General features: G+C 54.9%; 8 protein-coding genes, 2 long non-coding RNA genes and 2 gene segments (V, D, J or C); 5 read left to right on the forward strand and 7 right to left on the reverse strand.

The window, feature by feature from the left end:
* Positions 1-7462: 7462 nt before the first annotated feature.
* On the reverse strand, positions 7463-16705 carry LOC128850128 (Ig mu chain C region-like; the record flags this gene model as incomplete). The annotated part of the segment is given in 4 exon segments: positions 7463-7946; positions 11598-11918; positions 13685-13993; positions 16375-16705. Coding segments are annotated over 4 exon segments (1347 nt in total), but the record flags the coding sequence as incomplete, so codon positions are not given.
* A 6797-nt stretch (positions 16706-23502) lies between these two features.
* On the reverse strand, positions 23503-24959 carry LOC128850129 (shematrin-like protein 2). Its single transcript, XM_054053105.1, is given in 4 exon segments — positions 23503-23813; positions 23816-24085; positions 24088-24456; positions 24794-24959. Coding segments are annotated over 4 exon segments (1089 nt in total). The 3' UTR covers positions 23503-23529.
* A 2510-nt stretch (positions 24960-27469) lies between these two features.
* Positions 27470-28729, forward strand: LOC128850171 (uncharacterized). 2 transcript variants are annotated; one of them, XR_008447578.1, is made up of 3 exons: positions 27470-27648; positions 27805-28506; positions 28546-28729. It is a non-coding gene; the product is annotated as an uncharacterized LOC128850171 (long non-coding RNA). The 2 variants fall into 2 exon arrangements; XR_008447579.1 differs by having other exon boundaries at positions 27805-28389; positions 28429-28729.
* A 2191-nt stretch (positions 28730-30920) lies between these two features.
* LOC104058138 (Ig gamma-3 chain C region-like) lies at positions 30921-32026 on the forward strand. The segment is given in 3 exon segments: positions 30921-31288; positions 31413-31880; positions 31929-32026. Coding segments are annotated over 2 exon segments (258 nt in total).
* A 6351-nt stretch (positions 32027-38377) lies between these two features.
* On the reverse strand, positions 38378-41695 carry LOC128850130 (uncharacterized). Its single transcript, XM_054053107.1, has 5 exons — positions 41675-41695; positions 41304-41579; positions 39292-39878; positions 38695-39248; positions 38378-38644 (listed from the first exon to the last, which is right to left on the reverse strand). Exons 2-5 carry the CDS (start codon positions 41543-41545, stop codon positions 38378-38380), a joined length of 1650 nt encoding a protein of 549 aa, XP_053909082.1. The 5' UTR covers positions 41546-41579; positions 41675-41695.
* Positions 41696-45034: 3339 nt separating this feature from the next.
* LOC128850145 (phosphoenolpyruvate carboxykinase [GTP], mitochondrial-like) lies at positions 45035-61709 on the forward strand. Its single transcript, XM_054053122.1, has 10 exons — positions 45035-45186; positions 46833-47069; positions 51144-51328; positions 53179-53391; positions 55584-55768; positions 56815-56977; positions 58620-58838; positions 59400-59537; positions 59621-59716; positions 60989-61709. The coding sequence occupies exons 1-10, from the start codon at positions 45158-45160 to the stop codon at positions 61441-61443; spliced, it is 1920 nt and encodes a 639-aa protein (XP_053909097.1). The 5' UTR covers positions 45035-45157; the 3' UTR covers positions 61444-61709.
* A 1317-nt stretch (positions 61710-63026) lies between these two features.
* DCAF11 (DDB1 and CUL4 associated factor 11) lies at positions 63027-75695 on the forward strand. Its single transcript, XM_054053108.1, has 11 exons — positions 63027-63068; positions 63447-63613; positions 64185-64266; positions 64870-64922; positions 65042-65142; positions 66913-67059; positions 67779-67833; positions 68546-68672; positions 70681-70860; positions 72486-72636; positions 75553-75695. Exons 1-11 carry the CDS (start codon positions 63027-63029, stop codon positions 75693-75695), a joined length of 1248 nt encoding a protein of 415 aa, XP_053909083.1.
* A 3895-nt stretch (positions 75696-79590) lies between these two features.
* On the reverse strand, positions 79591-84480 carry CMTM5 (CKLF like MARVEL transmembrane domain containing 5). Its single transcript, XM_054053121.1, has 4 exons — positions 83757-84480; positions 81338-81433; positions 81149-81233; positions 79591-79741 (listed from the first exon to the last, which is right to left on the reverse strand). Exons 1-4 carry the CDS (start codon positions 84381-84383, stop codon positions 79725-79727), a joined length of 825 nt encoding a protein of 274 aa, XP_053909096.1. The 5' UTR covers positions 84384-84480; the 3' UTR covers positions 79591-79724.
* Positions 84481-85302: 822 nt separating this feature from the next.
* Positions 85303-92241, reverse strand: PABPN1 (poly(A) binding protein nuclear 1). Its single transcript, XM_054053123.1, has 7 exons — positions 91935-92241; positions 89945-90059; positions 89799-89866; positions 86829-86938; positions 86642-86729; positions 86234-86382; positions 85303-85543 (listed from the first exon to the last, which is right to left on the reverse strand). The coding sequence occupies exons 2-7, from the start codon at positions 90024-90026 to the stop codon at positions 85504-85506; spliced, it is 537 nt and encodes a 178-aa protein (XP_053909098.1). The 5' UTR covers positions 90027-90059; positions 91935-92241; the 3' UTR covers positions 85303-85503.
* A 2323-nt stretch (positions 92242-94564) lies between these two features.
* On the reverse strand, positions 94565-120091 carry ACIN1 (apoptotic chromatin condensation inducer 1). The gene is given in 23 exon segments (XM_054053109.1): positions 94565-94884; positions 94887-94917; positions 96507-96607; positions 98317-98372; positions 98408-98422; positions 98424-98671; positions 99711-99818; positions 100641-100748; positions 101970-102016; positions 102019-102087; positions 102502-102553; positions 103313-103354; positions 103356-103505; positions 105183-105325; positions 106566-106611; positions 110041-110129; positions 111960-112015; positions 113443-113960; positions 113963-114052; positions 115769-115863; positions 115954-116065; positions 116150-116215; positions 119876-120091. Coding segments are annotated over 23 exon segments (2670 nt in total). The 5' UTR covers positions 120014-120091; the 3' UTR covers positions 94565-94594.
* LOC128850148 (uncharacterized) lies at positions 107377-108274 on the forward strand. Of its 2 annotated transcripts, none has more exons than XR_008447552.1 (3): positions 107377-107633; positions 107665-107838; positions 108088-108274. It is a non-coding gene; the product is annotated as an uncharacterized LOC128850148 (long non-coding RNA). The 2 variants fall into 2 exon arrangements; XR_008447553.1 differs by having other exon boundaries at positions 107665-107790; positions 108072-108274.
* A 1130-nt stretch (positions 120092-121221) lies between the features above and the next one.
* The window catches only part of SLC7A8 (solute carrier family 7 member 8), a gene marked incomplete at its 5' end in the record, with an annotated part of 16890 nt that continues 290 nt past the window's right edge, over positions 121222-137821 (reverse strand). The window contains 10 exons of the mRNA XM_054053120.1: positions 121222-121801; positions 123107-123284; positions 124383-124529; positions 125772-125868; positions 126839-126942; positions 128043-128166; positions 129563-129719; positions 131233-131358; positions 132579-132727; positions 134647-134851. Coding sequence (XP_053909095.1) covers positions 121557-121801; positions 123107-123284; positions 124383-124529; positions 125772-125868; positions 126839-126942; positions 128043-128166; positions 129563-129719; positions 131233-131358; positions 132579-132727; positions 134647-134851 — 1532 coding nt within the window. The remainder of the gene's footprint in view (positions 121802-123106; positions 123285-124382; positions 124530-125771; positions 125869-126838; positions 126943-128042; positions 128167-129562; positions 129720-131232; positions 131359-132578; positions 132728-134646; positions 134852-137821) is intronic.

The following is a 137821-nucleotide window of genomic DNA, read 5'->3' on the forward strand; positions in this document are numbered from 1 at the left end:
TAAAGGGGGTTCAGGAGAGTCTAAAGGGGTTCAGGAGGGTCTAAAGGGGGTTCAGGAGGATCTAAAGGGGGTTCAGGAGAGTCTAAAGGGGTTCAGGAGGGTCTGAAGGGGGTTCAGGAGGGTCTAAAGGGGGTTCAGGAGAGTCTAAAGGGGTTCAGGAGGATCTAAAGGGGTTCAGGAGGGTCTAAAGGGGGTTCAGGAGGATCTAAAGGGGGTTCAGGAGGGTCTAAAGGGGTTCAGGAGGGTCTAAAGGGGGTTCAGGAGGGTCTAAAGGGGTTCAGGAGGATCTAAAGGGGGTTCAGGAGGGTCTAAAGGGGGTTCAGGAGGATCTAAAGGGGGTTCAGGAGGGTCTAAAGGGGTTCAGGAGGATCTAAAGGGGTTCAGGGGGGTCTAAAGGGGTTCAGGGGGGTCTAAAGGGGGTTCAGGAGGATCTAAAGGGGGTTCAGGAGGGTCTAAAGGGGGTTCAGGAGGGTCTAAAGGGGTTCAGGAGGGTCTAAAGGGGGTTCAGGAGGATCTAAAGGGGGTTCAGGAGGGTCTAAAGGGGGTTCAGGAGGGTCTAAAGGGGGTTCAGGAGGATCTAAAGGGGTTCAGGAGGGTCTAAAGGGGTTCAGGAGGATCTAAAGGGGTTCAGGAGGGTCTAAAGGGGTTCAGGAGGATCTAAAGGGGTTCAGGAGGGTCTAAAGGGGTTCAGGAGGATCTAAAGGGGGTTCAGGAGGGTCTAAAGGGGTTCAGGAGGATCTAAAGGGGTTCAGGAGGGTCTAAAGGGGGTTCAGGAGGGTCTAAAGGGGTTCAGGAGGATCTAAAGGGGTTCAGGAGGGTCTAAAGGGGGTTCAGGGGGGTCTAAAGGGGTTCAGGAGGATCTAAAGGGGTTCAGGAGGGTCTAAAGGGGGTTCAGGGGGGTCTAAAGGGGTTCAGGAGGATCTAAAGGGGTTCAGGAGGATCTAAAGGGGGTTCAGGAGGGTCTAAAGGGGGTTCAGGGGGGTCTAAAGGGGTTCAGGAGGGTCTAAAGGGGTTCAGGAGGATCTAAAGGGGGTTCAGGAGGGTCTAAAGGGGGTTCAGGGGGGTCTAAAGGGGTTCAGGAGGATCTAAAGGGGTTCAGGAGGGTCTAAAGGGGTTCAGGAGGGTCCAAGGGTGGTGGGAACCCAAAGGAACCTTTGAGGAACCCAAAAACTGAGAGCCATCAAAAACGGGGGGAAAGCGTCGAAATTGGGGCCAAAAGATCAAAATTTGAAGGGAAAGCGTCGAAATCGGAGCAAAAAACGTCAAAATTTGGGGGAAAAACATCGAAATTGGAGGAAAAAATTGAAATTGGAGGAAAAAACATTGAAATTGGAGGAAAAATATCGAAATTGGAGAAAAAATATTGGAATTGGAGGAAAAAATCGAAATTGGAGGAAAAAACATTGAAATTTGAGGAAAAATATCGAAATTGGAGGAAAAAATTGAAATTGGAGGAAAAATATTGAAATTGGAGGAAAAACATCAAAATTGGAGGAAAAATATCGAAATTGGAGGAAAAATATTGAAATTGGAGGAAAAATATTGAAATTGGAGGAAAAATATTGAAATTGGAGGAAAAAAATTGAAATTGGAGGAAAAAATCGAAATTGGAGGAAAAACATCGAAATTGGAGGAAAAATACCGAAATTGGAGGAAAAAAATTGAAATTGGAGGAAAAAGCATCGAAATTGGAGGTAAAATATTGAAATTGGAGGAAAAAACAACGAAATTGGAGGAAAAATATCGAAATTGGAGGAAAAAACATTGAAATTGGAGGAAAAAATCGAAATTGGAGGAAAAAAATTGAAATTGGAGGAAAAACATTGAAATTGGAGGAAAAATTGAAATTGGAGGAAAAATTGAAATTGGAGGAAAAAATGAAATTGGAGGAAAAATTGAAATTGGTGGAAAAAGTATTGAAATTGGGGGAAAAATATCGAAATTGGAGGAAAAAGTATCAAAATTGGAGGAAAAAAATTGAAATTTGAGGAAAAATATCGAAATTGGAGGAAAAATATCGAAATTGGAGGAAAAACATCAAAATTGGAGGAAAAGGGTGAAAATTTGGTCAAAAAAATGGCAAAAATTGTCAAAATTGAGGTTAAAAAACAGTAAAATTGGGGTTAAAAATATGAAAATGGGGTGAAAAGCGCAGAAATGGGGAGAAAAAAGGGCCTTTTTTTGGTGGCCCAAATGTGGGAGTCGGCGGCCACCAAAGCCCTTCCCCTCCCCCCTCCCCTCCAGGTGAGATGAGGTCCCCATCACCACCACCACCTCCGGAGAAGCACCAAAGGGGGAGAAAAAGGAGAAAAAAGGAGAAAAAAGGAGAAAAAAGGAGAAAAACGCAAAAATTTGGGGAAAAAACCAAAAAAATGGGAAAAAACAAAAAAAAATTGGGGGAAAAATGATGAAAAATGGGGAAAATGGGAAAGAAATGGGGAAATATCGGAAAATGAGGTGGAAATGGGGAAAAAAGTGGAGGAAAAGGAATAAAGTGGAGGGGAATATAAAAATTTGGGGGAAAATGGAAAAAATTGGGGGAAAATGGAAAAAATTTGGGGGAAATGCAAAAAAAATTGGGGGAAATGCAAAAAAATTTGGGGAAAAATGGAAAAAAATTGGGGGAAATGCAAAGAAATTTGGGGAAATTCAAAAAAATTGGGGGAATGCAAAAAAATTTGGGGGAAATGCAAAAGAATTTGGGGGGAAATGGAAAAAAATTGGGGGAAATGCAAAAAAATTGGGAAAAATGGAAAAAATTGGGGGAAAATGGAAAAAATTGGGGGAATGCAAAAAAATTGGGGGAAATGCGAAAGAATTTGGGGGAAATGGAAAAAATTGGGGGAAATGCAAAAAAATTGGGGGAAAATGGAAAGAAATTTGGGGAAATGCAAAAAAATTTGGGGGAAATGAGAAGAAATTTGGGGGAAAATGGAAAAAAATTGGGGGAAAATGGAAAAAAAATTGGGGAAATGTGAAAAAATTGGGGGAAATGCGAAAAAAATTGGGGGAAATGCAAAAAAATTGGGGAAAATGGAAAAAAATTGGGGGAAATGCACAGAAATTGGGGGAAAATGGAAAAAAATTGGGGAAAATGGAAAAAATTGGGGGAAATGCAAAGAAATTTGGGGGAAATGGAAAGAAATTGGGGGAAAATGGAAAAAATTGGGGGAAATGCAAAAAATTTGGGGGAAAATGAAAGAAAATTGGAGGAAAATGGAAAAAAATTGGGGAAAATGCAAAAAAATTTGGGGAAATGCAAAAAAATTTGGGGGAAAATGGAAAAAAATAGGGGGAAATGTGAAAAAAATTGGGGAAAATGCAAAGAAATTGGGGAAATGTGAAAAAATTTGGGGGAAAATGGAAAAAAGTTGGGGGAAAATGGAAAAAAATTGGGGAAAATGCAAAGAAATTTGGGGGAAATGCAAAAAAATTGGGGGAAATGGAAAAAAATTGGGGAAAATGGACCAAAAAAAGGACCAAAAATGGGGGAAAAAGGATAAAAATGGGGGAAAAAGGACCAAAAATGGGGGAAAAAGGACCAAATAGGATCAAAATCACCAAAAAAAGGGTCGAAAGGGTCAAAAATGGGGAGAAAATGTGAAAAAATGGATTAAAATGACAACAAAGTGGGAAAAAAATATCAGAAATGGGGTGAAAAGCACCAAAATTGGGTGAAAAGCACCAAAATTGGGTGAAAAACACCAAAATTGAGTCAAAATTGGTAAAAAAGGGAGGAAAAAAGTGACGAAAAAGGGTAAAAATGTCAAAAATTAGGTGAAAAACATGAAAAAAATGATGTAAAAAAGGATAAAATTGGGTAAAAATGTATTAAAAGTGCGGAGAAAAACGTGAAAATTTGGTTAAAATGACAAAAAAAAGGGTGAAAATATTGAAAATTGGGTGAAAAACGCGAAAAATTGGGTGAAATCGTCGAAAATTGGGTGAAAAATGCGAAAAATTGAGTGAAAACTTCAAAAATTGGGTGAAAAATGTGAAAAATTGGGTGAAAATGCCAAAAATTTGGTGAAAAACGCGAAAATTTGGGTGAAAAACGCGAAAAATTTGTCAAAAATCGTCAAAATTTGTCGAAAAACCACAAATTTCTCAATAAATTTTCCTCTTTTTGAATAAAATCTTTGTTTTTGGTCTTTTTTGCCTTTTTTTTCTCACGGGAAAGGCGTCGGTGTGGGTTTTGGGGTGAAAAAAGGGGATTTTGGGGCCGTTTGGGCGCTGAGTCAGCGGACGCAGCTGCTGCTCTCAAAATGACTCAAATCGGCTCCAAATAACCCCAAAATGGCCCCAAAAATGGGGAAACGAAAGGATTTGAGTGAGAAAAACAGAATTTCGAGGGGAAAAAGGGTGAATTTTGGCGGCGTTCGGCGCAGCGGAGGCGGAGGGGGAAAATGGGCTGAAAATTGGGGGAAATTCAGCAAAATTTGGGTGAATTCAGGAAAAATGGGGTTAAATTGAGGGAAATTTGGGTGAATTCAGGAAAATTGGGGTTAATTTGAGGGAAATTTGGGTTAATTTAAGAAAATTGGGGTTAATTGGAGGAAAATTTGGGTGAATTCAAGAAAATTGGGGTTAAATCGATGAAAATTTGGGTGAATTCAGGAAAATTGGGGTTAATTTGAGGGAAATTTGGGTGAATTCAATGAAAATTGGGGTTAAATCGATGAAAATTTGGGTGAATTCAAAGAAAATTGGGTTTAATTGGAGGAAAATTTGGGTGAATTCAATGAAAATTGGGGTTAATTTGAGGAAAATTTGGGTTTATTTAAGAAAATTGTTGTTAAATCGATGAAAATTTGGGTGAATTCAAGAAAAATGGCGTTAATTTGAGGGAAATTTGGGTGAATTCAATGAAAATTGGGGTTAATTGGAGGAAAATTTGGGTTAATTCAGGAAAAATGGGGTTAAATTGAGGGAAATTTGGGGTAATTCAAGAAAAATGGGGTTAAATCGATGAAAATTTGGGTGAATTCAATGAAAATTGGGGTTAAATTGATGAAAATTTGGGTTAATTTAAGAAAATTGGGTTTAAATCGATGAAAATTTGGGTGAATTCAATGAAAATGGGGTTAAATTGAGGGAAATTTGGGTGAATTCAGGAAAAATGGGGTTAAATTGATGAAAATTTGGGTGAATTCAATGAAAATTGGGTTTAATTTGAGGAAAATTTGGGTTAATTCAAGAAAAATGGGGTTAAATCAATGAAAATTTGGGTGAATTTAGGAAAAATGGTGTTAATTGGAGGAAAATTTGGGTGAATTCAAGAAAAATGGGGTTAAATCGATGAAAATTTGGGTGAATTCAATGAAAATTTGGTTTAATTGGAGGAAAATTGGGTTTAATTGGGGCAAAATTGGGTTTAATTGGAGAAAAAGTGTTTAATTAGAGGCGAATTCCCTTAAATCGATGCAAAATTGGGTTTATTTCCATCAAAATGGGGTTTTTTTCCGCCCTCGGAGGTCGGTGGGGACGGAGAGGACAACCCCAGGTGGAGGTCTTCTCCTCTGGGGCTCCGTTAAGGCCTTAACGAAGGGCCCTTAATGAGTGACTTTGAGGAGAGTGACGGCGGTGCTGTAGGAGAGGCTGAGGGCGAAGAGGACCGCGAAGGTTAAGGTCATCCAGAGGTCATCGGTGGCTTCGTCGTCGCCTTCCGAGGGCGTCTCCTCCTCCACCACCACCAGAAAAGGACCTGAGGAGGGGCAGAAGGTCTTCAGACCACCGAAAAAGGGGCGTTTTCCACCCCTTTTCCACCCAATCCTCGAAGGAACCTTCACGAGAACCAAGAAATGATGAAGATTATGGAGTCCCACCACCAAAAAACCCCATTTTCCACCCATTTTCCACCCATTTTCCACCCAATCCTTGAAGGAACCTTCACGAGAACCAAGAAATGATGAAGATTATGGAGTTCCACCACCAAAAAGACCCTTTTTCCACCCCTTTTCCACCCCTTTTCCACCCATTTTCCACCCAATCCTTGAAGGAACCTTCATGAGAACCAAGAAATGATGAAGATTATGGAGTTCCACCACCAAAAAGACCCTTTTTCCACCCAATTCTGGACCAAAACCTTCATGAGAACCAAGAAATGATGAAGATTATGGAGTTCCACCACCAAAAAACCCCATTTTCCACCCATTTTCCACCCCTTTTCCACCCAATCCTCGAAGGAACCTTCATGAGAACCAAGAAATGACGACGATTATGGAGTTCCACCACCAAAAAACCCCATTTTCCACCCATTTTCCACCCATTTTCCACCCAATCCTTGAAGGAACCTTCATGAGAACCAAGAAATGATGAAGATTATGGAGTTCCACCACCAAAAAGACCCTTTTTCCACCCAATTCTTGACCAAAACCTTCATGAGAACCAAGAAATGACGAAGATTATGGAGTTCCACCACCAAAAAAACCCATTTTCCACCCCTTTTCCACCCATTTTCCACTCAATCCTCGAAGAAACCTTCATGAGAACCACCAACCGACGAAGATTATGGAGTCCCACCACCAAAAAACCCCATTTTCCACCCCTTTTCCACCCATTTTCCACCCATTTTCCACCCAATCCTCAAAGGAACCTTCATGACAACCACCAACCGACGAAGATTATGGAGTTCCACCACCAAAAAACCCCATTTTCCACCCCTTTTCCACCCATTTTCCACCCAATCCTCAAAGGAACCTTCATGAGAACCAAGAAATGATGAAGATTTTGGAGTTCCACCACCAAAAAGACCCTTTTTCCACCCAATTCTTGACCAAAACCTTCATGAGAACCAAGAAATGATGAAGATTATGGAGTTCCACCACCAAAAAACCCCATTTTCCACCCCTTTTCCACCCATTTTCCACCCAATCCTTGAAGGAACCTTCATGAGAACCAAGAAATGATGAAGATTATGGAGTTCCACCACCAAAAAACCCCTTTTTCCACCCCTTTTCCACCCATTTTCCACCCAATCCTTGAAGGAACCTTCATGACAACCACCAACCGACGACGATTATGGAGTTCCACCACCAAAAAACCCCATTTTCCACCCCTTTTCCACCCAATCCTCGAAGGAACCTTCATGAGAACCAAGAAATGACGACGATTATGGAGTTCCACCACCAAAAAAACCCATTTTCCACCCCTTTTCCACCCATTTTCCACCCAATCCTCGAAGAAACCTTCATGAGAACCACCAACCGACGAAGATTATGGAGTTCCACCACCAAAAAGACCCTTTTTCCACCCAATTCTGGACCAAAACCTTCATGAGAACCAAGAAATGATGAAGATTATGGAGTTCCACCACCAAAAACCCCCATTTTCCACCCATTTTCCACCCAATCCTTGAAGGAACCTTCATGACAACCACCAACCGACGAAGATTATGGAGTTCCACCACCCAAAGACCCCCTTTTCCACCCCTTTTCCACCCAATTCTTCACCGAAACCTTCATGACAACCACCGTTCTCCTTTATTCATCTCCACAGAGGTCCTCCGCCGCCTCCCATTGTCTTCTCCTCCCACCCCACCGCCTTCCTCGGGACCTTTTCTTAGTAGCAGGTGACCTCCGAGTCGGCCAAAACCACCGAGACGTTGACGGCGGTGGCTTTACCCATGGTTTTGTCCACGTTCTTCTGGACGAAACGGAAGGGGAACCCCTCGTGGCCCACCAGGCAGGAGAAGACCTCTCCGTTTTGCCACGCGGTGATGGGAACGGTCAAAGCGCTGTAGGCCACGAAGAGGTCTCCTTGAAGTTCTGGACCAAAAACCAGGAACGAAGACCTCGGAAGTGGACGTTGGCTTTGAGTCCACGTCAGGAGAAGGTCGGCGGGACGGAAAGCGGTGGCCAAACAGGTCAAGGTCACCGCTTCTTCACGGCTTAACTCCTCCGCGGGGGGTGGGAAGACGTAGACTTGGGGAGGAACCGCCGAGGAACCTGAGGAGAAGGTGGAGAAGACCTCAAAATGGACCTCCGAGCGGAGGAGAACCTTCAAAGGGACCTTTGAGGGCATCTCAGGACCTTCGAAATGAACTTTGTGGGCATCTCAGGACCTTCAAAGTGACCTTTGTGGGATCTCAGGACCTTTGAGGGCATCTCAGGACCTTCAAAATGACCTTTGAGGGCATCTCAGGACCTTCAAAATGACCTTTGTGGGATCTCAGGACCTTCAAAATGACCTTTGTGGCATCTCAGGACCTTCTTGGGGATCTCAGGACCTTCAAAGGGACCTTTGAGGCATCTCAGGACCTTCAAAGGGACCTTTGTGGCATCTCAGGACCTTCAAAGGGACCTTTGTGGGGACCTCAGGACCTTCTTGAGGATCTCAGGACCTTCAAAGGGACCTTTTTGGGACCTCAGGACCTTCAAAATGACCTTTGTGGCATCTCAGGACCTTCAAAATGACCTTTGTGGCATCTCAGGACCTTCAAAATGACCTTTGTGGCACCTCAGGACCTTCTTGGGGATCTCAGGACCTTCAAAATGACCTTTGAGGGCATCTCAGGACCTTCAAAGGGACCTTCTTGGGGATCTCAGGACCTTCAAAATGACCTTTGTGGCATCTCAGGACCTTCTTGGGGATCTCAGGACCTTCAAAGGGACCTTTGTGGCATCTCAGGACCTTCAAAATGACCTTTGAGGGCATCTCAGGACCTTCAAAATGGCCTTTGTGGCATCTCAGGACCTTCTTGGGGACCTCAGGACCTTCAAAGGGACCTTTGTGGGACCTCAGGACCTTCAAAATGACCTTTTGGGGATCTCAGGACCTTCAAAATGACCTTTGAGGGCATCTCAGGACCTTCAAAATGACCTTTGTGGCATCTCAGGACCTTCAAAAGGACCTTTTTGGGGTCTCAGGACCTTCAAAGGGACCTTTTGGGGACCTCAGGACCTTCAAAATGACCTTTGAGGGCATCTCAGGACCTTCAAAATGACCTTTGTGGCATCTCAGGACCTTCTTGGGGATCTCAGGACCTTCAAAATGACCTTTGTGGCATCTCAGGACCTTTTTGGGGATCTCAGGACCTTCAAAAGGGACCTTTGTGGGATCTCAGGACCTTCAAAATGACCTTTTTGGGGTCTCAGGACCTTCAAAGTGACCTTTTGGGGATCTCAGGACCTTCAAAGTGACCTTTGTGGGATCTCAGGACCTTCAAAGTGACCTTTGTGGGATCTCAGGACCTTCAAAATGACCTTTGTGGCATCTCAGGACCTTCAAAGGGACCTTTGTGGGATCTCAGGACCTTCAAAAGGACCTTTGTGGGACCTCAGGACCTTCAAAATGACCTTTGTGGGACCTCAGGACCTTCAAAATGACCTTTGTGGGACCTCAGGACCTTCAAAATGACCTTTGTGGCATCTCAGGACCTTCAAAGGGACCTTTGTGGGGACCTCAGGACCTTCAAAAGGACCTTTGTGGGACCTCAGGACCTTCAAAATGACCTTTGTGGGACCTCAGGACCTTCAAAGTGACCTTTGAGGGCATCTCAGGACCTTCAAAATGACCTTTGAGGGCATCTCAGGACCTTCAAAATGACCTTTGTGGCATCTCAGGACCTTCAAAAGGACCTTTGTGGCATCTCAGGACCTTCAAAAGGACCTTTGTGGGATCTCAGGACCTTCAAAGTGACCTTTGTGGCATCTCAGGACCTTCAAAGTGACCTTTGTGGCATCTCAGGACCTTCTTGGGGATCTCAGGACCTTCAAAAGGACCTTTTTGGGGTCTCAGGACCTTCAAAGGGACCTTCTTGGGGTCTCAGGACCTTCAAAGGAACCTTTGTGGCATCTCAGGACCTTCAAAGGGACCTTTTGGGGATCTCAGGACCTTCAAAAGGACCTTTGTGGGATCTCAGGACCTTCAAAGGGATCTCAGGACCTTCAAAGTGACCTTTGTGGCATCTCAGGACCTTTTTGGGGATCTCAGGACCTTCAAAATGACCTTTGTGGGATCTCAGGACCTTCAAAATGACCTTTTTGGGGTCTCAGGACCTTCAAAGTGACCTTTGTGGGATCTCAGGACCTTCAAAATGACCTTTTTGGGGTCTCAGGACCTTCAAAGTGACCTTTGTGGCATCTCAGGACCTTCAAAATGACCTTTTTGGGGTCTCAGGACCTTCAAAGTGACCTTTGTGGCATCTCAGGACCTTCTTGGGGATCTCAGGACCTTCAAAATGGCCTTTTTGGGGTCTCAGGACCTTCAAAAGGACCTTTTTGGGATCTCAGGACCTTCAAAATGACCTTTGTGGCATCTCAGGACCTTCAAAATGACCTTTGAGGGCATCTCAGGACCTTCAAAGTGACCTTTGTGGGATCTCAGGACCTTCTTGGGGATCTCAGGACCTTCAAAGTGACCTTTTTGGGGATCTCAGGACCTTCAAAGTGACCTTTGAGGGCATCTCAGGACCTTCAAAATGACCTTTGTGGCATCTCAGGACCTTCAAAGGGACCTTTGTGGCATCTCAGGACCTTCAAAATGACCTTTTTGGGATCTCAGGACCTTCAAAATGACCTTTGTGGCATCTCAGGACCTTCTTGGGGACCTCAGGACCTTCAAAGGGACCTTTGTGGGACCTCAGGACCTTCAAAATGACCTTTTTGGGGATCTCAGGACCTTCAAAGTGACCTTTGTGGGATCTCAGGACCTTCAAAGGGACCTTTGTGGGCATCTCAGGACCTTCAAAATGACCTTTGAGGGCATCTCAGGACCTTCAAAATGACCTTTGAGGGCATCTCAGGACCTTCAAAATGACCTTTGAGGGCATCTCAGGACCTTCAAAGTGACCTTTGTGGCATCTCAGGACCTTCTTGGGGATCTCAGGACCTTCAAAGTGACCTTTGAGGGCATCTCAGGACCTTCAAAGGGACCTTTGTGGCATCTCAGGACCTTCAAAGGGACCTTTTTGGGCATCTCAGGACCTTCAAAGTGACCTTTGTGGGATCTCAGGACCTTCAAAGGGACCTTTGTGGCATCTCAGGACCTTCAAAATGACCTTTTTGGGGTCTCAGGACCTTCAAAGGGACCTTCTTGGGGTCTCAGGACCTTCAAAGGAACCTTTGTGGCATCTCAGGACCTTCAAAGTGACCTTTGTGGAATCTCAGGACCTTCAAAATGACCTTTGTGGGACCTCAGGACCTTCAAAATGACCTTTTTGGGGATCTCAGGACCTTCAAAATGACCTTTGAGGGCATCTCAGGACCTTCAAAATGACCTTTGAGGGATCTCAGGACCTTCAAAGGGACCTTTTGGGCATCTCAGGACCTTCAAAGGGACCTTTGTGGCATCTCAGGACCTTCTTGGGGATCTCAGGACCTTCAAAGTGACCTTTGAGGGCATCTCAGGACCTTCAAAGGGACCTTTGTGGCATCTCAGGACCTTCAAAGGGACCTTTTGGGGATCTCAGGACCTTCAAAATGACCTTTGTGGGATCTCAGGACCTTCAAAGGGACCTTTTTGGTGGCCCAAACCCCTCCAGATGACCTTTTTGGTGGCCCAAACCCTTCCAGATGCCCCATTTTGGTGGCCCAAAGGTGGAGAAGAAGGTCCAGAGGTGGTCATGGAGGTCCCGAAGGTCCTCGATGAGGTCCTACCTATCTCCTTCCGTATGGTCCTGGTGATGGGGACCTCCATTCCGGGCAGGTGGACCTCACAGGTGACCTTCTGGCCGGAGTTCCACTCCTCGGCGCAGATCTTCACGGTGGAGGTGACGCTGTAGAGACCGTTGGGCAACTCCTGAGGTGGAGAAGTGGAGACATCTCCTGAGGTTCCACCACCACCTTCTCGGATCCAGGAGAACTTGAGGTCCTCGGGGTCTTTGACGTTGGTGGCCACGCAGAGGACGGTGGCGTTTTGGGTCAAGAAGAGTTCCTCCAAGCTGGGAGGGGAAAGGGTCACCTCCATGGCCAGAGGACCTTCGTGGAGAAGAGAAGAACCACCTCAGAGACCATCGAGACCTCCAGGAACGGAGGTTTGGAGCCCATCAGGACCTCCAGAAGGTCTTGAGGACCACCGAAACCTTCAGAAATGGAGGTTTGGAGGCATCTCAACCCCTTTTGGAGCCCATCAGGACCTCCAGAAGGTCTCGAAGCCCATCAGGACCTCCAGAAGGTCTTGAAGACCATTGAAACCTTCAGAAATGGAGGTTTGGAGGCATCTCAACCACTTATGGAGCCCCTCAGGACCTCCAGAAGGTCTTGAAGACCATTGAAACCTTCAGAAATGGAGGTTTGGAGGCATCTCAACCCCTTTTGGAGCCCATCAGGACCTCCAGAAGGTCTTGAAGACCATCAGGACCTCCAGAAACGAAGGTTTGGAGCCCATCAGGACCTCCAGAAGGTCTTGAAGACCACCAAAACCTTCAGAAATGGAGGTTTGGAGACACCTCAACCCCTTTTGAAGCCCATGAGGACCTCCAGAAGGTCTTGAAGACCACCAAAACCTCCAGAAACGAAGGTTTGGAGCCCACCAGGACCTCCAGAAGGTCTTGAAGACCATCAAGACCTCCAGAAATGAAGGTTTGGAGCCCACCAGGACGTCCAGAAGGTCTTGAAGACCACCGAAACCTTCAGAAATGGAGGTTTGGAGACACCTCAACCCCTTTTGAAGCCCATGAGGACCTCCAGAAGGTCTTGAAGACCACCAAACCCTCCAGAAACGAAGGTTTGGAGCCCATCAGGACCTCCAGAAGGTCTTGAAGACCACCGAGACCTCAAGAAACCAAAGCTTTGAGGCACCTCAACCGCTTTTGGAGCCCATCAGGACCTCCAGAAGGTCTTGAAGACCACCAAACCCTCCAGAAACGAAGGTTTGGAGCCCATCAGGACCTCCAGAAGGTCTTGAAGACCACCGAGACCTCAAGAAACCAAAGCTTTGAGGCACCTCAACCCCTTTTGGAGCCCATCAGGACCTCCAGAAGGTCTTGAAGACCACCAAAACCTCCAGAAACGAAGGTTTGGAGCCCATGAGGACCTCCAGAAGGTCTTGAAGACCACCATAACCTCCAGAAGTGAAGGTTTGGAGCCCATCAGGACCTCCAGAAGGTCCTGAAGACCACCAAACCCTCCAGAAACGAAGGTTTGGAGCCCACCAGGACCTCCAGAAGGTCTTGAAGACCACCAAACCCTCCAGAAACGAAGGTTTGGAGGCATCTCAGCCCCTTTTGAAGCCCATGAGGACCTCCAGAAGGTCTTGAAGACCACCAAAACCCTCCAGAAACGAAGGTTTGGAGCCCATCAGGACCTCCAGAAGGTCTTGAAGACCATTGAAACCTTCAGAAATGGAGGTTTGGAGGCATCTCAACGCCTTTTGAAGCCCATGAGGACCTCCAGAAGGTCTTGAAGACCACCAAAACCTCCAGAAACGAAGGTTTGGAGACACCTCAACCCCTTTTGAAGCCCACCAGGACCTCCAGAAGGTCTTGAAGACCACCAAAACCCTCCAGAACCGAAGGTTTGGAGCCCACCAGGACCTCCAGAAGGTCCTGAAGACCACCAGGACCTCCATAAATGAAGCTTTGGAGCCCACCAGGACCTCCAGAAGGTCCTGAAGACCATCAGGACCTCCACAAATGAAGCTTTGGAGGCCACCAGGATCTCAAGAAGGTCCTGAAGACCACCAGGACCTCCACAAACGAAGCTTTGGAGGCCACCAGGAGGTCCCCCCGAGGTGGGACTCTCACCTGGACATCCGTTGTGGATGTGGAGGACTTTGGAGGTCTTCCAGGATGGGTGGGAGACACCGCAGGAGAAGTCGGCGCCGGCGTCCCAGCTCTGCCGGGTGACGTTGACTCTGCTGGAGAAGGTGGACCTCTCATGGTCGGAGCAGCTCGAGGTCTCCTGGTGGAGTTCCACCGCTTTTCCGTTCATCCCCCACTCCACGTGGGCTTCTTCGGCGCCGGCGCCTTCCACCCAGCAGAGGAGAAGGACCTTCTCCGAGGCCACCGATTCGCTCAGAAGGTGGACCTCCAGCGCCGCTGGGCCACAGGGGTCTGGAGGAGAAGGACCAGGGGGGTCTAAGGGGACCTCCAGGAGGTCGTGGGGACCATCGGGACCTCCAGAAATGGAGGTGTGGAGACCATGAGGATCTCAAGAAGGTCTTGAAGACCACCAGGACCTCCAGAAATGGAGGTTTGGAGACCACCAGGACCTTCAGAAGGTCTTGAAGACCACCAAAAGCTCCAGAAACAAAGGTTTGGAGCCCACCAGGATCTCAAGAAGGTCTTGAAGACCATCAGGACCTCCAGAAATGGAGGTTTGGAGCCCTTCAGGACCTCCAGAAGGTCTTGAAGACCATTGAAACCTTCAGAAATGAAGGTTTGGAGACACCTCAACCCCTTTTGAAGCCCCTCAGGACCTCCAGAAGGTCTTGAAGACCACCGAAAGCTCCAGAAGTGGAGGTTTGGAGCTCATGAGGACCTCCAGAAGGTCTTGAAGACCATCAGGACCTCCAGAAATGGAGGTTTGGAGACCATCAGGATCTCCAGAAGGTCTTGAAGACCATCAGGACCTCCAGAAATGGAGGTTTGGAGGCATCTCAACCCCTTTTGGAGCCCTTCAGGACCTCCAGAAGGTCTTGAAGACCATTGAGACCTCAAGAAATGAAGGTTTGGAGACCCTTCAACCTCTTTTGGAGCCCATGAGGACCTCAAGAGGGTCTTGAAGACCACCAAAACCTTCAGAAATGGAGGTTTGGAGGCATCTCAACCCCTTTTGGAGCCCATGAGGACCTCAAGAGGGTCTTGAAGACCACCAAAAGCTCCAGAAATGGAGGTTTGGAGCTCATGAGGACCTCCAGAAGGTCTTGAAGACCACCAAAAGCTCCAGAAATGGAGGTTTGGAGCTCATGAGGACCTCCAGAAGGTCTTGAAGAGCATCAGGACCTCCAGAAATGGAGGTTTGGAGACACCTCAACCCCTTTTGGAGCCCATGAGGACCTCCAGAAGGTCTTGAAGACCATTGAAACCTTCAGAAATGAAGGTTTGGAGACACCTCAACCCCTTTTGAAGCCCCTCAGGACCTCCAGAAGGTCTTGAAGACCACCAAAAACCTCCAGAAACGAAGGTTTGGAGCCCATCAGGATCTCAAGAAGGTCTTGAAGACCATCAGGACCTCCAGAAATGGAGGTTTGGAGGCATCTCAACCCCTTTTGGAGCCCCTCAGGACCTCCAGAAGGTCTTGAAGACCATCAGGACCTCCAGAAACGAAGGTTTGGAGCTCATGAGGACCTCCAGAAGGTCTTGAAGACCATCGAAACCTCCAGAAATGGAGGTTTGGAGCCCTTCAGGGTCTCAAGAAGGTCTTGAAGACCATTGAGACCTCAAGAAATGAAGGTTTGGAGACCCTTCAACCTCTTTTGGAGCCCATGAGGACCTCAAGAGGGTCTTGAAGACCACCGAAACCTTCAGAAATGGAGGTTTGGAGGCATCTCAACCCCTTTTGGAGCCCATGAGGACCTCAAGAGGGTCTTGAAGACCACCAAAAGCTCCAGAAATGGAGGTTTGGAGCTCATGAGGACCTCCAGAAGGTCTTGAAGACCACCAAAAGCTCCAGAAATGGAGGTTTGGAGCTCATGAGGACCTCCAGAAGGTCTTGAAGAGCATCAGGACCTCCAGAAATGGAGGTTTGGAGACACCTCAACCCCTTTTGGAGCCCATCAGGACCTCCAGAAGGTGTTGAAGACCATCAGGACCTCCAGAAACGAAGGTTTGGAGCTCATGAGGACCTCCAGAAGGTCTTGAAGACCACCAAAACCTCCAGAAATGGAGGTTTGGAGACACCTCAACCCCTTTTGAAGCCCATGAGGACCTCCAGAAGGTCTTGAAGACCACCAAAACCCTCCAGAAACGAAGGTTTGGAGACATCTCAACCCCTTTTGAAGCCCCTCAGGACCTTCAGAAGGTCTTGAAGACCACCAAAACCTTCAGAAATGGAGGTTTGGAGACACCTCAACCCCTTTTGGAGCCCATGAGGACCTCAAGAGGGTCTTGAAGACCACCAAAAGCTCCAGAAATGGAGGTATGGAGCTCATGAGGACCTCCAGAAGGTCTTGAAGACCATTGAGACCTCAAGAAATGAAGGTTTGGAGACCCTTCAACCCCTTTTGAAGCCCATGAGGACCTCCAGAAGGTCTTGAAGACCATTGAAACCTTCAGAAATGAAGGTTTGGAGACACCTCAACCCCTTTTGAAGCCCTTCAGGACCTCCAGAAGGTCTTGAAGACCACCATAACCTCCAGAAATGAAGGTTTGGAGCCCACCAGGACCTCAAGAGGGTCTTGAAGACCTCCGAGACCTCCAGAAACGAAGGTTTGGAGCCCACCAGGACCTCCAGAAGGTCCTCGAGGCCCTCCTCCCGGTGACCTTCCGCTGACCTGCGATGTCCAGGCCGGCGGTGGAGTTGTTGTGGTCCACCTGACAGCGGAAGACGTTGTCTTGGACCTCCTGGAAGGGAAGGGTGAAGGTACTACTGAGGCTGTAGAAGGTTCCGGAAGGATCCGAAGTCATCGGAAAGGTTTGAAGATCTCCTGAACTTCCGGAGGTCCATCGGATGGTGGTGGGCGGTGGGAAGAAGGTGGAGGCCATGCAGCCCACGGTCACGTGGTCCTCGCAAGGTCCGCACGGCACCAACGGGAAGAGCTTCGGGGGACGGATCTCCTCTGGAGGACCACCGGGAGGAGAAAAGGGGTCAGGGAGGACCTCTTGAGGTCATTGAGGATCTCTTGAGGTCATTGAGGACCTCTTGAGGTCATTGAGGATCTCTTGAGGTCATTGAGGACCTCTTTGGAGTCATTGAGGACCTCTTTGGGGTCATTGAGGACCTCTTGAGGTCATTGAGGATCTCTTTGGAGTGGTTGAGGACCTCTTTGACCTCATGGAGGATCTCATTGACCTCATGGAGAACATCTTTGGAGTCATGGAGGACCTCTTTGACCCATTGAGGACCTCTTGGAGTCATTGAGGACCTCTTTGAGCTCATGGAGGACCTCTTTGAGGACCTCTTGGAGTCGTTGAGGACCTCTTTGGAGTCATTGAGGACCTCTTTGGGGTCATTGAGGACTTCTTGGAGTCATTGAGGACCTCTTTGAGTCATTGAGGACCTCTTTGACCCATTAAGGACCTCTTTGAGGACCTCTTTGGAGCCATTGAGGACCTCTTTGAGTCATTGAGGACCTCTTTGGAGTCACTGAGGACCTCTTTGACCTCATTGAGGACCTCTTTGGGTCATTGAGGACCTCTTGGAGTCGTTGAGGACCTCTTTGAGTCATTGAGGACCTCTTTGAGGACCTCTTGGAGTCATTGAGGACCTCTTTGAGGACCTCTTGGAGTCATTGAGGACCTCTTTGAGGACCTCTTGGAGTCATTGAGGACCTCTTTGAGGACCTCTTGGAGTCATTGAGGACCTCTTTGAGGACCTCTTGGAGTCATTGAGGACCTCTTTGGAGTCGTTGAGGACCTCTTTGACCTCGTGGGAGACCTCATTGACCCATTAAGAACCTCTTTGACCCATTGAGGACCTCATGGAGGACCTCTTGGAGTCGTTGAGGACCTCTTTGAGCTCATGGAGGACCTCTTTGGGGTCGTGGAGGACCTCTTTGGAGTCATTGAGGACCTCTTGGAGTCATTGAGGACCTCTTTGGGGTCATTGAGGACCTCTTTGGGGTCATTGAGGACCTCTTGGAGTCATTGAGGACCTCTTTGGGGTCATTGAGGACCTCTTTGGAGTCATTGAGGACCTCTTTGACCCATTGAGGACCTCTTTGGAGTCATTGAGGACCTCTTTGGAGTCATGGAGGACCTCTTTGGAGTCGTTGAGGACCTCTTTGAGCTCATGGAGGACCTCCTCGACCTCATGGAGGACCTCTTTGGGGTCGTGGAGGACCTCTTGGAGTCATTGAGGATCTCTTTGAGGACCTCTTGGAGTCATTGAGGACCTCTTTGAGCTCATGGAGGACCTCTTTGACCCATTGAGGACCTCTTTGAGGACCTCTTTGAGACATGGAGGACCTCTTTGGGGTCATTGAGGACCTCTTGGAGTCATTGAGGACCTCTTTGACCCATTAAGGACCTCTTTGAGGACCTCTTTGGGTCATTAAGGACCTCTTTGGGGTCGTTGAGGACCTCTTTGACCTCATGGAGGATCTCATTGACCTCATGGAGAACATCTTTGGAGTCATGGAGGACCTCTTTGAGTCATTAAGGACCTCATGGAGGACCTCTTTGAGTCATTGAGGACCTCTTTGGAGTCATTGAGGACCTCTTTGACCTCATGGAGGATCTCATTGACCTCTTTGAGGACCTCTTTGAGTCATTAAGGACCTCTTTGAGGACCTCTTTGAGTCATTGAGAACCTCTTTGACCCATTAAGGACCTCTTTGAGGACCTCTTGGAGTCATTGAGGACCTCTTTGGAGTCATTGAGGACCTCTTTGGAGTCGTTGAGGACCTCTTTGAGCTCATGGAGGACCTCCTCGATCTCATGGAGGACCTCTTTGGGGTCGTGGAGGACCTCTTGGAGTCATTGAGGACCTCTTTGAGGACCTCTTTGAGTCATTGAGGACCTCTTTGGAGTCATTGAGGACCTCTTTGAGGACCTCTTTGAGTCATTGAGGACCTCTTTGGAGTCATTGAGGACCTCTTTGACCTCATGGAGGACCTCTTGGAGTCATGGAGGATCTCATTGACCTCATGGAGAACATCTTTGGAGTCATGGAGGACCTCTTTGACCCATTGAGGACCTCTTTGAGGACCTCTTGGAGTCATTGAGGACCTCTTTGGAGTCATTGAGGACCTCTTTGAGGACCTCTTGGAGTCATTGAGGACCTCTTTGGAGTCATTGAGGACCTCTTTGGGGTCGTGGAGGACCTCTTGGAGTCATTGAGGACCTCTTTGGAGTCATTGAGGACCTCTTTGAGGACCTCTTGGAGTCATTGAGGACCTCTTTGAGTCATTGAGGATCTCATGGAGGACCTCTTTGACCCATTAAGAACCACTTTGACCCATTGAGGACCTCATTGAGGACCTCTTGGAGTCATTGAGGACCTCTTTGAGTCATGGAGGACCTCTTTGAGGTGGAGATGGGATTGGAGACCTCATAACTGCTCCAAACTGGGGCTCGAAGAGGGCCAAACTGGGCCAAACTGGGCCAAACTGGGGCTCAAAGAGGTCCAAACTGGTCTATACTGGTCTGAACTGGTCCAAACTGGGGCTCAGAAGAGCCTCAACTGGTCTATACTGGTCTATACTGGTCTATACTGGTCCAAACTGGTCCAAACTGGTCTAAACTGGGACTCAAAGAGGTCCAAACTGGTCTATACTGGTCTGAACTGGTCCAAACTGGGGCTCAATGGGGTCCAAACTGGTCCAAACTGGGTCATAATGGTCCAAACTGGTCCAAACTGGTCCAAACTGGAATTCAAATAGGTGCAAACTGGTCCAAACTGGGGCTCAAAGAGGTCCGAACTGGTCTATACTGGTCCAACTGGTCCAAACTGGTCTATACTGGAGCTCAAAGAGGTCCAGACTGGTCCAAACTGGTCCAAACTGGTCTATACTGGTCTATACTGGTCCAAACTGGAGCTCAGAAGAGCCTAAACTGGTCTAAACTGGTCCAAACTGGTCCAAACTGGAGCTCAAAGAGGTCCAAACTGGTCCATACTGGTCCATACTGGTCCAAACTGGAGCTCAAAGAGGTCCAAACTGGTCCAAACTGGTCTATACTGGTTCAAACTGGAGCTCAAAGAGGTCCAAACTGGTCCAAACTGGGGCTCAGAGGACACTAAACTGGTCCAAACTGGTCTATACTGGAGCTCAAAGAGGTCCAAACTGGTCCAAACCGGTCTATACTGGTCTATACTGGTCAATACTGGTCCAAACTGGGGCTCAGAAGAGCCTAAACTGGTCCAAACTGGTCCAAACTGGAGCTCAAATAGGTCTAAACTGGTCCAAACTGGTCTATACTGGTCCAAACTGGGGCTCAATGGGGTCCAAACCGGTCCATACTGGTCTGAACTGGTCCAAACTGGGCCGCTATGGGGCGCTGTGGGGCGCTATGGGGGGGGGAGGGGGGACTCGGGGGGCGGAGACAGAAATGTGTGGGGCAGAAGAGAGCGGAGAGAGCCGTGGGGCGGGTGAGGATCTATGGGGCAGAGGGGGATCTGTGGGGCAGAGAGGGATCTGTGGGGCAGAGGGGATCTATGGGGCAGAGGGGATCTGTGGGGCAGAGGGGGATCTATGGGGCAGAGGGGATCTGTGGGGCAGAGAGGGATCTGTGGGGCAGAGAGAGGGATCTATGGGGCAGAGAGGGATCTGTGGGGCAGAGAGAGGGATCTATGGGGCAGGAGCCGCTATGGGGCAGGGGAGGATCTATGGGGCAGAGATCGCTGTGGGGCAGGGGTTGCTGTGGGGTAGAGGGGAATCTATGGGGCAGCCGCTATGGGGCAGCTCGCTATGGGGCAGGAGGGATCTATGGGGCAGAGGAGGATCTATGGGGCAGCTCGCTATGGGGCAGGAGCCGCTATGGGGCAGAGCTCGCTGTGGGGCGGGGGATGATCTATGGGGCAGCTCCTGTGGGGTAGAGGGGAATCTATGGGGCAGCTGCTATGGGGCAGGGGGGGATCTATGGGGCAGAGCTCGCTGTGGGGCAGGGGGAGGTCTATGGGGCAGGAGCCGCTATGGGGCAGGGGGGAGCTATGGGGCAGCTCTCAATGGGGCAGAGGGGATCTATGGGGCAGGAGCTGCTGTGGGGCAGAGCTCGCTATGGGGCAGGATAGGGATCTATGGGGCAGCTGCTATGGGGCAGAGCTCTCTATGGGGCAGGAGCCACTATGGGGCAGGGGGTGATCTATGGGGCAGCTCTCAATGGGGCAGAGGCCGCTATGGGGCAGCTGCTATGGGGCAGAGGGGATCTATGGGGCAGCTGCTGTGGGGCAGACCTCGCTGTGGGGCAGGGGGGAATCTATGGGGCAGCTCTCAATGGGGCAGAGGCCGCTATGGGGCAGAGGCCGCTATGGGGCAGGAGCTCGCTATGGGGCAGGAGCTCGCTGTGGGGCAGGATAGGGGTCTATGGGGCAGCTCGCTATGGGGCAGGGGGGAATCTATGGGGCAGGGGGAGGTCTATGGGGCAGCTCTCAATGGGGCAGAGGGGATCTATGGGGCAGGAGGTGCTGTGGGGCAGCTGCTATGGGGCAGAAGAGGGGTCTATGGGGCAGGAGCCGCTATGGGGCAGGGGGCGATCTATGGGGCAGCTCTCAATGGGGCAGAGGCCGCTATGGGGCAGCCGCTATGCGGCACGAGCTGCTATGGGGCAGAGCTCGCTGTGGGGCAGGGGGGATCTATGGGGCAGCTCTCAATGGGGCAGAGGCCGCTATGGGGCAGGACAGGGGTCTATGGGGCAGCTCGCTATGGGGCAGGGGGGAATCTATGGGGCAGAGCTCGCTGTGGGGCACAGGGGGTGTATGGGGCAGAGCTCGCTATGGGGCAGGGGAGGATCTGTGGGGCAGGGGGAGGTCTATGGGGCAGCTCTCAATGGGGCAGGGGGGATCTATGGGGCAGGAGGTGCTGTGGGGCAAAGCTCGCTATGGGGCAGGATAGGGGTCTATGGGGCAGCTGCTATGGGGCAGGAGCCGCTATGGGGCAGGGGAGGATCTATGGGGCAGCTCTCAATGGGGCAGAGGCCGCTATGGGGCAGCTCGCTATGGGGCACGAGCTGCTATGGGGCAGAGCTCGCTGTGGGGCGGGGGGGATCTATGGGGCAGGAGCCGCTATGGGGCAGCTCCTATGGGGCAGAGGGGATCTATGGGGCAGCTCTCAATGGGGCAGGGGTTGCTATGGGGCAGCTCCTATGGGGTAGAGGGGGATCTATGGGGCAGCTGCTGTGGGGCAGAGCTCGCTGTGGGGCAGGGGGGAATCTATGGGGCAGCTCTCAATGGGGCAGAGGGGATCTATGGGGCAGGAGGTGCTGTGGGGCAGAGCTCACTGTGGGGCAGGGGGGGAATCTATGGGGCAGCTCCCTATGGGGCAGGATAGGGGTCTATGGGGCAGCTCGCTATGGGGCAGGAGCTGCTATGGGGCAGAGCTCGCTGTAGGGCAGGGGGGAATCTATGGGGCAGCTCCCTATGGGGCAGAGGCCGCTATGGGGCAGCTGCTATGGGGCAGCTCGCTATGGGGCAGGAGCTCGCTATGGGGCAGGGGTTGCTATGGGGCAGCTCCTGTGGGGTAGAGGGGAATCTATGGGGCAGCTGCTATGGGGCAGCTCTCAATGGGGCAGGAGCTGCTATGGGGCAGGGGGGAGCTATGGGGCAGAGCTCGCTGTGGGGCAGCTCCTTATGGGGCAGGATCGAGATCTATGGGGCAGCTGCTATGGGGCAGGAGCCGCTATGGGGCAGCTGCTATGGGGCAGAGGAGGATCTATGGGGCAGAGCTCGCTATGGGGCAGGGGTTGCTATAGGGCAGCTCCTGTGGGGTAGAGGGGAATCTATGGGGCAGCTGCTATGGGGCAGAGCTCGCTGTGGGGCAGGGGGGAGCTATGGGGCAGCTCTCAATGGGGCAGAGGGGATCTGTGGGGCAGGAGCTGCTGTGGGGCAGAGCTCGCTATGGGGCAGCTCCCTATGGGGCAGGAGCTGCTATGGGGCAGCTGCTATGGGGCAGGTGGGATCTATGGGGCAGAGCTCGCTATGGGGCAGGAACCGCTATGGGGCGGGGGGGAGCTATGGGGCAGCTTCTATGGGGCAGGAGGGAGCTATGGGGCAGCTCCCTATGGGGCAGAGCTCGCTGTGGGGCAGGAGCTGCTATGGGGCAGGGGGCGATCTATGGGGCAGCTCGCTATGGGGCAGAGGCCACTATGGGGCAGCTGCTATGGGGCAGAGCTCGCTATGGGGCAGGGGGGATCTATGGGGCAGGAGGTGCTGTGGGGCAGAGCTCGCTGTGGGGCAGGGAGAGGTCTATGGGGCAGAGCTCCCTATGGGTCACGGGGGCATCATCTATGGGGCAGGACTCGCTGTGGGTCGGGGGGATCTATGGGGCAGGAGGTGCTGTGGGGCAGAGCTCGCTGTGGGGCAGGGGGAGGTCTATGGGGCAGGGGGAAGCTATGGGGCAGCTCTCAATGGGGCAGGAGAGGGGTCTATGGGGCAGCTGCTATGGGGCAGAGGCTGCTATGGGGCAGGAGGGAACTATGGGGCAGCTTTAAATGGGGCAGAGACCGCTATGGGGTAGCTTGCTATGGGGCAGGAGCTGCTATGGGGCAGAGGGGATCTATGGGGCAGAGCTCGCTATGGGGCAGCTGCTATGGGGCACAAGCTGCTATGGGGCAGAGCTCGCTGTGGGGCAGGGGAGGATCTATGGGGCAGCTGCTGTGGGGCAGAGCTTGCTGTGGGGCAGGGGGAGCTATGGGGCAGGAGCAGCTATGGGGCAGGGGGATCTATGGGGCGGCTCTCAATGGGGCAGGAGCAGCTATGGGGTAGCTGCTATGGGGCAGGAGCTCGCTGTGGGGCAGGGGGATCTATGGGGCAGCTCCCTATGGGGCAGGAGCCGCTATGGGGCAGAACTCGCTATGGGGCTCCATAGAGACCCCATAGAGACCCATAGAGAGACCATAGAGACAACAGAGAAACCATAGAGAGCACAGAGAGACCATAGAGACTGCAGAGAGACGATAGAGAGACCACAGAGACCCATAAAGACCATAGAGAGACAACAGAGAAACCATAGAGACCCACAGAGACCCATAGAGACCCATAGAGACCCCATAGAGACCCCATAGAGACCCATAGAGACCCCATAGAGACCCCATAGATCCCCATAGAGACCCATAGAGACCCATAGAGACCCCATAGAGACCCATAGAGACCCATAGAGACCCCATAGAGACCCATAGAGACCCCATAGATCCCCATAGAGACCCATAGAGACCCCATAGAGACCCCATAGAGACCCATAGAGACCCACAGAGACCCCATAGAGACCCATAGAGACCCCATAGAGACCCCATAGAGACCCCATAGAGACCCATAGAGACCCATAGAGACCCCATAGAGACCCATAGAGACCCCATAGAGACCCATAGAGACCCCATAGAGACCCATAGAGACCCATAGAGACCCATAGAGCCCATAGAGACCCCATAGAGACCCCATAGAGACCCATAGAGACCCATAGAGACCCCATAGAGACCCATAGAGACCCATAGAGCCCCATAGAGACCCCATAGAGACCCACAGAGACCCATAGAGACCCATAGAGACCCATAGAGACCCATAGAGACCCCATAGAGACCCACAGAGACCCATAGAGACCCATAGAGACCCACAGAGACCCATAGAGACCCCATAGAGACCCACAGAGACCCCATAGAGACCCCATAGAGACCCATAGAGACCCACAGAGACCCCATAGAGACCCCATAGAGACCCACAGAGACCCCATAGAGACCCCATAGAGACCCATAGAGACCCCACAGAGACCCCATAGAGACCCACAGAGCCCCACAGAGCCCCTCTGAAGGTCATTATGGACCTTCTGAAGGTCATTATGGACCTTCTCGAGGTCATTATGGCCCTTTGGAGGTCATTATGGACCTTCTGGAGGTCATTATGGACCTTCTGGAGGTCATTATGGCCCTTTGGAGGTCCTTTTGGCCCCTGAGAAGCTCCAAAGGGGCTCTTTTTGCCCCTCTGGAGGACCTCTTTGAACATCTCCTGATGTTCCTCTTTGCAGCCCAGAAGAGTCCTCCTTCCATCTTCCCTTTGGTCTCATGTTCTGGAGATGCCACCACCACCACCACCACCTCCACCACCACCTCTGGTGTCCCCTCGTGCCTGGTGGACAACTTCTTCCCCCCTCCGGTCTCGGTCCGGTGGGACCGCGGTGGTTCTCAGCTCTTCCCCGTGGTCCGAAGGCCGTCGGGACTCTTCAGGCAACTCAGTCGAGGAGAAGACTCGGCCACCGCCTGCACCGTCCACCATCCGCCCACCGGCACCACCGCCACCCGCCACCGTCCCAGGTACCGCCGGCCTGGACCTCCTCCAGGACCTCCTGGACCTCCTCCAGGACCTCCTGGACCTCCTCCAGGTCCTTTTTGACCTTCTCGAGCTCTTCTTGGATGGTCTCGAGGTCCTTCTGACCACCTTTGAGGTCCTCCTGACCACCTTTGAGGTCCTTCTGACCACCTTTGAGGCCCTTCTGACCACCTTTGAGGTCCTCTTGGATGGTCTTAAGGTCCTTCTGACCACCTTTGAGGTCCTTCTGACCACCTCGAGGTCCTCTTGGATGGTCTCGAGGTCCTTCTGACCACCTTTGAGGCCCTCCTGACCACCTTTGAGGTCCTCTTGGTCTCCTTGAAGCCCTCTTAGATGGCCCTGAGGCCCTCTTGGATCACTTTGAGGTCCTCTTGGATGGTCTTAAGGTCCTTTTGACCACCTTTGAGGCCCTTCTGACCACCTCGAGGTCCTCTTGGATGGTCTTAAGGTCCTTTTGGACCTCCTCGAGGTCCTTTTGACCATCTTTGAGGTCCTTTTGGACCACCTCAAGGTCCTTTTGACCACCGTTGAGGTCCTTTTGACCAACCTGAAGCCCTCTTAGATGGTCTTAAGGTCCTTTTGGACCTCCTCGAGGTCCTTCTGACCACCTTTGAGGCCCTTCTGACCACCTTTGAGGACTTCTTGGTCTCCTTGAAGCCCTCTTAGATGGCCCTGAGGCCCTCTTGGATCACTTTGAGGTCCTCTTGGATGGTCTTAAGGTCCTTTTGGCCACCTTTGAGGCCCTTCTGACCACCTCGAGGTCCTCTTGGATGGTCTTAAGGTCCTTTGGACCACCTTTGAGGTCCTTTTGGACCACCTCGAGGTCCTTTTGGACCACATTGAGATCCTTTTGACCACCTTGAAGCCCTCTTAGATGGTCTTGAGGTCCTTTTGGATCTCCTCGAGGTCCTTTTGACCCCCTTTGAGGTCTTCTTGGTCTCCTTGAAGCCCCCTTAGATGCTCTTGAGGCCCTCCTGGACCACATTGAGGTCCTTTTGGACCACCTCGAGGTCCTTTTGACCAACTTGAAGCCCTCTTAGATGGTCTTGAGGTCCTTCTGACCACCTTTGAGGTCTTCTTGGTCTCCTTGAAGCCTCCTTAGATGCTCTTGAGGCCCTCTTGGAAGGTTTTGAGCTCCTTTTGGACCACATTGAGGTCCTTTTGGACCTCCTCGAGGTCCTTTTGGACCACCCGGAGGTCCTCTTCACCCCCGGTCCTCGTTCTTCTCCCGCAGCTTCTTCTCCGAGGGCTCCGTCCGTCCGCCTCTTCCACTCCTGCTCCCCCGCCGAGGTCCACCTCTTCTGCTTCATCACCTCCTTCTCCCCTCCCCCCGTCCGCGTCTCCTGGTTGGAGGACCACCACCGCCTCCTCCTCTCCTCCTCGGTGGATCCCATCCAACCCGAAGCCACCGGGGGGACCTTCTGGACCACCTCTCGCCTCAACGTCACTACGGAAGATTGGAGGGACAAATCCTACACCTGCAAAGTCACCCACCCGCCTTCCGGAACCATCCAGGAGGTGGTGGGACACAAGTGTTTGAGTGAGTCCCACCTTGGAGCCATCTCCAAGGGCTTCCTTGGGGTGGTGGCATCTCTGGAGGCTTCATTCGAGGTCTTTATGGGCCTCCATATGGCGTTGGGTTGACCCTACGGTGATCCCGGATGGTGGTGGCATCTCCATAGGCTTCATTCGAGGTCTTTATGGGCCTCTACATGGCATTGGGTGGACCCTACGGTGATCCCAATGGTGGTGGCATCTCCATAGGCTTCACCTCACCTTGATTTAAAGGTGGTGGCATCTCCGTAGGCTTCATTTGAGGTCTTTATGGACCTCCATATGGCATTGGGTTGATCCGGATGGTGGTGGCATCTCCATAGGCTTCACCTCACCTTGATTTAAAGGTGGTGGCATCTCCGTAGGCTTCATTCGAGGTCTTTATGGACCTCTACATGGCGTTGGGTTGATCCCAATGGTGGTGGCATCTCCATAGGCTTCACCTCACGTTGATTTAAAGGTGGTGGCATCTCCGTAGGCTTCATTTGAGGTCTTTATGGACCTCCACATGGCGTTGGGTTGATCCCAATGGTGGTGGCATCTCCATAGGCTTCTTTTCTCCACCGTAGGTTCTCCCCCGGACCTCGGAGCCATCCAAATCTTCACTCTTCCTCCCGACCCCGCGGACCTTTACGTCTCGCAGAGCCCTAAACTTCGCTGTTTGGTGGTGAATTTGCCGAGCGACTCCGGTTTGGTGGTGGAGTGGACCCAGAAGAAGGGGGACCACCTCAGCCCTCACCCCGTGGACCTCAAAGCTCAGTTCAATGGGACCTTCTCGGCCACCCGAGACGTCCCCATCGCCACCAGGGATTGGGAGAGCGGCCAAACCTTCACCTGCAAAGTCCACCACGCCGACCTCCCCGCCCCGCTCAGCCGCAGCGTCTCCAGGAAAGCCGGTGGGTTTTGGGCCCCTTAATTAACCTTCCTTTAATTAGAGCTCATTTGCATATGATTAAGGGCTAATTTGCATGGCGGGGTAGGGAGGGCGGCTGTCAGGTCTACCCGTAAGGTGATAGACCCCAGAGGGCAAACGGGATAGCAGGTCAACCCATAGAAAGAACCCATAGGGAGTGGCTATCAGGTCAACCCATAGAAAGAACCCATAGGGAGTGGCTATCAGGTCAACCCATGGAAATAACCCATAGGGAGTGGCTATCAGGTCAACCCATAGCAATAACCCATAGAATGTGGCTATCAGGTCAACCCATGGGAATAACCCATAGAAAGTGGCCATCAGGTCAACCCATAGAAATAACCCATAGGGAGTGGCTATCAGGTCAACCCATAGAAATAACCCATAGGGAGTGGCTATCAGGTCAACCCATAGAAATAACCCATAGGAAGTGGCTATCTGGTCAACCCATAGAAATAACCCATAGGAAGTGGCTATCAGGTCAACCCATGGGAATCACCCATAGGAAGTGGCTATCAGGTCAACCCATGGAAATAACCCATAGAACGTGGCTATCAGGTCAACCCATGGAAATAACCCATAGGAAGTGGCTATCAGGTCAACCCATGGAAATAACCCATAGGAAGTGGCTATCAGGTCAACCCATAGAAATAACCCATAGGAAGTGGCTATCAGGTCAACCCATGGAAATCACCCATAGAAAGTGGCTATCAGGTCAACCCATGGAAATCACCCATAGGAAGTGGCTATCAGGTCAACCCATAGAAAGAACCCATAGGGAGTGGCTATCAGGTCAACCCATGGAAATAACCCATAGGGAGTGGCTGTCAGGTCAACCCATGGAAATAACCCATAGGAAGTGGCTATCAGGTCAACCCATGGAAATAACCCATAGGAAGTGGCTATCAGGTCAACCCATAGAAATAACCCATAGGGAGTGGCTGTCAGGTCAACCCATAGAAATAACCCATAGAAAGTGGCTATCAGGTCAACCCATGGAAATCACCCATAGGAAGTGGCTATCAGGTCAACCTATAGAAATAACCCATTGGAAGTGGCTATCAGGTCAACCCATGGAAATAACCCATAGGAAGTGGCTATCAGGTCAACCCATGGAAATAACCTCTCGGTTGATGTGGACCATTCTTGGTCGACGTTGACCGCCCATGGGCTGGCGTTGACCACAGCTCATTTGCATGCCCCGGGAGCTCATTTGCGTAACTCCAAAGCTCATTTGCATCTTCTCCCCCACCAGGCAAGCGCGTTTCCCCCAAGGTCTACGCTCTACCACCGGCGCCCGAGGAGCTCATCAGCTCCCAACCCGGCGTCTCCTTGACCTGCATGGTGCGCGGCTTCTACCCTGAGGACATCTCAGTGGCTTGGTTGAAGAACCAAGAACCTCTGGAGGCCACCAAGTACGACGTCGGCCACCCGGTCAAGGACAAAGCAGGAGATGGGACCTACTACCTCTACAGCCGCTTGGTGGCCGAGAAGACCGATTGGTCCCGAGGGCACACGTACAGCTGCATGGTGGTCCACGAGGCTCTGCCGATGAAGTTCATCCAGCGGAGCATCACCAAGAACCCGGGTAAAAAGTGACGGCGGTGGTGGCATCACCCATAGCTTCGTGTCGGGGACCCCCCCTGTTTATTCAGGGAGGAATAAAAAGGCGATGGAAGTGAGGTCGGAGAGTGATTCTGAGCGGCGTTGGTTGGACGGAGGTGGTGGGAATGGGGGGTTTGGAGACGGATGGGAACGGCGGCGGTGGCGGAGGGTGGGAAAGGGCGGATCTGATGGGTGGGGGTCAACGGAGGCCATGGGTTGGAGGTGGAGGTGGGTGGAAACGGTGACGGCGATGGGGAGAGAGGATGGAGATGAGGGGTCAAAGCGGTTGGAGGCGGTGGGAACGCTCATGGGTGGAGACCGTGCTCATTTGCATGCAATTAGCATATAATTAGGCTCCATTTATATTGAGTTAGGGCTCGTTTGCATAGGGACGCGGCTCGTTTGCATGCATTTAGGGCTCGTTTGCATAGGGGAGCGACTCATTTGCATGCATTTAGGGCTCGTTTGCATAGGGGAGCGACTCATTTGCATGCATTTAGGGCTCGTTTGCATAGGGGCGTGGCTCATTTGCATATAATTAGGGCTCATGCCAACCAGAGAGAAAGAGGCTGCCAGGTCTACCTACAAAGAGCAGCCATCAGGTCTACCCATGTAAATGGGCCACCAGGTCTACCCATGGAAATGGGCCACCAGGTCTACCCACGTAAATGGGCCACCAGGTCTACCCATGGAAATGGGCCACCAGGTCTACCCATGGAAATGGGCCACCAGGTCTACCCGTGGAAATGGGCCACCAGGTCTACCCATGGAAATGGGCCACCTGGTCTACCCATGTAAATAAATGGGCGGTGGGGTCAACCCAACGTGAGGACGGCACCAGGTCTTCCAGAAGGCCTGGTTTACCTTCTGAATAGTTCATTTGCATAGAATTAGGGGTCGTTTGCATAGAAGTAGAGCTGATTCCACCCAGAGAATCCGGCTACCGGGAGGGAGTGGCCATCAGGTCATCCCCTGGAAACCCAAAGTGAGGTCTTCCAGGCCTGTTTTGCCTTCGCAATGGTTCATCTCCATAGATTTATGCATCATTTAGTTATAATTAACCTTCATTCGCCCACAGTTAGGGTTCATTTGCATAGAAATAAGGCTCATTTGAATAGAAAGAGGGCTTATGCCCACAGGGAGAATCTGGCTGCCACGTCTACCCAGAGGGAGCGGCCATCAGGTCTACCCATGGAACTGATGGGATATCGGCCGTCAGGTCTACCCATGGAACTGATGGGAAAGCGGCTGTCAGGTCTACCCATGGAACTGATGGGAAAGCGGCTGTCAGGTCTACCCATGGAACTGATGGGAAAGCGGCTGTCAGGTCTACCCATGGAACTGATGGGATATAGTCAGAAAGCGGCTGTCAGGTCTACCCGTAGAACTGATGGGAAAGCGGCTGTCAGGTCTACCCATGGAACGGGATGTAGTCAGAAAGCGGCTGTCAGGTCTACCCATGGAACTGATGGGAAAGCGGCTGTCAGGTCTACCCATGGAACTGATGGGAAAGCGGCTGTCAGGTCTACCCATGGAACTGATGGGAAAGCGGCTGTCAGGTCTACCCATGGAACTGATAGGAAAGCGGCTGTCAGGTCTACCCATGGAACTGATGGGAAAGCGGCTGTCAGGTCTACCCATGGAACTGATGGGAAAGCGGCTGTCAGGTCTACCCATGGAACTGATGGGATGTAGTCAGAAAGCGGCTGTCAGGTCTACCCATGGAACTGATGGGATGTAGTCAGAAAGCGGCTGTCAGGTCTACCCATGGAACTGATGGGAAAGCGGCTGTCAGGTCTACCCATGGAACTGATGGGATATTGGCCATCAGGTGGGCCATCAGGTCAACCCGGTGAGCCTGGAGGGGTGGTGGATGAAGATGGTGGAGATGGAGGTGATGGATCCAAGTGGTTGGAGATGAGTGGAGATGGAAGGAGGTGATGGAGATGGATGGAGATGGGTGGACGTGATGAGAAGCACTGATGGAGATCGTGGATGGAGGTTGGAGGCCGATGGGTGGAGGTGACGGATGGAGATGGAGATGGATGGAGATGGTCTCCACCATCTCCTCCTAGAGTTCCTCCTGCCAGAAGACCTCTGCCACGCCGACCCCGAGAGGTTGGGCGCCTGGGACACCATCGCCGTCTTCATCACCCTCTTCCTCCTCAGCGTCTGCTACAGCGCCACCGTCACCCTCTTCAAGGTGGGCTTCCGTCGCCACGTCCCCGCGGCCAAGGCCGTCTGGAGGTCCCCACGGGGTGGTGGGGTGGGTTCGCGGGTGGGGGAAGAGGTGGGTGGCGTGACCCTCTCTTAACGTGTCCTCTTAGGTCAAGTGGATCCTCTCCAGCATCATCCACCTCAAGCGCAGCCGAGTTCCCGACTACAGGAACGTCATCCAACGCGGCGTCTAAGGGCGCCGTGACCTTGGTGGAGACCTTGGGTTGACTCCACGTCGATGTGGATGATGGTGGTATCTCCAGGGGCTTCACCCCGCGTCCTTTTGGAGCTCCCCCTGTGGCCCTTTTATGTTCCCTTAGGTCGTGGTGGCATCTCCGGAGGCTTCACCCCACGTCCTTTCGGACCTCGTCTTGACCTCGGCGGCGCTACGAATTGGCGGTGGCCTCTCCCTAAGCTCAAAATAGCACCGAGGGCGGAAGGGGTTGGGTGGAGGCCCCCGGGTAAGGGTGGGGTGGGTGGAGGTCACGGATGTGGGGTGAGGTGGCCACCAAGTCGACGTGGTTGGCCACCAAGTCAAGGCACTCGGCCACCAGGTCTACCCAGGATATAGATACCAGGTCTACCCAGGCTCTGGCTGCCAGGTCTACCCAGGATCTGGATACCAGGTCTACCCAGGCTCTGGCTGCCAGGTCTACCCAGGTATGTCAAAGGCCTGGCCAGGAGGAATGAGCCATCAGGTCTACCCAAGCTAACAGCTATCAGGTCTACCCATAGAATCCGGCTATCAGGTCTACCCAAGCTAACGGCTATCAGGTCAACCCATAGGATCCGGCTATCAGGTCTACCCAGGTAAAGGCAAAGGCCTGGCCAGAAGGAATGAGCCATCAGGTCTACCCAAGCTAACCGGCTACCAGGTCAACCCATAGAATCCGGCTATCAGGTCTACCCAGGTAAAGGCAAAGGCCTGGCCAGGAGGAATGAGCCATCAGGTCTACCCAAGCTAATGGCTACCAGGTCAACCCATAGAATCCGGCTATCAGGTCTACCCAAGCTAACGGCTATCAGGTCAACCCATAGAATCCGGCTATCAGGTCTACCCAGGTAAATGCTATGTCAAAGGGCGAATGAGCCATCAGGTCTACCCAAGCTAACGGCTATCAGGTTAACCCATAGGATCCGGCTATCAGGTCTACCCAGGTAAATGTCAAAGGCCTGGCCAGAAGGAATGAGCCATCAGGTCTACCCAAGCTAACCGGCTATCAGGTCAACCCATAGAATCCGGCTATCAGGTCTACCCAGGTAAATGTCAAAGGACGAATGAGCCATCAGGTCTACCCAAGCTAACGGCTATCAGGTCAACCCATAGAATCCGGCTATCAGGTCAACCCATAGAATCCGGCTATCAGGTCTACCCAGGTAAATTGTGTCAAAGGACGAATGAGCCATCAGGTCTACCCAAGCTAACGGCTATCAGGTCAACCCATAGAATCCGGCTATCAGGTCTACCCAGGTAAAGGCTACTTCAAAGGATCGGCCATTAGGTTTGCCCAGAAGGAATGAGCCATCAGGTCTACCCAAGCTAAGAGCTATCAGGTCAACCCATAGAATCCGGCTATCAGGTCTACCCAGGTAAAGGCTATGTCAAAGGATGAATGAGCCATCAGGTCTACCCAAGCTAACGGCTATCAGGTCAACCCATAGGATCCGGCTATCAGGTCTACCCAGGTAAATGCTATGTCAAAGGACGAATGAGCCATCAGGTCTACCCAAGCTAACGGCTATCAGGTCAACCCATAGAATCTGGCTATCAGGTCTACCCAGGTAAAGGCTATGTCAAAGGATGAATGAGCCATCAGGTCTACCCAAGCTAACGGCTATCAGTCAACCCACACAAATCCGGCTATCAGGTCTACCCATAGAATCCGGCTATCAGGTCAACCCATAGAATCCGGCTATCAGGTCTACCCATAGAATCCGGCTATCAGGTCTACCCATAGAATCCGGCTATCAGGTCTACCCATAGAATCCGGCTATCAGGTCTACCCATAGAATCCGGCTATCAGGTCTACCCATCGGATCCGGCTATCAGGTCTACCCATAGAATCCGGCTATCAGGTCAACCCATAGGGGCAGGTGGAGGGGGGGGGGGCAGTTGTTTTTTCCCCTAAATCGGGCAAATTCCGCCCCACCTTTCGCCGTTTGTCCTCATTTGCATCCGCCCGCGGCTCTCTGAGCCAAAAGCCGCCCCGAAACTCCCCCTTTTTTCCGCCTCATTTCCCTTCGCCGCCCCTTCCGAAGTGAGAAAATGACCATTTTTCGCTTCTTCGCCCCCAATTTTGGGCGTTTTCGCCCCAACCGTCGGAAAAAAAAAGCACAATTTGCACCGGAAAATGCAGTTTATAACGGAAAGAACTCTGTTTGGGGGCAAAAATATCTCTTTTAGGGGAAAAAACGTGAATTTAGGGGGAAAAAAGGTGAATTTAGGGGAAAAATGTGAATTTTGGGGGGAAAAAACGCTAAAAACGCCATTTATGGTAAAATAAAAATGGTGAAAAAGGTGATTTTTGGTTAAAAAGAGGTATTTTATTGAGGGGAAACGGGATTGGGGGGAAATCGGGGCTGGGGGTGGAAAAGGTCGCTGGGGTGGAGGTGAAAACCTCCAATTTTGGTTAAAAAAAGGGCCGTTTCGAACGGGAAAAAAATCATTGGTAACGAAAAAAAAAGGCATTTTGGGGTAAAAAAAATGGAGTTTGGTAAAAAAATGGTAAAAAAATTGGAGTAAAAATCCAATTTTAAGGTAAAAAAATCCAATTTTAAGGTAAAAAATCCGATTTTAAAGGTAAAAAATTCCAATTTTAAAGGTAAAAAAGTCCAATTTTAAAGTTAAAAAAATCCGATTTTAAGGTAAAAAATCCGATTTTAAAGTATCAAAAATCCGATTTTAAGGTAAAAAATCCAATTTTAAGGTAAAAAAATCCGATTTTAAAGGTAAAAAATCCGATTTTAAGGTAAAAAATTCCAATTTTAAAGTTAAAAAAATCCGATTTTAAGGCAAAAAAATCCAATTTAAAGGTAAAAAAAATCCGATTTTAAGGCAAAAAAAAAAAAAAACCCAATTTTAAAGGTAAAAAAAATCTGATTTTAAGGTTAAAAATCCAATTTTAAGGTAAAAAATTCCAATTTTAAAGTTAAAAAAATCCGATTTTAAGGTAAAAATTCCAATTTTAAAGTTAAAAAATCCGATTTTAAGGCAAAAAATTCAATTTTAAGGTAAAAAATCGAATTTTAAGGTTAAAAAAATCCAATTTTAAGGTTAAAAACCAACTTCAAGGTAAAAAAAAAAGAGTTTTAAAGGTAAAAAAAGCCCCGATTTTAATGTAAAAAAAATGATTTAAAGGTAAAAAAAGAACAATTTTAAGGTTAAAAAACCCAATTTTAAAGGTTAAAAAACCCAATTTTAAGGTTAAAAAAAGTCATTTTAGGGCCAAAAATTTCATTTTTTAAGGCAAAACGCCCTCGGTTTTATGGTTTAAAAGATTCCCCCGATTTATCCCACCCCCTCTCCGCCCCTGTTTTTTGGGGTAAAAATACCCATTTTGAGGCAAAACAAACATTTGAGATGCAAAAAAAACAGCATTTTATGGGCGAAAAAGGAGCGTTTGAAGGCAAAACCACACAAAAATCCACATTTTATGTTCAAAACGTGCGTTTTACAAGCAAAAAAAACCCACATTTTACACCCAAAAAAAAAAAAGAAAAAAAAAAAAAAAACATTTTACGCCAAAAAAATCCACATTTCACGGCAAAAAATTCACATTTTGTGGCAAATTCAGACATTTCACAGCAAAAAAACCACAATTTTCACGGCAAAAATCGATATTTAACCAAAAAAACCCCTTTTTGGGGCAAAAAAAATCTGTTTTCTTCCCCTTTTTTGTCATTTTAACCCCAAATTCCGCTTTTTAAGCCCAAAATTGTGATTTTTTGACCTAAATTTCCTGTTTTTTCTACTGTTGACGAACGCAAATTCGAAAATCGACGGATTTTTGCCCAAAAGGCACAAATTTGAGGGTTCTGCCCCAAAATCCTGAGTCTTGCGGGCAAAAAAAATGGAATTTTCATCCAAAAATCTGGAATTTTCATCAAAAATAGAGAAATTTCGTCCAAAATCTGGAATTTCATCAAAAATAGGGAAATTTTGTCCAAAAATCTCAAATTTCATCAAAAAATAGAGAAATTTTGTCCAAAAATCTGGAATTTTCATAAAAAAATAGAGAAATTTCGTCAAAAAATCTGTAATTTTCAACAAAAAATAGGGAAAATTCATCAAAACAATCTGGAATTTTCATCAAAAATAGGGAAATTTCGTCCAAAAATCAGGAATTTTGCGTCCAAAAAATCTGAATTTTTTTTTCTGCTTCCAAAAAATCTCCACTTTGGAGTCCCAAAATCGCAACGTTTTTGCCTCAAAATCCGTTTTTTTCTCCGTTTCAGACAAAAATCTTCACTTTTTGCGCTCGAAAAACGGAAATTTTTGGGGAAAAAAAAATAACTTTTGAGGCCCCAAATCTATCCGTTTAGGTCAAAAAATCTCATTTTTTTCAGACAAAAATCTTCCATTTTGGGGCAAAATTCTCCATTTTTTGGGGCAAATTTCTCCCTTTTCGGGCAAAAATTCTCCCTTTTTCAGGGCGTCAAAAAATCTCCATTTGAGGGTAAAAATCTCCGTTTTGGGGGCAAAAATTTCTGTGTTGGGGCAAAAATTTTCCATTTTGGGGCAAAAATTTTCTGTTTTCGGGCAAAAATCTCCATTTTTTGAGATAAAATCTCCGTTTTGGGGGCAAAAATTTCTCTTTTCAGGCAAAAATCTCCATTTTGAGGCTCAAAAAAATCATCCATTTTGAGATGAAAATTTCCATTTTGAGGTTAAAAACCTCCATTTTGGGCAAAAAATCTCCTTTTGAGGTTAAAAATTTCCATTTTGAGGTTAAAAATCTCCATTTTGGGGCAAAATCTCCGTTTTGAGGTTAAAAAATTTCCATTTTGAGGTTAAAAATCTCCATTTGGGGCAAAAATCTCCATTTTGAGTTAAAAATTTCCATTTTGAGTTAAAATTCCCCATTTTGAGGTTAAAAAATTTCATTTTGAGGTTAAAATCCCCATTTTGGGCCCCAAAGTTCTCCGTTTTCGTCTGCGCCGTTTTCGACGCCTCCGAGGTCCCATTTGGGGGGCCGGAAGTGCCGGAAGTGCCCTCTTTCCGCCCCGTTTGGGCTCCTCCTCCGCCTGAAGGACCTTCTCAAAGGGCCCCATTCCGCCCTCGAGAGCTCCGGGAGCTCCTGCGGTGGTGGGAACCCATCCCGACATCCCATAATTGTCCTCCTGAACCTCTCAAAGGTCCTCCTGAACCTCTCGAAGGTCCTCCTGAAGCTCTCAAAGGTCCTCCCGAACCTCTCAAAGGTCCTCCTGAACCTCTTGAGGTCCTCCTGAACCTCTTTAAGGTCCTTCAGAACCTCTCAAAGGTCCTCCTGAAACCTCTTGAGCTCCTCCTGAACCTCTTGAAGGTCCTCCTAAAGCTCTCAAAGTTCCTCCTGAAGCTCTCAAAGGTCCTCCTGAAGTTCTTGAGGGTCCTTCAGAAGCTCTCAAAAGTCCTTCAGAAGCTCTCAAAGGTCCTCCTGAACCTCTTGAGATTCTCCTAAAGTTCTCAAAGGTTCTCCTGAACCTCCTGAGGTCCTCCTGAACCTCTTTAAGGTCCTCCTGAACTCTCAAAGGTCCTCCTGAAACCTCTTGAAGGTCCTCCTGAAGTTCTTTAGGTCCTTTAGAAGCTATCAAAGGTCCTCCAGAACCTCTCGAAAGGTCCTCATAAAGTTCTCAAAGGGTCCTCCTAACCTCTTGAGGTTCTCCTAAAGGTCTCAAAGGTCCTCCTAACCTCTTTAAGGTCCTCCTGAACCTCTCAAAGGTCCTCCTGAAGTTTCTTGAGATCCTCCTAAAGTTCTCAAAGGGTCCTCCTGACCTCTCAAAGGTCCTTCAGAAGCTCTCAAAGGTCCTCCTGAAGTTCTTTAGGTCCTTCAGAAGCTCTCAAAGGTCCTCCTGAACCTCTTTAAGGTCCTCCTGAACCTCTTTGAAGGCCCTCCTGAACCTCTGAGCTCCTCCTGAACCTCTGAAGGTCCTCCTAAAGCTCTCAAAGGTCCTTCAGAAGCTCTCAAAGGTCCTCCTGAAGTTCTTGAGGTTCTCCTAAAGTCCTCAAAGGTCCTCCTGAACCTCTCAAGGTCCTCCTGAACCTCTTGAGGTTCTCCTAAAGCTCTCGAAGGTCCTCCTGAACCTCTTGAAGGCCCTCCTGAGTTCTTGAGTCCTCCTGAACCTCTCAAAGGTCCTTCAGAACCTCTCAAAGGGTCCTCCTGAAGTTTCTTGAGGTTCTCCTAAAGTTCTCGAAGGTCCATCCTGGAGCTCTTTAAGGGTCCTCCTGAAGCTCCTGAGGTCCTCCTGAAGCTTTTGAAGGTCCTCCTGAAGCTCTTTAAGGCCCTCCTGAACCTCTTTAAGGGTCCTCCTGAACCTCCTGAAGGTCCTCCTGAACTCTCAAAGGTCCTCCTGAACCTCTCGAAGGTCCTCCTGAACTCTCGAAGGTCCTCCTGAAGTTCTTTAGGTCCTTTAGAGAGCTCTCAAAAGGTCCTCCTGAAGTTCTTGAGGTTCTCGTAAAGTTCTCTAAGGTCCTCCTGAACCTCTTGAAGGTCCTCCTGAACCTTTTGAAGGTCCTCCTGAACCTCTCAAAGGTCCTCCTGAAGCTCTCAAAGGTCCTCCTGAACCTCCTGAAGGTCCTCCTGAACCTCTTTAAGGTCCTCCTGAACCTCTTGAGGTCCTCCTGAACCTCTCAAAGGTCCTCCTGAAGTTTTTTAAGTCCTTCAGAAGCTCTCAAAGGTCCTCCTGAACCTCTTGAAAGTCCTCCTGAACCTCTTTAAGGCCCTCCTGAACCTCTTTAAGGTCCTCCTGAACCTCCTGAAGGTCCTCCTGAACCTCTCAAAGGTCCTCCTGAACCTCTTGAAGGTCCTCCTGAAGCTCCTGAAGGTCCTCCTGAAGCTCCTGAAGGTCCCCCTGGAGGTGCCACCGCGGTTCCCCCTTCTCAGCGGGCCCTGAGCCCCACCCCCGGTGGCCCCGGTGACCACGGCCGGCGGTACCACCCGCGGTAGGTGACCCCCCAGGTCGCCCACCCCACGGCGGCGCCGGCGGCGTTGCGGGGCCAATCGTGCCGGTAGGTCAAGGTGACGGCCAGGAGAAGCCACCAGAGGACAATCAGAGCCACGTTGAGGAGAAAGAGGAGAGACAAAGCCACCCCGGGACCTTTGGGTTCTTCACGGAGGTCACTTCCATCTTCTCGGTCACCGCCAACCTCCGGAGAAGACCAGAAAGGCGGAGGAACCACCGCCGGGGGTGGTGGACCTCCTTGAGGTCCTCCTTGAGGTCCTCCTGGAGGTCCTTCAAGGTTCCACCTCCACCCATGAGCTTCTCCGGAGCTCCACGGCCCCCTCGGACCTTCTCCACCTCCTTCCAACCTTCTCCAGTGAGGTTCCTCATGGGTCCATTGTCCTCCTGGAGGTCCTTCGTGGATCCATTGTCCTCCTGGAGGTCCTTCAGAGCCCCATTTTCCTCCTGGAGGTCCTTCATGGCTCCATCTCGGAGGTCCTTCATGGATCCATTGTCCTCCTGGAGGTCCTTCATGGCTCCATTGTCCTCCTGGAGGTCCTTCATGGCTCCATTGTCCTGGAGGTCCTTCGTGGATCCATTTTCCTCCTGGAGGTCCTTCAGGGCTCCATTTTGGAGGTCCTTCAGGGCTCCACCTTCCTCCCGGAGGTCCTTCAGGGCTCCATCTTCCTTTCGGACCTTCTCCACCTCCTTCCAACCTTCTCCACGGAGGTCCTTCGTGGCTCCACCTCCCTCCCGGAGGTCCTCCAGAGCTCCACTTCCTCCTGGGAGGTCCTCCACCTCCTTCCAACCTTCTCCATTGAGGTTCCTCACGGCCCCATTGATGTTCCTCACGACCCCATTGAGGTTCCTCACGACCCCATTGAGGTTCCTCACGGCTCCATCTTCCTCCCGGAGGTCCTTCGAGGCTCCATCGTCCTTCTTGAGGTCCTCCAAAGCTCCACCTTCCTCCCGGAGGTCCTCCAGAAGGCCATTTTGAAGGTTCCCGGCGGTTCCACCACCTCCGTTGAGGTTCCTCAGAGCTCCATCTTCTTCCGGGAGGTCCACGTTGACCCCAGAGGACCTTCGCGAAGGCCGAGACCTCTTCGGCCAAACCGAGGCCCCAATGGACCAACGCGAACGCCTGCGGCGAAGGGGCGAAGCCGTCCCAGCGGTGTCCGTCGCGGCGGCAGCGCCGTGGGTCGCCGTGGGGCAGGAGGAGGACGGCGCCGGAGGTGGCCGTGGGGCTGAGGCATCGCCCCGTGGCGGCTTCTAAAGCCGAGAAGAATTCCGGAGCCCAACGGGCGAACGCCAAAGCCACGGCCCAGCGAGCGGCGGCGCGGAACGCCGGAGGCCACGGGCGGCGAAGGAGAGGCCACGAAGCCACCAGGAGGGAGGTGAAAAGGACAGAGCTCCATCCGCCCGACGAGGAGATCAAACGGCTGCGGGGGGGCAGAGACCATAGAGAGACCATAGAGACCATAGAGAGACCATAGAGACCATAGAGAGACCATAGAGAGCCATAGAGACCCATACAGAAACCATAGAGACCATAGAGACCCATAGAGAGACCATAGAGAGACCATAGAGACCATAGAGAGACCATAGAGACCCATAGAGACCCCATAGAGACCCATAGAGACGCATAGAGACCCATAGAGACCCCATAGAGACCCATAGAGACCCATAGAGACCCATAGAGACCCCATAGAGACCCATAGAGACCCATAGAGACCCCATAGAGACCCATAGAGACCCATAGAGACCCATAGAGACCCCCATAGAGACCCATAGAGACCCATAGAGACCCACAGAGACCCCATAGAGACCCATAGAGACCCATAGAGCCCCATAGAGACCCCATAGAGACCCATAGAGACCCACAGAACCCATAGAGACCATAGAGAAGAGACCATAGAGACCCATAGAGACCCCATAGAGACCCATAGAGCCCCATAGAGACCCATAGAGACCCATAGAGACCCACAGAGACCCATAGAGACCCATAGAGACCCATAGAGCCCCATAGAGACCCCATAGAGACCCATAGAGACCCACAGAGACCCACAGAGACCCATAGAGACCCCATAGAGACCCATAGAGACCATAGAGACCCATAGAGACCATAGAGACCCATAGAGAACCACAGAGACCCCATAGAGACCCATAGAGACCCATAGAGACCCATAGAGACCCACAGAGAGCCATAGAGACCCCATAGAGACCCCATAGAGACCCATAGAGACCCCATAGAGACCCCATAGAGACCCCATAGAGACCCATAGAGACCCCATAGAGACCCATAGAGACCCATAGAGACCCATAGAGTGACCCATAGAGACCCATAGAGACCCATAGAGACCCATAGAGACCCATAGAGACCAACAGAGACCCATAGAGACCCATAGAGACCCACAGAGACCCACAGAGACCCATAGAGACCCCATAGAGACCCCATAGAGACCCATAGAGACCCCATAGAGACCCACAGAGACCCCATAGAGACCCACAGAGACCCCATAGAGACCCATAGAGACCCATAGGGACCCACAGAGACCCCATAGAGACCCATAGAGACCCATAGAGACCCCATAGAGACCCCATAGAGACCCCATAGAGACCCCAGAGACCCCATAGATCCCCTCTCCCGCCCCATAGATCCCCTCTCTGCCCCATAGATCCCCCTTTTAGCCCCATAGATCCCCTCTACCGCCCCATAGACCCCGTCTCCAGCCCCATAGATCCCCTCTCCCGCCCCATAGCTCCCCTCTCCAGCCCCATAGATCCCTCTCTGCCCCATATCTCCCCCCTCCAGCCCCATAGATCCCCTCTCCCGCCCCATAGCTCCCCTGCCCCATAGCACTCACGCCTCCAGGAGGTTGTGTGGGGCGCTGAGGGCGCTGTGTGGGTCGCGGAGGGCCCTCAGGGTGGGTTCGAGCCCCACAAGTGCCGCCGTCAGCAGCGCCAGAACGTTGGTGGCCTGCGGGGCCCTCAGCCCCACGGCCGCCCCATAGCTCAGCGCCGCCACCGCCGCCGCCCCACAGCGCCCCACCAGCGCCGCCGCCGCCCCACAGCGCTGCCCCACAGCTCCCGCCCACGGCTGACCCATAGCTGCCCCACTTAGGCCTCACTGGAGCGCTGCTGCCCCATAGATCCCTCTGCGCCCCATAGATCCGCTCTGCCCCATAGATCCCCTCTCAGCCCCATAGATCACTCTCTGCCCCATAGATCCCACTCAGCCCCATAGATCACTCTCAGCCCCATAGATCCCACTCAGCCCCATAGATCACTCTCAGCCCCATAGATCACTCTCAGCCCCATAGATCCCCTCTCAGCCCATAGATCACTCTCAGCCACCATAGATCCCACCTCAGCCCCATAGATCCGCTCTCAGCCCATAGATCACTCTCAGCCCCATAGATCCCCCTCTCAGCCCATAGATCCCCCTCTCCAGCCCCATAGATCCCCCTTTTAAGCCCCATAGACCCCTCTCAGCCCCACAGATCCCCTCTACTGGCCCATAGCTGCCCCATAGCTGCCGCCCCCGGCCCAAGCGCTGCCCCACGGAATTGTGGGAGAGGAGGAGCGAAATTCCAAGGACGGAGCAAAGTCATGGTGGGGGGTGGGGGGGGGGGGATCTATGGGCAGAGATGTGGGGCAGAAAGAGGGGTCTGTGGGGCAGAATGGGGGGATCTGTGGGGCGGGGAGATGGATCTATGGGGCGTAAAAGGGGGATCTATGGGGCGGGAGAGGGATCTATGGGGCTAAAGGGGGGATCTATGGGGCAGGAGAGGGGATCTATGGGGCGGGAGAGGGGATCTATGGGGCAGAAAGAGGGTTCTATGGGGCAGAGGGGTCTCTATGGGTCCCTGTGGGGTCTCTATGGGTCTCTATGGGTCCCTATGGGGTCTCTATGGGGTCTCTATGGGTCTCTATGGGTCCCTATGGGGTCTCTATGGGTCTCTATGGGTCTCTATGGGGTCTCTATGGGTCTCTATGGGTCCCTATGGGTCTCTATGGGTCCCTATGGGGTCTCTATGGGGTCCCTATGGGTCTCTATGGGTCTCTATAGGGCTCTACGGGGCTCTATGGGTCCCTATGGGGCAGAGGGGTCTCTATGGGTCCCTATGGGGCTCTACGGGTCTCTATGGGGTCTCTATGGGTCTCTATGGGTCCCTATGGGGTCTCTATGGGTCTCTATGGGGTCTCTATGGGGTCTCTATGGGGTCTCTGTGGGGTCTCTATGGGTCTCTATGGGTCTCTATGGGTCCCTATGGGGTCTCTATGGGGTCTCTATGGGTCCCTATGGGTCTCTATGGGGCTCTATGGGTCCCTATGGGGTCTCTATGGGTCCCTATGGGGTCTCTATGGGGTCTCTATGGGTCACTATGGGGTCTCTATGGGTCTCTATGGGTCTCTGAGGGGTCTCTATGGGTCTCTATGGGTCTCTATGGGGTCTCTATGGGTCTCTATGGGTCTCTGTGGGTCTCTATGGGTCTCTGAGGGGTCTCTATGGGTCTCTATGGGTCTCTATGGGGTCTCTATGGGGTCTCTATGGGTCTCTATGGGGTCTCTATGGGGTCTCTATGGGTCTCTATGGGTCTCTATGGGGTCTCTATGGGTCTCTATGAGTCTCTATGGGGTCTCTATGGGTCTCTATGGGTCTCTATGGGTCTCTATGGGTCTCTATGGGTCTCTATGAGTCTCTATGGGGTCTCTATGGGTCTCTATGGGTCTCTATGGGTCTCTCTATGGGGGTCCTCTGTGGGGTATCTCTATGGGTCTCTATGGGGTCTCTGTGGTGTCGCTAATGGGGTCTCTATGGGTCTCTATGGGTCTCTGAGGTCTCTATGGGGGTCTCTATGGGTCTCTATGGGGTCTCTATGGGGTCGCTATGGGTCTCTATGGGTCTCTATGGGTTCTCTATGGGTCTCTATGGGTCTCTATGGGGGCTCTAATGGGTCCCTATGGGGTCCCTATGGGGTCCCTATGGGGCTCTATGGGGCTCTCATTACACCTCATTAACTCTCATTATTAATCACCCATAAAGCGGTGGAAAAGGCGCTCATTAAGGGCCATTCGCTTCGTTAACCGCCAATAATTAGCGCTGAGCTCATTCAGAACCCCCCGAGCCTCATTAGCAGCCCCTCCTTCATCCTAATTAGCCCCTAATTAAGCCGCTAATTAAGCCGCTAATTAATAGTCACCACTCCTCATTAAGGCTTTACCCTGAGGGCATTCGCGTCACTTCTCCGTTTCTGCGCATGCGCCGCCTTCGCCCTTAGCGCTGCCCTTCGTCCCTGCGGCTTCGCTTACGCCGTTTGCGCACGCGCGAGCCCTTTCCTGACGGTGTTGCGCATGCGCGGCGTTGCCCGTAGCGCTGCCCTTAAAGCCTTCGGCTTCACTGTCGCCTTTTGCGCATGCGCGGTGCTGGCGTTTAGCCACGCCCTCAGCCCCCTCCCTCAAGACGCCATTTGGGGGTCGCCCGCGCTCCATAGATCCCCCATTCCGCCCCATAGATCCCCCGTTCCGCCCCATAGATCCCCGTTCCGCCCCACAGATCCCCCGTTCCGCCCCACAGATCCCCCGTTCTGCCCCATAGATCCCCCGTTCTGCCCCATAGATCCCCATAGATCCCCATTCCGCCCTATAGATCCCTGTTTCTGCCCCATAGATCCCTCATTCTCCCCCATAGACCGCTCTTTCTGCCCCATAGACCCCCATTCTGCCCCACAGACCCCCAATTCTGCCCCACAGATCCCCCATTCCGCCCCATAGACCCCCATTCCGCCCCATAGATCCCCCATTCCGCCCCACAGATCGCCAATTCTGCCCCATAGACCCCCAATTCTGCCCCATAGATCCCCCATTCCGCCCCACAGACCCCCATTCTGCCCCATAGGTCCCCATTCTGCCCCACAGACCCCCATTCTGCCCCACAGACCCCCCATTCCGCCCCATAGACCCCCCATTCCGCCCCACAGATCCCCCATTCTGCCCCATAGACCCCTCTTTCTGCCCCACAGACCCCCATTCTGCCCCACAGACCCCCTCTCTGCCCCATAGACCCCTTTTTCTGCCCCATAGATCCCCCATTCCGCCCCACAGACCCTCATTCTTCCCCATAGACCGCTCTTTCTGCCCCACAGATCCCCCATTCTGCCCCACAGACCCCCAATTCTGCCCCATAAATCCCCCATTCCGCCCCATAGATCCCCATTCCGCCCCATCGATCCCCCATTCCGCCCCACAGATCCCCATTCCGCCCCACAGATCCCCATTTCTGCCCCACAGATCCCCCATTCTGCCCCATAGACCCCCATTCTGCCCCATAGATCCCTATTTCTGCCCCATAGATTCCTCATTCTGCCCCACAGACCCCTCATTCCGCCCCATAGACCCCCATTCCGCCCCATAGACCCCCAATTCTGCCCCATAGACCCCCCATTCTGCCCCATAGATCCCCTCTCTGCCCCATAGATCCCCCTCTCTGCCCCACAGACCCCCTCTCTGCCCCATAGATCCCCTCTCTGCCCCACAGATCCCCCATTCCGCCCCATAGATCCCCTCCCAGTCCCCCCAGTGTTTCCTCACCCTCGGGGGCGGCTCCAGCCCCGCCCCTCCCCTTCCTGCCCCCCAAGTTGGGGGTTCAAAAGGGGCTGCCCCATAGCGGGGGGGGGGGGGGGAACGGGACCCACAGCGACCCATAGCGACCCACAGCATGCACAGAGCCATCGGCAGCATCGGGGGGTGAGGGGGGGGTACGGGAGCGACTGGAGGGACTGGGAGGGGATCTATGGGGGCAGAATGGGGGTCTGTGGGCAGAAGGGAATGGGGATCTATAGGGCAGGAAGGGGGGATCTATGGGGCAGAATGAGGGTCTATGGGGCGGAATGGGGGGTCTATGGGGCAGAATGGGGGTCTGTGGAGCGGAATGGGGGTCTATGGGGCGGAGATGGGGGTCTATGGTGGCAAGAATGGGGGTCTGTGGGGCAGAATGGGGGATCCATGGGGCGGAATGTGGGGATCTATGGGCGGAATGGGGGGTCTATGGGGCGGAATGGGGGATCGATGGGGCGGAATGGGGGGTCTATGGGGCGGAATTGGGGGTCTGTGGGGCAGAATGGGGGATCTGTGGGGGGCAGAATGGGGGTCTATGGGGCAGAATGGGGGGATCTGTGGGGCGGAATGGGGGCACTGAGAGCAACTGGGAGGCAACTTATGGGGCCACTTATGGGGCAATGGGGCCACTTATGGGGCTACTTTATGGGGCTGAGGTGGCTATAGGGGTGGCAATGGGGCCACTTATGGGGCTGTGGGGCCACTTATGGGGGCAACTTATGGGGACAGGGGAGTGGCTATAGGGTGGCAGTGGGGCCACTTATGGGGCTGTTGGGGCCACTTATGGGGCTGCTTATGGGGCTTTGGGGACCACTTATGGCAATGGCGCCACTTATGGGCCACTTATGGGGCTGGAGGACCACTTATGGGGCAGTGGGGGTGGCTATAGGGTGGCAGTGGGGCAACTTATGGGGCACTTATGGGGCTGGAGGGCCACTTATGGGGCAACTTGTGGGGCTGAGGGTGGCTACTAGGGTGGCAATGGGGCCACTTATGGGGCAATGACCAGCCACTTATGGGCCACTTATGGGGCTACTTATGGGGCAGGGGGTGGCTATAAGGTGGCAATGGGGCCACTTATGGGGCAATGGCGCCACTTAGGGGCCACTTATGGGGCTGGAGGGCCACTTATGGGGCAACTTATGGGGCAGGGGGTGGCTATAGGGTGGCAATGGGGCCACTTATGGGGCAATGGTGCCACTTATGGGCCACTTATGGGGCTGGAGGACCACTTATGGGGCTACTTATGGGGCAGGGGGTGCCTATAGGGTGGCAAAGGGACCACTTATGGGGCTGGAAGGCCACTTACGGGGCTACTTATGGGGCTGTGGGGCCACTTATGGGGCTACTTATGGGGCTGAGGTGGCTATAGGGTGGCAATGGGGCCACTTATGGGGCTGTGGGGCAACTTATGGGGCTGCTTATGGGGCTGAGGGGCCACTTATGGGGCTGGAAGGCCACTTATGGGGCTGAAGGGCCACTTATGGGGCAACTTGTGGGGCAGGGGGTGGCTATAGGGTGGCAATGGGGCCACTTATGGGGCTGTGGGGCCACTTAGGGGGCTGTGGGGCCACTTATGGGGCAGCGTGAGGGGCCGTCCCCGTGCCGGGCGGTCACTTGTGGGTCACTGCCCCATAGATATGGGTCAAAGGGCGATCAAGGGGGGGGAGTGGAGGGGGGGGGGGGGGCAGTTGGGTCCAAAGTCCCCATTGACTTTAATGGAGGGAAGTGTGGGGGGGGAGGAGGCCTTTAACCCTTCGTTTCCTGCCCCATAGACGCCTCCTCCGCGCCCCACTGAGCAGAGGCCTTACCGGGGGTTCTGCCCCACACTTATGGGGCGCAGATTTGGCTTCGTTACCCCCTCCCGTCCGTCAGTTCGTGGAAGAAGGGATCGAACTTTGCCAACCCAGCGACGTCCATCTTTGCGATGGCTCCAAAGAAGAAGGGGAAGCGCTCATCGCTCTCCTGAGGGAACAGGGAGTCCTGCACCCCCTCCCCAAATATGACAATTGGTAAAAGGGGGGTCCCCAAAACCTGAAGACCCCCATGTACGGTACCCCAAAACCCACCCTGAGCCCCTCAGGGGTACCCCAAAACCTGACCCCCTTTCCTCCACAAAATGGAGTTTGGGCACCATTTTAAAGGAGTTGAATTTTGGGGTGAAAAAAGCACATTTTGGGGCTCTTTTGAGATAAGGAGTGAGGTGAGAGGGGGGTTATGAGGTAAAAGGGGGTCCCCAAAACCTGGAGACCCCCCTGTACAGCACCCCCAAACCCACCCTGAGCCCCTCAGGGGGACCCCAAAACCTGACCCCCTTCCTCCTCAAAATGGGGTTTGTGCACCATTTTAAAGGGGTCCCATTGTAGGTTGAAGGGATCCCAATTTGGGGTGAAAAAAGCACATTTTGGGGCTCTTTTGAGGTGGGGAGTGAGGTGAGAGGGGGGTTATGAGGTAAAAGGGGGTCCCCAAAACCTGGAGACCCCCATGTACGGTACCCCAAAACCTACCCTGAGCCCCTGAGGGGGACCCCAAAACCTGACCCCCTTCCTCCTTGAAATGGGGTTTGTGCACCATTTTAAAGGGGTCCCATTGTAGGTTGAAGGGATCCCAATTTGGGGTGAAAAAAGCACATTTTGGGGTTGTTTTGAGGCGGGGGGTGAGGTGAGAGGGGGTTTATGAGGTAAAAGGGGGTCCCCAAAACCTGGAGACCCCCCTGTACGGTACCCCAAAACCCACCCTGAGCCCCTCAGGGGGACCCCAAAACCTGACCCCCCCCTTCCTCCTCAAAATGGGGTTTGGGCACCATTTTAAAGGAGTTGCATTTTGGGGTGAAAAAAGCACATTTTGGGGTTCTTTTGAGGTGGGGAGTGAGGTGAGAGGGGGTTTATGAGGTAAAAGGGGGTCCCCAAAACGTGGAGACCCCCATGTACGGTACCCCAAAACCTACCCTGAGCCCCTCAGGGGGACCCCAAAACCTGAACCCCCTTTCCTCCTTGAAATGGGGTTTGGGCACCATTTTAAAGGAGTTGAATTTTGGGGTGAAAAAAGCACATTTTGGGGCTCTTTTGAGGTGGGGAGTGAGGTGAGAGGGGGGTTATGAGGTAAAAGGGGGTCCCCAAAACGTGGAGACCCCCATGTACGGTACCCCAAAACCCACCCTGAGCCCCTCAGGGGGACCCCAAAACCTGACCCCCCCCTTCCTTCTCAAAATGGGGTTTGGGCACCATTTTAAAGGGGTCCCATTTTGGGGTGAAAAAAGCACATTTTGGGGTTCTTTTGAGGCGGGGGGTGAGGTGAGAGGGGGTTTATGAGGTAAAAGGGGGTCCCCAAAACCTGGAGACCCCCCTGTACGGTACCCCAAAACCCACCCTGAGCCCTCAGGGCACCCCAAAACCTCACCTTGTTCCCCCTGGAGCCCTTAAAGGCGCCATTTTGGGTCCTTTGGTGCCATTTTGAGATCCTTTGGTGCCATTTTGAGGTTCTTTGCTGCCATTTTGAGGTCCTTTGGCGCCATTTTGAGGTCCTTTGGCGCCATTTTGGGTTCTTTGGTGCCATTTTGAGGTCCTTTGGTGCCATTTTGGGTCCTTTGGCGCCATTTTGAGGTCCTTTGATGCCATTTTGAGGTCCTTTGATGCCATTTTGGGTTCCATTGGTGCCACTTTGAGGTCCTTTGATGCCATTTTGAGGTCCTTTGGTGCCATTTTGAGGCACTTTGGCGCCATTTTGAGGTCCTTTGGTGCCATTTTGGGTCCTTTGATGCCATTTTGAGGTCCTTGATGCCATTTTGAGGTCCTTTGATGCCATTTTGAGGTTTTCCATTGGGCCACTTTGAGGTCCTTTGATGCCATTTTGAGGTCCTTTGGTGCCATTTTGAGTTCCTTTGGCGCCATTTTGAGGTACTTTGGTGCCATTTTGAGGTCCTTTGATGCCATTTTGAGGCACTTTGGTGCCATTTTGAGGTCCTTTGGTGCCATTTTGAGTTCCTTTGGTGCCATTTTGAGGTCCTTTGATGCCATTTTGGGTTCCATTGGTGCCACTTTGAGGTCCTTTGATGCCATTTTGAGGTCCTTTGGCGCCATTTTGAGGTCCTTTGTCGCCATTTTGAGGTCCTTTGGTGCCATTTTGAGGTCCTTTGATGCCATTTTGAGGCACTTTGGCGCCATTTTGAGGTCCTTTGGCGCCATTTTGAGTTCCTTTGGTGCCATTTTGAGGTCCTTTGATGCCATTTTGGGTCCTTTGGTGCCATTTTGAGGTCCTTTGGCGCCATTTTGAGTTCCTTTGGTGCCATTTTATGGTCCTTTGGTGCCATTTTGTGGTCCTTTGATGCCATTTTGAGTTCCTTTGGCGCCATTTTGGGTTCTTTGGCGCCATTTTGAGGCTCTTTGGCGCCATTTTGAGGCACTTTGATGCCATTTTGGGTCCTTTGGCGCCATTTTGAGGTCCTTTGATGCCATTTTGAGGTCCTTTGATGCCATTTTGGGTTCCATTGGTGCCACTTTGAGGTCCTTTGATGCCATTTTGAGGTCCTTTGGTGCCATTTTGAGGCACTTTGGCGCCATTTTGAGGTCCTTTGGTGCCATTTTGGGTCCTTTGATGCCATTTTGAGGTCCTTTGATGCCATTTTGGGTTCCATTGGTGCCACTTTGAGGTCCTTTGGCGCCATTTTGAGGTCCTTTGGTGCCATTTTGAGTTCCTTTGGCGCCATTTTGAGGTTCTTTGGCGCCATTTTGAAGTCCTTTGGTGCCATTTTGAGGTCCTTTGGTGCCATTTTGAGTTCCTTTGATGCCATTTTGAGGTCCTTTGGTGCCATTTTGAGTTCCTTTGGCGCCATTTTGAGGTCCTTTGGTGCCATTTTGAGGTCCTTTGGTGCCATTTTGAGGTCCTTTGGTGCCATTTTGTGGTCCTTTGATGCCATTTTGAGTTCCTTTGGCGCCATTTTGAGGCTCTTTGGCGCCATTTTGAGGCACTTTGATGCCATTTTGAGTTCCTTCGGTGCCATTTTGGGTCCTTTGGTGCCATTTTGAGATCCTTTGACGCCATTTTGAGGTACTTTGACGCCATTTTGGGTCCTTTGGCGCCATTTTGAGGTACTTTGACGCCATTTTGAGGTCCTTTGGCGCCATTTTGAGGTCCTTCGGCGCCATTTTGAGGTCCTTTGGCGCCATTTTGGGTTCTTTGGCGCCATTTTGAGATCCTTTGACGCCATTTTGAGGTACTTTGACGCCATTTTGGGTCCTTTGGCGCCATTTTGAGGTACTTTGACGCCATTTTGAGGTCCTTTGACGCCATTTTGAGGTCCTTTGGCGCCATTTTGAGATCCTTCGGCGCCATTTTGAGGTCCTTTGGCACCATTTTGAGGTACTTTGACGCCATTTTGAGGTCCTTTGGTGCCATTTTGAGTTCCTTTGCTGCCATTTTGAGTTCCTTTGATGCCATTTTGAGGTCCTTTGACGCCATTTTGAGGCACTTTGGCGCCATTTTGAGGCCCTTTGGCGCCATTTTGAGTTCCTTTGGCGCCATTTTGAGGTACTTTGGTGCCATTTTGAGGTCCTTTGGCGCCATTTTGAGTTCCTTTGGTGCCATTTTGAGGTCCTTTGTCGCCATTTTGAGGTCCTTTGGTGCCATTTTGAGGTCCTTTAGCGCCATTTTGATGTCCTTCGGCGCGCCATTTTGGGTCCTTTGGTGCCATTTTGAGGTCCTTTAGCGCCATTTTGAGGTCCTTTGGCGCCATTTTGGGTTCTTTGGCGCCATTTTGAGATCCTTTGACGCCATTTTGAGGTCCTTTGACGCCATTTTGAGGTCCTTTGGTGCCATTTTGAGATCCTTTGATGCCATTTTGAGGTCCTTTGACGCCATTTTGAGGCACTTTGGCGCCATTTTGAGGCCCTTTGGCGCCATTTTGAGTTCCTTTGGCGCCATTTTGAGGTACTTTGGTGCCATTTTGAGGTCCTTTGGCGCCATTTTGAGGTCCTTTGGCGCCATTTTGGGTCCTTTGGCGCCATTTTGAGGTACTTTGACGCCATTTTGAGGTACTTTGACGCCATTTTGGGGTTCTCTGGTGCCATTTTGGGGTGTCCCCCTCGCAGCTGGCTGGCGCGGACGGACCCCCGGGACGTGGCGCGTGTGGAGAGCCGTACGGTGTTGGTGACGGAGCGGGAGAGGGATTCGGTGCCCCCTGCGCCCCCCAACGGCGAACCCCAACTGGGGCGGTGGCTCAGCCCCAGCGCCATGGCCGAGGCCCAGCGGCAGCGCTTCCCCGGCTGCATGCGCGGTGCGGCGCCCCTCCCCCTTCCCAGAGAATTCCAGAGGGGCCCTACGAATCCCAGAGGGTCTACGGCAAAATTTCTGTGATTTACCGCAAAATTTCTGTGATTTGCTGCAAAATTTCTGTGATTTTCCACAAAATTTATGTGATTTACCGCAAAATTTCTGTGATTTTCCACAAATTTTCTGTGATTTCTGCAAATTTTCTGTGGTTTTCTGCAGAATTTCTGCGATTTCCACAAAATTTCTGTGATTTTCCACAAAATGTGAGGGATTTTCTCAAAATTTCAGTGATTTCTCACAAAGTTTTGGGGATTTTCTCAAAATTTCAGTGGTTTTCCTCAAAATTTCAGTGATTTTCCGCAAAATTCTAAGGGTTCTCTCAAAATTTCAGTGGTTTTCCTCAAAATTTCAGTGGTTTTCTGCAAAATTTCTGTGATTTTTCTGTAAAATTTCAGTGATTTTCTGCAAAATTATAGGGATTGTATCAAAATTTCAGTGATTTTCCACAAAATTCTATGGATTTTCTCAAAATTTCAGTGATTTTGGCAAAATTTCAGTCCTTTTTTCTCACAATTCTAATGATTTTCTCAATTTTTTTGTGAATTTCCACAAAATTTAAGGGATTTTATCAAAATTTCAGTGATTTTCTACAAATTTCCAGTGATTTCCTCCAAATTTTCCAAATTCTCTCCAAATTTCCCCAATTGCCAAATTCTCACCTAAATTCTCTCCCAATTTCCGCAGTTTCTGTAATTTCCCCAAATTCCCAATTTCCGTAATTCTTGCCTAAATTCTCTCCAAATTTCCACCAATTGTCAAATTCTTCCTAAATTCTCTCCAAATGTCCCCAATTTCTGTAATTTCCCCCGAATTCTCTCCCAACTTCCCCAATTTTCATAATTTCCCGGAATTCTCTCCAAATTTCCTCCAATTTTCATAATTCTGCCCGAATTCTCTCAAAATTTCCGTCAATTGTCAAATTCTCACCTAAATTCTCTCCCAATTGTCAAATTCTCACCCGAATCCTCTCCCAATTTCCCCCAATTTCATTAATTCCCCCAAATTCACTCCCAATTTCCTTAATTTCCCCAAATCCTCTCCCAATTCCCTTAATTCCCCCAAATTCTCTCTAAATTTCCTTAATTCCCCCCAAATTCTCTCTAAATTTCCTTAATTCCCCCCAAATCCTCTCCCAATTTCCTTAAATCCCCCCAAATTCCCTCCCAATTTCATTAAATCCCCCAAATTCTCTCCCAATTTCCTTAATTCTCCCCAAATTCTCTCTAAATTTCCTTAAATTCCCCCAAATTCTCTCTAAATTTCCTTAATTTCCCCCAAATCCTCTCCCAATTTCCTTAAATTCCCCCCAAATCCTCTCCCAATTCCATTAATTCCCCCAAATCCTCTCCCAATTTCCTTAAATTCCCCCAAACTCTCTCCCAATTTCCTTAAATTCCCCCAAATTCTCTCCCAATTCCATTAAATTCCCCCAAATCCTCTCCCAATTTCCTTAAATTCCCCCAAATTCTCTCTAAATTTTGTTAAATTCCCCGAAATTCTCTCTAAGTTTCCTTAATTCCCCCAAATTCTCTCTAAATTTTGTTAAATTCCCCAAAATTCTCTCCAAATTTCGTTAAATTCCCCCAAATTCTCTCTAAATTTCGTTAAATTCCCCCAAATTCTCTCTAAATTTCCTTAATTCCCCCCAAATTCTCTCCAAATTTCGTTAAATTCCCCCAAATTCTCTCTAAATTTCGTTAATTCCCCCAAATTCTCTCTAAATTTCGTTAATTCCCCCCAATTCTCTCCGCATTCCCTTGATTCCCGCCCGCATTCCGTCGGCTCTCCCCGCAGGCCGCCGGCTGTTTGTGATCCCGTTCCGGATGGGCCCCGCGGGCTCGGCGCTGGCGAGAGCCGCCGTCCAGCTCACCGACTCGGCCTACGTGGCGGCGTCCATGCGCATCATGACCCGCGTCGGCTCCGACGTTCTCCCGGACCTCCGCCACGGAGACTTCGTCCGATGCCTCCATTCCGTGGGGCGCTCCCAGACGCACTCCGGTGACGCTCGCGCTCTCCTCTCCGCAAATCCCAACTCTTATCCCAACTTTTATCCCCTTTTTTATCCCTTTTCCCCCTTTTTATCCCTCTTTTCCCCTTTTTATCCCTCTTTTCCCCCATTTATCCCTCTTTTCCCCCTTTTTATCCCTCTTTTCCCCCATTTATCCCTCTTTTCCCCCTTTTTATCCCTCTTTTCCCCCTTTTTATCCCTCTTTCCTCCCTTTTTTATCCCTCTTCCCCCTTTTTTATCCCTCTTTTCCCCTTTTTATTCCCTCTTTTCCCCCTTTTTATCCCTCTTTTCTCCCTTTTTTATCCCTTTTCCCCCTTTTATCCCTCTTTTCCCCTTTTTATCCCCCTTTTCCTCCTTTTAATTCGCCTTTTCCCCCTTTTTATCCCTCTTTTCCCCATTTTATTCACATTTCCCCCATTTTATTTCTCTTTTCCCCCTTTTTAGTCCTCTTTTTCCCCTTTTAATTCCCCTTTTCCCCTTTTTATCCCCATTTCCCCCTCTTTTATCCCCCTTCTCCCATATTTATTCCCATTTTCCACCTTTTTATCCCCCTTTTCCCCCATTTTATCCTTCTTTTATCCCTTTTTCCCTTTTAATTCCCCTTTTCCCCCTTTTTATTCCCCTTTCCCCCTTTTTATCCCCATTTCCCCCCTTTTATCCCCCTTTTCCCCCTATTTATTCCCCTTTTCCCCTTTTTATCCCTCTTTTCCCCTTTGATCCCTTTTTCCCCCCTTTTTATTCCCTTTTCCCCATTTTATCCCTATTTCCCCGTTTTATCCCCCTTTTCCCATATTTATTCCCATTTTCCCCATTTTATCCCCTTTTCCCCGTATTTATCCCCTTTTCCCCCGTTTTCTCCCCCTTTTATCCCTCTTTTCCCCCTTTTCTCCCTCTTTTCCCCATTTTTATCCCTCTTCTCCATTTTTACCCCAATTTTCCTTCTTTTATCCCCACTTTCCCTCTTTTAATCCCTTTTAACCCCTTTTATGCCACTTTTAACCCCTTTTCTCTCCCCCTTTTCTTCCATTTTAACCCCTTTTTGCCATTTTCCTCCCACTTTTAACCCATTTTCTCCCCTTTTATGCCACTTTTTGCCCCTTTTCTCCCATTTTTACTCCTTTTAATCCCTTTTCTCCCCTTTTTAACCCATTTTCTGCCATTTTAACCCCTTTTATGCCACTTTTCTGCCCATTTTAACCCCTTTCCCCCCCTTTTAACCCCTTTTATGCCATTTTAACCTCTTTTAACCCCTTTAAAGCCACTTTTCTCTGCCCCCTTTTAACCCCTTTTCTCCCCTTTTAACCCCTTTAGTGCCACCTTTTGCCCATTTTAACCCCTTCTCTGCCACTTTTAACCCATTTTCTGCCATTTTAACCCCTTTTATGCCACTTTTTTGCCCCTTTTCCTCCCATTTTAAACCCCTTTTAACCCATTTTATGCCATTTTCTTCCCCTTTTATACCCCTTTTCTCCCCCATTTTAACCCCTTTTCTCCCCTTTTAACCCCTTTTATGCCATTTTAACCTCTTTTAAAAACCCCTTTAATGCCACTTTTAACCCCTTTTAACCCCTTTTCTCCCCTTTTAACCCCTTCTCTCCCCCTTTTCCCCTTTAATGCCCCTTTTAACCCCTTTTCTCCCCCTTTTAACCCCTTTTCTCCCCCTTTTAACCCCTTCTCTCCCCTTTTAACCCCTTAATGCCCCTTTTAAACCCCTTTTCTCCCCCCTTTTAACCCCTTTAATGCCCCTTTTAACCCCTTTTCTCCCCCTTTTAACCCCTTTTCTCCCCCTTTTAACCCCTTTAATGCCCCTTTTAACCCCTTTTCTCCCCCTTTAAACCCCTTTAATGCCCTTTTAACCCCTTTTCCTCCCCCTTTTAACCCCTTTAATGCCCCTTTTAACCCCTTCTCTCCCCTTTTAACCCCTTTAATGCCCCTTTTAAAACCCTTTTCTCCCCCTTTTAACCCCTTTTCTCCCCTTTTAACCCCTTCTCTCCCCCTTTTAACCCCTTTTCTCCCCTTTTAACCCCTTTAATGCCCCTTTTAACCCCTTTTCTCCCCCTTTTAAACCCCTTTTCTCCCCCTTTTAACCCCTTTTCTCTCCCTTTTAACCCCATTTTAACCCCTTCTCTCCCCCTTTTCTCCCCTTTTAACCCCATTTTATGCCCTTTTCCCGCTCTTTTTCCCGGCAGAGGGCGTCGGAGCGCGTGGCCGTGCGATCCGGAGCGGACGCTGATCGCTCACCTTCCGGAGGAGCTGCGCGTGGTCTCCTACGGCAGCGGCTACGGCGGCAATTCCCTCCTGGGCAAGAAGTGCCTGGCGCTGCGCATCGCCTCCCGCATGGCCCGCGACCAGGGCTGGCTCGCCGAGCACATGCTGGTCACCCGGAAACGGGCCGGAAACGGGCGGAAGTGGGGGGAAACGGGGGGAAATGGGGGGAAATGGGGGAAAACGGGAGAAAATGGGGGGAAACGGGGAGAAAATGGGCGGATATGGGGAAATGGGCCGGAAATGGGGGAAAAGGGGGAGAAATAGGCGGAAGTGGGGCGGAAGTGGGGAGGAAATGGGGTTAAAGGGAGAAAATGGGGAGAAATGGGGAAAAACTGGGAGAAAATGGGCGGATATGGGGAGAAATGGGGAGAAAATGGGGGAAATGGGGAGAAAATGGGGGGAAATGGGGAGGAAATGGGGCGGAAGTGGGGCAGAAATGGGGAAATGGGGGAAAACAGGGAGAAAATGGGGAGAAAATGGAGGGAAATGGGGAAATGGGGAGAAAATGGGGGAAATGGGGAAAATGGGGGGAAAAGGGGGAGGAATGGGGGGAAATGGGGAGGAATGGGGTGGAAATGGGGGAATGGGGGGAAATGAGGGGAAATGGGGAGAAAGGGGGAGAAAATGGGGAGAAAATGGGGGGAAATGGGGAGGAATGGGGGGAAAAGGGGGGAAATGGGGAGAAAAGGGGGAGAAAATGGGGGAAAAGGGGGGGAAATGGGGAGGAAATGGGGAGAAATGGGGGGAAATGGGGAGGAATGGGGAGAAAATGGGGGAAAAGGGGAGAAATGGGGAGGAAATGGGGGGAAATGGGGAGAAATGGGGAGAAAAGGGGGAAATGGGGGGAAAGGGGGGGGAAATGGGGAGGAAATGGGGGGAAATGGGAAGAAAATGGGGGGAAAATGGGGGAAAAGGGGGGAAATGGGGAGGGGAGAAGGGGGGAAAATGGGGAGAAAATGGGGGGAAATGGGGGGAAATGGGGGAAAAGGGAGGGAAATGGGAGGGGAAGTGGGGAAAAGGGAGGAAAATGATGGGAAATGGAGGGGAATTGGGGGAAATTGGGGAAAATGGGGGAAATTGGGGGAAAATGGGGGGAAATGGTGGGAAATGGGGTGGAAATGTTGGGGTGCTGAGGGCGGTGTGCGTTGCGGCAGATCCTGGGCGTGACGTCTCCGAGCGGTCGGAAGCACTACGTGGCGGCCGCCTTCCCCAGCGCCTGCGGCAAAACCAACCTGGCCATGATGCGCCCGGCGCTGCCCGGCTGGAGCGTCCACTGCGTCGGCGACGACATCGCCTGGATGAAGTTCGACGACGACGGTGACCCGACGCCCCCTGCGCCGCCTCCAGACAGACGCATTGCCTTCAAAATCTCCACATTTTTCTTCAAATTTCCAAATTTTTCTTCAAATTTTCAAAATTTTCTTAAAATTTCGAAATTTTTCTCCAAAATTTTGAAACTTTTCTTAAAATTTCAAATTTTTTCTTCAAAATTTTGAAATTTTTCTTCAAAATTCTAAAATTTTTCTTCAAATTTCAAAGTTTTTCTTCAAAATTTCAAAAATTTTTCTTCAAAATTTCAAAAATTTCTTAAAAATTTTGATTTTTTTGCTCAAAATTTGGAAAATTTTCTTCAAAATTTCAAAAATTTCTTAAGAATTTCAAAATGCCTTTAAAATTTTGATTTTTTTTCTTAAAAATTCTGACCTTTTTCTTCAAAATTTCAAAAATTTTTAAGAATTTCAAAATGCCTTTAAAATTTTGATTTTTTTCCTTCAAAATTTGGAAATTTTTCTTCAAAATTTCAAAAATTTCTTAAGAACTTCAAAAATTTCTATAAAATTTTGATTTTTCTTTCAAAATTTCTTCAAAAATTCAAATTTTCTTCAAAATTTTGACATTTTTTCTTCAAAATTTTGACATTTTTCTTCAAAATTTCAAGTTTTCTTCAAAACTTTTGTTTTTCCCTTCAAAATTTCCTTCATAATTTCAACTATTTCCTTCAAAATTTCCAAATTTTCCTTCAAAGTTTCCAAATTTCCTTCAAAGTTTCCAAATTTCCTTCAAACGTTTCAACATTTCCTTCCACATTTCCAAATTTTCTTCCAAAGTTTCAAAGTTTTCTTGCAATTCCCTCAAATTCGCCCCAATTTCCTTCAAATTCACCCCAATTTTCTCCAATTCCCTCCAAATTTTCTCCAATTCCCTTCAAACTTTCTCCAATTCCCCTCAGTTCCCTCCAAATTCCCTCCAAATTCCTTCCAATTCCCTCCAAATTCGCTCCCATTTCCTTCAAATTTCCTCCAATTCCCTTTTCATTCTCTCCAATTCCCTTCAAATTCACTCAATTTTTCTCCAATTCCCTCCAATTCCCTTCAAATTTTCTCCAATTCTCTTCTAATTTTCTCCAATTTCCTTCAAACTCACTCCAATTTTCTCCATTTCTCTCCAATTCCCTCCAATTTCCTTCAAATTCACTCCAATTCCCTCCAAATTTTCTCCAATTCCCTTCAAATTCTCTCCAATTCTCTCCAATTTCCTTCAAATTCACTCCAATTCCCTCCAAATTTTCTCCAATTTCCTTCAAATTCACTCCAATTTTCTCCAATTGCCTCCAATTCCCTTCTAATTTTCTCCAAATTTCTCCAAATTCACTCCAAATTTCTCCAATTTCCTTCAAATTCACTCCAATTCACTCCATTTCTCTCCAATTTTCTCCAAATTCACTCCAATTTTCTCCAAATTCACTCCAATTTTCTCCGATTTTCTCCAAATTCACTCCAATTTTCTCCAATTCCCTTCAAATTCACTCCAATTTTCTCCAAATTCACTCCAATTTTCTCCAAATTTCTCCAAATTCACTCCAAATTTCTCCAATTTTCTCCAAATTTCTCTGATTCCCTCCAATTCCCTCCGGATTCCCTCCGGATTCCCTCCAATCCCGTTTGTCCCCCCGTTGCAGGCGTCCTTCGCGCCATCAACCCGGAGCGGGGTTTCTTCGGAGTGGCTCCGGGGACGTCGGAGCGCACCAACGCCGCCGCCATGGCGGCCGTGCGCCGCGATACGCTCTTCACCAACGTGGGGCTGCGCAGCGACGGAGCTCCGTTCTGGGAGGGACTCGAGGATCAACTCTCGCCCGGAACCACTCTCACCGATTGGCGCGGGCGCCCCTGGAGCCCCGGTGAGCGCCCGACCCACAGCTGCCCCATAACCGCCCCTCTGCCCCATAGCGACCTCCTCACACCCCATAACTACGTCTCATTGCCCCATAACCACCTCCAAAGAGCTCCAGAACCGCCTTTTGAACCCCCCTGAGATGCCTCCTAAGGGTTCTCCTGCCCCATAACCACCTCCTCCTGCCCCATAACCACCTCTCTGCCCCATAACTACACCCCTCTGCCCCATAAGTACCTCCTCAGACCCCATAACTACGTCTCATTGCCCCATAACCGCCTCCAATGACCTCCAGAACCCCCTCTGGAACCCCCCTGAGATGCCTCCTAAGGGTTCTTCTGCCCCATAACCACCTCCTCCTGCCCCATAACCACCTCTCTGCCCCATAACTACACCCCTCTGCCCCATAAGTCCCTCCTCAGACCCCATAACCGCCTCCAACGACCTCCAGAACCCCCTCCAGAACCCTCCTGAGATGCCTCCTAAGGGTTCTTCTGCCCCCTAAGTGGGTCCTCCTGCCCCATAGCCGCCCCCTAACCCCTGGCCCCGCCCCTTTTTTCCCCCCCAGGCTCCGCCCACCCCTGCGCTCACCCCAACTCTCGTTTCTGCTCTCCGGCCGCGAATTGTCCATCCATGGATCCATCGTGGGAGGACCCTCGCGGTGTCCCCATCGACGCCATTATCTTCGGAGGACGTCGTCCGGAAGGTGAAGGCCACGCCCACTTCCGCTGGGGGCGGCCATCTTGGGTCATGTGACCCAGCGGTGACCCCCATGTGTCTCTGTTTTAGGGGTCCCGTTGGTCTACGAGGCCTTCGGGTGGCAACATGGCGTCTTCGTGGGCAGCGCCATGAGGAGCGAAGCCACGGCGGCCGCCGAGCACACCGGTACCGACCTCCTCCTGACCCACAGCCGCCCCCCGGACCCATAGCGGCCTCCTCACGCCCCATAGCTACGTCTCCTTGACCCAGAACCGCCTCCATTGACCTCCAGAACCTCCTCCTGAACCCTCCTGAGATGCCTCCTAAGGGTTCTTCTGCCCCATAAGGAGGTCCTCCTGCCCATAACCACCTCCAGACCCCATAACTATGTCCTTCTGACCCATAACTACGTCTCGGTGCCCCATAAGCGCCTCCAAAGAGCTCCAGAACCTCCTCATGAAGCCCCCTGAGATGCCTCCTAATGGTTCTCCTGCCCCATAACCACCTCCTCCTGCCCCATAACCACCCCCAAACCCCATAACTCCACCCCAGACCCCATAACTACCTCTCATTACCCCATAACTCCATCCATTGACCTCCATCACCTCCACCCGAACCCCCCTTAGATGCCTCCTAACCCCTTTCCAGCCCCATAACCGCCTCCAAACCCCATAACTCCACCCCCAGACCCCATAACTACGTCTCATTACCCCATAACTCCATCCATTGACCTCCATCGCCTCCTCCCGAACCCCCCTTAGATGCCTCCTAACGGATCTCCAGCCCCATAACCACCTCCTACTGCCCCATAACCACCCCCAAACCCCATAACTCCACCCCCAGACCCCATAACTACCTCTCATTGCCCCATAACTCCATCCATTGACCTCCATCGCCTCCTCCCAAACCCCCCTTAGATGCCTCCTAACCCCTTTCCAGCCCCATAACCACCTCCTCCTGCCCCATAACCACCTCCAAACCCCATAACTCCACCCCCAGACCCCATAACTACCTCCTCCCACCCCATAACTCCATCCATTGACCACCATCACCTCCACCCAAACCCCCCTTAGATGCCTCCTAACCCCTTTCCAGCCTCATAAAGAGGTCCTATCACCCCATAAGGAGGTCCTCCTGCCCCATAACCACCTCCAAACCCCATAACTCCACCCCCAAACCCCATAACTACCTCCTCCCACCCCATAACTCCATCCATTGACCTCCATCACCTCTACCCAAACCCCCCTTAGATGCCTCCTAACGGTTCTCCTGCCCCATAATGAGGTTCTCCTGCCTCATAACCACCCCCAAACCCCATAACTCCACCCCCAAACCCCATAACTACGTCTCATTCCCCCATAACCGCCTTCAAAGAGCTCCATCACCTCCTCCCGAACCCCCCTTAGATGCCTCCTAACGGTTCTCCAGCCCCCTAAGGAGGTCCTCTCGCCCGTCCAGGCCGGCGCCTCCTCCACGACCCCTTTGCCATGCGCCCTTTCTTCGGCTACAACGCCGGGCGTTACCTCTCGCATTGGTTGTCCATGTCCCACCGGAGCGGCGTCCGCCTGCCGCGTATCTTCCACGTCAATTGGTTCCTCCGTGACCCTTCGGGGCGATTCCGTTGGCCGGGATTCGGCCACAACGCTCGCGTCCTGGCTTGGATCTGCAGTCGGGTGGAAGGAGAAGACAACGCCCGCGAGATGCCCTTCGGTTTAATCCCCCGCGAAGGAGCTTTGGATCTCCGAGGACTTCCGGAGGTCTCCTACGAAGACCTTTTCCCGCTCGATCGGAGCTTCTGGGAAGGTGAAAGCAAAGAGTTGAGGAGATACTACGAAGAGAACTTTGGAGAAGACCTTCCGCGAGAGGTCCTGGAGGAGCTCGAGGCGTTGGAGGAGAGGATCCGGAAGATCTGAGGACCACCAGGAGAGCGCCGGGGGCCTTCGGGGGGCGCTTGGAGGGCATCAGAGGGCTTCGAGGACCTCTTGGAGGGCTTCAAAGAGCTCTGTGGACCTCTTGAAGGTCATCAAAGGGCTCTGTGGACCACTTGGAGGTCATCAAAGAGGATCAGTGACCACTTGGAGGTCATCAAAGGGCTCTGTGGACCTCTTGGAGGTCATCAAAGGGCTTTGTGGACCTCTTGGAGGTCATCAAAGGGCTCTGTGGACCACTTTTGAGGGAATTAATGAAGTTTTGAGGGGAATTGATGAAATTTTGAGGGAAATTAATGACATTTTGAGGGAATTAATGAAATTCTGAAGGAATTAATGAAATTTTGAGGGAAATTCATGAAATTTTGAGGGAAATTAATGAAGTTTGAGGGAATTAATGAAATTTTGAGGAAATTAATGAAGTTTTGAGGGAATTCATAAAATTTTGAGGAAATTAATGAAGTTTTGAGAGAAATTCATGAAATTTTGAGGGAAATTAATGAAGTTTTGAGGGAATTAATGAAATTTTCAGGGAAATTGATGAAGTTTTGAGGAAATTATTGAAATTCTGAAGGAATTAATGAAGTTTTGAGGGAAATTAATGAAATTCTGAAGGAATTAATGAAGTTTTGAGGGAAATTAGTGAAAAATTTCAGAAAATTAATGAAATTCTGAGGGAATTAATGAGATTTTGAGGGAATTAATGAAATTTTTAGAGAATTCATGAAATTTTGAGGAAATTAATGAAATTTTTAGAGAATTCATGAAATTTTGAGGAAATTAATGAAATTTTGAGGGAAAATAATGAAATTTTGAGGGAATTCATGAAATTTTGAGGGGAATTAATGAAATTTTGAGGGAATTAATGAAATTTTGAGGGAATTAATGAAGTTTTGAGGGAATTAATGAACTTTTGAGGGAAAAGCATGAAAAATTTGAGGAAATTAATGTTATTCTGGGAGGGGAATTCACTGAAATTCTGAGGGAATTTGTGACAATTTTGTGAGGGAAATTCATGAGATTTTGAGGGAAATCGATGAAAAAAATGGAGGAAATCAATGAAAACTTTGTGAGGGAAATTTGTGACCAAAAAATGGAGGAAATCGGCGAAATTTTGGAGCAAATTCATGAAATTTGGAGCAAATTATGAAATTTTGAGCAAATTCATGAAATTTGGAGCAAATCTATGAAATTTTGAGTAAATCCATGAAATGTCGCCATCTTGGCCGCCATCTTGGTTGGCCGCCATCTTGCTTACCCGCCATCTTGGTTGGCCGCCATCTTGCTCATCCACCAACTTGGAAGCCGCCACTTTGCTTGTCAGCCATCTTTGGTCATCAGCCATCTTGGAAGCCGCCATCTTGCCCGTCAGCCATCTTGGAAGCCGCCATCTTGCCTGTCAGCCATCTTGTTCCTCCTCTACCTCGGAGCAATAAAGGCGACCCCTTCGTTAGAGGGGTCACAAACGACACCATCGCCTCACGTTGAGGGGAGGGGGTCAAGGCGGCCATTTTGGGGTCACGTAGAGGTCAGAGGAGGGTCAAGGCGGCCATTTTGGGGTCACATAGATGTCAGAGGGGGTCAAGGTGGCCGTTTGGGGTGACATAGAGGTCAGAGGAGGCTCAAGGCGGCCATTTTGGGGTCACATAGAGGTCATGGGGGGTCAAAGCAGCCATTTTGGAGGATTAAAAGGTCACGGAGAGGTCCCAAAGGGGTCAAAGCAGCCATTTTGGGGGAGTTGGGGTCACGTGGGAGGGGCTAGAGGTCACGTGGGTGGAGCCAAAGATAATGTAGGGGTCAAGGCAGCCATTTCCGGGGTCACATAGGGGTCAAAGCAGCCATTTTGGGGGTCTGGGGTCACGGAGGAAGGTCCAAAGCTCACGTGGGCGTGGCCAAAGGTCACGTGGGGGTCAAGGCGGCCATTTAGGAGGAGACGTGGCGATCAAAACGGCCATTTTGGGGGGGCTGGGCTCACGTGGAGGGTCCAGAGGTCACGTAGGGGTCGGGGGGGGTCACGTGGTGACGCCGAGAGGGTCACGTGGGCGCGCCGCCACGATCCTGCCGTCACTCCCGGGTTTTCCCCGCCTACTTCCGGGTTTTCCCACCCACTTCCGGTGCGCCCCGGAAGTGGCGGCGGCGGCGCGAGCGGCGAGAGGTGTTTTTTTTGGGAGGGGGAGGAAAAAAGGGGGAGAGAGAGAGGGGAGGGGGGACCGGAAGTGGGGATCGGACTTCCGGGGTTGCGGGGGAGAGAATCTATGGGGCAGAAAGGGTCTGTGGGGCAGTTATGGGGAGCTATGGGCACGGGGGGGGGTGTGGGGCAGTTAAGGGGCGCTATGGGGCACAGGGGGGTCTGTGGGGCGGGTTATGGGGCGCTATGGGGCACAGGGGGGTCTATGGGGCAGTTATGGGGCGCTATGGGGCACGGGGGGGTCTATGGGCAGTTATGGGGCGCTATGGGCACAGGGGGGTCTGTGGGGCGGGTTATGGGGCGCTATGGGGCACAGGGGGGGTGGGTCTATGGGGCAGTTTATGGGCGCTATGGGGGTACTATGGGTCGCTATGGGTCTCTATGGGGTCTCTATGGGTCTCTATAGGTCCCAGTGGATCCTCTGGAGCCGGAAGACGAGGGGGAGGGGCTGAGCCAGGTGAGCAGAGGGGGGGAAGGGGGCGGGGCTTTGTGTAACTCAAGCCCCGCCCCTTCCTAACCACGTGACTCATCCCCACAGGCCCCTCCCCCTTCCTGCTGGAGCTACAAAGGGGAGTGGGGAGGGGAGGGGCCAGGATCACGTGACCCGGAGGCTGCGAGAGGTGGGCGGAGCTATGGGGTCTCTATGGGGTCTCTATGGGGTCTCTGTGGGTCTCTATGGGGTCTCTATGGGGTCTCTGTGGGTCTCTATGGGTCTCTATGGATCTCTATGGGGTCTCTGTGGGTCTCTGTGGGTCTCTATGGGGTCTCTATGGGGTCCCTATGGGGTCTCTGTGGGGTCTCTGTGGGTCCCTATGGGTCTCTGTGGGTCCCTATGGGTCTCTGGGTCTCTATGGGGTCTCTATGGGGTCTCTGTGGGTCTCTATGGGCTCTATGGGTCTCTATGGGTCTCTGTGGGTCTCTATGGGTCTCTATGGGGTCTCTATGGGGTCTCTGTGGGTCTCTATGGGTCTCTATGGATCTCTATGGGTCTCTGTGGGTCTCTGTGGGTCTCTGTGGGTCTCTATGGGGTCTCTATGGGGTCCCTATGGGGTCCCTATGGGGTCTCTGTGGGGTCTCTGTGGGTCCCTATGGGTCTCTGTGGGTCTCTATGGGGTCTCTGTGGGTCTCTATGGGGTCTCTATGGGTCAGAGCTGATGGCTATGGGTCCGGGCGGGCGCCTATGGGGCAGCATATCCGCTCTATGGGTCTCTTTCTCCCCATAGCGCGAGTGGGGCCGGAACTTCTCCCCATTGGAACGCAACCACCTCAGCTCCCGGTGAGGATCTATGGGGCAGGGGGTGATCTGTGGGGCGGGGGGTGATCTATGGGGTGCGGGGGCCCCACAGGGCCCCGTATATGGCATCTATGGGGCTGCCCCACATCTCTGCCCCCAAGTTTCCTGCCCAACACCGAGGTCTTCGCTGTCACGTACCCCCACAAGGTCTTCTGTGGGGTCTTCAACGACGATGGATCCCTCTTCGTCTCCGCCTGCCAAGGTACGTGTGGGGCAGAGCCGCTATGGGGCGCGATGGGGCTCTGTGGGGCTCTATGGGGTCTCTATGGGGTCTCTATGGGGCTCTATGGGGTCTCTGTGGGTCTCTGTGGGTCTCTATGGGTCTCTATGGGTCTCTATGGGGTCTCTATGGGGTCTCTATGGGGTCTCTATGGGTCTCTATGGGTCTCTATGGGTCTCTGTGGGTCTCTGTGGGTCTCTGTGGGTCTCTATGGGTCTCTATGGGTCTCTGTGGGTCTCTGTGGGTCTCTGTGGGTCTCTATGGGGTCTCTATGGGTCTCTATGGGGTCTCTATGGGGTCTCTGTGGGTCTCTATGGGGTCTCTGTGGGTCCCTATGGGGTCTCTATGGGGTCTCTATGGGGTCTCTATGGGGTCTCTGTGGGTCTCTATGGGTCTCTATGGGGTCTCTATGGTCTCTATGGGGTCTCTATGGTCTCTATGGGGTCTCTATGGGTCTCTATGGGGTCTCTATGGGTCTCTGTGGGTCTCTATGGGTCTCTGTGGGTCTCTATGGGTCTCTATGGGTCTTTATGGGTCTCTGTGGGTCTCTATGGGTCTCTATGGGTCTCTGTGGGTCTCTATGGGTCTCTGTGGGTCTCTATGGGGTCTCTATGGGGTCTCTATGGGTCTCTATGGGTCTCTATGGGTCTTTATGGGTCTCTGTGGGTCTCTGTGGGGTCTCTGTGGGGTCTCTATGGGGTCTCTATGGGGTCTCTGTGGGTCCCTATGGGGTCTCTATGGGGTCTCTATGGGTCTCTGTGGGTCTCTATGGGTCTCTGTGGGTCTCTATGGGTCTCTGTGGGTCCCTATGGGGTCTCTATGGGGTCTCTATGGGGTCTCTATGGGGTCTCTATGGGTCTCTGTGGGTCTCTATGGGTCTCTGTGGGTCTCTATGGGTCCCTATGGGGTCTCTATGGGGTCTCTATGGGTCTCTATGGGTTACTTATGGGTCACTTATGGGTCTCTATGGGTCTCTATGGGTCTCTATGGGTCTCTATGGGGTCTCTGTTGGTCTCTGTGGGTCTTTATGGGTCAGTTATGGGTCACTCTGGGTCGCTATGGGTCAGTTATGGGTCGCTATGGGTCTCTGTGGGTCTCTATGGGGTCTCTATGGGTCGCTATGGGTTGCTATGGGTCGCTCTGGGTCAGTTATGGGTCGCTATGGGTCAGTTATGGGTCGCTATGGGTCTCTATGGGTCGCTGTGGGGTCGCTATGGGTCGCTATGGGTCGCTATGGGTCTCTATGGGTCAGTTATGGGTCTCTATGGGTCGCTATGGGTCGCTATGGGTCGCTATGGGTCTCTATGGGTCAGTTATGGGTCGCTATGGGTCTCTATGGGTCAGTTATGGGTCTCTATGGGGTCGCTATGGGTCTCTATGGGTCTCTATGGGTCGTTATGGGTCGCTATGGGTCTCTATGGGTCTCTATGGGTCGCTGTGGGGTCGCTATGGGTCGCTATGGGTCTCTATGGGTCAGTTATGGGTCTCTATGGGTCGCTATGGGTCTCTATGGGTCGCTATGGGTCTCTATGGGTCAGTTATGGGTCGCTATGGGTCGCTATGGGTCTCTATGGGTCAGTTATGGGTCTCTATGGGGTCGCTATGGGTCTCTATGGGTCTCTATGGGTCGCTATGGGTCGCTGTGGGTCAGTTACTGGTCGCTGTGGGTCGCTATGGGTCGCTGTGGGGTCTCTATGGGTTGCTATGGGGTCGCTGTGGGTCGCTATGGGTCGCTGTGGGGCTGCCCCCCAGACCATTCCCTGCGGGTGTTCTCGGCTGTGGGGTCGGAGCTGCGGCCGTTGCGCTCCACGCGGGGCCGCGACGTGGGGTGGAGTATCCTCGACGTCGCCTTCACCCCCGACGGCGCCCACGGCCTCTACTGCAGTTGGTCCCCCTACGGTGAGCCGTGGGGCAGCCGTGGGGCGGCCGTGGGGTGGCTATGGGGCGGCTGTGGGGTGGCTATGGGGCGCTATGGGGCAGGAACTATGCTCTATGGGGGTTGATATGGGGTCTTGGGGGGCTATGGGGCAGATTTGGGGCTCTATGGGGTGGGATATGGGGTCTTGGGGGGCTGTGGGGTGGTTATGGGGTGGTTATGGGGCGCTATGGGGCAGTTATGGGGCGCTATGGGGCAGGAACCGGGCTCTATGGGGTCTCTATGAGACTGTATGGGGGTTCTTGGGGGGGCTACGGGGGAGAATATGGGATCTATGGGGTGGGATATGGGGTCTGTGGGGCGCTATGGGGCATTATGGGGTGGTTATGGGGCGCTATGGGGCGGTTATGGGGCACTATAGGGCAGTTATGGGGTGCTATGGGGCAGGAACTGTGCTCTATGGGGGATGATATGGGGTCTTGGGGGGCTATGGGGTGGGATATGGGGTCTATGGGGCGCTATGGGGTGGTTATGGGGTGCTATGGGGCGGCTATGGGGCGCTATGGGGCGGGAACTGGGCTCTATGGGGGATGATATGGGGTCTTGGGGGGCTATGGGGCAGATTTGGGGCTCTATGGGTCAGGATATGGGGTCTATGGGGTGGTTATGGGGCGCTGTGGGGCAGTTATGGGGCGCTATGGGGCAGCTATGGGGCAGCTCTAAGGCCTCCCCCCACCCCCAGTGCACAGCTTCAACCTCCACGGGGAGGACGAGACCCACACGGCGATGGACCTGCGGTGGGGCGCTATGGGGCAGCCGTGGGGCGCTATGGGGCAGCCGTGGGGCAGGGATCCGGGGGGGGATCTATGGGTCAGAACTCCCATTCTATGGGTCAGAACCTCCTCTCTATGGGTCAGAACCCCCTCTCTATGGGTCAGAACCCCCTCTCTATGGGTCAGAACCCCTCTCTATGGGTCAGAGCCCCTCTCTATGGGTCAGAACCCCCTCTCTATGGGTCAGAACTCCCATTCTATGGGTCAGAACCCCTCTCTATGGGTCAGAACTCCCTCTCTATGGGTCAGAACCCCCTCCTATGGGTCAGAACCGCCATTCTATGGGGCAGAACTCCCATTCTATGGGTCAGAACCCCCTCTCTATGGGTCAGAACTCCTCTCTATGGGTCAGAACCCCCATTCTATGGGTCAGAACCCCTCTCTATGGGTCAGAACCCCTCTCTATGGGTCAGAACCTTCTCTCTATGGGTCAGAACTCCCTCTCTATGGGTCAGAACCCCTCTCTATGGGGCAGAACCGCCATTCTATGGGGCAGAACCCCCATTCTATGGGTCAGAACCCTCTTTTTATGGGTCAATACCGCCATTCTATGGGTCAGAACCGCCATTCTATGGGTCAGAACCGCCATTCTATGGGGCAGAAGGTATTGCTATGGGTCCCCGTCTCCGCTATGGGGCAGCCGTGGGTCTCAGCCCCCCCCGTTTCCGCCCCACAGCCCCCCGGAGCGGCGCTTCGCGCTCTTCTCCCTCGCCGTGGGGCAGGGAGGCCACGAGGTCTTTGGCGGCGCCAACGACGGCTGCGTCTACGCCTACGACCGTGGGGCCCAGCGGCGCGTCCTGAGGGTCAGCCCCACGGCGCTATGGGGCGGAGGGGGGGAGGGGGGGGCACTGGGAGGGGATTGGGAGCACTGGGAGGGGCACTGGGGGCACTGGGAGGGGATTGGGGGCACTGGGAGGGGATTGGGGGCACTGGGAGGGGATTGGGGGCACTGGGAGGGGAGTGGGAGCACTGGGAGGGACACTGGGAGCACTGGAGGGACTGGGAGCAACTGGGAGGGAGTCTGGGAGCAACTGGGAGCACTGGGAGGGGCACTGGGAGCAACTTGGATGGACTGGGGGCAACTGGAAGCACTGGGAGGGGCACTGGGAGCACTGGGAGGGGGTCTGGTGGTACTGGGAGAGGGACTGGGAGGGGTACTGGGAGCACTGGGAGGGGGTCTGGTGGCACTGGGAGCAACTGGGAGCACTGGGAGGGGCACTGGGAGCACTGGGAGGGGGTCTGGGGGTACTGGGAGGGGCACTGGGAGCAACTTGGATGGACTGGGGGCAACTGGGAGCACTGGGAGGGGGACTAGGGGTACTGGGAGCACTGGGAGGGGACTGGAGCAACTGGGAGGGGGACTGGGAGCACTGGGAGTGGGACTGGGGGCAACTGGGATGGAGCTGTGGACACTGGGAGGCACTGGGAGCAACTGGGAGGGCACTGGGAGCAACTGGGAGCACTGGGAGGGGCACTGGGAGGGGGACTGGGAGCACTGGGAGGGGGTCTGGTGGTACTGGGAGCACTGGGAAGGGCACTGGGAGGCACTGGGAGCACTGGGAGTGGGACTGGGGGCAACTGGGAGGGAACTGGGAGCACTGGGAGGGACTGGGGGGGAACTGGGAGGGAACTGGGAGGGACTGGGAGCAACTGGGAGCACTGGGAGTGGGACTGGGAGCACTGGGAGGGGCACTGGGAGCCACTGTGAGCACTGGGAGGGGCACTGGGAGCAACTGGGATGGATTGGGAGTACTGGGAGGGGCACTGGGGGCACTGGGAGGGGGACTGGGAGCAACTGGGATGGACTAGGGGCAACTGGGATGGAGCTGTGGGCAACTGGGAGCAACTGGGAGGGGCACTGGGAGCACTGTGATGGAGCTGTGGGCAACTGGGAGCACTGGGAGGGGCACTGGGAGCACTGGGAGGGGCACTGGGAGCACTGGGAGGGGGACTGGGCGTGGACTGGGGGCAACTGGGATGGAGCTGTGGGCAACTGGGAGCACTGGGAGGGGCTGGGAGCAGTGGGAGTGTGACTGGGATGGACTGGGGGCACTGGGAGGGGACTGGGAGCAACTTGGATGGACTGGGGGCAACTGGGAGCACTGGGAGGGGCACTGGGAGCACTGGGAGGGGGTCTGGTGGTACTGGGAGCACTGGGAGAGGGACTGGGAGGGGTACTGGGAGCACTGGGAGGGGGTCTGGTGGCACTGGGAGCACTGGGAGGGGCACTGGGAGCACTGGGAGGGGGTCTGGGGGCACTGGGGGCAACTGGGAGTGGACTGGGGGCAACTGGGATGGAGCTGTGGACACTGGGAGGACACTGGGAGGGACTGGGAGCAACTGGGAGGGCACTGGGAAGGACACTGGGAGTGGGACTGGGGGCACTGGGAGCACTGGGAGGGGCACTGGGAGCAACTGGGAGTGGACTGGGGGCAACTGGGATGGAGCTGGGGGCAACTGGGGGCACTGGGAGTGTGACTGGGAGCACTGGGAGGGAACTGGGGGCAACTGGGAGTGGACTGGGAGCACTGGGAGGGCCACTGGGAGCAACTGGGATGAAGTTTGGGCTAAACCGGGAGGTAATTATGGTACCCTTGGGCTGAACTGGGAGCTACTGGGCTGAACTGGGAGCTACTGGGCTGAACTGGGAGCTACTGGGACGGCATCCACAAGGCCTGGACATGGCGTGGGGGGGGGGCAGAACTGGTTTGAAGCGGTTTGGAGTGGTTTGAAGCAGTTTGGAGCGGTTTGGAGCGGTTTGGAGCGGTTTGTACTGGTTTGTACTGGTTTGTACTGGTTTGTCCTGGTCAGGTGGAGGCGCACGAGGCGGACGTGAACGCGGTGGCGGTGGTGGACGCTGGGGGGCAGTTGGTGGCCACGGGGGGGGACGATGGCCTCGTCCGCGTGTGGGACCGCAGGGGCCTCGGCAGCCACCGCCCCGTGAGCCGCATGGCCGGGCACCGCGGGGGGGTCACCTTCCTCCACTGCCCCGTGAGCACTGGGAGCACTGGGAGCACTGGGAGGGACTGGGGGGACTGGGCACCGCGGGGGGGTCACCTTCCTCCACTGCCCCGTGAGCACTGGGAGCACTGGGAGCACTGGGAGGGACTGGGGGGGACTGGGCACCGCGGGGGGGTCACCTTCCTCCACTGCCCCATGAGCACTGGGAGCACTGGGAGGGACTGGGAGGGACTGGGGGTCACCTTCCTCCACTGCCCCGGGAGCACTGGGAGCACTGGGAGGGACTGGGAGGGACTGGGCACCGCAGGGGGGTCACCTTCCTCCACTGCCCCGTGAGCACTGGGAGCACTGGGAGCACTGGGAGGGGGAATGGGGGGGACTGGGAGGGACTGGGCACCGCAGGGGGGTCACCTTCCTCCACTGCCCCGTGAGCACTGGGAGCACTGGGAGGGGGAATTGGGGCACTGGGAGGGACCTGGGAGGGGGAATGGGGGGACTGGGAGGGACTGGGAGGGGGAATGGGGATACTGGGAGGGACTGGGAACAACTGGGAGAGGAAATGGGGCACTGGGAGGGGGAATGGGGGCACTGGGAGGGACTGGGAGGGGATTGGGGGGACTGGGAGGGGGAATGGGGGGCACTGGGAAGCACTGGGAGGGACTGGGAGGAGGAATGGGGGGACTGGGAGGGGATTGGGGGTACTGGGAGGGACTGGGAGATAACTGGGAAGGAGTGGGAGAGGGAATGGGGGCACTGGGAGAGCACTGGGATGGACTGGGAGGGACTGGGAGGGGGAATGGAGGCACTGGGAATGGAAGTGGGAGGCAGTGGGATGGACTGGGGGGGGAATGGGGATACTGGGAGGGACTGGGATGGACTGGGAGGGACTGGGAGTGGGAAGAGGAGCACTGGGAGGGAACTGGGAGCCACTGGGAGGGGGAATGGGGATACTGGGAGGCACTGGGAGGGCACTGGGATGGAGTGGGAGGAGGAATGGGGGCACTGGGAATGGAAATGGGAGCACTGGGATGGGGTTTGGGTTAAACTGGGAGGTAGTTATGGGGTCTTGGGGTCAACTGGGAGCTACTGGTTTGAACTGGGAGCTACTGGGGTGAACTGGGAGCAACTGGGAAGGAGATATAGTGGAAGAACCGGAGGTGGGATGGTCTCCAGAAGCTTTGGAGATGCTGTGGGAGCCACTGGGAGCACTGGGACGGGAGTTGGGGTGAACTGGGAGGTAGTTATGGGCTCTTGGGCTGAACTGGGAGCTACTGGGATGAACTGGGAGCTACTGGGAAGGAGATATGGTGGAAGAACCGGAGGTGGGATGGTCTCCAGAAGCTTTGGAGATGCTGTGGGAGCCACTGGGAGCACTGGGATGGGGTTTGGGGTGAACTGGGAGGTAGTTATGGGCTCTTGGGGTCAACTGGGAGCTACTGGGATGAACTGGGAGCAACTGGGAAGGAGATATAGGAGAAGAACTGGAGGTGGGATGGTCTCCAGAAGCTTTGGAGATGCTGTGGGAGCCACTGGGAGCACTGGGACGGGGGTTGGGTTGAACTGGGAGGTAGTTATGGGTCCTGGGGTGAACTGGGAGCTACTGGGGTGAACTGGGAGCTACTGGTTTGAACTGGGAGGCACTGGTGTTGGCGCAGGGCGACGGGCGGCACCTGGTGTCCAACTCCAAGGATCAGACGGCGAAGCTGTGGGACCTGCGGCGCCCGGCGGGGGAGGGGGCGGTGGCCGCCGCCCGCAGAGCCGTCACCACCCACCCCTGGGACTACCGCTGGGAGGAGGCGCCCCCCCGTACGCACTGGGAGGCACTGGGAGGCACTGGGATGGGACTGGGAGGCACTGGGAGGGCACTGGGAGGGCACTGGGATGGACTGGGAGGGCACTGGGATGGACTGGGAGGCACTGGGATGGACTGGGAGGCATTGGGATGGACACTGGGATGGACTGGGATGGACTGGGGGGTGACTGGGATGGACTGGGGGGCACTGGGATGGACTGGGAGGCACTCATCTCCCCACTTACCCCTTAATTACGTCTTAGTCGCTCCGTTCGCTCCTTAATTACCCTTAATTAGGCCTTTATTACCCCATTTCCCCCTTAATTACCTCCTAATTGCCCTTAATTACCCCATTCCCCCTTAATTACCTCTTAATTGCCATTAATTACCCCATTCCCCCTTAATTACCTCCTAATTACCCTTAATTACGCCTTTATTACCTCATTTCCCCTAATTACCTCCTAATCGCCCTTAATTACCCAATTTCCCCTTAATTACCTCTTAATTACCCTTAATTACGCCTTTATTACCCCATTTCCCCCTTAATTACCCCATTTCCCCTTAATTACCTCCTAATTACCCTTAATTACGCTTTAGTACCCATTTCCCCCTTAATTACCTCCTAATTGCCCTTAATTACTCCTTTATTATCTCATTTCCCCCTTAATTATCTCCTAATTGCCCTTAATTACCTCATTTCCCCCCTTAATTACCTCCTAATTGCCCATAATTAACCCATTTCCCCTTAATTACCTCCTAATTACCCTTAATTACGCCTTTATTACCTCATTTCCCCCTTAATTACCTCCTAATTGCCCTTAATTACCTCATTTCCCCCTTTAATTACCCCATTTCCCCCTTAATTACCTCCTAATTGCCCTTAATTAGCCTTTATTACTCTATTTTCCTCTTAATTACCTCCTAATTGCCCTTAATTACGCCTTTATTACCCTATTTCCCCCTTAATTATCACCTAATTGCCCTCAATTACCCCATTTCCCCCTTAATTACCTCCTAATTGCCCTTAATTACCCCATTTTCCCCTTAATTACCACCTAATTGCCCTTAATTAGGCCTTTATTACCCTATTTCCCCCATTAATTACCTCCTAATTACCCTTAATTACGCCTTTATTACCCTATTCCCCCTTAATTATCACCTAATTGCCCTTAATTACCCCATTTCCCCTTAATTACGCCTTCGTTACCCCTTAACGGCGCTTAATTACACCTCCATCACCCCATGAACCCCTTAATTACCCAATGGGGCTTTAATTACTCTCTTTACCCCTTAATTACCACAATAACCCCTCGATTCGCCCTTAATTACGCCCTCATTATCCCTTTTACCCCTTAATTACCCCTTAATTACCACAGTAACCTTGAATTCGCCCTAATTACCCCTTAATTACCACAAAAACCCCTCAATTCGCCCTTAATTACGCCTTCATTATCCCTTTTACCCCTTAATTACCCCTTAATTACCACAAAACCCCCTCAATTCGGCCCTAATTACACCCTCATTATCCCTTTTACCCCTTAATTACCCTAATTACCTCTCGTCCCCCCCCGTTTCCCGCCATTTCTCTCCCCCCCCCCCTTGTTGCCATGGCGACCTCGGCAAAGGGCGGGAAGACCCGCGTGGCGGGGGGGCGTGGCTTACCCTTAGCCCCGCCCTCTCCCTTTTAAGGCGGTGGCGCCGTGGCTTTAATTACCCCTTTTACCCCTCCGTTTGCCTCAATTACCCTTTGACCCCTCGATTTGCCATTAATTACCCCTTAATTAACCAAAGAACCTCTCGATTGCCCTTAATTACGCTTTCATTGGTCCATTTACCCCTAATTACCCCTTAATTACCTCAATAACCCCTCAATTTGCCCCTAATTACGCTTCAATTATCTCAATTACCCCTTAATTACCCTTAATTACCACACTAATCCTCAATTTGCCCCTAATTACGCCTCTCTTATCTCAATTACCCCTTAATTACGCCTTCATTATCCCCTTTTTTCCCCTTAATTACCCTTAATTCCCACAATAACCCCTCGATTCGCCCTTAATTACGCCTTCATTATCCCTTTTACCCCTTAATTACCCCTTAATTACCACAAAAATCCCTCAATTTGCCCTTAATTACACCTTCATTATCCCTTACCCTTAATTACCCTAATTACCACAATAACCCCTCAATTCGCCCTTAATTACACTTTCATTATCCCTTTTACCCCTTAATTACCCTTAATTACCACAAAAACCCCTCAATTCGCCCTTAATTACGCCCTCATTATCCCTTTACCCCTTAATTACCCCTAATTACCACAATAACCCCTCAATTCGCCCTTAATTACGCCTTCATTATCCCTTTTACCCCTTAATTACCCCTTAATTACCACAAAACCCTTCAATTCGCCCCTAATTACGCCTTCATTATCCCTTTTTCCCTTAATTACCCTAATTACCTCAATAACCCCTCTTAATTCGCTCTTAATTACGCCCTTCATTATCCCTTTTACCCCTTAATTACCACAAAAAACCCTCAATTTGCCCTTTATTACACCTTCATTATCCCTTTTACCCTTAATTACCCCTTAATACCTCAATAACCCCCTCCATTCGCCCTTAATTACGCCTTCATTATCCCTTTACCCCTTAATTACCACAAAAACCCCTCAATCGCCCTAATTTACGCCTTCATTATCCCTTTTACCCTTAATTACCCCTTAATTACCTCAATAAACCCCTCAATTCGCCCTAATTACGCCCTCATTATCCTTTACCCCTTAATTACCCTTAATTACCTCTCGACCCCCCCCCCCGTTGTTGCCATGGCGACCTCAGCAAAGGGCGGGAAGAGCCGCGCGCGACTGGTGGGGGGGCGTGGCTTCTCTGTGGCCCCGCCCCCTCTCCCTTTTTAACGCGATGACGTCACAGCCGCGACCACGTGTCTGCCGGGGGACCCGTCGCTGGTGACGTTCCGGGTCACGTGGTGCTGCACACGCTGCTGCGGGTCCGCCTCGCGCCGGCGGGGGGGCGCGCGCTGGGGGCGGGGTGCGCCTCGGGCCAAGTGTGGGTGAGCGCCAACGAGGAGGGGCGGGGCTTGAGGGGAGGGGCGTGGCCCCAGCGCGGGGCGGAAGGGAGGGGGCGGGGCAGCGCTGGGCGGGAAAGGAGGGGGCGTGGTTTGAGGGGAGGGGGCGTGGTTTAAGGGAGGGTATGAGGTGAATGGGGGTGGGGGGGTGGTTCTGTGGGGCAGATGTGGGGTGGAAATGGGCAGATGTGGGGCAGAGGGGGATCTGTGGGGCAGAAATGGGGCAGATGTGGGGCAGAGGGGGATCTATGGGGCAGGTGTGGGGCAGAGAGGGGTCTATGGGGCAGAGGGGGCTCTATGGGGCAGATATGGGGTAGAAATGGGCAGATGTGGGGCAGAGGGGGATCTGTGGGGCAGATGTGGGGCAGAGGGGGTCTATGGGGTGGAAATGGGGCAGATGTGGGGCAGAGGGGGGTCTATGGGGCAGATGGGGTAGAAATGGGGCAGATGTGGGGCAGAGGGGGAGATATGGGGCAGATGTGGGGCAGAGGGGGTCTATGGGGTGGAAATGGGGCAGATGTGGGGCAGAGGGTGGTTCTGTGGGCAGAGAGAGGGATCTGTGGGCAGAGGGGGTCTATGGGGCAGATGTGGGGCAGAAGGGGTTCTATGGGGCGGATATGGGGGCAGATGTGGGGCAGAGGGTGTCTATGGGGGGGCAGATGTGGGGCAGAGGGTGTCTATGGGGGGGCAGATGTGGGGCAGAGGGGTCTATGGGGCAGATATGGGGAAGAAGGGGGTTCTATGGGGCAGATGTGGGCAGAGGGGGGTTCTATGGGGCAGAGAGAGGGGTCTGTGGGGCAGATAGGGGCAGATGTGGGCAGAGGGGGTCATGGGGCAGATGGGGGCAGAGGGGCGGGGGGCAGATGTGGGGCAGAAGGGGTTCTATGGGGCGGATATGGGGGCAGATGTGGGCAGAGGATGTCTGTGGGGCGGCAGATGTGGGGCAGAGGGGGTCTATGGGGCAGATATGGGGAAGAAAGGGGTTCTATGGGGCAGATGTGGGGCAGAGGGGGGTTCTATGGGGCAGAGAGAGGGGTCTGTGGGGCAGATGTGGGGCAGAAGGGGTCTATGGGGCAGAAATGGGGCAGAGGGGGTCTGTGGGGTGGAAATGGGGCAGATGTGGGGCAGAAATGGGGCAGATGTGGGGCAGAGGGTTCTATGGGCAGATATGGGGGCAGATGTGGGGCAGAAGGGGTCTATGGGGCAGATGTGAAGCAGAAATGGGGCAGATGTGGGGCAGAAGGGGTGCTATGGGGCAGATATGGGGGCAGGTGTGGGCAGAAGGGGTCTATGGGGCAGATGTGAAGCAGAAATGGGGCAGATGTGGGGCAGAAGGGGTTCTATGGGGCAGATATGGGGGCAGGTGTGGGGCAGAAGGGGTCTGTGGGGCATACAGGGGGTAGAAATGGGGCAGAGGGGGTCTATATGGCAGAGAGTGGATCTATGGGGCCGAGGGAGGGATCTATGGGGCAGAGTGTGGATCTATGGGACAGAAGGAGGGATCTATGGGGCAGAGGGAGGGATCTGTGGGGCAGAGAGTGCATCTATGGGGCAGAAGGTGTAGCCAGAGCGCAGGAACAGGGGGGGTGTCTGTGTTTCTATGGGTCTGGGGGAGATCTATGGGTCTGGGGCGGCTCTATGGGTCTGGAGGGCTCGCTATGGGTCAGAGGGAGGGATCTATGGGGCAGAGGCTGCCCTGACCCACACCCTCTCTGCCCCACAGTCTACGACGTCCTGACGGGGCGAGTGCTGCGGCGCCTCAGCCGCCATCGGGGCTGCGTCCGCGACGTCTGCTGGGGACCCCAACCCTGGCGGCTGGCCACGGCCTCGGTGCGTGCTCGGGGGCGCTATGGGGCAGCTATGGGGCAGCTATGGGGCAGCTATGGGGCGCTATGGGGCAGCTATGGGGCTCCATTGGTGTCTATTGGCTCCCATTGGTTTCCATTGGGTCTCTATAGGGGTCTCTATGGGGTCTCTATGGGGGCTCTATGAGGTTCTGTGGGTTCACTATGGGTCTCTATGGGTCTCTATGGGTCTCTATGGGGCAGCTATGGGGCGCTATGGGGCTCCATTGGTCCCTATTGGTCTCCATTGGTGTCTATTGGCTCCCATTGGTTTCCATTGGGTTCAATGGGTCTTAATGGGTCCCTATGGGGTCTCTATGGGGTCTCTATGGGGTCTCTATGGGTCTCTGTGGGTCTCTATGGGTCTCTATGGGTCTCTATGGGGTCTCTGTGGGTCTCTATGGGTCTCTATGGGGTCTCTATGGGTCTCTATGGGTCTCTGTGGGTCTCTATGGGTCTCTGTGGGGTCTCTGTGGGTCTCTATGGGGTCTCTGTGGGTCTCTATGGGTCTCTATGGGGTCTCTATGGGTCCCTGTGGGGTCTCTATGGGTCTCTATGGGTCTCTATGGGTCTCTATGGGGTCTCTATGGGTCTCTATGGGTCTCTATGGGTCTCTATGGGTCCCTGTGGGGTCTCTGTGGGTCTCTATGGGTCTCTGTGGGTCTCTATGGGGTCTCTATGGGTCTCTATGGGTCTCTATGGGGTCTCTATGGGTCTCTATGGGTCTCTGTGGGTCTCTATGGGGCTCTATGGGTCTCTATGGGTCTCTGTGGGTCTCTATGGGGCTCTATGGGTCTCTATGGGTCTCTATGGGGTCTCTATGGGTCTCTATGGGTCTCTATGGGGTCTCTATGGGGTCTCTATGGGTCTCTATGGGTCTCTATGGGGTCTCTATGGGGTCTCTATGGGTCTCTGTGGGTCTCTATGGGTCTCTATGGGTCTCTATGGGGTCTCTATGGGGTCTATGGGTCTCTATGGGTCTCTATGGGGTCTCTGTGGGTCTCTATGGGGTCTATGGGTCTCTATGGGGTCTCTATGGGTCTCTATGGGGTCTCTATGGGGTCTCTATGGGTCTCTATGGGGTCTATGGGTCTCTATGGGCTCTATGGGTCTCTATGGGGTCTCTATGGGGTCTCTATGGGTCTCTATGGGTCTCTATGGGGTCTCTATGGGGTCTATGGGGTCTCTATGGGGTCTCTATGGGGTCTATGGGTCTCTATGGGTCTCTATGGGGTCTCTATGGGTCTCTGTGGGTCTCTATGGGGGCTCTATGGGGTCTCTATGGGTCTCTATGGGTCTCTATGGGGTCTCTATGGGTCTCTATGGGGTCTATGGGGTCTCTATGGGTCTCTATGGGTCTCTATGGGTCTCTATGGGGTCTCTATGGGTCTCTATGGGTCTCTATGGGGTCTCTATGGGATCTCTATGGGTCTCTATGGGGTCTCTATGGATCTCTATGGGTCTCTATGGGTCTCTATGGGTCTCTGTGGGTCTCTATGGGGTCTCTGTGGGTCTCTATGGGTCTCTATGGGGTCTCTATGGGGTCTATGGGGTCTCTATGGGTCTCTATGGGTCTCTATGGGTCTCTATGGGTCTCTATGGGGTCTCTATGGGGTCTATGGGGTCTCTATGGGGTCTCTATGGGTCTCTATGGGTCTCTATGGGGTCTCTGTGGGTCTCTATGGGGTCTCTATGGGTCTCTATGGGGTCTCTGTGGGTCTCTATGGGGTCTCTATGGGGCGCTATGGGGCGCTATGGGGCGCTATGGGTCAGGATCTATGGGTCAGGATCTGCCCCACAGTGGGACGGGACAGTTCGGCTCTGGGGTTATCGCGACCCACAAGCGGAGGAGGAGGGAGAGGAGGACGCGACCCACGGCGACCCCCAATAAAGGCCTCTGCCCCACAAGTGACACCTGGGCTCTGACTTGGGGGGCAGAGGGGGACCTACAGCTCCCCTGCCCCATAGATCCTCCCTCCTGCCCCATAGATCCCCTCTCTGCCCCATAGATCCCCCTTTTAGCCCCATAGATCCCCCCCCTGCCCCATAGCTGCCCCACATTGACCACAACCATGGAGAACCTTCCAGATCTTCACGCTCGCCCCACACTTGTGGGGCGGAGTGGAGGGTGGGGGGGTTGTTATAGGGCAGCGCCGTGGGGCAGAGCGGCCATCTTAGGTCGAGTCAGCATCTGGAAGGGGAAAGAGGGGGTTCTGCCCCATAGATCCCCCTCTGTGCCCCATAGATCCCTCTTTCTGCCCCATAGATCCCCATTTCTGGCCCATAGACCCCCATTTCTGCCCCATAGATCCCCTCTCTGCCCCATAGATCCCCATTTCTGCCCCACAGACCCCCCATTCTGCCCCATAGATCCCCATTCTGCCCCATAGATCCCCCATTCTGCCCCATAGACCCCCATTTCTGCCCCACAGAGCCCCATTCTGCCCCATAGACCCCCATTTCTGCCCCACAGAGCCCCATTCTGCCCCATAGACCCCCATTCTGCCCCACAGACCCCCCATTCTGCCCCATAGATCCCCCATTCTGCCCCACAGACCCCCCATTCTGCCCCATAGATCCCCCATTCTGCCCCACAGACCCCCATTCTGCCCCATAGATCCCCCATTCTGCCCCATAGACCCCCATTCTGCCCCATAGATCCCCCATTCTGCCCCATAGATCCCCATTCTGCCCCATAGCTCCCCCATTCTGCCCCATAGATCCCCATTTCTGCCCCATAGAGCCCATTCTGCCCCATAGACCCCCTATTCTGCCCCATAGACCCCCATTCTGCCCCATAGACCCCCCATTCTGCCCCATAGACCCCCCATTCTGCCCCATAGATCCCCCATTCTGCCCCACAGACCCCCCATTCTGCCCCATAGATCCCCCATTCTGCCCCATAGACCCCCATTCTGCCCCATAGATCCCCATTCTGCCCCATAGATCCCTCCTTCTGCCCCACAGATCCCCCATTCTGCCCCATAGATCCCCCATTCTGCCCCATAGATCCCTCCTTCTGCCCCACAGATCCCCCATTCTGCCCCATAGACCCCCAATTCCGCCCCATAGATCCCCCATTCTGCCCCATAGACCCCCATTCTGCCCCATAGATCCCCATTCTGCCCCATAGATCCCTCCTTCTGCCCCACAGATCCCCCATTCTGCCCCACAGACCCCCATTCTGCCCCATAGATCCCCCATTCTGCCCCATAGACCCCCATTCTGCCCCATAGATCCCCCATTCTGCCCCATAGACCCCCATTTCTGCCCCATAGATCCCCTTCTCTGCCCCATAGACCCCCATTCCGCCCCATAGACCCCCATTTCTGCCCCATAGACTCCCATTTCTGCCCCATAGATCCCCCATTCTGCCCCATAGATCCCCATTTCTTCCCCATAGACCCCCATCTCTTCCCCATAGACCCCCATTTCTGCCCCAAAGATCCCCATTCTGCCCCATAGACCCCCCTTTCTGCCCCACAGATCCCCCATTCTGCCCCATAGACCCCCCATTCTGCCCCATAGACCCCCATTTCTGCCCCACAGATCCCCCATTCTGCCCCATAGACCCCCCCATTCTGCCCATAGCGCGCACCCTGCCCCACGGCGGGCGCCATCTTGGCTCTGTAGGTGACGACGGCGTCGAAGGCGAAGACGAAGGCGAGAACGAGGCTGAAGGTCTGGGGGGGGGAAGGGGGGGACACTTAGGGGTCGATCTATGGGGCGGAGGAGGGATCTATGGGGCAGAGGAGGGGATCTGTGGGGCGGAGGAGGAGCCACTCACGAAGGTGGTGGCGGCCAAAGCGTCGCGAGACGAAGCCAAAGAGACCAAAGCGGTGACAAAGAAGATGGCGGCGCCGCTGACGGCACGGAGGAGGTCCTGAGGGGGCAAGATGGCCGACAAGATGGCCGACAGGGCGGGGTCAAGGGGGAGGACAAGATGGAGGATGGGATGGGGACAAGATGGAGGATAGGATGGGGTCAAGATGGAGGACAAGATGAGGTCAAGATGGGGTCAAGATGGAGGACAGGGTGGGGTCAAGATGGAGGACAGGGTGGGGCAAGATGAGGTCAAGATGGAGGACAGGGTGGGGTCAAGATGGAGGACAGGATGGGGTCAAGATGGAGGACAGGATGGGGTCAATATGAGGTCAAGATGGAGGACAGGATGGAGTCAAGATGGAGGACAGGATGGGGTCAAGATGGAGGATGGGATGGGGTCAAGATGGAGGACAAGATGAGGTCAAGATGGGGTCAAGATGGAGGACAGGATGGGGTCAAGATGGAGGACAGGGTGGGGTCAAGATGAGGTCAAGATGGAGGACAGGGTGGGGTCAAGATGGGGTCAAGATGGAGGACAGGATGGAGTCAAGATGGAGGACAGGATGGGGTCAAGATGAGGTCAAGATGGAGGACAGGATGGGGTCAATATGAGGTCAAGATGGAGGACAGGATGGAGTCAGGATGGAGGACAGGATGGGGTCAAGATGGGGTCAAGATGGAGGACAGGGTGGGGTCAGGATGGAGGACAGGGTGGGGTCAAGATGGGGTCAAGATGGAGGACAGGGTGGGGTCAAGATGGAGGACAGGATGGGGTCAAGATGGGGTCAAGATGGTGGACAGGGTGGGGTCAAGATGGAGGACTGGGTGGGGTCAAGATGAGGTCAAGATGGAGGACAGGGTGGGGTCAAGATGAGGTCAAGATGGAGGACAAGATGGCTGACAAGATGGAGGAGAAGATGGAGGAGAAGATGGAGGTGGAGGGGACCCCAAGATGGCGGCCGTGATGGACCAAAATGGCGGCCAAGATGGCGGCTATGATGGATCCAAGTGGAGGGAGGCCATGATGGCGGCCATGATGGATGGAGCGGGCAGCCATGATGTTCCAAGATGGCGGCCGAGATGGAAGCCATGATGGATCCAGATGGAAGCCATGATGGCAGCCATGATGGATGGAACTGGCGGCCATGATGGAAGCCATGATGGAAGCCATAATGGCGGCCATGATGGATCCAGATGGAAGCCATGATGGAGGCCATGATGGATCCAAATGGCAGCCATGATGGATCCAGATGGAGGCCATGATAGAAGCCATAATGGCAGCCATGATGGATGGAACTGGCAGCCATGATGGAAGCCATGATGGAGGCCATGATGGAGGCCATGATGGAGGCCATGATGGATCCAGATGGCAGCCATGATGGCGGCCATGATGGATGGAACTGGTGGCCATGATGGTGGCGATGATGGCAGCCATGATGGGTGGAGCTGTCGGCCATGATGGATCCAGATGGAGGCCATGATGGCAGCCATGATGGAGGCCATGATGGATCCAAATGGCAGCCATGATGGAAGCCATTATAGAGGCCATGTTAGAAGCCATGATGGCAGCCATGATGGATCCAGATGGAGGCCATGATGGAGGCCATGATGGATCCAAATGGCAGCCATGATGGAAGCCATTATAGAGGCCATGTTAGAAGCCATGATGGCAACCATGATGGATCCAGATGGAGGCCATGATGTTCCAATGTTCTCGGCCGCCATGATGGAAGCCATGATGGACCCAAGTGGCGGCCATGATGGATTCAGATGGAGGCCATAATGGCGGCCATGATGGAAGCCATGATGGATGGTGCCAAGATGGCGGCCATGATGTTCCAAGATGGCAGCCGAAATGTCAGCCATGATGGAGTGATGGCAGCCATGATGGATGCAGCTGTCGGCCATGATGGAAGCCATGATGGCGGCCATGATGGACCCAAATGGCGGCCATGATGGATCCAGATGGAAGCCATGATGGCAGCCATGATTGAGGCCATGATGGCTCCAAATGGCAGCCATGATGGAAGCCATTATAGAGGCCATGTTGGAAGCCATGATGGCAGCCATGATGGAGGCCATGATGGATGGAGCTGGCGGCCATGATGGAAGCCATGATGGCAGCCATGATGGATGGAACTGATGGCCATAATGGAAGCCATGATGGACCCAAATGGCGGCCATGATGGATCCAGATGGAAGCCATGATGGAAGCCATGTTGGAAGCCATGATGGATCGAGATGGAGGCCATGATGGTGGCCATGATGGATGGAACTGTTGGCCATAATGGAGGCGGTGATGGATCCAAATGGCGGCCATGATGGATCCAGATGGAAGCCATGACGGCAGCCATGATGTGTTCCACGCTGTGGGGCCGTACCAGGCAGGCGCCGTGGGGCAGGCGGGGGGGCGGGCGCAGGAGCTGCCCCCCAAGCGCGGCCGCGACCCCCAAAGTCTGGAGCAGAGCCGGAGCCAAAGTGGGGGGCGCGGGGGGGGGCCAACAGCCCCACAACTGCCCCACAGAGCACCTGGGGGGGGGCACCGCGACCCATAAGTGACCCCCGAGTGACCCACAGAGCCCATAGTGACCCTTGAGTGACCCATAAATGACCCCCAAATGACCCATAAAGCCAACAGTGACCCATAAATGACCCTTGAGCGACCCCCAAGGAACTACGTGACCCCCAAGTGACCCACAGCACCAATAGAGACCCACAAAGACCCATAAGTCACCTCCAAGTGACCCATAGGGACCCATAAGTGACCTCCAAGTGACCCATTGAGACCCATAAGTGACCCCCAAGTGACCCACAGAGCCCATAGTGACCCACAAAGACCCAGAAGTGACCTCCAAGTGACCCATAGGGACCCATAAGTGACCCCCAGAGCCCATAGTGACCCACAAAGACCCATAAGTGACCCCCAAGTGACCCATAGAGCCCACGGGGACCCATAAGTGACCCATAGGGACCCCCAAGTGACTCAGAGAGACCCATAAGTGACCCATAGAGACCCATAAGGGTTTGGGGGGGGACACAGGGGGTGTGGGGCAGCCCCATAAGTGACCCACCCGGAACCTATAGGACAAAGCAAAGTGTGGGGCAGCCCCATAGCCTCCCTCCATAACCCCCCCATACCCATAACTGCCCCATAGCCCCCCTATAACCCACCCCACAGCCGCCCCCGAGCCCCCCGACCAGTTCCCCCCCCCAGAGGAGCCCATTGGGGGTTCGCAGCCCCCCGCGGTCGAAGGTGAAGGCCGAGTCCGGCTGCCCCATAGCTCCGACTGGGAGGAACTGGGAGGGACTGGGAGGGAACTGGGAGGGACATCTGTGCCCCCCCCCCCCCCCCCCAGTGCCAGGCGGTGGCGGTACTGGGAACAATGGGACATTGATGGGGGGAACTGGGAGGGGGAAAGGGGGGAACTCCAGTGCCTCCCAGTCCCTCCCAGTGCCCCCCAATCCCCCTCCAGTGCCCCCATTCCCCTCCCAGTCCCTCCCAGTCCCTCCCAGTGCCCCCAATTCCCCTCCCAGTGCCCCATTCCCCCTCCCAGTCCCTCCCAGTCCCTCCCAGTGCCCCCATTCCCCCTCCCAGTCCCTCCCAGTGCCCCCATTCCCCCTCCCAGTCCCTCCCAGTGCCCCCCAGTAACACACACACAGCCTCTGCCCCCCATCTCCTCTTTTATTGCCCCCCCTCCCCTCCTCCTCCTCCTCTCCCCCCTCCCCCGGGGTGTGGGGGGGGGGCGCACATCGGGGTCTTTTTTTCCCCCACCCCCCCCCCACCCCATTCCCCCTTCCCAGTCCCTCCCAGTTCCTCCCAGTAAGAGCCACACACACAGACACACTTCCTCCCCCACTTCCTCTTCCTCTTCCTCTTCCCCTTCCCTTTCCCCCCCCCCATCAATATCAACTCTTCCATCCGGACCCCTCCGGCTCCGCCACCTGCAACGACAAAGACACTGAAACGGGGGGTTTGGGGGGCACTTATGGGGCCAAGAGGGCACTTATGGGGCCGAGAGGGCACTTATGGGGCTGAGAGAGGGGGGTGGGGGGAGAAAAAAAAACACAAAGGGGAGGGGGGAGGGGTACTTGTGGGGCAGAGGGGGCTCCGACTTGGGGGGCGGCAGCTCAGTACGGGGAATACCATGAGGTGGCCCTGGCGCGGCCCCTGCGGAGAGACGGAGCAGTTAGGGGGCTGCCCCATAGCTTAGGGGGCACAGCGGGGCCGTAGGGGCCCATAGGGACACAGAGAGAGACCATAGAGGGACCCCAGAAACCATAGAGACCCATAGAAACCATAGAGAAACCATAGAGAGACCATAGAGAGACCATAGAGAGACCCATAGAGACCCCATAGAGACCCACAGAGACCCACAGAGACCCACAGAGACCCCATAGAGACCCATAGAGACCCATAGAGACCCATAGAGACCCCATAGAGACCCATAGAGACCCATAGAGACCCCATAGAGACCCATAGAGACCCCATAGAGACCCATAGAGACCCACAGAGACCCATAGAGACCCATAGAGACCCCATAGAGACCCATAGAGACCCCATAGAGACCCCATAGAGCCCATAGAGACCCCATAGAGACCCATAGAGACCCCATAGGGACCCCATAGAGACCCCATAGAGACCCATAGAGACCCCATAGAGACCCCATAGAGACCCCATAGAGACCCCATAGGGACCCCATAGAGACCCATAGAGACCCCATAGAGCCCATAGAGACCCATAGAGACCCCATAGAGACCCCATAGAGACCCATAGAGACCCATAGAGACCCCATAGAGACCCCATAGAGCCCCATAGCTGCCCCATAGCTGCCCCATAGCCGCCCCAGAGGCCCCGTACCGGTAGGGGCGCCCTCGGGGCCGGGTGTATCCGGTGTAGAATCGAGCGCGGGAGGCGCTAAAACCGCCGCCGCGGCCTCGGAATCGGCCTCGGGGGAAACCCCGGTCGGTGGTGCTGATGCCGGGGCGGTTGGTGCGCTTGGGGATCACCTGAGGGGGATGAATTAACGAGGGGAGTTAATTAACGAGGGGGGCGGGGTTGGGGGGTCACTGGGAGGGACTGGGGGGGGAATGGGGGCACTGGGAGGGGAATGGAGGCACTGGGAGGGGGAATGGGGGCACTGGGAGGGGAAATGGGGGCACTGGGAGGGGAAATGGGGGCACTGGGAGGGGAAATGGGGGCACTGGGAGGGCCTGGGAGGGGCACTGGGGGTTACTGGTTTGTACTGGGAGGCACTGGGAGGCGCACTTTGATTTGCCGCCCCCGGAAGAGCGATTCGTCCAACGCCATCGACGTCCGCACCGATTCTTTATCGGAGAATTCGATGTACGCGAAGCTTTATATAGGGAACAAGGAGGGTCACGTGACCTTGGGTGTGGGTCAGGTGACCTCCCGGGTGGGTCAGGTGACCCTTTGGGGGGGGTGGTCACGTGACGGACCCCTTGGGTGACCGCTGTATTTGTCGCAGAGGATGGTGACGCGATTGACGGAGCCGCAGCCGTGGAAGTGCGCCTCCAGCTCCTCCGCCGTGGCGCCGTAGTCCACCTGGGGGGGAAAAACGGGGGGAAACGGGGGGGAAACGGGGGGGAAATGAGAAAAAATGGAGGAAAAACGGGGGAAAACGGAGAAAAAACGGGGGAAAACGGAGAAAAAACGGGGGAAAACGGAGAAAAATGGGGGAGAACAGAGGGAAAATGGGGGAAAACGGAGGGAAATGGGGGAAAATGGAGGGAAAATGGGGAAAATGGAGGGAAATGGGGGAGAATGGAGGGAAAATGGGGAAAATGGAGGGAAATGGGGGAGAATGGAGGGAAAATGGGGAAAATGGAGGGAAATGGGGGAGAACGGAGGGAAAATGGGGGAGAACGGAGGGAAATGGGGGAGAACGGAGGGAAAATGGGGGAGAACGGAGGGAAAATGGGGGAAAATGGGGGAAAATGGGGGAGAACGGAGGGAAAATGGGGGAAAATGGAGGGAAAATGGGGGAAAATGGGGAGAACGGAGGGAAAATGGGGGAGAATGGAGGGAAAATGGGGAGAATGGAGGGAAAATGGGGAGAATGGAGGGAAAATGGGGGAGAATGGAGGAAAATGGGGAGAATGGAGGGAAATGTGGGAGAACGGAGGGAAATGGGGGAGAACGGAGGGAAAATGGGGGAGAACGGAGGGAAAATGGGGGAGAATGGAGGGAAAATGGGGAAAATGGAGGAAAATGGGGGAGAATGGAGGGAAATGGGGGAGAACGGAGGGAAATGGGGGAGAACGGAGGGAAAATGGGGGAGAACGGAGGGAAATGGGGGAGAACGGAGGGAAAATGGGGGAGAACGGAGGGAAAATGGGGGAAAATGGGGAAAATGGGGAGAACGGAGGGAAAATGGGGGAAAATGGAGGGAAAATGGGGAAAATGGGGAGAACGGAGGGAAAATGGGGGAGAATGGAGGAAAATGGGGGAGAATGGAGGGAAAATGGGGGAGAATGGAGGGAAAATGGGGGAGAATGGAGGAAAATGGGGGAGAATGGAGGGAAATGGGGGAGAACGGAGGGAAATGGGGGAGAACGGAGGGAAAATGGGGGAGAACGGAGGGAAAATGGGGGAGAACGGAGGGAAAATGGGGGAGAATGGAGGAAAATGGGGGAGAATGGAGGGAAATGGGGGAGAACGGAGGGAAATGGGGGAGAACGGAGGGAAAATGGGGGAGAACGGAGGGAAAATGGGGGAGAACGGAGGGAAAATGGGGGAGAACGGAGGGAAATGGGGGAGAACGGAGGGAAATGGGGGAGAACGGAGGAAAATGGGGGAGAATGGAGGGAAAATGGGGGAGAATGGAGGAAAAATGGGGGAAAACGACGGAAAAATGGAGGAAAAATGGGGAAAATTGGGGAAAATGAGAAAACGAAGGAAAATGAGAAAAAACAGGAGAACGGAGGAAAAAGGGGAAAAATGGAGGAAAAATGGGGAAAAACGGAGAAAATGAGAAAAAACAGGGAAAAACGGAGGAAAAATGGGAAAACGGAGGAAAAATGGGGGAAAATGGAGGAAAAATGGGGGAAAACGGAGGAAAACGGAGGAAAAATGGGGAAAATGGAGGAAAAATGGGGGAAAACGGGGGGAAAACGGAGGAAAAAGAGGGAAAAACAGGAAAAACGGGGAAAAATGGGGAAAACAGAGGAAAAACAGGGAAAAAATGAGAAAAAAAGGAAAAGTGAGAAAAAACGAAGGAAAATGGGGAAAAACGGGTGGAAACGGGGGGAAAAAACGAGAAGAAATGGGGAAAAACGGAGGAAAATGGGGGAAAACGGAGGGAAAATGGGGGAAAATGGAGGGAAAATGGGGGAAAATGGGGGAAAAAACAGGAAAAGTGAGAAAAAATGAAGGAAAAACGGGGGAAACGGGGGGGAAAACAAGAAAAATGGGGAAAACGGAGGAAAAACGGGGGAAAATGAGAAAAAATGGAGGAAAAATGGGGAAAAACAAGAAAAAATGGGGGAAAATGGGGGAAAAAACGAAAAAAATGAGGAAAAACGGGGGAAAAACGAGAAAACATGGGGGAAAAACGAGAAAAATGAGGAAAAACAGAGGAAAAATGGGGAAAAATGGGAAAAATGAGAAAAAACGGGAAAAAGAAGAAAACAACGGGGGAAAAATGGGGAAAATGAGAAAAAATGGGGGAGAAATGAGAAAAAATGGGGGAGAAACAAGAAAAAACAGGGAAAAATGAGAAAAAACAGGAAAAATGGGGGTGAAACGGGGAAAAATGAGAAAAAACAGGGAGAATGGGGAAAAATGAGGAAAACCGAGAAAAAACGGGGGGAAATGAGAAGAAACAGAGGAAAAATGAGAAGAAATGGGGAAAATAGGGGAAAACGGGGAAAAATGGGGTAACGGGGTGGAAATGAGAAAAAACACGGAAACGAGGGGAAAATGAGTGGAAAATGAGAAAAAATGGGGAAAAACGGGGGGAAAACAGAGAAAATCAGGAAAAAATTAGAAAATTAGGAGAGAGAGAGACCGGAAATGGGATCAGAGAAGAGGAAAAGTAGAATTTAGGGGGAAAATGCAGTCCAAGAGGGGAAAAATGTGGAATTGGGGGAGGAAATTGAGGACAGAGAGAGGGAAAATGGGGTCAGAGAAGGGGAAAAAGTGGAATTTGGGGAGGAAAATGGGGTGAGAGGGGGGAAAATGGGATCAGAAAAGAGGAAAAAGGAGTCAGAGAGGGGGAAAAAGTGGGATTTGGGGGGAAATGGAGGTCCGAGAGGGGGAAAATGGGGTCAGAGAAGGGGGAAAAGTGGCATTTGGGGTGGAAAGTGGGGTCAGAAGGGGAAAAAGTGGAATTTGGGGGAAATGGAGGTCCGAGAAGAGGAAAAAGTGTCATTTGGGGTGGGAAGAGGAGGAAATTTCCACTCACGTTCCCCACGTAGATGGAACGCGCGTCCGCTTCCATTTTGTCTTCCAGGGACATGATGACCGGGCCGGCTGCGGGAGGGAGGATTTGGGGGGGTCAGGAGGGGTTTTGGGGACCCCCTCCGGGCCCCCCGAACCCCAAACTCTCACCGTTACCCGGAGGGGGGCTCATATTCATCTGTTTTTCCACCTCGTTCTGGAGCTCTTTGAGCTTTTCCGCCTCCTCCTCCATCTCCCGCACTCGCGCCTTAATGGCCTCGAGCTCCTGCGCGAGGGGGGGGGGGGACCCCGAAATCCAGGGAATGGCACCCGAACGGGGGACCCCGCGAACGGGAGACGCAACCCGCGCGCCCCAAAACCCACTCTGTCACCCACAAAACCCCACTTTATCGCCCCAAAAACCACGCCGAGACCCCCTTTATCGCCCCCAAATCCACTCCGAGCGCCCCAAGATCCCCTTTATCGCCCCCAAATCCACTCCGAGCGCCCCAAGACCCCCTTTATCGCCCCCAAATCCACTCCGAGCGCCCCAAGACCCCCTTTATCCCCCCAAATCCACTCCAGGACCCTCTTTATCCCCCCAAATCCACTCCAGGACCCCTTTTATCCCCCCAAATCCACTCCGAGCGCCCCAAGACCCCCTTTATCCCCCCCAAACCCACTCCAAGCACCCCAAAACACCCTTCATTGCCCCCAAACCCCTTCCAGGACCCCTTTTATCACCCCCAAACCCCCTCCAAGCGCCCCAAGACCCCCTTTATCCCCCACAAACCCCTTCCAGGACCCCCTTCATCGCCCCTAAACCCACTCCAAGATTCCTTTATCACCCCCAAACCCACTCCAAGCGCCCCAAAACCCCCTTTATTACCTCAAACCCACTCCAAGACCCCCCTTATCACCTCAAATCCACTCCAAGACCCCTTTTATCCCCCCAAAACCCCCTCCAAGCGCCCCAAGTCCCCCTTTATCCCCCCCCAAACCCACTCCAAGACCCCTTTAACACCCCAAACCCCCAAACTCTCTCCAAAACCCCTTATATCCCCCAAAACCCCCTACAAGACCCCTTTTATCCCCCCCAAACCCACCCCAAGACCCCCTTTATCGCCCCCAAACCCCCTCCGAGCGCCCCAAGACCCCCTTTATCCCCCCCAAATTCTCTCCAAGCACCGCAAGACCCCCTTTATTGCCCCCAAACCCCCTCCAGGACCCCTTTTATCCCCCCAAACCCATTCCAAGCGCCCCAAGACCCCCTTTATCCCCCCAAACCCACTCCAAGACCCACTTTATCCCCCCAAGCCCCCTCCAAGCGCCCAAGACCCCCTTTATCCCCCCCAAACCCACTCCAAGAACCCTTTTATACCCCCAAACCCCCTCCAAGCGCCCCAATACCCCCTTTATTCCCTCCAGACCCACTCCAATACCCACTTTATCCCCCCCAAACCCCCTCCAAGCGCCCCAAGACCCCTTTTATCCCCGTAAACCCACTCCAAGAACCCTTTTATACCCCCAAACCCCCTCCAAGCGCCCCAAGACCCCCTTTATTCCCCCAGACCCACTCCAAGACCCCCTTTATCACCCCCAAATCCCCTCCAGGACCCCTTTTATCCCCCCAAATCCCCTCCAAGCACCCCAAGACCCCCTTTATCCCCCCCAAACCCACTCCAAGAACCCTTTTATACCCCCCAAATCCCCTCCAAGCACCCCAAGACCCCCTTTATCCCCCCCAAACCCACTCCAAGAACCCTTTTATACCCCCAAACCCCCTCCAAGCACCCCAAGACCCCCTTTATCCCCCCAAACCCCCTCCAAGATGCACTTTATCCCCCCCCTCCTCCAAGCACCCCAAGACCCCCTTTAGAACCCCCAGACCCACTCCAAGACCCACTTTATCCCCCCCAAGCCCCCTCCAAGCGCCCCAAGACCCCCTTTACCCCCCAAACTCCCTCCAAGACCCCCTTTTATCCTGCCAGGACCCCTTTTATCCCCCCAAACCCACTCCAAGCGCCCCAAGTCCCCCTTTATCGCCCCCAAACCCCCTCCAAGACCCCCTTTATCCCCCCCAAACCCACTCCAAGACCCTCTTTATGCCCCCAAACCCCCTCCAAGCACCCCAAGACCCCCTTTATCCCCCCCCCCTCACCGGGTCTTCGATGGCGGAATCCCCCGCGTCCCCCTCTCCGAGCCCCGCCTCCTCCTCCAGCTCCTCTCCGGGCTCGGAAGCCGCCGTTTGCCCGGGGTTATTGTTATTATTATTGTTGGAAGAAGAAGAGGAAGAAGAAGAAGAAGAAGGAGGAGGAGGAGGCAGCGGAGGCGGAGGGTGATGGGGGTGGTGGTGATGGTGGTGGTGGTGGTGCGGAGCGGCGGCGGCGTTGGCGGCGGCGTTGGGGGGGGGGTTGTTATTGCTCAGGGTGTTGGGGGGCGCCTGCGGTTGCCCTTGGGGGGGCGCCCCCCCCCCCGCTGCCCCCCGCCGCCCCCCACTATTAACCCCCTCCCCACCCCCCCCCCGCACCGCTTCTCCCTCCTCCTCGGGCTTCACCGCCCGCCCCCCCTTCGTCTGAACCGCCGCCCGAACCCCCTCCTCCTAAGCCGTTGCCATAAGGTTGAGAGGCATCGCCGCCGCCGCCGCTCGCCTCAGACCCGCGAGGCCCTGAGCCGCCGCCGCCCCGCAGCGCCGCCATTACCGCCCGCCCCGGCGGCTGCGCATGCGCGGAGTGCGCCGCGCGCCCTTCCTCTATATATAGGCTACGGAAGGGGCGTGGCTTCGCGGGGAGCGCCGCCAATAGGAGAGCGCGCTGGGAGTCATGTGATGGCGGCCACGCCCACCGCGCGGCTATAGTTCCCCCCCCCGCCCGCCCGCGCGCCTTTGTCACGTGATACGAGCGCGGCTTTAAAAAGGGTCACGTGGTTGTGGGGGGGTTAAAAATGGCGCCAAAGAGGGGAATTGTGGAGATTTGGGTTAAAAAAGGGGCGAAAAAGGGACAAAACGGGGAGAGATGGGGGATAAAAAAGTGAAGAGAGGTTTGGGGTGAAAAGGGGGGGAAGAGGGGAAAAGGGGATTGAATTTGGGTGTAAAAAGGCAGAAAGAGGGGAAAAGAGAGAAGGTTTGGGTGAAAATGGGCGAAAAGGGAGAAAATGAGGAGAGGTTTGAGGTGAAAGTGGTGAAAAGGGAGAAAATGAGGGCAAATTTGGGGTCAAAATGGGTCAAAGAGGGAAAATGAGTTTGGATTTGAGGTCAAAATGGCGCCAAGTGGGAAAATGAGGGCAAATTTGAGGTAAAAAGGGGACAAAGAGGGAAAATGAGTTCGGGTTTGAGGTAAAAATGGCGCCAAGTGGGAAAATGAGGGCAAATTTGAGGTAAAAATGGGTCAAAGAGGGAAAGTGAGTTCGGATTTGGGGTCAAAATGGGTCAAAGAGGGAAAATGAGTTTGGATTTGAGGTAAAAATGGCGCCAAGTGGGAAAATGAGGGCAAATTTGGGGTAAAAATGGGTCAAAGAGGAAAAATGAGTTCGGATTTGAGGTAAAAATGGCGCCAAGTGGGAAAATGAGTCCAAATTTGGGGTAAAAATGGGTCAAAGAGGGAAAATGAGGTCAAATTTGAGGTAAAAAGGGGACAAAGAGCCAAAGTGAGCTCTGATTTGGGTCTAAAACGGCCACAAAGAGGGAAAATAAGGAGAGATTTGAGGTAAAAATGGGTCAAAGAGGGAAAATGAGTTCGGATTTGAGGTAAAAATGGCGCCAAGTGGGAAAATGAGGGCAAATTTGAGGTAAAAAGGGGACAAAAAGCCAAAGTGAGCTCAGATTTGGGTCTAAAACGGCCACAAAGAGGCAAAATAAGGAGAGATTTGAGGTAAAAATGGGTCAAAGAGGGAAAATGAGTTCGGATTTGAGGTAAAAATGCCACCAAGTGGGAAAATGAGGTCAAATTTGGGGTAAAAATGGGTCAAAGAGGGAAAGTGAGTTCGGATTTGAGGTAAAAATGGCACCAATTGAGGAAAATGAGGGCAAATTTGGGGTAAAAAGGGGACAAAGAGCCAAAGTGAGCTCAGATTTGGGTCTAAAATGGCCACAAAGAGGCAAAATAAGGAGAGATTTGAGGTAAAAATGGGTCAAAGAGGGAAAATGAGTTCGGATTTGAGGTAAAAATGGCACCAAGTGGGAAAATGAGGGCAAATTTGAGGAAAAAAAGGGTCAAAGAGGGAAAATGAGTTCGGGTTTGAGTTAAAAATGGCGCCAAGTGGGAAAATGAGGGCAAATTTGGGGTAAAAAAGGGTCAAAGAGGGAAAATGAGTTCGGATTTGAGGTAAAAATGGCACCAAGTGGGAAAATGAGGGCAAATTTGAGGTAAAAAAGGGTCAAAGAGGGAAAATGAGTTCGGGTTTGAGGTAAAAATGGCGCCAAGTGGGAAAATGAGGGCAAATTTGGGGTAAAAATGGGTCAAAGAGGGAAAATGAGCTCAGATTTGGGTCTAAAACGGCCACAAAGAGGGAAAATAAGGAGAGATTTGAGGTAAAAATGGGTCAAAGAGGGAAAGTGAGTTTGGATTTGGGGTTAAAATGGCACCAATTGAGGAAAATGAGTCCAAATTTGAGGTAAAAATGGGTCAAAGAGGGAAAACTCACTCAGATTTGAGGAGAAAACGCCGCCGAGAGGCGAAACGAGCGCCGATTGGGGCCTAAAATGGCGCTAAATCGGCGGAACGCGACGGGATTTGCGTGGAAAAGGGAGCGGAGCTTCCGAACCCCATTCCGTGTCCCCCCCAAACGGCGCAAAACGTCCCCGAAATGGGTTAGCGTTTGCCTTTATTGCCGCTCAGCGCCGCGCGCCGCGTTCCCGCCCCGCCGGAGAGTCGCTGCGCCGCTTCTCGGCGCGGCGGTGGCCGCGCGTCTCCGAGGAGGACGAGGAAGGAGGAGGAGGAGGAGGAGGAAGAGCGGAAGGGCCGGAGGAAGGCGTAGCGGCGGCGGCGGCGTTTCCGCGTGAGGAGGAAGAGGAGGAGGAGCGGCGGCGGAGCGTTTGTCGCGGGACGAAGGGGCGCCGCGAGATCGCTGCTCTTCTTCTTCCTGTTCTTTGCGGCGGCGTTCGCGCTCCCGGCGCGGGCGGCGCGTTCCGCCTGCTTCTGGACGAACTGGGGGGGAAACGGGGCGGAAACGGGGGGAAATGGGGGAAATGGGGGAGAAATGGGCGGAAATGGAGGAAAATGGGGAGAAATGGCAGAGAAATGGAGGAAAAATGGGGGAAATGAGGGGAAAAATGGGGAGAGAGGGGAAGAAATGGGCGGAAATGGAGGGAAATGGGGGGAGAGAAGGAGAAATGGGGGAAAAAAGGGGGAAATGAGGGGAAAAAGGGGGGAAATGGGGAGAGAGGGGGAGAAATGGGGGAAAATGGAGGGAAATGGGGGGAAATGGGGGAGAGAGAGAGAAATGGCGGAAAAATGGGGGGAAATGGGGGGAAAAATGGGGAGAGAGAGGGAGAAATGGGCGGAAATGGAGGGAAATGGGGAGAAATGGGGGAAAATGAGGGAAAAATGGGGGGAAATGAAAGGAAAAATGGGGAGAGAGGGGAGAAATGGGGAAAATGGAGGGAAATGGGGAGAAATGGGGGAAAATGAGGGAAAAATGGGGGAAATGAGGGGAAAAATGGGGAGAGAGGGGGAGAAATGGGCGGAAATGGAGGAAAAATGGGGGAAATGAGGGGAAAAAGGGGGAAACGAGGGAAAATGGGGAGAGAGGGAGAAATGGGCGGAAATGGAGGAAAAATGGGGAGAAATGGAGGAAAAATGGGGAAAATGAGGGGAAAATGGGGGAAATGAGGGGAAAAATGGGGGGAAATGAGGAGAAATGAGGAGAGAGGCGGAGAAATGGGGGAAAAAGGGGAGAAAAGGGGGGAGAGAGGGAGAAATGAGGGGAAAATTGGGAAATGAGGTGAAAAATGGGGGGAAATGAGGTGAAATGGGGAGAGAGGGGAGAAATGGGGAGGAAATGGGGGGAGAGAGGGAAAAATGGGGGAAATGAGGGGAAAAATGGGGAGAGAGAGGGAGAAATGGGGGAAAAATGGAGGAAAATGGGGGAAATGGGGGGAGAGAAGGATAAATGGGGGAAAAATGGGAGAAAAGGGGGGAAGACGGGGAGAAATGAGGGGGAAATGAGGGGGAAAATGGGTGGAAATGGAGGGAAACGGGGAGGAAATGGGTGGAAATGGGGGAAAAATGGGGGAAAATGGGAGAAAAGGGGGAAGAGAGAGAGAAATGGGGGAAAAATGGGGGGAATGGGGACAAAATGGGGCCGAAAAGGGGAAAGGAGTGGAAAAGGGGGGAAAATGGGTGTAAAAGTGGGGGAAATGGGCGGAAAAGGGGGGAAATGAGTGAAAAAGTGGATAAAATGGGCAAAAAAGAAGATAAAATGGATGGAAAAGGGGATAAAATGGGCGGGAAAGGGGGATAAAATGGGCGGAAAAGGGGGATAAAATGGGCGGAAAAGGGGGAAATGAGTGGAAAAGGGGAAAAAATGGGCGGAAAAGGGATAAAATGGTCGGGAAAGGGGGAAAAAGGGCGGGAAAGGGGGAAAATGGGCGGGAAAGGGGCGTAAAATGGGCGTAAAGAAGGGGAAAAGGGGTCAAACCGAGGTGGGAATCGGGAGAGGACCCCCCAGGGAAGCTGCTGTTCGTTAGGCCCGACTAATTAGCGCTGGGCTCGTTAGCGTCGGGGTCAAGGGTCACCTGGCTGTCGGTGAGGGGCAGCCAATAGATGCTGGGCGCCGCCTTCGTCTTCCGGAACAGATCGTCCAGCAGCTTCGCCGGCGGCTCCTCCGGAGGCTTCTCTGCGCCCACACACCAACAGCCGGTCCCTACCCCGCTTCCCTCTCATTTCCCCCCCATTTCCCTCTCTTTTCCCCCCATTTCCCTCTGTTTTTCCCCCATTTCCCTCCATTTCCCTCTCTTTTCCCCCATTTCCCTCTGTTTTCTCCCCATTTCCCTCTGTTTCCCCCCCATTTCCCTCCGTTTTCCTCCCATTTCCCTCTCTTTTCCCCCCATTTCCCTCTCTTTTCCCCATTTTCCTCTCATTTCCCCCATTCCCCTCTGCTTTTCCCCCCGTTTCCCTGTTTTACCCCAATTCCCTCTGTTTTTCCCTCCACTTCCCTGTTTTTTTCCCTCCAATTCCCTCTGTTTCCCTCCATTTCCCTCTCTTTCCCCATTTCTCCCTCTTTCCCCCCCCATTTCCCTCTGTTTTTCCCCCATTTCCCTCTCTTTTCCTCCATTTCCCTCTGTTTCTCCCATTTCCCTCCGTTTTTTCCCCCACATTTCCTTCTGTTATCCCGATTTCCCCCCATTTCCCTCTGTTTTCCCCCCCATTTCCCCCCCATCTCCCCGTTTCCCCCCCATTTCCTTCTGGTTTCCCCTTTCTTCCCCCCCCCCCATTTCCGCCCCATTTTAACCCCTCCCTCTCCCCATTCACCCCTATAAGCCCCTCCCATTAACCCCTTCCTGACCCCATAGACCCCTCCCTCTCACATTAACCTCTCATTAACCCCATTAACCCCTTCTTGACCCCATTAACCCCTCCCCCTCCCAATTAACCCCTCCCATTATCCCCATTAAACCCTCCCATTAGCCCGTCCCCCTCTCCCCTTTAGCCCCTCCCCCCTCCCCTTTAGCCCCTCCCCTCTCCCCTTTAGCCCCTCCCCTCCCCATTAGCCCCTCCCTGTTATCCCCCTGCCCCATTAGCCCCTCCCCCTGCCCCATTAGCCCCCTCTCCCCTTTAACCCCTCCCATTAACCCCATTAACCCCTCCCCTTTCCCTTAGCCCCTCCCTCTCCCCATTAGCCCCTCCCCATTAATCCCTCCCCTCCTCATTTGTCCCTCCCCTTTCCCCATTAGCCCCTCCCTCTCCCCTTTAGCCCCTCCCCCTCCCCATTAACCTTCTTCACCCCATGAACCCCTCCCATTAACCCCATAAACCCCTCCCATTAACCCCTCCCTTTCCCATTAGCCCCTCCCCCTGCCCCATTAGCCCCTCCCCCTACCCCATTAGCCCCTCCCCCTCCCCATTAACCCCTCCCATTAACCCCATTAACCCCTCCCCGTTAGCCCCTCCCTCTCCCCATTAACCCCTCCCATTAACTCCATTAACTCCTCCCTCTCCCCATTAACCCTTTCCTCTCCCCATTAACCCCTCCCATTAACCCTCTTAGCCCCTCCCTCTCCCCATTAGCCCCTCCCCCTCCCCATTAACTCCTCCCATTAACCCCCTTAGCCCTTCCCTCTCCCCAAATAACCCCTCCCATTAACCCCTCCCTCTCCCCATTAACCCCTCCCCCTCTCCCCTTTAGCCCCTCCCCCTCAACCCTTTTCTTTCCCCCTTAACCCCTCCCTCTCCCCATTAACCCCTCCCATTAACCCCTTCCATTAACCCTTTCCTCCCCCCATTAACCCTTTCCTCTCCCCCTTCCCCCCATTAACCCCTCCCCTTTCCCCCCTTAGCCCCTCCCCTTTTCCCCCCGTTAGCCCCTCCCCCCCGCGGTCAGCTGACCCTTCCTGTCGGGGCGGGGCTCCCTGCTGCCGCGCCGCCTCTCGGGGGGCCGCGTCCTGGCTCGGGCGGCGCCGTGGGGCTGTGGGGCGGCCGTGGGGCAGGAGCCGCCTTTGTCGCGGTCCCACTCGCGCTCCCCCCGCGTCCGCTCGCGGCGCTCCTGCTCGCGCTCCCGCTGCGCCCGCTGCTGCCCCACGGCTGCCCCACAGCGCGATGATGGCGGAGGAGCCGAGGGCGACGGCTGCCCCACGGCTGCCCCACAGCGCGATGATGGCGGCTGCTGCCCCACAGATGAGGAGGAGGAGGAGGCGCAGCCCGAGGGGCAGCACGGGGACGACTGCCCGCGGTGGAAGTCCAGCTGCGACCCACCGGGACCCATAAGTGACCCATAGAGACCCACGGGGACCCATAAGTGACCCATAAGTGACCCATAGGGACCCATAGAGACCCACGGGGACCCATAAGTGACCCATAAGTGACCCAGAGGAACACAGAGACCCATAAGTGACCCATGGAGACCCATAGAGACCCACAGATGACCCACGGGGACCCATAAGTGACCCAGGGGGACCCATAAGTGACCCATAAGTGACCCACAGGGACCCATAAGTGACCCACGGGGACCCACAGAAACCCATAAGTGACCCACAGGGACCCATAAGCGACCCACAGAGACCCATAAAGACCCATAAGTGACCCACAGGGACCCATAAGTGACCCACGGAGACCCATAGGGACCCATAAGTGACCCACGGAGACCCACAGGGACCCATAAATGACCTACGGAGACCCATAAGTGACCCACAGGGTCCCATAAGTGACCCATAGAGACCCCATAGAGACCCATAAGTGACCCACAGGGACCCTATAGGGACCCATAGAGACCCCATAGAGACCCCATAGAGACCCATAAGTGACCCACAGGGACCCTATAGGGACCCATAGAGACCCATAGAGACCCACAGAGACCCATAGAGACCCCATAGAGACCCATAGGGACCCATAGGGACCCATAGGGACCCCATAGAGACCCATAGAGACCCATAGAGACCCATAGAGACCCATAGAAACCCCATAGAGACCCATAGAAACCCCATAGAGACCCATAGAGACCCCATAGAGACCCACAGAGTCCCACAGAGTCCCACAGAGACCCATAGAGACCCATAAGTCACCCACAGTGAACCACAAGTGACCCACAGAGACCCACAGAGACCCCCAAGTGCCCCATAGAGACCCACACGTGACCCACAGCGACCCTCACGTCCCCCTCCGCCCCCCAAGCGCCATCTCAGCCCCCCCTTAAACCCCTCCGAAGCTCCTCCCCAGCCCCCCTCCCCCTCCCCAACCCCCCATCTCCGCCCCACGGCCGCCCCACGGCCGCCCCACGGCGTCACCTCCTCCTGCTGAGCGAAATCGGCCGCCAACACTTTGGGGTTGGATTGAGGCCATTTGACGCCGTGCAGAGCGTTGCGCGTGGCCACCGCCTCCTCCACCGTCGCGTACTTATGGGGCACAAATGGGGGGGGGGTGTCACGGCCTGCCCCATAGCGCACCCACGGACTGCCCCATAGCGCCCCACAACTGCCCCATAGCGCCCCACAGACTGCCCCATAGCGCCCCACAGCTCTTTAAGTCACCCCATAGAGGACAATGGGGGCATATAGGGGCTCCAGGAATACTCTCCAGACCCATAGCGCCCCATAGACTGCCCCATAGCACCCCATAGCGCCCCATAGCCTGGCCCACAGCACCCATAGAGCCCCATAGCGCCCCATAGTGCCCCACAGACTGCCCCATAGCACCCCACAGCTTCCCATAGTGCCCCATAGCACCCCATAGACTACCCCATAGCACTCTATAGTGCCCCATAGCCTACCCCACAGCACCCATAGCACCCCATAGCGCCCCACAGCACCCCATAGCACCCCACAGACTGCCCCACAGCACCCCATAGAGCCCCATAGCGCCCCATAGAGGCCCACAACATTCCATAGAGCCCCACAGTGCACTATAGCACCCCATAGCACCCCATAGACTGCCCCATAGTGCCCCATAGCCTACCCCACAGCACCCCATAGAGCCCCACAGTACCCCATAGTGCCCCACAGCACCTCATAACACCCCATAGTGCCCCATAGCCTGCCCCACAGCACCCATAGCACCCCATAGTGCCCCATAGCCTGCCCCACAGCACCCATAGCACCCCATAGTGCCCCATAGCCTGCCCCACAGCACCCATAGCACCCCATAGTGCCCCATAGCCTGCCCCACAGCACCCATAGCACCCCCCAGCGCCCCACGGCTGCCCCCCAAGCGCCCCTCACCGTGACGTAGCAGTGGGATTTGATCTTATCGATCCAGAAGCCCTCCTCGCGCAGCCGCCCCGTCCGGCCCAGCAGCTCCTTCAGCTGCCCCAGCGTGAACGGCCGCACCTGGGGGCGGGGACACGCTCAGAGGGGCGGGGCCAAGCCCGGGGGCGGGGCCAAGGGGGCGATAGTCACCATTGAGGTCAATGAGGGGGAGTGGCCAAGTGTCCCATTGCGGTCAATGGGAGGGGGCGTGGGTAAGGTGGGGGCGTGGCTAAGGGGGCGTTATTCCCTATTCTGGTCAATGGGAGGGGGCGTGGCCAAGCGTCCCATTGCTGTCAATAGGAGAGGGTGTGGCCAAACATCCCATTGTGGTCAATAGGAGGGGCGTGGCCAATTGTCCCATTGCGGTCAATAGGAGGAGCGTAGCCAAGCGTCCCATTGCGGTTAATGGGAGGGGGCGTGGCCAAGTGCCCCATTGCAGTTAATGGGAGGGGCGCGGCCAAGCGTCCCATTGCAGTCAATGGGAGGGGGCGTGGCCAAGTGTCCCATTGTGGTTAACGGGAGGAGGTGTGGCGAAGTGTCCCATTGCGGTTAATGGGAGGGGCGTGGCCAAGTGTCCCATTGCTGTCAATAGGAGGGGCGTGGCCAAGCATCCCATTGCGGTCAATAGGAGGAGCGTAGCCTAGTGTCCCATTGCGGTTAATGGGAGGGGGTGTGGCCAAGTGTCCCATTGCGGTTAATGGGAGGGGGTGTGGCCAAGCATCCCATTGTGGTCAATAGGAGGGGCGTGGCCAAGCGTCCCATTGTGGTTAATGGGAGGGGGGTGGCTAAGGTGGGGGCGTGGCTAAGGGGCTGTTATTCCCTATTCTGGTCAATGGGAGGGGGCGTGGCCAAGCGACACATTGCTATCATGGGGAGGGGGCGTGGCCAAGTGTCCCAGTGCGGTCAACGGGAGGGGGCGTGGCTAAAATAGGGGCGTGGCTAAGGGGCCACTATTCCCAATTCTGGTCAATGGGAGGGGGCGTGGCCAAGCAGGCCGCTAATTCCCCATTGTCATCAATGGGAGGGGCGTGGCCAAGTGAGCCGCTATTCCCCATTGCAGTCAATGGGAAGGGGGCGTGGCCAAAGCATTCTTATTATGGTCAATGGGGCGTGGCCAAGAGCAGAGGGGGCGTGGCCAAAGGGTTACCATTACGGTCAATGGGAGTGGGCGAGACCAAACGGTTCCTATAGTGGTTGATGGGAGTGGGCGTGGCCAAAGCCAAAGGGGGCGTGACCAAACAGGACTCTCTTGTGACCAATGGGAAAGTGGGCGTGGCTAAGGGGAAGGGGGCGTGGCCTCACCAGGTTGCAGAGGTGGACGATGGGCGAGGGCCGCGCGCGGGGGGGGACGGCCGCGGTGCCGCCCGCACCGGATCATCCACCGGCAGCGAGAAGGTGCCCAGCCCCCGCCGGGGGGGTTCTGTGGGGAGAAACACCAGTATGGACCAGTATAAACCAGTATAAACCAGCACCCACCCCCCCCGGTGCCCTCAGAGTACAGCCCAGTGCCTCCCTGTACCCTCCCAGTCTGTCTCGGTGCGCTCCCGTCCCCCTCCAGCACCTCCACACCCATCCCAGCACCTCCCAGTATAAACCAGTACACGCCCTATGCCTTCCCAGTGTGTCCTGACACGCTCCCGGTACCCCCGTGTCCCCTCCCAGTCCTCCCCAGTGCCTCAGTTTCCCCTTCCCAGTGCTCACCTTTCCTCCCTTCCTGCTCGCCGTGGGGGGGGGTGGGGGGGGGGGGTGTGGGGGCGGGGCCAGGCGTGGGGGGAGGGGCTGCGCCGCTCCTCTCCTCCTCTCCTGCCCCCTCCCCCCTCCCCTCCCCCTCCTCCCCCCTCCCCCTCCTCCTCCTGACCGTTGGTCTGAGGCTCCGATGGGACCACCTGGGAAGGAGGGGGCGTGGTCAAAGGGCGGGGGGCGTGGCCAAGCCCAGGGGGAGTGGTCAAGGCATCCTAGTCCCCATTGAGGTCAATGGGAGGGGGCGTGGCCAAAAGCGCCCATTGAGGTCAATGGGAGGGGGCGTGGCCAAGCGACTCGTATAGAGATGGAGGGGGCGTGGCCAAAACCTCCCATTGAAATCACTGGGGGCGTGGCCAAGCGGCTCCTATTTGGATCAACGGGAGAGGGCGTGGCTAAAAGCACCCATTGTGATCAATGGGAGGGGGCGTGGCCAAAAGCTCCCATTAAAATTAATATAGGAGGGGGCGTGGCCGAGGGACACCCATTGGAATCCATGGGAGGGGGCGTGGCCCAAACCGCCCATTTAATTCAATGGGAGGGGGCGTGGCCAAAAGCACCCATTGGGATCTATGGGAGGGGGCGTGGCCAAGCGGCTTCTATAGAGATGAACTGGAGGGGGCGTGGCCAAGCAGCTCCTATAGATTTATGGGAGGGGGTGTGGTCAAAAGCACCCATTGAAGTCAATGGGAGGGGGTGGCCACGCGGCTCCTATAGAGATCAATGGAGGGGGCGTGACCAAAAGCACCCATTGCAATCAATGAGAGGGGGCGTGGCCAAAAGCACCCATTGAAGTCAATAGGAGGGGGCGTGGCCACAGGGGGACACCCCCACGGCCATAAGAGACCCCCGATATCACCTCCGGGGTCCCCCAAACCCCCCAAGTGAGGCCCTTTCGGGGTTACCTGAGTGACGGTGCGGCAGATTTTGAGGGGTGGGTGATGTGGGGAGGGCAGTCGGGGCAGGGGGGGCCCCGTCCCAGACCCCCTCTCCGCCGCCGCCCGCCAGCGCCGCCGCCGCCCCCTCGTCTTCCTCCATGGGTCCCTCTTCGGGGTGCAGCTCCACCACCGCCTCCGCCTTCATCTCGGGGATCAGGCTCTGCGCACCCAGAAACGGTCGGAGGGGTTTGGGGGGGATTGGGAGGGGTTTGGGGGGTCCTGGGGGGGGTTTGGGGGACACTGGGGGTGATCAGGAGGGGTCTGGGGGGGACTGGGAGGGATCGGGAGGGGTTTGGGGGTCCTGGGGGTGATTGGGAGGGGTTTGGGGGGTCCTGGGGGGGATTGAGAAGGGTTTGGGGGGTCCTGGGGGTGATGGGGAGGGGTTTGGGGGGCAATGGGGGTGATCGGGAGGGGTTTGGGGGGCACTGGGGGTGATTGGGAGGGGTTTGGGGGTCCTGGGGGTGATTGAGAGGGGTTTGGGGGCACTGGGGGTGATTGAGGGGGGTTTGGGGGGTCCTGAGGGTGACTGAGGGGGGTTTAGGGGGCACTGGGGGGGATTGGGAGGGGTTTGGGGGGGTCCTGGGGGGGATTGGGAGGGGTTTGGGGGGTCCTGGGAGTGATTGGGAGGGGTTTGGGGGGCACTGGGGGTGATTGAGGGGGGTTTGGGGGGTCCTGGGGGTGATTGAGAGGGGTTTGGGGGGCACTGGGGGATTGGGAGGGGTTTGGGGGGTCCTGGGGGGGATTGAGAGGGGTTTGGGGTCACAAAGGGGTTATTTTGGACTCAATGGGTGGATTTGGGTCACAAAGGGCAGATTTTGGGGTGAGAAAGGGGGATTCTGGGGCTCAAAGGGGAGTTTTGAGGCAGAAAGGGCAGATTTGGGGGCTCAAAGTGCAGATTTTGGGGCACAAAGGGCAGATTTTGGGGCTCAAAGGGGGATTTTGCGGCACAAAGGGCAGATTTTGGGGCTCAAAGGGCGATTTTGGGGCACAAAGGGCGATTTTGGGGCACAAAGGCGGGTTTTGGGTCAGAAAGAGCAGATTTGGGGTCACAAAGGGGAATTTTTGGTCAGAAAGGGCAGTTTTTTGGGTCACAAAGGGGAGTTTTGGGGTCAGAAAGGAGGATTTTGGGTCACAAAGGGGAGTTTTGGGGTGAGAAAGGAGGATTTTGGGTCACAAAGGGGGATTTTGGAGCTCAAAGGGGAGTTTTGGGTCACAAAGGAGAGGTTTGGGGCTCAAAGGTGGGTTGGGGTCACCAAGGGCAGAATTTGGGGTCACAAAGGGGAGTTTTGGGTCACAAACGGCAGATTTTGGGGCTCAAAGGGGGATTTTGGGTCACAAAGGGCAGATTTTGGGTCACAAAGGGGGGTTTTGGGGTGACAAAGGGGGTTTTGGGGTCACAAAGGGCAGTTTTGGGTCAGAAAGGGGAGTTTGGGGGTCAGGAAGGGCAGATTTTGGGGTGCCAAAGGGGGGTTTTGGGGCGCCAAAGGGGGGTTTTGGGGTGCCAAAGGGGGGTTTTGGGGCTCCAAGGGGGGTTTTGGGGTGCCAAAGGGGGGTTTTGGGGCTCAAAGGGGGGTTCGGGGTGCCAAAGGGGGGTTTTGGGGTGCCAAAGGGGGTTTTGGGGTGCCAAAGGGGGTTTTGGGGCTCAAAGTGGGGGTTTTGGGGTGCCAAAGGGGGGTTTTGGGTGCCAAAGGGGGGTTTTGGGGTGCCAAAGGGGAGTTTTGGGGTCACAAAGGGGGGTTTTGGGGTGCCAAAGGGGGGGTTTTGGGTCACAAAGGGGGTTTTGGGGTGCCAAAGGGGGGTTCTGGGGTGCCAGGGCGCAGGTGTCGGGGTTCCCCACCTTGAGCGAGTCGGTGGTGATGCTGATGGAGGGCCGTTTCGGGGCGCAGGCCGTGCTCGCCCCCCAGCGCCGCTTCCGCCCCCCCGCCGCCGCCGCCGCCCCCCCCTCGGGCTCCGCGCTCCCCGGCACCGCCCCCTTGGCAGCTGCCGCGGGCGGGGAGGGGTTAACGGGGCGGGGCTACGGGCAGAGGCACGCCCCCCTCCCCCTGCACAAACCCCGCCCACTCCGGCCCAAAACCCCGCCCCCTCCGGCCCCAAATCTCCCACATTCGCGCCCCAAAACCCCGCCCCCTCCGACACAAACCCCGCCCCTCGTACCCCAAACCCCGCCCCTTCACGCCCCAAAACCCACACTTTGAGCCCCAAAATCCCTACTTTCAGCCCCAAAATCCACTTTTTGTACCCCAAAAATCCACCTTTGAAGCCAAAATCCACACTTTGGGCCCCAAAACCCAACTTTGAACCCCAAAATCCACCCTTTGAGCCCAAAACCCCCACTTTCAGCCCCAAAATCCACCTTTGAGCCCCCGAAACCCCCCTTTGAGCCCCAAAATCTACATTTTGTGCCCCAAAACCCCCCTTTGAGCCCCCAAATCCCTATTTGAACCCCAAATCCCCCCTTTGTGCCCAAAACCCCCCCTTGGAGCCCCAAAATCCACACTTTAAGCCCCAAAATCCACCTTTGAACCCCAAAATCCACATTTTGTGCCCCAAAACCCACTTTGAGCCCCAAAACCCCCCACTTTCAGCCCCAAAATCCACTTTTTGTACCCCAAAAATCCACCTTTGAAGCCCAAATCCACACTTTGCACCCCAAAACCCACTTTGTGCCCAGAATCCACACTTTTAGCCCCAAACCCCCCCCTTGGAGCCCCAAAACCCACCTTTTGTGCCCCCAAATCCACACTTTAAGCCCCAAAACCCAACATTTTATGCCCCCCAAAACCCACCTTTGAGCCCCAAAACCCACATTTTGTGCCTCAAAACCCACTTTGTTCCCCAAAATGCACTTTTTGAGGCCCCAAACCCCACTCTTTGAGCCCCAAAACCCACCTTTGAACCCCAAACCCCACCTTTTGTGCCCCAAAATCCACATTTTGTGCCCCAAAACCCCCTCTGAACCCCAAAATTCACATTTTGTGCCCCAAAACCCAGATTTGAACCCCAAAACCCTCCTTTTTCAGCCCCAAAATCCACAATTTTGTGGCCCAAAACCCCACCTTTGAACCCCAAAACCCACATTTTGATGCCCCAAAACCCTCCTTTTTCTGCCCCAAACCCCACCCTTTAAACCCCTCCACCTTAAACCACGCCCCCTTTCCGTTAAGCCACGCCCCTTCCCCTCGAACCACGCCCTTTCTCCCTTTAAGCCCCGCCCACTCACAGAGCAGCGCGATCTTCCTCTTGAAGGCCTTGGGCTGGGCGGGGCTCTGGGGAGGGGCGGGGCCAAGGGTGGGAAAGACACACCCCTTGCCGTCACCGAGGTGGGCGTGGCCTCAGGCTCCGCCCCCTCCTCTCCTCCTCCTCCCCTCCCCTCCCCTCTTCCCCCCTCCCTCTCTCCCTCCTCCTCCCCCCTCCCCTCCAGGTTTTTCCCCCCCCCACACTCTTTCCCCCCTCCCCCCCCCAAATCCATGGGGCTGCCCCCTAAGTGGGGGGCTGCCCCCTAAGTGGGGAAGGCCCCCCCCCCCAATTCCCTGCCCCCCCTTCCTCCCCCCCCCCCAAAACATCGGCGGTGTGACCTCCTGGCGATCCGTGGGGTGGAGGCGGCTGCCCCACAAGTGAGGGGTGAAGGAAGGGGGGGGCGGTGGCTGCCCCACAAGTGAGGGGTGAAGGAAGGGGGGGGGTTCCCCCAGAGGTCCGTGGGGTGAAACGGGCTGCCCCATAAGTGAGGGTGGGGGTCCCTGAGGTCCGCGAGCTGCCCCATAAGGGCTTTAAGGGGGTCCTAAAGGTCCACGAGCTGCCCATCAAGTCAGGTTGGGGGTCCACGAGCTGCCCCATAAGTCAAGTTGGGGTCCAGGAGGTCCGTTGGGGTGGAGGACGGCTGCCCCCACAAGTGAGGTTTGGGGGTCCTAAAGGTCTACGAGCTGCCCCATAAGTCAGGTTGGGGTCCAGGAGCTGCCCCCATAAGTGAGGTTATGGGTCTTGGAAGTCCATGAGCTGCCCCATAAGTGAGGTTATGGGTCTCAGATGTCCACGAGCTGCCCCATAAATGAGGTTGGGGGTCCAGGAGGTCCATGGGGTGGAGTCGGCTGCCCCATAAATTAAGTTGGGGGTCCGTCAGCTGCCCCACAAGTGAGGTTGGGGGTCCTAAAGGTCTATGAGCTGCCCCACAAGTGAGGTTATGGGTTCTCGGAGGTCCATGAGCTGCCCCATAAGTGAGGTTGGGGGTCCGTGAGCTGCCCATAAGTGAGGTTATGGGTCTCGGAGGTCCATGAGCTGCCCCATAAGTGAGGTTGGGGTCCACAAGCTGCCCCATAAGTGAGGTTGGGGGTCCAGGAGGTCCATTTGGGTTGGAGTTGGCTGCCCCATAAGTGAGGTTGGGGGTCCGTCAGCTGCCCCACAAGTGAGGTTGGGGGTCCTAAAGGTCTACGAGCTGCCCCATAAGTGAGGTTGGGGGTCCACGAGCTGCCCCATAAGTGAGGTTATGGGTCTCAGATGTCCATGAGCTGCCCCCATAAGTGAGGTTCATGGGTCTCGGAGGTCCATTGAGCTGCCCCATAAGTGAGGGTGGGGGTCCGTCAGCTGCCCCCACAAGTGAGGTTGGGGTCCTAAAGGTCTATGAGCTGCCCCACAAGTCAAGTTGGGGGTCCAGGAGGTCGTGGGTGGAGTCGGCTGCCCCACAAGTGGCTCTAAAGGGGTCCCAGAGGTCATGAGCTGCCCCATAAGTGAGGTTATGGGTCTCAGAGGTCCATGAGCTGCCCCACAAGTGAGGTTGGGGGTCCACAAGCTGCCCCATAAGTGAAGTTGGGGGTCCCTGAGATCCGTGGGGTGGAGTCGGCTGCCCCATAAGTGAAGATGGGAAGTCCGCGGCTGCCCCATAAGTGGCTTTTTTAAAGGGGTCCTGGAGGTCCACGAGCTGCCCCATAAGCTGAGGTTATGGGTTCTCAGAGGTCCATGAGCTGCCCCATAAGTGATGGTTGGGGGGTCCGCGAGCTGCCCCATAAGTGAAGTTGGGGGTCCCCGAGGTCCGTGGGGTGGAGGCGGGCTGCCCCATAAGTGAGGGTTATGGGTCTCGGAGGTCCACGAGCTGCCCCATAAGTGAGGCTATGGGTCCATGAGCTGCCCCACAAGTGAAGTTATGGGTCTCAGATGTCCACGAGCTGCCCCATAAGTGAGGTTTGGGGTCCACGAGCTGCCCCACAAGTGAGGTTATGGGTCCACGGAGCTGCCCCACAAGTGAGTCTGGGGTGTCCGCGAGCTGCCCCACAAGTGAGTCTGGGGGTCCCGTCGTTTCTGTGGGGCTGCCCCCCAAGTGAGCCGCAGGGGGGGGTTCTCGGCCACCCTGGAGCCGTTGGGGCGCCCCCTAAGTGAGGCGCTTGGGGGTCGCGGAGCTGTGGGGCGCCCCCTAAGTTGGGCCGGGGGGACGGGGGTTCGCCGAGGTCCTCGAGCTGTGGGGCGCCCCCCAAGCGGGGACGGCAGCGCTCATCCAGGTGTGGGGCTGGGGGGGGTCCCGAGGATGTGGGGCGCCCCCCAACGTGAGCGGTTGGGGGTCGCGCAGGTCCTTCGGGTGTGGGGCGCCCCCCAAGTGAGGCGCTGTGGTCGCGGTGGCTCCTCTAGGCCAGCGCTGGGTGCCCAAAAAAGAGACGTTTGGGGGGTCCGGGGGGCCGTGGGGCTGCCCCCAAGTGTGGGGCAGGGGGGAGCTGGGGGGGCTGCCCCCAACCTGTGGGGCAGGGGGGAGCTGCGGGAGGGCCCCACAAGTGTGGGGCGGGAGGAGGCGCCCCCCCCTCCCCGAAGGAAAGGTGGGGCTGCCCCCTAAGTGTGGGGCTGCCCCCCTAACGTGAGCGCAGAGGTACCCAACCCAGCCACAGCCTGGCTGCTATGGGGCGCCCCATAAGTGAATCTATGGGTCCCGGTAGTGCTATGGGCGGCCCCATAAGTGAATCTATGGGTCCGAGGGAATATGGCAGCGCTATAGGGTGCCCCATAAGTGAATCTATGGGTACGGTAGTGCTATGGGGCGCCCCATAAGTGAATCTATGGGTCCGAGGGAATATGGCAGCGCTATAGGGTGCCCCATAAGTGAATCTATGGGTCCTAATAGTGCTATGGGGCGCCCCATAAGTGACTCTATGGGTACAGGCAGCGCTATGGGGCGCCCCATAAGTGAATCTATGGGTCCCAATAGTGTTTATGGGGCGCCCCCCAAGTGGCTCTACGGCTCCCGGCAGCGCTATGGGGCGCCCCATAAGTGAATCTATGGGTCCTAATTAGCGCTATGGGGCACCCCATAAGTGGACTCTATGGGTTCTAATAGTGCTATGGGGCGCCCCATAAGTGAATCTATGGGTCCCAATAGTGTTTATGGGGCGCCCCCCAAGTGGCTCTATGTCTCCCGGCAGCGCTATGGGGCGCCCCATAAGTGAACCCATTCGTCTTAATAGTGCCATAGGGCGCCCATAAGTGAATCTATTCGTCCTAATAGCGCTATGGGGCGCCCCCCAAGTGACTCCGTTGATGCCGAGAGTGCTATGGGGCGCCCCATAAGTGAATCGAAGGGTCCCGCTTAGCGCTATGGGGCGCCCCCCAAGTGCTCGCGGCGGTCCCCTCCCCTCTGCCCCCCCTCAGGGTTGACACACGCACACCCCCCCCCCACACTCCCTGCCCCACACTTATGGGGCGCAGCCGCCTCCCCCCGTTACCTCTGGGTCCGGGGGCCGCTCCTGTGGGGCGCTATGGGGCGCAGCCCCGGCCGTGGGGGGGGGCGCCGGGCTCCATGGGCGGCTCCGGCCTGCGGGAGAGGCCTCAGTGGGGCTGCCCCATAGAGGCTGCCCCACATCGCAGCCCCATAGCGAGCCCTCCCTCCTGCCCCATAGATCCCAGCCCCATAGCCTCATGGGTGCTCCCAGCCCCATAGATCCCCCCCAGCCCCACAGATCCCCCCCAGCCCCATAGATTCCCCCCAGCCCCATAGATCCCTCCCAGCCCCATAGATCCCCCCCAGCCCCACAGATCCCCCCCAGCCCCATAGATCCCCCCCAGCCCCACACATCCCCCCCAGCCCCACACATCCCCCCCAGCCCCACACATCCCCCTCAGCCCCATAGATCCCCCCCAGCCCCACGGATGCTCGCAGCCCCATTCATCCCGCCGGTCCCACAGGACCCCCCCCGCCCCACGGCTGCTCTCTGCCCCAGAGCTGCCCCATAGCTGCCCCCCCCCGCCCCATAGCTGCCCTCCTGCTGCCCCACAGCTGCCCCATAGCCGCCCCCCAGGCGGACCCGCGGTGGGTCGGGCCCCTCTCTATTGTGCGGGGCGGGCGCGGGCGGGCGCAGCGGCCATCTTGGCTTCCCGGCAGCGCCCGCGGGGGGCGGGGACAGCGGGGGGGGGGGGGGGGGAGCAGGGGGAGAGGGGGGGATCATAGAGACTAAGGAGGGGGGACCAGAGAGACCCGCAGAGAGATACGCAGGGACCATAGAGCCCATGGGGACCATAGAGAGTCAGAGAGACCCATAGAGACCCCATAGAGAGACCCATAGAGACCCCATAGCGACCCATAGCAACCCATAGCGACCCATAGAGACCCCATAGAGACCCATAGAGACCCACAGAGACCCACAGAGACCCACAGAGACCCCATAGAGACCCACAGAGACCCACAGAGACCCCATAGAGACCCCATAGAGACCCATAGAGACCCCATAGAGACCCCATAGAGACCCATAGAGGCCCATAGAGGCCCATAGAGGCCCATAGAGACCCCATAGAGACCCCATAGAGACCCCATAGAGATCCATAGAGACCCCATAGAGACCCCATAGAGATCCCATAGAGACCCATAGAGACCCACAGAGACCCATAGAGACCCCATAGAGACCCCATAGAGATCCATAGAGACCCCATAGAGACCCCATAGAGACCCATAGAGACCCATAGAGGCCCATAGAGACCCCATAGAGACCCCATAGAGACCCCATAGAGACCCCATAGAGACCCCATAGAGACCCCATAGAGACCCCATAGAGACCCCATAGAGATCCATAAAGACCCATAGAGACCCCATAGAGATCCATAGAGACCCCATAGAGACCCATAGAGAACCATAGAGAGACCCATAGAGATCCACAGAGACCCCATAGAGACCCATAGAGACCCCATAGAGACCCATAGAGACCCATAGAGACCCCATAGAGATCCACAGAGACCCCATAGAGACCCATAGAGACCCAAAGAGACCCCATAGGGACCCACAGAGACCCACAGAGACCCACAGGGACCCACAGGGACCCCACAGGGACCCCATAGAGATCCATAGAGACCCATAGAGACCCCATAGAGACCCACAGAGACCCACAGAGACCCCATAGAGACCCACAGAGACCCATAGAGACCCATAGAGACCATATAGACCCCACAGAGACCCCATAGGGACCCCATAGGGACCCATAGGGACCCACAGAGGCCCACAGAGGCCCATAGAGAAACCATAGAGAAACCATAGAGAAACCATAGAGAAACCACAGAGACCTCCTAGAGAGACCATTGGGACCCCATAGAGCCCCATAGAGCCCCTATCGCCCCCTATCGCCCCCTATCGCCCCCGCGGCTGCTCGGCACTCACCGCGGTTCCGGGTCGGGGGTGCAGGCGGCCGCCCCCCCCGCCCCCTCGGGGTCCCCCTGCGGAGAGACGGGGGGGGGAGGGGGTCAGCGGCACCCACTTGGCTCCCAGTCCCTCCCAGTACCCTCCCAGTCACCCCCAACTGGGTACCAGTGGCCCCCAGGCACCCATAAGAGGCTCCCAGTTACCCCTAACTGGGTCCCAGTCCCTCCCAGTTCCCCTTAACTGGATCCCAGTTGCCCCTAAGTGGCCCCCAGTCCCTCCCAGTTCCCCTTAACTGGGTCCCAGTCCCCCCCAGTTCCCCTTAACTGGGTCCCAGTCCCTCCCAGTCACCCTTAACTGGGTCCCAGTCCCTCCCAGTTACCCTTAACTGGGTCCCAGTCCCTCCCAGTTACCCCTAACTGGGTCCCAGTCCCTCCCAGTTCCCCTTAACTGGATCCCAGTTGCCCCTAAGTGGCCCCCAGTCCCTCCCAGTCACCCCTAACTGGGTCCCAGTCCCTCCCAGTCACCCCCAGATGGGTCCCAGTCCCTCCCAGTCACCCCTAACTGGGTCCCAGTCCCTCCCAGTCACCCCCAGATGGGTCCCAGTCCCTCCCAGTCACCCCTAACTGGACCCAGTTGCCCCTAAGTGGCCCCCAGTCCCACCCAGTCGCCCTTAACTGGGTCCCAGTCCCCCCCAGTTCCCCTTAACTGGGTCCCAGTCCCTCCCAGTTGCCCTTAACTGGGTCCCAGTCCCCCCCAGTTCCCCTTAACTGGGTCCCAGTCCCCCCCAGTTCCCCTTAACTGGGTCCCAGTCCCTCCCAGTTGCCCTTAAATGGGTCCCAGTCCCCCCCAGTTCCCCTTAACTGGGTCACAGTCCCTCCCAGTTGCCCCTAAGTGTGTCCCAGTCTCCCCCAGTTGCCCCTAAGTGGCTCCCAGTCCCTCCCAGTTGCCCCTAAGTGGCTCCCAGTCCCTCCCAGTTGCCCTTAACTGGGTCCCAGTCCCTCCCAGTTGCCCCTAACTGGACCCAGTTGCCCTTAACCGGCCCCCAGTCCATCCCAGTTACCCCTAACTGGATCCCAGTTGCCTCTAAGTGGCCCCCAGTCCCTTCCAGTCCCCCGTAACTGGATCCCAGTTGCCCTTAACTGGGTCCCAGTCCCTCCCAGTCGCCCTTAACTGGGTCCCAGTCCCTCCCAGTCACCCCTAAGTGGTCCCCAGTCCCTCCCAGTTACCCTTAACTGGGTCCCAGTCCCTCCCAGTTGCCCTTAACCGGCCCCCAGTCCCTTCCAGTCCCCCTTAACTGGGTCCCAGTTCCCCTTAACTGGGTCCCAGTCCCTCCCAGTCGCCCCTAACTGGGTCCCAGTTGCTCCTAAGTGGCTCCCAGTCCCTCCCAGTCCCCCTTAACTGGCTCCCAGTGGCCTTTAACTGGGTCCCAGTCCCTCCCAGTCACCCCCAAGTGGCCCCCAGTCCCTCCCAGTCCCTCCCAGTGCCCCCGGCGCCCCCTCACCTGCGTGCCGCTGGCGGGGGAGGCGTGGGGCTCGGGGAGCTGTGCCGGGAGGTTCCGCGCCGCGGCGAGGAATGCCGGGACGAGGCCGAGGAGGACGATGAGGACGAGGCCGAGGAGGCCGGGGAGGCGGCCGCCGGCTGCGTGCCGGGGGGCTCGGCGTGGGGTTCGGGGGGCTGCGGGGCTCCCCCCGGCGAGGGCGGGGGGGTCTCCTTGGTGAGCAGAGGCGGCGGGGGCTCCTCGGGGCCCGGCGGGGGCGGCTGCGACAGCCCCTCGCTGAGCGGCGGCGGCGAGGGCGAGGCGGGGGCCGCTTCGTTAGGGCGAGGGGGCTCCTCGTTAACGGGGGGAGCCTCTCGGGGAGCGGGAGGGGGCTCCTCGTTAACGGGGGGAGCCTCTTGGGGAGCCTGGCTCTCGCTTTCCTCGGCTTGGCGTTGGATTTGGGGCTCCACGGCCTTCGTTTCCTCCTCCTCGTCTTCTTCCTCTTCCTCTTCCTCCTCTTCTTCCTCTTCTTCCTCTTCCTCTCCTCGCCTGCTTTCAGAAGGGGCTGAGCTCCCGCTCGGCGCCCGCGGGGGGGTCCTTCCGTACCCCCTTCCGGAGCTTTGGCGCCTCGAGTCTGTGCGAGGAAAGGGTTAAATCGCCAACACCCCAAAATAGGGCAAAACCGCCCCAAAATAGGGCAAAACCGCCCCAAAATAGGGCAAAAACGCCCCAAAATGGGGCAAAGCCGCCCCAAAATGGGGCAAAAATGCCCCAAAATGGGGCAAAGCCGCCCCAAAATGGGGCAAAGCCGCCCCAAAATGGGGCAAAACCGCCCCAAAATGGGGGAAAAATGCCGCAAAATGGGGGAAAACCGCCCCAAAATAGGGGAAAACTGCCCCAAAATGGGGCGAAACCACCCCAAAATGGGGCAAAAATGCCCCAAAATAGGGGAAAAACGCCCCAAAATGAGGGGAAAAACGCCCCAAAATGAGGGGAAAAACGCTCCAAAATAGGGGAAAACCGCCCCAAAATAGGGGAAAACCGCCCCAAAATAGGGGAAAACCGCCCCAAAATGGGGCAAAAATGCCCCAAAATGGGGCAAAAATGCCGCAAAATGGGGGAAAACCGCCCCAAAATAGGGGAAAACTGCCCCAAAATGGGGCGAAACCACCCCAAAATGGGGCAAAAATGCCCCAAAATGGGGCAAAAACGCCCCAATATGGGGCAAAAACATCCCAAAATGGGGCCAAACCCCCAAAATAAAAAAAAGCCCCAAAATAGGGGAAAAATGCCCCAAAATAGGGCAAAGCCGCCCCTAAATGGGGCAAAACCGCCCCAAAATAGGGCAAAGCCGCCCCAAAATGGGGAAAAAAACGCCCCAAAATGGGGCAAAGCCGCCCCAAAATGGGGCAAAAAACACAAAAAGGCGAAATTAGATGGAAAACACCTCAAAATCCGCTCTGAAATATACAGAAACCACCTCAAAATCTGCCCTAAAATACACAGAAACCACCTCGAAATGGAAGAATTGGGGAAAAACGGCGCCAAAAGTCCATGAAATGCCCTCAAAATCCACCAAACGCTCCCCCGGACTCAAAAATCGGCCTCAAGAGGGCCTAAAAACAGCCCAAAGGGTAAATATCGCCCCTCGAAACACGATAAAACCGCCCCAAAAAGCACCAAATCCACACTCAAAGTCACAAATGCTCCTGGAGAGTGGGAAAAACCGCGGCGGAAGTCAAAAGTCCTCCTCAAAATCCATCAAAAGCGCCTGAAGAGTCAAAAATCCGCCCTCAAAAGTCACAAAAAGCAGCGTAAAAGTCAAAAATCCGCCTCAATTCAAGGAAATCCAACTCGGCGCTAAGAAATCCCTCTCAAAATCCGTCAAAACTATCTGAAAACTCAAAAATCACCCCCAAAAGCCACAAAATATCACCCGAAAATTGAAAAATGCCCCTCAAAATCCATCAAAACCACCTGAAAAGTCAAAAATCCTCCCCAAGGTCCACAAAAACCATCGCAAAACTCAAATATCCTCCTCAAAATGCAGGAAAATCGCCTCAACGCTAACAAATCCCTCTCAAAATCCATCAAAACTATCCGAAAACTCAAAAATCCCCCCAAAAGCCACATAATGTCACCCCAAAACCCAAAAATCCACAAAACCCATCGCAAAACTCCAAAATCCTCCTCCAAATCCCGAAAAAACCGCCTGAACGCTACCGAATCCCTTCCGAAATCCACCCAAAGCCCCCGAAATCTCCCCCAAATCCGCCCTGAGAGCCGTGAGAAGCCCTGGTGAAGCCCCCCCCGAAAAAAAGGGGGTGTCCCCCCCCATTGTGCCCCTCACCTGGCGCAGGCGCCCCCCGCGCCTCTCCTGCCGCGGCGCCCCGTCTTCGTCCGAGTCGTCGTGCTCCGTGGCGGCGGGGCCGCTCCTTCCCGAGCCTGCGGGGCGATGTGGAAACACAATGTTTTGGGGTTCGGTTTTGTCCTCCTGTCCCCGTTTTGGGGTGTCCGCCCCCCTCCGAGCCCCACCTTCCAGCTCGGCCGCCTCGCGGGCCTCTCGCTCGAGGCGTTGCTGCAGCAGCTCCTGCTGCTTCTCCAGGTATTGTTTGATGAAGCTGTTCTGGCTCATCTCCTCGCCGATCTGGGGGGGTCCCGTTAGGTTTTTGGGGGGTCCCCGTGCGATGAGGGGCCGATGGGAAGGGTTTTGGGGGGGTCTCTGCCTCACCTGGGAGTTGGGTTGGAAGGTGGCGTGGGGCGTCGAGTGCTTCTGGAGGTTCTCCAGCATCAGAGCCTGAGGGAAAACGGGAGGGATGAGGGGGGGTCCCCAAAATTGAAGAGGTCCAGGAAGGACAAATCCCCCTCAAGATGGAGGGAAAACGGCCCCAAAGACAAAAATCCGCCTCAAGAGCCACTAAAGTCAACCCCAAACTCAAAAATCCCCCTCAAAATCCAGGATTGTCACTTCAAAATCCGCTAAAAGTACCTCCAAACTCAAAAATCCCCCTCAAAATCCACTAAAACCGCCTCCAAACTCAAAAATCCCCCTCAAAATCCACTAAAACCAACGCCAAACTCAAAAATCCCCCTCAAAATCCAGGATTGTCACTTCAAAATCCGCTAAAACCACCTCCAAACTCAAAAATCCCCCTCAAGATCCACTAAAATCAACCCCAAACTCAAAAATCCCCCTCAAAATCCACTAAAATCAACCCCAAACTCAAAAATCCCCCTCAAAATCCACTAAAATCCACCCCAAACTCGAAAATCCCCCTCAAAATCCACTAAAATCAACCCCAAACTCAAAGATCTCCCTCAAAATCCAGGATTGTCCCTTCAAAATCCGCTAAAACTACATCCAAACTCAAAAATCCCCCTCAAAATCCACTAAAATCAACCCCAAACTCAAAGATCTCCCTCAAAATCCAGGATTGTCACTTCAAAATCCACTAAAAGTATCTCCAAACTCAAAAATCACCCTCAAAATCCACTAAAACCAATCCCAAACTTGAAAATCTCCCTCAAAATCCAGGATTGTCCCTTCAAAATCCGCTAAAAGTACATCCAAACTCAAAAATCCCCTCAAAATCCACTAAAATCAACCCCAAACTCAAAAATCCCCCTCAAAATCCAGGATTGTCACTTCAAAATCCGTTAAAACCACCTCCAAACTCAAATATCCCCCTCAAAATTCAGGATTGTCCCTTCAAAATCCGCTAAAAGTACCTCCAAACTCAAAAATCCCCCTCAAAATCCACTAAAATCAATCCCAAACTCAAAAATCCCCCTCAAAATCCACTAAAATCAACCCTAAACTCAAAGATTTCCTCAAAATCCAGGATTGTCCCTTCAAATTCCACAAAACCACAGCCAAAACTCAAAAATCCTCCTCAAAAACCAGGATTCTCCCCCAAAAAAGGTCAAAAATCTCCCTCAAGATCCCGGATCCCCACCTAAAATCCACTAAAACCACCTCCAAAGTCAAAAACCCCCCTCGAAAGCCACAACTCCCCCTCACAAAGTCCCCCAAAAGCGCCACTTTCACCTCAAATCCCCTCAGAAGTCCCAAAACGGCTATTTTTCACCTCAAAAAACGCGACTTTCCGCACAACGCACTTCATTTCCCTCACAGCCCTCCCAAAAACCGAGATTTTTACCTCAAATCTTCCTTCGGACTCACCAAAACGGCGACTTTTACCTCATATCCCCTCATGAACGCCCCCAAAAACGCCACTTTTGCCTCAAATCCCCTCTGAGAAGCCCTAAAAATCTCACTTTTACCCCAAATCCCCTCTCAGAATCCCCCCAAAAAAGCGACTTTTACTTCAAATCCCCTCGCGGACGCCCCAAAACCCGAAGGATTGGCCTCAAATCCTCCCCAAACAGCCCAAAAAACGTTGTTTTTTTTACCTCAAGCGCCCCAAAAAGCACCATTTTCACCTCAGATGGCCCCAAAAGGCGACTTTTTCCCTCAAATCCCCTCGGACGCCTCAAAACTGGGATTTTCACCCTAAATCTCCCCCTGAAGGCACCAATCTCACCTCTAAACCCCTAAACCGGGACTTTTACCCCGAATCCCCCCCTGAAACCACAATTTTTCTCCTCAAATCCCCCCTAAACGCCTCAAAACCACGACTTTCGCCCCAAATCCCGCCTAAAATCACTATTTTCCCCTCAAATCCCCCCAAACTCCTCAAAAAAGGGGCTTTTCACCCAATTCCCTCCCCATAAATCATAATTTTCCCCTCAAACATGCGACTTTCACCCCAAACGCCCCCTAAAAATCACCATTTTCACCTCAAATCCTCCCCCAAACTCCTCAAAAACGGGACTTTTCCCCTCAATTCCCCCTCAAACGGGACTTTTACCCCAAATTCCCCCCCAAAGTCACGATTTTCACCCCAAATATCCTTCAAACTCCTCAAAATCAAAGATTCTTCCCCCAAACTCCCCTTGAAACTGGAACTTCCCCCTCAAATCCCCCTGAAAGTCCTCAAATGAGGGACTTTCCCCTCAAAACCAAGATTTTTCCCCCAAATCCCCATCAAAGTCTCCTCAAAGCCACGACTTTCACCCCAAATCCCCCCTAAAAATCACAATTTTCCCCTCAAATCCCCCCAAAACTCCTCAAAACCGCGACTTTCCCCCCAAATCCCTCTCAAAGTCCTCAAACCACGACTTTCACCCCAAATTCCCACCTAAAATCACAATTTTCCCCTCATATCCCCCCAAAGCCACAACTTTCACCCCAAACTTCCCTCAAACCCACGACTTTCACCCCAAATCCATCTCAAACTCCTCAAAACTACGACTTTCACCCCAAATCCCCCCTAAAACCACAATTTTCACCTCAAATCCCCCCAAAACCCCTCAAAAAACCACGACTTTCAGCCCAAATCCCTCTCAAACTCCTCAAAACTATGACTTTCACCCCAAATCCTTCCTAAAACCACAAATTTTCCCCTCAAATCCCCCAAACCCCTCAAAACTACGACTTTCACCCCAAATCCTCCCTAAAACCACAATTTTCCCCTCAAATCCCCCCAAAACACCTCAAAACCGCGACTTTCCCCCCAAATCTCCCTCAAAGTCCTCAAACCACCCGACTTTCCCCCAAATCCCTTACAAAGTCCTCAAAACCGCGACTTTCACCCCAAATTCCTCTCAAACTCCTCAAAAACACAACTTTTACCCCAAATTCCCGCCTAAAACCACAAATTTCCACCTCATATACCCCAAACTCCTCAAAACTACGACTTTCACCTCAAATCCCCCCCAAAGCCACGACTTTCACCCCAAAACTCCCTCAAAGACCTCCAAACCGCGACTTTCCCCCAAATCCCTTTCAAAGTCCTCAAAACCACAACTTTCTCCCCAAATCCCCCCTAAAATCACCACTTTCCCCTCAAATCCCCCCAAAACACCTCAAAACTACGACTTTCCCCTCAAATTTCCCTCAAACCGCGACTTTCCCCTCAAATCTCCCTCAAACCGCGACTTTTCCCTCAAATCTCCCTCAAACTCCTCAAAGCCATAACTTTTACCCCAAATCCCCCCTAAAACCACAAATTTCCACCTCACGTATCCCCAAACCTCTCAAAGCCACGACTTTCACCCCAAAACCCCTCAAACACCTCCAAACCGCGACTTTCCCCCCAAATCCCTCTCAAACTCCTCAAAGCCATAACTTTCCCCCCAAACCCACAAATTTCCACCTCACGTATCCCCAAACCCCTCAAAACTACGACTTTTCCCCTCAAATCCCCCCCCAAACTCCTCAAAGCCGCGACTTTCCCCCCAAACTCTCCCCGGAGCTCCTCCAGAGCGCCCCTTTCCCCCCCCAAACACCCCCGTTTTGCCCCCCCGAGGCGCCCCTTTCCCCTCCCCCCCCCCCGCCGTAGCCCCTCCCCTCCCGCCGCCGCCGCCATGGCGCCTCCCCCGTTTCCCGCCTCACCCCGCGGAGCCGCTTGACCAGGGCGCTTTTCTGGCCGCTCTTGGCCAACCCGCGCTGCTCCAGTGCCGCCTTCAAATCGGCGACGCGGAGCAGATGGAGCGGACGCCCGTCCAGAGTCACCTCCTCCCCGTCCGCCATCTTGTGTGGCGCCGCTCCGACACCGCTCGCGACCGACACTTCCGGCGCGCCGCAAACCCCACCCCCCCCCCCGTCCGGTCTCTTCTACCACAGCGGCTCCCGCGCGATTCGGCTCCTCCCGCCGCCGCTTCGGCAACTTCCGGAGAGCTTCGGCAACTTCCGGTAAGCTTCGGCAACTTCCGGAGAGCTTCGGCCGTTTCCGTCGCTCTTCGGGTGTTTCCGTACCCGTTCGGCCGTTTTCGCCCCCTCTCTGCCCCATAGATCCCCCTTTCTGCCCCATAGATCCTTTCTCTGCCCCATAGATGCCCCTTTTAGCCCCATAGATCCACTCTCTGCCCCATAGATCCCCTCTCTGCCCCATAGATCCCCCTCTCTGACCCATAGATCCCTTCTCTGCCCCATAGATCCCTTCTCTGCCCCATAGATCCCCCTTTTAGCCCCATAGATCCTCCTCTCTGCCCCATAGATCGCCCTCTCTGCCCCACAGATCCCCCTCTCTGCCCCATAGATCCCCTCTCTGCTCCATAGATCCCCCTTTTAGCCCCATAGATCCCCCATTTAGCCCCATAGATCCCCCTCTCTGCCCCATAGATCCCCCTTTTAGCCCCATAGATCCCCCATTTAGCCCCATAGATCCCCCTCTCTGCCCCATAGATCCCCCTTTTAGCCCCATAGATCCCCTCTCTGCCCCACAAATCCCCCTTTTAGCCCCATAGATCCCTTCTCTGCCCCATAGATCCCCCTTTTAGCCCCATAGATCCCTTCTCTGCCCCATAGATCCCCCTTTTAGCCCCATAGATCCCCCTCTCTGCCCCATAGATCCCCCTTTTAGCCCCATAGATCCCCCTCTCTGCCCCACAGATCCCCTCTCTGCCCCACAGATCCCCTTCTCCGCCCCACAGATCCCCTCTCTGCCCCATAGATCCCTTCTCTGCCCCATAGATCCCTCCTTCTGCCCCACAGATCCCCCTCTCTGCCCCACAGATCCCTTCTTCTGCCCCACAAATCCCCCTCTCTGCCCCACAGATCCCCTTCTCTGCCCCACAAATCCCCCTCTCTGCCCCACAGATCCCTTCTCTGCCCCACAGATCCCCCTCTCTGCCCCATAGCGCCTCCCTCTGCCCCACAGATCTCTGCCCCATAGCTATGCCTTCCTGCCCCACAGCCCCACACCTCCCCCCGCCCCATAGCTGCCCCACACGTCTCGCTGCGGGCACCCACGTTTATTGAATCCTTGATTGTCGGGAGCAGCCCTGCCCCACGGCGAGGGGGCGCGACCCACGGCGAGGGGATCTGTGGGTCAGAGAGGGGGGGCTGTGGGGCAGGAGGACCATCTGTGGGGCAGGAGGACGATGTGTGGGGCAGGCTGTGGGTCACACTCTCACCTGGGGGGTCACTTGGGGGGTGAAACCGATGTGGGGCAGGCGACTCCGCTATGGGGCAGAGGCCCTTTGCTATGGGGCAGGCACGCTATGGGGCAGGGAGGTTTCCTATGGGGCAGGCCCCCTCGCTATGGGGCAGGCTGTAAGGCACTGGGGCTGCGCTATGGGGCAGGAGAAGGCACTGAGGGGGGAAGGTGTGGGGCAGCCCCACGGGGCTCAGGTGTGGGGCTGGGAGGGGTTGGGGGGGGGAGGTCAGTTGTGGGGCTGAGAGGTGAGGGGCTGCCGGGGGTCGCTATGGGGCGGGGGGCTTTGCCGTGGGGCGCGGGGGCGTCGCTATGGGGCGCAGGAGAGTCACTGTGGGGGTAAACGACGAGACAGAGGCGCTGCCCGAAGAGCGTCAGAGAGTCTGTGGGGAGAGAGCGACCCATAGCGACCCATAGCGACCCATAGCGACCCATAGCGACCCATAGCGACCCATAGCTGCCCCATAGAGACCCATAGCGACCCATAGCGACCCATAACTGCCCCATAGCGACCCGTAGAGACCCATAGGGACCCATAGAGACCCATAGAGACCCATAGCGACCCATAACTGACCCATAGCGACCCATAGCGACCCGTAGAGACCCCATAGAGACCCCACAGCGACCCATAGCGACCCATAGAGACCCCATAACTGCCCCATAGCGACCCGTAGAGACCCATAGCGACCCATAGAGACCCATAACTGCCCCATAGCGACCCATAGAGACCCATAGCGACCCATAACTGCCCCACAGAGACCCATAGCGACCCATAGAGACCCCATAGAGACCCATAGCGACCCATAGAGACCCATAGCGACCCATAGCAACCCATAGAGACCCAGAGACCCCATAGAGACCCCATAGAGACCCCATAGAGACCCATAGAGACCCCATAGAGACCCCATAGAGACCCCATAGAGACCCATAGAGACCCATAGAGACCCCATAGAGATCCATAGAGACCCCATAGAGACCCATAGAGACCCCATAGAGACCCCATAGAGACCCCATAGAGACCCATAGAGACCCCATAGAGACCCATAGAGACCCATAGAGACCCCATAGAGACCCATAGAGACCCATAGAGACCCCATAGAGATCCATAGAGACCCCATAGAGACCCCATAGAGACCCCATAGAGACCCACAGAGACCCATAGAGACCCCATAGAGACCCATAGAGACCCCATAGAGACCCCATAGAGACCCATAGAGACCCCATAGAGACCCATAGAGACCCCATAGAGACCCATAGAGACCCATAGAGACCCCATAGAGATCCATAGAGACCCCATAGAGACCCCATAGAGACCCCATAGAGACCCACAGAGACCCATAGAGACCCCATAGAGACCCATAGAGACCCCATAGAGACCCATAGAGACCCCATAGAGATCCATAGAGACCCCATAGAGACCCATAGAGACCCCATAGAGACCCACAGAGACCCATAGAGACCCATAGAGACCCACAGAGACCCCATAGAGACCCCATAGAGACCCCATAGAGACCCCATAGAGACCCATAGAGACCCCATAGAGACCCATAGAGACCCATAGAGACCCCATAGCGATCCATAGAGACCCATTGAGCCCATAGAGAACCATTGAGTCCCCATTGAGCCCCCATAGAGGCCCATAGAGGCCCCATAGAGGCCCTCCCAGTCCCTCCCAGTGCTCCCAGTACCGAGGGCCCTGCGCAGGGCGGGCAGGCGGGTGCCCCCGCGCACCCCCAGCAGGTAAAGGGGGGCCCCGGTGGCCATGACGGCGAGGCCCAAGCCGCACGGCAGCGGCTCCGACCACAGCGAGAACAGCAGCAGCGCCGCCCAAACCAGTAAGAAGAGCGCCGGGAAAACCAGCGGCACCTGCGGGAGAAGGTAACTGGGAGCTACTGGGAGGGGACTGGGGGGGGCTGTGGGGGAGAATGGGGACTGGGAGGGACTGGGAGGGGGTTTGGGGGAACTGGGAGGGACTGGGAGGGGGATTGGGGGAACTGGGAGGGACTGGGAGGGGGTTTGGGGAGACTATGGGGGAACTGGGAGGGACTGGGAGGCACTGGGAGGGGGTTTGGGGAACTGGGAGGGACTGGGACAGGGTTTGGGTGAACTGGGAGGGACTGGGAGGGGGTTTCGGGAGACTATGGGGGAACTGGGAGGGACTGGGAGGCACTGGGAGGGGGTTTGGGGGGACTATGGGGGAACTGGGAGGGACTGGGAGGGACTGGGAGGGGGATTGGGGAGACTATGGGGGAACTGGGAGGGACTGGGAGGGGGATTGGGGGAACTGGGAGGGACTGGGAGGCGGTTTGGGGGGGGCTATGGGGGAACTGGGAGGGACTGGGAGGGGGTTTGGGGGAACTGGGAGGCACTGGGAGGGGGTTTGGGGAACTGGGAGGGACTGGGAGGGGGTTTGGGGGAACTGGGAGGCACTGGGAGGGGGTTTGGGGGAACTGGGAGGGACTGGGAGGCACTGGGAGGGACTGTGGGGCAGAATGGGGGCACTGGGAGGCACTGGGAGGGACTGGGAGGGCACTGGGAGGCACTGGGAGGAACTGGGAGGGACTGGGAGGCAGAATTGGGGCACTGGGAGGGGCTGGGAGGGGAGTTTGGGGGCTATAGGGGAACTGGGAGGGACTGGGAGGGACTGGGAGAGGGTTTTGTGGGGCTATGGGGGAACTGGGAGGAACTGGGAGGGACTGGGAGGCACTGGGAGGGGGAATGGAGGCACTGGGAGGGACTGGGAGGGCACTGGGAGGGGGAATGGAGGGACTGGGAGGGCACTGGGAGGGCACTGGGAGGCACTGGGAGGCAGTGGGACCGCCATTAACCCCTCGTGTGCCGCAGCCTCTCAGTGTCCCATAGGAACCATTGGGCGGATGTGTGCGGTGCGGGGGGGGTGTCACTGGTTCCTACTGGTTTATACTGGTTTATACTGGTTTATACTGGTTTATACTGGTGTCTCACCTGCAGGCTGTGCCGCGCGGTCGCCCGGCGCCGCAGCACCACCAGCCCCGCCACCGTCACCCCGTACCACAGGTAATTAACGAACCCCACGTAATTAATGAGCGTCTCGATGTCCCCCGTCACCAGCATCAGCAGCGTCGACACGCACTGGGAGCACTGGCGTTACTGGGAGGCACTGGGGGGCACTGGGAGGCACTGGGAGGGACTGGGAGGCACTGGGAGGGCACTGGGGGGCACTAAGGGGCACTGGGAGGGCACTGGGAGGGACTGGGAGGGCACTAAGGGGCACTGGGAGGGACTGGGAGGGCACTATGGGGCACTGGGAGGGACTGGGAGGGCACTAAGGGGCACTGGGAGGGCACTGGGAGGGACTGGTGTGTATTAGTGTATACTGGGAGGCACTGGGAGGGACTGGGAGGCACTGGGAGGGCACTGGGGGGCACTAAGGGGCACTGGGAGGGCACTGGGAGGGACTGGGAGGCACTGGGAGGGCACTGGGGGGCACTAAGGGGCACTGGGAGGGCACTGGGAGGGACTGGGAGGGCACTATGGGGCACTGGGAGGGACTGGGAGGGCACTAAGGGGCACTGGGAGGGCACTGGGAGGGACTGGTGTGTATTAGTGTATACTGGGAGGCACTGGGAGGGACTGGGAGGCACTGGGGGGCACTGGGAGGGCCCTAAGGGGCACTGGGAGGCACTGGGGGGCACTGGGAGGGCACTGGTGTGTATTAGTGTATACTGGGAGGGTACTGGGAGGGCACTGGGGGGGCACTGGGAGGGACTGGGAGGGCACTGGTGTGTATTAGTGTATACTGGGAGGGTACTGGGAGGCACTGGGAGGGCACTGGGAGGCACTGGGAGGGTCCTAAGGGGCACTGGAAGGGACTGGGAGAGCCCTAAGGGGCACTGGGAGGGTACTGGGAGGCACTGGGAGTGCACTGGTGTGTATTACTGTATACTGGGAGGGTACTGGGAGGGACTGGGAGGGCACTAGGACCCGACATGCCGCGCCCCAACCGCAGGCCACGCCCCATCTCCCTTCAAGCCACGCCCCATCTCCCTTCAAGCCACGCCCCATCCCTTCAAGCCACGCCCTATCCCTTCAAGCCACGCCCCAAACAGCCACCAGAGGCCCTCCCAGTCGCTCCCAGTGCCCCCATTCTGCCCCATAGCCGCGTCCAACCACCTCCCAGTCCCTCCCAGTCGCTCCCAGTGCCCCCATTCTGCCCCACAGCCCCTCCCAGTCGCCTCCCAGTGCCCCCAAACCACCCCGTAGCCCCCCCAAAGCGCCCCACAGCCCCTCCCAGTCGCCTCCCAGTGCACCCAAACCTCCCCACAGCCCCTCCCAGTCGCTCCCAGTCCCTCCCAGTCGCTCCCAGTTGCTCACGGTGACGGCCAGGGCGGGGATGGGGGTCCTCCTCCGCACGTGGATCATGGCCAGCAGCGACGGGAGGTGCCGCTCACGAGCACCAGCGTAGAACAGACTGGGGGGGGGAAAGTGGGGCGAGGGGTCATTTGGGGGGGGCTGTGGGGCACAATGGGGGGCACTGGGAGGGACTGGGAGGGGCTACGGGGTGGTTTGGGGGGGCTGTGGGGGAGTTTGGGGGCACTGGGAGGGACTGGGAGGTGGTTGGAGGGGGCTGTGGGGCAGAATGGGGGCACTGGGAGGGGACTGGGAGGCACTGGGAGGGGACTGGGAGTAGTGGGAGGGGACTGGAAGGGGGAAGGGAAGCACTGGGAGGGGACTGGGGGTTACTGTGGGGTTATTGGGAGCACTGGGGGGCACTGGGAGGGGGATATGGGGTGAATTGGGGGGGCTGTGGGGCAGAATGGGGGTACTGGGAGGGACTGGGAGGGAGTGGGAGGGGGATATGGGGTGGTTTGAGGGGGCTGTGGGGCAGAATGGGGGTACTGGGAGGAACTGGGAGGCACTGGGAGGGACTGGGAGGGGGATATGGGGTGGATTGGGGGGCTGTGGGGCATAATGGGGGCACTGGGAGGGGGATTGGGGTGGATTGGGGGGCTGTGGGGCAGAATGGGGGTACTGGGAGGCACTGGGAGGGACTGGGAGGCACTGGGAGGGGATATGGGGTGGATTGGGGTCATTGGGAAGGGCCGCGGGGCAGTTTGGGGGCGTGGCTTAGATGGCTCGGGCGTGGTTTAGCTGGAATGGGCGTGGCTTAGATGGGATGGGGCGTGGCTTTGTCTGGAAGAGATGTTGCTTGGTTGAGAGGGGCGTGGTTTGGCTGGGAAGGGGCGTGGCCACGAGGGGGCGGCGCCCCTCGTTTGAATGCCTGGCGCGTGACGTCACGGCGAGGGGGCGTGGCCAGAATGAACGCGCGCATCACCGAATGAAGCGTCAACGGGAGGAGGGGGAGGGGGGGAAGGAAGGGCCATAAAGGGGGCTGTGACGTCACAGCGGGGAAGCCGTGACGTCACCGCGACGTCACTGACCGTGAGCAGGTGAAGAGGGACCCATTGACTCCGCCGAAGGTGGAGAGGGCGACGGCGAGCGGCATCACCCACGCCATGGCGCCCAGCGCCCGCTCCCCGAACGACTGCCACGGGCGCCCCGCCTTAACCCACTGCTCCCAGTGCTCCCAGTAACCCCCCCCAGTGCTCCCAGTAACCCCCCAGTGCTCCCAGTAACCCCCCCCCCCCAGCCAGGGGCACCCCAAGGGCCGCCCGAGCGCCGGCGGACGCCGCGGTTGCGGCAAGCAAAGGGTTAACGGGGCTCCCAGTGCCCTCCCAGTGCTCCCAGTAACCGCCCAGTGCCCTCCCAGTGCCTCTCACTGCCTTCCCAGTCACCCCCAGTGCTCCCAGTAACCCCCAGTTCCTGCCCAGTGCCTCCCAGTGCCTCCATTCCCCCTCCCAGTGCCCTCCCAGTACTCCCAGTAACCCCCAAGTAACCCCCAGTCCACCCCCAGTGCCTCTCACTGCCCTCCCAGTGCCTCCCAGTACTCCCAGTAACCCCCCAGTAGCCCCCAGTTCCCTCCCAGTGCCTCTCACTGCCTTCCCAGTGCCCCCCAGTGCCTTCATTCCCCCTCCCAGTGCCCTCCCAGTGCCCTCCCAGTACTCCCAGTAACCCCCCGTAACCCCAGTTCCCTCCCAGTGCCTCTCACTGCCCTCCCAGTGCCTCCCAGTACTCCCAGTAACCCCCCAGTGCCCTCCCAGTGCCTCTCACTGCCTTCCCAAGTCACCCCCAGTGCTCCCAGTAACCCTCAGTCCCCTCCCAGTGCCCTTCCAGTCACCCCCCAGTGCTCCCAGTAACCCCCAGTTCCCTCCCAGTGCCTCTCACTGCCTTCCCAGTCCCTCCCAGTGCCTCCATTTCCCTCCCAGTGCCTCCATTTCCCCTCCCAGTGCCCTCCCAGTGCCTCCCAGTCCCTCCCAGTGCCCCCATTTCCCCTCCCAGTGCCTCCATTTCCCCTCCCAGTGCCTCCATTTCCCCTCCCAGTGCCTCCCAGTCCATCCCAGTGCCTCCATTTCCCCTCCCAGTGCCTCCCAGTCCATCCCAGTGCCTCCATTTCCCCTCCCAGTGCCTCCCAGTCCATCCCAGTGCCTCCATTTCCCCTCCCAGTGCCCCCCAGTGCCCCCATTTCCCCTCCCAGTGCCCTCCCAGTGCCGTCCCAGTGCTCCCAGTGCTCCCAGTCTCCCTCACCACGGCCACGGCGCTGGACTGGAGGAGTTCGTGGGGGCTGAGGGCGGTGACGTAGGCGACGTTGGCGAAGACGTAGATGAAGGTGACGAGAGGGATGGAGATGAAGATGGCGCGGGGCAGGTTCCTGCGGGTCCCCCACGGCGAAACGCGGCGTCCGGGGGGGAAAATGGAATTCCGGCAAAAAAATTAAAATTTCAGAAAAAAAATTAAAATTTCAGCAAAAAAAAAAATTTCAGGAAAAAAACAAAATTTCAGGGAAAAATAAAATTTCAGCAAAAAAATAAAATTCCAGAAAAAAATAAAATTTCAGCAAAAAACCAAAATTTCCAAAAAAAACCCAAAATTTCAGCAAAAAAATAAAATTTCAGCAAAAAAATAAAATTTCAGCAAAAAAAATAAAATTTCAGCAAAAAAACCAAAATTTCAGCAAAAAAAATAAAATTCCAGCAAAAAATTAAAATTTCAGCAAAAATATAAAATTTCAGAAAAAAATAAAATTTCAGCAAAAAACCCAAAATTTCAGCAAAAAAATAAAATTTCAGCAATAAAATAAAATTTCAGCAAAAAATTAAAATTTCAGCAAAAAACCACAAAATTTCAGAAAAAAAATTTCAGGAAAAAACCCAAAATTTCAGCAAAAAACCACAAAATTTCAGCAAAAAAACCCAAAATTGCAGCAAAAAAACCCCAAAATTTCAGCAAAAAACCCCAAAATTGCAGCAAAAAACCCAAAATTTCAGCAAAAAACCAAAATTGCAGCAAAAAACCCACAAAATTGCAGCAAAAACCAAAAATTCCAGCAAAAAAATAAAATTCCAGCAAAAATCCCCAAAATTGCAGCAAAAAAACCCAAAATTTCAGCAAAAAACCACAAAATTCACGAGCAAAAACCAAAATTCCAGCAAAAAACCCACAAAATTTCAGCAAAACCCAAAAATTCCAGCAAAAAAAAAAAATTCCAGCAAAAAAACCCAAAATTGCAGCAAAAACCCCCAAAATTGCAGCAAAACCCCACAAAATTCCAGCAAAAGAAAGCAAAATTCCAGGAAAAGAAATCAAAATTCCAGCAAAAAAAATAAAATTCCCCACAGGAAAGAACAAAATTTCAGAAAAAAACCCCAAATTTCAGCAAAAGAAAGCAGAATTGCAGCCAAAATATTGAAATTACACAAATAAACCAAAATTCCAACGAGAAAAACCCCTTTTTTCACCCCAAAACCCCTTTTTCCCCCAAATCTCCCATTTTTGCTCCCAAATCTCCCACTTTTGCCCCAAACCGCCATTTTTTGGCCTAAAATCGCTCTTTTTTACCCCAAAATCCCCCTTTTTTCACCCCAAACCGCCCCTATTCCCTCTCACCGCCCCCTCGGTCGACGCCGCTCCCCATTTCCCCCCTTTTGCGCCCCCAAACCCCCCCTTTTTCGCCCCCAATCCCCATTTCGGCCCCAAATTTGCCGTTTTTGGCGCCGTTTTTGGCCCTTTTTTGCCCGAAAGGGCGGTTTTTTCCGCCCAAAGCGCACCGGTGCGGCTCCACCAACTCTTCGGTGACGTAGTTGAGGAAGTTCCATCCTCCGTAGGCGAAGGATCCCTGGAGGCAGGCGAGGGCCAAGGAGCCCCCCGACGGCCCCGCGCCCCAAAACCAGAACGCCCGCGACGGCGACAGCCACGAGTGGTGACCTGCGGGAACCCGCTGGGAGCACTGGGAGCCACTGGGAGCCACTGGGAGGGACTGGGAGGCACTGGGAGCACTGGGAATGGGTGCTGGGAGGCACTGGGAGGGACTGGGAGCACTGGGAGGGACTGGGAGGGACTGGGAATGGGCGCTCGGAGCCACTGGGAGGGACTGGGAGCACTGGGGGGGCACTGGGAGGGACTGGGAGCACTGGGAGGCACTGGGAGGGACTGGGAGCACTGGGAATGGGCACCGGGAGCCACTGGGAGGGACGGGGGGGGACTGGGAATGGGCGCTGGGGGGGACTGGGAGCACTGGGAACGGGCACTGGGAGCCACTGGGAGGGACGGGGGGGGACTGGGAGGGACTGGGAGGCACTGGGAGGGACTGGGAGGGGGAATGGGGGCACTGGGAGGGACTGGGAATGGGCACTGGGGGCACTGGGAGGGACTGGGAGCCACTGGGGATGGGGACTGGGAGGCACTGGGGATGGGGACTGGGAGCACTGGGAGCCACTGGGAGGCACTGGGAGCACTGGGAATGGGCGCTGAGAGCCACTGGGAGGCACTGGGAGGGACTGGGGGTACTGGGAGCACTGGGAATGAGTGCTGGGAGGGCACTGGGAGGGACTGGGAGTACTGGGAATGGGCGCTGGGAGGGACTGGGAGGCACTGGGAGGCACTGGGAGGGACTGGGAGGGACTGGGAGGGACTGGGAGGCACTGGGAGCCACTGGGAGGGACTGGGAGCCACTAGGAGGGACTGGGAGGGCGCTGGGAGCCACTGGGAGGTACTGGGAGGCACTGGGAGGGACTGGGAGCACTGGGAGGCATTGGGAGGGACTGGGAGCACTGGGAGGCACTGGGGGTACTGGGAATGGGTGCTGGGTGGGACTGGGCGGGACTGGGAATGGGTGCTGGGAGGGACTGGGAGGGACTGGGAATGGGTGCTGGGAGGGACTGGGAGGGACTGGGAGTACTGGGAGGCACTGGAGGGAACTGGGAGGGGTAACTGGGAGCACTGGGACGGCAACCCAGGGGAAACTGGGAACTGTGGGGGACGGGGGGGTTGTAAGAGGGAAGACAACAGGTCTAACTGGTTTATACTGGTTTATACTGGTCTATACTGGTCTATACTGGTCTATACTGGTCTATACTGGTCTATACTGGTCTATAGCGAGAATGGGGAGTGGGGATGTGGGGAATGAGGGGAGGGTGATATGGGGAAAGCGGGAACTGTGGGGGAAGCGGGGGCTGTAGGAGGGTGGGGAAGGGGCCTAACTGGTTTATACTGGTCTATACTGGTCTATACTGGTTTATACTGGTTTATACTGGTCTATACTGGTCTATAGTGAGAACGGGGAGTGGGGATGTGGGGAATGAGGGGAAGGTGATATGGGGAAAGTGGGAACTGTGGGGGAAGCGGGGGCTGTAGGAGGGCGGGGAAGGGGCCTAACTGGTTTATACTGGTTTATACTGGTTTATACTGGTCTGTACTGGTTTGCAGTGGGGGGACTGACCCTGGCAGATGCGGACGAGCCCGGTGCCGATGATGAGGGCGAGCGCCAGCAGCTTCCCCGCCGTGAACACGTCCTGAACCCGCGTGGCCCAGCGCACGCTCGCACAGTTCACCCAGGTGAGCAGCACTGGGAGCACTGGGAGTCACTGGGAGGGACTGGGAGGGACTGGGAGGGGGAATGGGGGAACTGGGAGGGACTGGGAGGCACTGGGAGGGGGAATGGGGGAACTGGGAGGGACTGGGAGGGGAATGGAGGCACTGGGAGGGACTGGGAGGAGGAATGGGGGCACTGGGAGCACTGGGAATGGGGACTGGGAGTACTGGGAGGGCACTGGGAGGAGGAATGGGGGCACTGGGAGCACTGGGAGGGATTGGGTGGGGGAATTGGGGAACTGGGAGGGACTGGGAGGGAACTGGGAGGGAACTGGGAGACGGAATGGGGGCACTGGGAGGGACTGGGAGGCACTGGGAGGGGAATTGAGGAACTGGGAGGGAACTGGGAGGGACTGGGGGGCACTGGGAGGGGGAAGGGGGGCACTGGGAGGGAGTGGGAGGGGGAATGGGGGAACTGGGAGGGACTGGGAATGGGGGAACTGGTGTGGGACTGGTCTGTAAGTGGCCTAACTGGTGTTTAACTGGTCTATACTGGTCTATACTGGTCTGTACCGGACTCAGCAAGCAGGCAGGAGACAGCAGACTGCTGCTCTATGGCGTTCTATACTGGTTTGTACTGGTCTATACTGGTTTATACTCTCCACACTACTCTATACTGGTCCGTACTGGTTTATACCGGTTCATACTGCTCTATACTGGTTTATACTGGTCTATACTGGTCCACACTGGACTCCGTCGGCAGGCAGCAGCCAACTCCCTCCTACTCTGCACAGCTCTGTACTGGTCCATACTGGTCCCTACTACCCTATACTGGTCCGTACTGGTTTATACTGGTGCACACTGCTCTATAACGGTCTATACTGGTTTATACTGGTCTATACTGGTCTATACTGGTCTATACTGGTCCCTACTGGACGCAGAAAGCAGGCAGCAGCCAGCTGTGAGGTGCTGCGTGCTGGTCCGTGTTGGCCTGTGGTACCCAGTACTGGTCCGAACTGGTTTATACTGGTCCATACCGCTCTATAACAGTCCATACTGGTTTATACTGGTCCATACTGGTCTATACTGGTCTATACTGGTCCCTACTGGACGCAGCAAGCAGGCAGCAGCCCGCTGTGAGGTGCTGCGTGCTGGTCCGTATTGGCCTATATTGCCCCGTGGTGCCCGGTGGTGCCCGGTGGTGGTCGGTACTGGTCTGTACTGGTCTATACTGGTCTGTACTGGTGGACTCACGCAGGCAGGCGGCGGCCAGCAGGCGCAGGGCGGGCTCGGGGGCGTCGCAGGGCAGCAGCGGGCGCAGAGCGTAGTGGGCGAAGGTGAGGGCGATGACGGCCTGGTTGGTGGGGTAAATCACCAGCACCGCGATCCACAGCCGCAGGAACCTGACCCATAGCGACCCATAGCGCCTGACCCACAGCGACCCATAGAGCCACCCCATAGCGACCCACAGAGCCGCCCCATAGCGACCCACAGCGACCCATAGCGACCGGAGACCCATAGACACCAATGGGTACCAATAGGGAACAATGGGAGCTAATGGGGACCCATAGAGCCCTGAGCCATAGATCCTGACCCATAGTGACCCATAGCGCCTGACCCATAGCGACCCATAGACCTGACCCATAGCGACCCACAGCGACCCATAGCGACCCATAGCGACCAGAGACCCATAGAGACCAATGGGAACCAATGGGACCAATAGGGATCAATGGGAGCTAATGGGGACCCATAGAGCCCTGACCCATAGATACTGACCCATAGAGACCCATAGAGCCCTGACCCATAGATCCCAACCCATAGAGACCCATAGATCCGCCCCATAGCAACCCACAGCGACCCATAGCGACCACAGCCCCATAGAGACCAATGGGAACCAATAGGAACCAATGGGAACCAATGGGACCAATAGGGATCAATGGGAGTTAATGGGGACCCATAGAGACCCATAGAGCCCTGACGCATAGATCCTGACCCATAGCGACCCATAGAGTCCTGACCCATAGATCCTGACCCATAGCGACCCATAGATCCGCCCCATAGCGACCAGAGACCCATAGAGACCAGAGAGCCCCATAGAGACCAATGGGAACCAATAGGGATCAATGGGAGCTAATGGGGACCTATAGAGACCCATAGAGCCCTGACCCATAGTGACCCATAGATCCGCCCCATAGCCACCCACAGAGCCCTGACCCATAGATCGTGACCCATAGTGACCCATAGAGCCCTGACCCATAGATCCTGACCCATAGAGACCCATAGAGCCGCCCCATAGTGACCAAAGCCCCATAGAGACCAGAGAGACCCATAGAGACCAATGGGAACCAATAGGGATCAATGGGAGCTAATGGGGACCCATAGAGACCCATAAAGCCCTGACCCATAGCGACCCATAGATCCGCCCCATAGCCACCCACAGAGCCCTGACCCATAGATCGTGACCCATAGCGACCCATAGAGCCCTGACCCATAGATCCTGACCCATAGAGACCCATAGAGCCGCCCCATAGTGACCAAAGCCCCATAGAGACCAGAGAGACCCATAGAGACCAATGGGAACCAATAGGGATCAATGGGGACTAAGGGGGACCCATAGAGACCCCTAAAGCCCTGACCCATAGTGACCCATAGATCCGCCCCATAGCCACCCACAGAGCCCTGACCCATAGATCCCGCCCCATAGCGACCCATAGATCCGCCCCATGGCGACCCACAGAGCCCTGACCCATAGATCCCGACCCATAGCGACCCATAGATCCGCCCCATAGCGACCAGAGACCCATAGAGACCAGAGAGCCCCATAGAGACCAATGGGAACCAATGGGACCAATAGGGATCAATGGGAGCTAATGGGGACCCATAGCGACCCATAGAGCCCTGACCCATAGATCCCGACCCATAGCGACCCATAGATCCGCCCCATAGTGACCCACAGAGCCCTGACCCATAGATCCGCCCCATAGCGACCAGAGACCCATAGAAATCAGAGAGACCCACAGAGACCCATAGAGACCAATGGGAACCAATGGAACCAATAGGGATCAATGGGAGCTAATGGGGATCCATAGAGACCCATAAAGCCCTGACCCATAGCGACCCATAGATCCACCCCATAGCCACCCACAGAGCCCTGACCCATAGATCCCGCCCCGTAGCGACCCCTAGATCCGCCCCACGGCGACCCACAGAGCCCTGACCCATAGATCCCGCCCCATAGCGACCCCTAGATCCGCCCCACGGCGACCCACAGAGCCCTGACCCATAGCTCCGCCCCCCGCCCCACGGCTGTGACCCCACTCACCCCGCCAGCCCCCCGAAGATGTGGGTCACGTAGGCGTAGTCGCCCCCCGAGCGCGGGATGGCGACCCCCAGCTCGGCGTAGCACAGGGCCCCCACGGCCGTGATGGCGCCCGTCGCGCCCCACACCACCAGCGCCAGCCCCACGGCGCCCGCGTTCTCCAGCACGCCCCGCGGCGACACGAAGATCCCCGACCCGATGATGTTCCCTGGGGGGAGAGAGACGCCACCCACGGCGCTGTGGGGCGACCCACGGCGCTATGGGGCGACCCACAGACTCCATACGGCTCTATACAGGGCTCCCCGCTATGGGGCAGGAGGGCTATGGGGTGCCCCATGGCTCTATGGGGTGGCCCACGGACTCCATACGGCTCTATAAAGGGTTCCCTGCTATGGGGCAGGAGGGCTATGGGGCGACCCATATCCCTATAGGGCGACCCACGGCACTATGGGGCGACCCACGGCCTCCATACGGCTCTATAAAGGGCTCCCCGCTATGGGGCAGGAGGGATATGGGGCAACCCACATCCCTATGGGTGCCCCACGGCACTATGGGGTGACCCACGGCACTATGGGGCGACCCACGGACTCCATGCACCTCTATAAAGGGCTCCCCGCTATGGGGCAGGAGGAATATGGGCCGACCCATGGCCCTATGGGTGCCCCACGGCGCTATGGGGCGACCCACAGACTCCATACGGCTCTATAAAGGGCTCCCTGCTATGGGGCAGGAGGGATATGGGGCGACCCACATCCCTATGGGGTGACCCACGGCGCTATGGGGCGACCCATGGACTCCATATGGCTCTATAAAGGGCTCCCCGCTATGGGGCAGGAGGGATATGGGGCGACCCACATCCCTATGGGGTGACCCACGGCGCTATGGGGCGACCCATGGACTCCATATGGCTCTATAAAGGGCTCCCCGCTATGGGGCAGGAGAGATATGGGGTGCCCCACATCCCTATGGGTGACCCACGGCGCTATGGGGCGACCCACGGCCTCCATACGGCTCTATACAGGGCTCCCCGCTATGGGGCAGGAGGGATATGGGGTGACCCACGGCGCTATGGGGCGACCCACAGACTCCATACGGCTCTATAAAGGGCTCCCCGCTATGGGGCAGGAGGGGCTATGGGGTGACCCACATCCCTATGGGTGACCCACGGCGCTATGGGCGACCCACGGCCTCCATACGGCTCTATAAAGGGCTCCCCGCTATTGGGCAGGAGGGCTATGGGGTGACCCACATCCCTGTGGGTGACCCACGGCGCTATGGGGCGACCCACGGCCTCCACACGGCTCTATAAAGGGCTCTCCGCTATGGGGCAGGAGGGATATGGGTGACCCACATCCCTATGGGGTGACCCACGGCACTATGGGGCGACCCATGGACTCCATACAGCTCTATAAAGGGCTCCCCGCTATGGGGCAGGAGGGATATGGGGTGACCCACATCCCTATGGGTTGACCCACGGCGCTATGGGGCGCCCCATAACGACCCTCCAGCCCTATAGGGAGGATTTAGGGGTGCCCGGAGTGAGATTTGGGGGGAAACAGAGCGGTTTGGGGGGGATTTTGGGGTCCTGGGGGGAGATTTGGGGGGAAACAGTGGGATTTGGGGGTCTGAAGGGATTTGGGGGGTCCAGGGAGGGAGATTTGGGGGTTACAGAGGGGTTTGGGGTTGGAAACAGTGGGATTTGGGGGCGTCTGCGCGGATTTGGGGGGAAACAGTGGGATTTGGGGGGGTCTGCATGGATTTGGGGGATTGGGGGGTCCCTGGGGGGACATTTGGGGGGACGGAGGGGTTTGGGGTTGGAAACAGTGGGATTTGGGGGGTCTGGGGGGATTTGGGGGATTTGAGGGGTCTGGAGGATTTGGGGGGTCCCTGGGGGGAGATTTGAGGGGTACAGAGGGGTTTGGGGTTGGAAACAGTGGGATTTGGGGGGTCTGGATGGATTTGGGGGTCCTCTAGGTGGATTTGGGGGGATTTGAGGGGTCCCTGGAAGGGTTTGGGGGTCCCTGGGGGGAGATTTGGGGGTGAATAGAGGGATTTGGGGGAAAACAGTGGGATTTGGGGGGGTCTGGATGGATTTGGGGGATTTGGGGGGTCCCTGGGGGGACATTTGGGGGTACAGAGGGGTTGGGGTTGGAAACAGTGGAATTTGGGGGGAAACAGTGGGATTTGGGGGGTCTGGATGGATTTGGGGCGGTCTGTGTGATTTTTGGGGTGACTCGAGGGGTCCCTGGAAGGATTTTGGGGGTCCCTGGATGGAGATTCGTGGGGTACAGAGAGGTTTGGGGTCGGAAACAGTGGGATTTGGGGGAAACAGTGGGATTTGGGGGGGTCTGGATGGATTTGGGGGGGTCTGTGTGATTTTTGGGGTGATTCGAGGGGTCCCTGGAAGGATTTTGGGGGTCCCTGGAGGGAGATTCGTGGGGTACAGAGAGGTTTGGGGTCGGAAACAGTGGAATTTGGGGGGAAACAGTGGGATTTGGGGGGTCTGGATGGATTTGGGGGGGTCTGTGTGGTTTTTGGGTGATTCGAGGGGTCCCTGGACGGGTTTTGGGGGTCCCTGGAGGGAGATTCGTGGGGTACAGAGAGGTTGGGGGTCGGAAAGAGTGGAATTTGGGGGGAAACAGGAATTTGTGGGGAAAACAGCGGGATTTGGGGGGTCTGGATGGATTTGGGGGGGTCTGTGTGATTTTTGGGGCGATTCGAGGGTCCCTGGACAGGTTTTTGGGGGTCCCTGGAGGGAGATTCGTGGGGTACAGAGAGGTTGGGGTCGGAAACAGTGGGATTTGGAGGGAAACAGTGGGATTTGGGGGGGTCTGGATGGATTTGGGGGGTCTGTGTGGTTTTTGGGGTGACTTGAGGGGTCCCTGGACGGGTTTTGGGGGTCCCTGGAGGGAGATTCGTGGGGTACAGAGAGGTTTGGGGTTGGAAACAGTGGAATTTGGGGAAACAGTGGGATTTGGGGGGGTCTGGATGGATTTGAGGGGGTCTGTGTGATTTTTGGGGTGATTTGGGGGGTCCCTGGAAGGATTTTGGGGGTCCCTGGAGGGAGATTCGTGGGTACAGAGGGGTTGGGGGTCGGAAACAGTGGGATTTGAGGGGAAACAGTGGGATTTGGAGGGAAACAGTGGGATTTGGTTGGAAACAGCGGGATTTTGGGGGA

This window comes from Cuculus canorus, chromosome 39 (assembly GCF_017976375.1).
Source record: "Cuculus canorus isolate bCucCan1 chromosome 39, bCucCan1.pri, whole genome shotgun sequence".
NCBI lineage: Eukaryota > Metazoa > Chordata > Aves > Cuculiformes > Cuculidae > Cuculus > Cuculus canorus.

Bases quoted from the DNA above. Each gene is read 5' to 3' on its own strand.
- PABPN1 (XM_054053123.1), bottom strand. From the start codon at position 90,026: ATGGAGGAGGAGGCGGAAAAGCTCAAAGAGCTCCAGAACGAGGTGGAA. The intron at 89,867-89,944 runs GTGAGAGTTTGG...TCCCTCCCGCAG, and splicing joins GAGCCCCCCTCCGGGTAACG to CCGGCCCGGTCATCATGTCC. The intron at 86,383-86,641 runs GTGCGCCTCCCA...CATCCCCCTCAG, and splicing joins TCCGGGGGCGGCAAATCAAA to GTGATCCCCAAGCGCACCAA.
- LOC128850145 (XM_054053122.1), top strand. From the start codon at position 45,158: ATGCACAGAGCCATCGGCAGCATCGGGGG. The intron at 47,070-51,143 runs GTAAAAGGGGGG...TCCCCCTCGCAG, and splicing joins CTCCCCAAATATGACAATTG to CTGGCTGGCGCGGACGGACC. The intron at 59,538-59,620 runs GTGAAGGCCACG...TCTCTGTTTTAG, and splicing joins CGGAGGACGTCGTCCGGAAG to GGGTCCCGTTGGTCTACGAG.
- DCAF11 (XM_054053108.1), top strand. From the start codon at position 63,027: ATGTCAGAGGGGGTCAAGGTGGCCGTTTGGGGTGACATAGAG. The intron at 64,267-64,869 runs GTGGGCGGAGCT...TTCTCCCCATAG, and splicing joins TGACCCGGAGGCTGCGAGAG to CGCGAGTGGGGCCGGAACTT. The intron at 68,673-70,680 runs GTCAGCCCCACG...TGTCCTGGTCAG, and splicing joins CCCAGCGGCGCGTCCTGAGG to GTGGAGGCGCACGAGGCGGA.
- LOC128850130 (XM_054053107.1), bottom strand. From the start codon at position 41,545: ATGGGTCAGCCGTGGGCGGGAGCTGTGGGGCAGCGCTGTGGGGCGGCG. The intron at 39,879-41,303 runs GTGAGTGCTATG...GCCCCCCCGCAG, and splicing joins CCACACAACCTCCTGGAGGC to CCGTTTGATCTCCTCGTCGG. The intron at 38,645-38,694 runs GTCCACCACCCC...TCTTCTCCGGAG, and splicing joins TCAAGGAGGACCTCAAGGAG to GTTGGCGGTGACCGAGAAGA.
- CMTM5 (XM_054053121.1), bottom strand. From the start codon at position 84,383: ATGGGTCACTTATGGGTCTCTCTGAGTCACTTGGGGGTCCCTATGGGT. The intron at 81,434-83,756 runs GTACGGCCCCAC...TTGCCCCCTCAG, and splicing joins TGCCCCACGGCGCCTGCCTG to GACCTCCTCCGTGCCGTCAG. The intron at 81,234-81,337 runs GTGAGTGGCTCC...TCCCCCCCCCAG, and splicing joins CTTTGGCCGCCACCACCTTC to ACCTTCAGCCTCGTTCTCGC.